At 39.3% G+C, this 122,945-nt stretch overlaps 5 protein-coding genes and 3 pseudogenes across 5 annotated transcripts; 5 read left to right on the forward strand and 3 right to left on the reverse strand.

Annotated features, from left to right (window-relative positions):
* Positions 1-6,158: 6,158 nt before the first annotated feature.
* Positions 6,159-7,068, reverse strand: LOC119807535 (olfactory receptor 5A1-like). Its single transcript, XM_038319548.1, is given in 2 exon segments — positions 6,159-6,746; positions 6,748-7,068. Coding segments are annotated over 2 exon segments (909 nt in total).
* A 16,907-nt stretch (positions 7,069-23,975) lies between these two features.
* Positions 23,976-24,916, reverse strand: LOC119800844 (annotated as a pseudogene).
* A 31,412-nt stretch (positions 24,917-56,328) lies between these two features.
* On the forward strand, positions 56,329-57,279 carry LOC119804650 (olfactory receptor 5AN1-like). Its single transcript, XM_038316203.1, has one exon. The coding sequence runs from the start codon at positions 56,329-56,331 to the stop codon at positions 57,277-57,279; it is 951 nt and encodes a 316-aa protein (XP_038172131.1).
* A 6,305-nt stretch (positions 57,280-63,584) lies between these two features.
* LOC119804705 lies at positions 63,585-64,519 on the forward strand (annotated as a pseudogene).
* Positions 64,520-65,765: 1,246 nt separating this feature from the next.
* LOC119804767 lies at positions 65,766-84,942 on the forward strand (annotated as a pseudogene).
* A 6,143-nt stretch (positions 84,943-91,085) lies between these two features.
* Positions 91,086-92,033, forward strand: LOC119804823 (olfactory receptor 5AN1-like). Its single transcript, XM_038316594.1, has one exon. The coding sequence runs from the start codon at positions 91,089-91,091 to the stop codon at positions 92,031-92,033; it is 945 nt and encodes a 314-aa protein (XP_038172522.1). The 5' UTR covers positions 91,086-91,088.
* A 7,403-nt stretch (positions 92,034-99,436) lies between these two features.
* LOC119804896 (olfactory receptor 5AN1-like) lies at positions 99,437-100,387 on the forward strand. Its single transcript, XM_038316700.1, has one exon. It carries the CDS (start codon positions 99,437-99,439, stop codon positions 100,385-100,387), a length of 951 nt encoding a protein of 316 aa, XP_038172628.1.
* Positions 100,388-106,382: 5,995 nt separating this feature from the next.
* Positions 106,383-107,325, reverse strand: LOC119804984 (olfactory receptor 5A2-like). The gene is given in 3 exon segments (XM_038316798.1): positions 106,383-106,699; positions 106,702-107,046; positions 107,049-107,325. Coding segments are annotated over 3 exon segments (939 nt in total).
* Positions 107,326-122,945: the final 15,620 nt, after the last annotated feature.

Raw genomic sequence — 122,945 nt, forward strand, 5'->3', positions numbered from 1 at the left:
AGCTCTTGTTTCCCAGCAGGTGGTGCTGTCTTCAGAGAGTCTGCAGTCCTCAGAAGGTGGAGACAGCTGAGGGAAGGAAATCATTGTAACCTGCTTCTCCTCCTCTCTCAGGCGATCTGCCAGTGTCCTGTAGCAGAGCCATCTGCCATCATGCTGTCCCCACCATAGCGGGTTATTCCCTTAAACAAGTCCTTCCCCAGCACCAGGTTTCTCCCCAACCTCATAATGGCTCCCTCTATCAAGATGTCTCTTTCATTGCTCTCCCACTCCTCCCTCCCAACTCTGCCTTCTGGGTCCCTCATGCTCCTATTCTCATCTTCTCCACTCTACCCCACCTACAAGTTTACACAGGAGATCTTAATTTCCCCTTCCTGGGGCCATCCATGTGTCCATGTGTGTCCTTCTTTTTTTTTTTTTTTTTTTTTTTTGCAGGCTAAACAATGAGAAAATATCTTTATTAATTACATATCAGATAGACGGTTAATATAAAAACAAAACTAAAAACAAAACAAACTCCAAGAACAAAAGAAGACAAACAACCCAAATAATAAATTAGGTACAAATCTAAACAGAGAGTTCTCCAAAGAAGAAGCACAAATGGTTAAGAAAAACTTAAAGAAATGCTTTCAAATTTTAGTCACCAGAAAATTGCAAAACAAATTACTTTGATTTCTTTTTATGCCAATCAAAATGACCAACATCAATTAAACAAATGGCAGATCATGCTGGCAAGGATGTAGAGTAGGAGGAACACTCATCCATTGTTGGTGGGAGTGAAAATTCTACCGTGACTATGGAGATCAATGTTGTGGCTCCTCCAGAAACTGTGAATATATCTACTTCAAGATCAAACCATACCACTCTTGGGCTAATACCTAAAGGTCTCTACATCCTACTACAAAGACACTTGCTCGTTTGTGCTCATTAGTGCCATATTTACAATTGCTAGAAATTGGAAATAGCCTAGACGCCCATAAACACATAAATAGATAACAAAAATGTGGTGCATTGTATAACATAATAATATTCAGCTCTTAATGAAATCGTGACTTCTCCAGGGAAGTGTATGGTGCTACAAACAATAATCCGAAAGTGAGGTAACCCAGCTCTCAAAAGACAAATATGATATGCATGTTCTTTTTTTCTCTTTTTTTTATTAAAAATTTCCATCTCCTCCCCTCCTCTTCCCTCTTCCCTCCCCTCCCCTCCACCCATATCCCCACTCCCTCCCTCTCCAAGCCAAAGAGCCATCAGGGTTCCCTACACTATGTTAAGTCCAAGGTCCTCCCAACTCCCCCCAGGTCCAGGTAGGTGAGCAACCAAACTGACAAGGCTCACACAGAGCCCGTCCTTGTCGTAGAGTCCAAGCCCACATTACAGTATCTCATAGCCCTAAAGGGTTCTCTGTGCTCTGCCCATCTCTCCCTGGTATATGAACGACTACTGGAAAGTGTTGATGTTTTAAATGTGACCATTATTTTGTCTTTTCTGGAGCATCATACAGTTATTCTATTGTCTCTTCAGTTTTTTTCTTTTTACTTAGTAATATCCATCTAAGATTCTTCTGGATCTAGTCTTTTACTTTGATCTTGTAGTTATTATTTTCTTTTTACTTTTATTTCTTTGACATGGGGTTTCACTACATGGCTCAGGCTAACTTAGAACTCATTATATAGACCAGGATGCCCTTGAATTTATAGTAATCCTCTTGCTTTAGCCTCCTGAATATTATATTGTAGATTGGAGAAACCATGCTGGCTTACTTTCCTTTTTTAATTGAAACTTTCTCATGAATATTCAATGTATGTAACAATCTACAGTATGGGATACCTTTACTATAGATTACAGAGCTTTCATATTTAGAAGTTCATGTAGCATAGTTTTAGCAATATAATGTGTAATGCCCAGATCTTCTGTTGTAGCTTTTAATAGTAGGGACACCTAAAGTGTTATTAATATAATTTACATTTGTTTGTTTGTGTTTGCACCTGAGCAGTTTTCAAGGCATGTGTGTGGAGTTCAGAGCCTTGTGGGCCCTAGGGGTTGACCTCAGGTTGTTGGCCTTGTTGGAAAGTGCCTTTACCTGCTGAGTCCTCTCACCAACGTGAGTATTCATCTAATTTTTATTTTATAGAAATTAAATTCAAGATACCAACAGATGTATGTGCATAGCATAATGGAAACAGAGCCCCTTTCTTTTTTTATTTTATTTTACTATTATAATTTTTTTAATTTTTCAAGACAGGGTTTCTCCGTAGCTTTGGGGCCTATCCTGGAACTAGCTCTTATAGACCAGGCTGGCCTCGAGCTCACAGAAATCTGACTCCCTCTGCCTCCCAAGTGCTGGGATTAAGGTGTGTGCCACCACCACCTGGCCAGAGCCCCTTTCTATAAGCATTGAAATGAGTAGATTGTTAGGGCTGTATATAATTGATTTTTATTACATTGATAGTTAAGTTACAAAAGCTTGTAATTGTTGCCTAGCTTTCATAACCATCCTCAGAAGAGAAACAGGGGAAGGGAGAGATTTCTTTTCTGTTCTCAGTCATCATTGTTTGAAGGGGATTGGTTTTTAACTAGAGGTTCAGAGAGAAACTCTAATTGTTTTAAGTCAGTCAATTAATATTCTTCAATGCCCTTTTCTGTTTGAATTTGTGGGGTGTTTTGTGTGTGTGTGTGTGTGTGTTTGTGTCTATATCTAATTATCCATGGAAATACACAATACACCTCTATTGTTTTTACATCTTGGCTACTTGAACGATGCAGCAGTGAGCAGTATATCAGGTAGTCAGCTATCTTTTAGAGGTGTTTCTCTGTGCATATGCACACAAGGAGGATAGCGGGATCATCTGTTAATTCTCCGCTAGCTTTTGTTGGAGCCTCCAACAAAAATTTCTACAATTGGTCACCAACATTCAGTTCTCCAATGGTGTAAGAGGAGTCTCTTCTCCACACATCTGCCCACATTTGTGGTCTCTTGTTTTGTTTGATTACAGCTATTCAAACAGACAAAATGTCATTTGCACTTTTATCCAAGCTAAGGATGTTCCTGAACTTCTCATACACCTCTTAGTCACTGTAAGATGATTTTTGGATAAACATCTAATCTAATCACAACCTTTGTTCATTTTTAATTGGGTTATATGTTTCTTAATGTTGAGCTGCATAGGATCTGCATAGGAATTGGCTAGAAATCCATGATCAGAAATGTGGTTTGCAAATATTTGCTCCTATCCTCTAGCTAGCTTTACATTTTTCTGTTGCCTTTTCTGTACAGGTGTTTTTCAGTTGATGTATATTATTAGCTGCATTTCTTGTCTCTGTGATAAAATGTCCAACACAAGCACCTTAGGTATGAAATTTTGTTTTGAAGGATGGTTTCAAGGCATCGTGGTGGAGAAGGCATGGCAGCAGGTGGACAGGTCACAGGTCATAGGGCACAGATTACATGTCACACCGTAGTGACTTTTCAGCTTTGGAGTATAAGGTTAGACTAATACAAGAAGGGGACAGATATAACCTTCAAAGGGCTATCACCTATTGGCTGATGTATGCCAGCAAGAGACTCTGTCCCAAAGGTTTCATAACCTTTCCAAACAGTATCATAAGGGTGAAACAGGTATTCAAACACATGACATAGCTGGGCATGGTGGTGCAGGCCTATAATACTAGCACTTTGGAGGTGAAGGCACAGGCAGGACCTCTGTGAGTTCTAAATAAAACAAAAAACAAACAAATGAGATAAGGGCTTTAGATTTAATTATCACAAGTAATCCTATTCATTTACATTGCTTTTTGAACATGAAATTTGACAAAATTTCCAAGAAATCACAGTCTAGAAGTTGGACTTGTTCCTATATATTTTCTTCTTGGAGATGTTTGAAGTCAGATCTTATGCTCAAGTCTCTTAAAGATTACCTGGAGTGGATGTTTTCATGTGGTGTCAAACCACATTTGTTAGTTTTGCTTGTGGAAATACAGTTTTTCCAGTACCCTGTATTGAAGAGATGATTCGTTATGTCTTCCTGAAGCTCTTTTTGCACTCCAGATGAGTCCATGTGCCAGGGTTTAATTCTGAGCTCTGTATTCTGTTTGTCCTTTTTTTTTCTCATTACTGTACTGCTTACTACATCTTTGTGATGTAACTTATTGCTTAGTAATTTGTTTTTATTCAAATCCATTCCCACTAAAGAGCTATTCTGATAATTAGTTACTGCTTAGTCTCACATTAGGTTAAGAATACTTGGGCTTTGAGAGAGTATTTGTTCAAAGTTACATTGCTCTAAGTGCCGGAGTCAGAATTCAACTCAAATTTGCCCACTATCAGCTCTCATAGTCTGAATCCCAAGTTGTGGCTCTGTCATGGATAAGTCCCATTGTGTTCCTTGGTATCTTGTTTTCGTCACTCATACTTGGGAAATGACCCCACATCTGCTTTGCAGGGTGATTGTTTCTTCCCATTAACCAGATGAGGGAATTATGCATTAGAAGTGAAACCCTTAATGCAACCTACTACTTATAATCATATCTCCATATTAGATCTTAGGATTTGTTCAACCTTATTTTCTACTTGGAATTCAATTCTTTAACCTGTATCTCCCATTCCCTCCTCTCTGTACCCCACCTCCATAGCCTTTGTTTTATTTTTCAAATTTATTTGTATTTGATTTTTTTCTTTCTGTATTTTTCTCTCTCCCCCCTTTAAAAATTTCACATGTAAATGCAGTCATTCTTTATTTATTTATTTAAATAGGATATAACGTAGCCCAGACTGACCTAAAACTCGCGACGTAGCTGAGGGTAACCTTGAACTCTTGATCTTACTACTTCAACAAAGCTTCTTCAAATCAGAGGAAAAGAATTATTTATTTGAGAAGTAACTTAAAAAAACACTGTATGACCCCACTCTTTCTTCCCTCTTCTCCTCATCTACTTTCCCCCCTTTTTTCTCCCTCCTTTCCCCTTTCTCTCCCATTCCACCTCCTCCTTTGCCCCCCTCTCCTCTCTTTTTCCCCTTTTCTTCCTCTTCTTCCCCTATTTCTCTCCTCCACTCCCTTTTGCTTTCCCTCTCCCCCACTCCTTCTATCGTTATCATTCATTTATTCTCATTCAGTGTTCCTGATTGGGCCTAAAGATTTATAAAAATTTGTTTCAACTCACTTTCAGTTTCCATACACTCATTTCATACATCACATAGTTTTATGTTTACTACAGTGTAAAAATTGCTAAATTAAAATCACTACAATCAGTGAAGATATGAAAAGCTATGTCTATTCTTGGTTCTTGCCATCTCTCTATGTGTAATAGCTCTGAACACACACTTTGTTCTAAGAACCACTGTGATATTAAGATTTTATCTGTCTGCAATCTAGTTGCAAGTACTAGTGGCTTTTTTCTTTTTGTATTTTCATAAATTCATACAGTATAGTTTGCTCATATCTACTACTCACCATCTTCAAAACTGTCCCATAGTCATTACATTCCCCTTTCAATTTCATGCCTTCCATTAAAAAAAATAACCAGCTGAATTCAATTAGTGTTACCCATATATGCACAGGTATGCAGTCATCCAACTGTCAGAGACTATTCCCTTAAAGAAATAATTTTCCATACTATAACAGTCACCAATTTTCAAATAATTTCTCACCTTTGGGATGAGGGCTCATGTGTCCCTCTCCAGCCATGCTAACATGTTGATTGACTTGATTTTATTTAGGCCTTGTATAGGCAACCATAGGTGCTGAGCTCATGAGTGTAAAGGTCTTGCCATAACCAGAAGACACTGAGAAGCAAGGTGTTTTTTGAGCCTATCCTGGAACTAGCTCTTGTAGACAAGACTGGCCTTGAACTCACAGAGATCTGCCTGCCTCTGCCTCCCGCGTCCTGGGATTAATGGCCTGTGCCACCACTGCCCGAGAAGCAAGTTTTAAAAACTATGTTCAGTTTCAGTGACGTTTTCTTAGACAGACTACTTGGACACAGCTAATGCAGTAACACCAGAAGTCAGGGAAGCCAGGTTATTACTACCTCTGTCTTCCCAACTGTTAATATAAAAGGTGTACAGAAGGTGTCCTCCTCGTTCTTACTTCTGCCTTCCTTTTAGGGGTGGCACCTGCCCAGATGCTACTTTTTCTGAGGTAAATGTGCTGCCTTCTTTATCATCCCTTGATCTCTGTCTTCCTCAAACTGTAGACCAGAGGGTTTAACCTGGGGATGAGGATGGCATAGACCACAGACAGCACCTTGTCCTGTCTGGTGGAGAGCTGAGAACTGTGGTGCATGTACACAGAGAGGACGGTGCCATGGAAGAGAGGCACTGTCGCCAGGCGGGAGCCACAGGTCTTGAAGGCCTTGATGCAGCCTTTGAATGAGGCGATTTTCAGGATAGAAAAGACATAGGACAAGAGAATAACAAGAAAAGAGCCAAACCCAACAAAAACAGCTGCCAGGAAAAGATCCAACTGACTGATGAAGGGGTCAGAGCAAGACAAGGTAATGATCTGAGGCATGTCACAGAAGAAATGGTGGATGACATTTGGACCACAGTAGTAGAGATTAAAACAAACGACTGTTTGAACAAAGCTGCTAAGGAAACCACTCCCGTAGACACCAGCAACCATCCTCCAGCAAAGGCTTGGGGTCATGATGGCTGAGTACTGCAGAAGGCTACCAATGGCCACATATCTGTCACAGGCCATGGCAGCCAGCAGGCAGCACTCAGACATACCCATCCAGGCCAATAAAAAAATACTGAGTGGCACAAGCAATGAAGGAAATCGTTTTCTTAGCTCTTAAGAAGTCTGAAAGCATCCTCGGTCTCATGGAAGAAGAATAGCAGATATCTATACGTGCCAAGAAACTGAGCAAAAAATACATAGGTGTTTGCAGGTGAGAGTCCATCCTGATGAGGATCATGAGGCCCAGGTTCCAAATCAGAGTCATGAGGTAGGTCCCTAGGAAGACGGGAAAAAGGATGGGCTGCAGTTCTGCTTGGTCAAAGAGCCCCAGGAGGACGAACAGGGCCACAGAGGTGTGGTTTCCATCTCCTGATACAGATCTGCTTGGCATCACTTGCTGAGGTAAGGTGAGAGAAAGAGATTAATTCATTCTTCATCTCCCCAAACCCCACTCCATCCGAGAATGCTGAGCCTCATTCTTTCTCAGTAAAGCATATCAATCTCTGCTTTGTCTTATTTAAGAACCATTGCAGGGAAAGCAACATTCTTGGTGAGTTCGATAAGTCAAAGCCTCTTATAAAAAAACCCAGAGCCAGGTAAAATGTAAAATGTCCCTGTAGAGGCATAATTATAGTCTAAAGACCCTGTGTAGCATGAAGAAGACATACAATCCTGTGTGCTTTTACATGCTAAATGCAGGCAGAAAGGTAGAACTTGAAAAGCTATCTCTTCAAATGTCTCTTTATCAACAGAACTTGTTTCGGAGACACTGAACTGTGAACAGGGCAATGAGAGTGTTGTCAGCAACAGGGTGTCTAGGGTTGAGAAAGATGGTTCCCTTAGCTCATGCTGTTCAAACACGAGCACTTGAGCCTGGGTGCAGGTCCCCAGCACCCACCCATGCGGAAGCCAGGGGCTGGCAGAGTCCATCTGTAACCTCAGTGCTGGGTGCATGGGGGTCAGTTCAGACAGGGAGATACTGCAGCTGGTTATCCAGTCTAGCCATTAATGACGATATTCAGTGAGAGACCCTGTCTCAAAAACAGACCATAAAACAAACAAATGGAAAACCAAAGTGGAGAGCTATCAAGATATCTGATGTCTAACTGGCTTCTATACACATGTTCAAACATGAATGCATGCATTCACATATCACACACACACACACACACACACACACACACACACACACACACACACACACACGGACGGCCATAATATATTTTTCATAAACACTCTTTCAGGAAAGGGACAGAAAAGTAAGGCCCACTCTTCCATGAAAGGTAGGGTAATTTATCCTCTTTGAGGAAGAAGAAACTATACGGTAGCACATTACCTTTCAAAATGACTCTAGTAATTGATGACCTAAATGAAACTCTCAGCTTTCCATAGTAGCACCTGCTGAGTGTGCACCCACGGAGCTCTGAGAGAGAAAACGACCTTAGCAAACCACAAAGAGACCTGGATTAAGCCAGCCATGTTATTGCTAATCTCAGAGGAATCTTTACATGGCCACATTGTTTTCTTTACACACTAGGGATTGCTGTTTCTAACTAAGCCTTGTTTTTAATTGCCTCCTACTGATGACAAAGGCCAAATATTTCTCTTTTTGTTTTAGATAAAGCTTATCTTAGCCTTTTCCCCACCATTTTTTTGGTGAGAAAATTTCCTCCTTCACTGGGTTTAACTCTACTTTTGCTTGCTCAGAAAATGAAAAGAGAAGGAAATTGAAAGATGACATTATAATTAGTATCTTTGACAACCTCTTCTCCTTTAAGACATTTGACTGACAGTCCTCGTATCGTAGTCACTTAGATGACACTGAAAAAATTATGATTAAGCCAACTATTATCAGAAACAAAATATGGAAATCTTCGTCTGTTAGGAGCAGTGCAGACAGACTAATTGTAAAGCACCAAGCACTGTATTAATTTCTCTTTTCACTTCTTCCTCCTCTCTTCTCTCTTCTTCTTCTTCTTCTTGCTAATCCCAGCATTTTAATGGTTTAGAAGTTCCTAATAGCCAGGTATGGTGGTGCATGCCAGTAGCCACACCACTCAGGAGGATAAGGTAGAAAGCATTGCTTGAGTACACAAGTTTAAGACCAACATATACAACATAGTGAGAACTTGTCTCCAAAATAAATATCCCTCAATCTTGGCCACGCTTCTTGTGTGTGCAAATGTATACTTGTGTGTATGTATATGTATGTAGAGAACACAGATCAACATTGCTCATCTAGCTCATTTACTCACTATCTTAATTTTTGGGAGAGGTCTCTTCCTGAACCTGGACTTCTTAAATTTGGTTGGACTGGCTGGCCAGAGAGCTTGAAGGATCAGTTATCTCTGCCTCCTCAATACTGGGTTATAGGTGCATGTCACAACACTTGACTTTTAACATGGTGCTGAGGATCCAAATTTAGGTCATCATGCTTGCATGGCAAGCACTTAACAACTGAGTCATCTCCCTAATCTGGTCATGGAATAAAAAAAAAATATTTGAACTAGAAACATAAAACTAATGACAAGACCATGCAATGCCCCTATACATGTTTGCAGTTTACAATGCTTAAAGCAGGCCAAACATGTTTATCTTTTCAAGGATTTATCACTTCTATATTGTGAAAACATTAAAAAAAATCTTTCTTCCAGCCTTTTGAAATTTTCACTGAATTACTGCTAACTATACCCACCCTACAGTGCGAAAGCAATCTCAAACAAAAGGAACAAAGCAGGAGAAGCTTTCTGACTTCAACTGTAGAATATTCATCAAGCTATACTAGAATTGATCGATTTTGTAAAATAGCCTTTACAAAGTCATTGTGTTTTTAATGAAAGAAATGAGATTAGTTAGTGCCTCAGCATGGATCTACAGCTCTGAGTCCGTTCTCAGACCTCATCAGCAACTGAATGAGGAAAGGCTTTTACAGACCTCCCATCTGGTCCCCTTTCTCCATATGCTAATGTATATTCACACAGCCTACATATTCAGATCAACTTTCTACAGATCTGACTGTTGTATTAAAAAACTGTGCAAAAAGCAGTTACATAGTGAAACCTAGCACTGAAGGATGATTAGACAAAGCTATTTGTAAATCTATAAAATCATACCTGGATCTGAGTTCCTCCACACTCTATCTTGTGATAGAGTCTAAGGGAGTCACCTAAGATAAGTTTGAAAAGATTTCCTTTCTTGTGATCCAACTCCTTCTACTTTGTGATGCACCCAGCTCTTTCCATTCCTAGGTCCTGGGAGCATCTCATTTCTTCACTAGTTTCAGTTGAGCACATGGTTTATGGTTAGTAGGCTCTGACTCTCTTGGCCTTCTTCAGCAATGGTCCTGCTGTGGAGCAAGAGGGTCTTAATGCTTGTGAATTTTCTCTGTCACATGTAAGAAAAGAACTGAATGCTTAACTCACTCCAAAGGAAACCAATTAAAGCCATACAAACTGTCTCCTGGGTCATAGAGGAGAGACCAGCTTTAGAAAGTAGTCCCCTGCTCAGACTCCACACTCTCTTGGGAATGCGTTCATCTCTTGAGATATTTTGAAATCAACAAATCTTCCTTTCACCCTGAAAGAATCCTGGAGCTCATATAGAGGCCATGCCTAACCTTGTTAAATAGTAAGCCAGTCCATAGAATCCATCACTACTTCCCTGTATGACTCTGAGTTAGACTCCTTGTAATGGATTCTCAAATTCTCTATTTTCTTATTCTAGACCTTAATCTTCTTAACTTTTAAATGGGATTGCATGGATGGAACATGTTTTAAAAGACATTGTGGATATTTGAGAGTGAGAAAAAGTAACAAATAGATCTTCTCCCTCATGTTTGTGTAGCTGTCTGGCTTAAAGAATAAAGAAAAGACAGAAAGAGCATAATGACAGAAATGAAGAGAAAAAGAGAAAAAAATTAGGTAATGGGTTTAGGAAACTTTGAAAAGACAAATAATTTTTAAGGTCTCCAAAGCATATACCAAGACAGACTCCTTCCTCTTTATTCTATCTGAACTTGCCTAACCAAATGTATATATATATATAAAAAATGGTTATTGCTTTGTACTAAGATACCAACAAGGTTTAAGCTCATGTCCAAAAGGACCATGTCCATTGGTCCTGAGGTTCTAACTTTCCTTTCAGGAAAACACTGGGCAGTATCTGGTAAGAGCATCTTAGAGGGAGTAAGAGTTGCCACTCAGACTATGGAAAAAAACAGTCTATTCAGATACATGAGATGACTGTTTCCCCATGTGAATGTAATCTAGCTCCTACTTTATCTTCATCCACACTGTAAAACTTTGACTGTATCAAAATATTATCAAAGATAATATTTTAAATTTTAAAAATTTAATTTGTGTGTTTGTGTGTGTGTGTGTGTGTGTGTGTGTGCATGTATGTGTGCTCTGCCTGTATAGCTTCATGCCAGAAGAATGTTGGAGGAAGCTGCTAGTTAGTTCTTGACTGATCATCCCCAAAATAATCACACAGAAATCATATTATTTAAATCACTGCTTGGCCCATTATCTCTAGCTTCTTATTGGCTAACTCTTTTTTTTAAAAAAAACTTTTTATTTTCTACTTTTTAAATAAAAAAATACCAATCCAAATTCCCACTCCCTCCCCTCCTCCCAGTCCCCTCCCACTCCCTCCACCCACCCTCCCACCTCACCCCCTCCAATCCTAAGAGAGGGTAATATACCCTGACCTGTGGAAAGTACAAGGCCCTCCCTACTACATCTAGGCTGGGCAAAGAAAATAGGATCCCAAGAAGCCAGTACATGGAGTAGAGACAAATCCCAGTGCCAATGTCAGTGGTCCCTCAGTCTGCCCCAACTGTCAACCACATTCAGAGGGCCTAGTTTGTTCCTATATTTGTTCACTCCCAGTCCAGTTGGAGTTGGTTAGCTACCATTAGCTCAGGCAAACTGTCTCAGTGGATGAACCACTCATGGTCTTGACCTCCTTGCTCATACTCTCACTCCCTCCACTCTTAAACTCTGGAGCTCAGTCCAGTTCTTCAGTGTGGGTCTTTGCCTCTGTTTCCATCTGTTGGATGAAGGTTCTGTGGTGATATTTAAGATAATCATCAGTCTGACTATAGGGCAAGGCCAGTTCAGACACCCTCTCCTCTATTGCTTAGGGTCTGAGCTGGGGTCATCCTTGTGGATTCCTGGACATTTTTCTAGAGCCAAGTTTCTAACTAACACCATAATGGCTCCCTCAATCAGGATATTTCCTTCTTTGCTCTCATATCTGTTCTTCCTCCATCTTGACTATCCCATTCCCTCAAATTCTCCATAACCCTCCCCTTTTCCCATTCCTTCTACTCCCTGCCCCCATGCTCCCAAATTTTGTCTGATGATCTTGTCTGTTTCCTTATTGGCTAACTCTTATAGATTAATTTAACCCATTTCTGTTAATCTGACTCCCACATCACCTCCCCTTTTCTGTTTAAATAAAAAAGAAGGTTTTAACTTTCACATAGAAAAATTACATATAACAAAACAGGTATAAAACAAGAATTATAGTTACAATATTTATATCTACTTTATCTTTTATCATAACTAAGGAAGACTATAATTATAAATTCTTCAACTCTATCAAAGACTCCAGAAAAATATAATATTACCTAAGTAAATGGGAAGTATATTGTAAGCAACTTCCAAAACTTCAGAATTGACAGAGATATCTCACAACCTGGACAGTCACCCAAAGTTCTTCTGTACCATTGGGGCATCCATCATTCAGCCTACAGGCCCATAGTATCCAGTAGACTTTTCCATGAAGCAGGAAATTTCAAAGACAATTCCACCTATATTGGCAGTTTGTCAGTCACTTTCTTCTGTGTCCTGCAGAATGTCTCATGAAGCAGGAACCCCAAAGGCCCTTTAGCTTCTTTGATGACCATCTCTGTGGGCCCTGCATGTCTAGTTCTTCCTCTTGAAGTAATTTGGTGCTTCCAGGAGCACATGTGTCTCACTCTCATGAAAAGTCATAATTCTTAAAACATTTAAATGCCATATTCTGAAGGCCTCTGAAAGAGTTGAAGAATATCTAGTTGATCTCTGGAGCCCTGCCATAGGTATAACCAGTTATTTTGTTTTGAGAAGGATTTTCTCTGCATAGGAACCTTCTGTCTCCCAGGAGACACTAATCTAACAAGAAGCGTTCCAAGAGCTAACAGAATAGAGTAGAATAGGTATATGGTGAAGGATGGGCTCCAGCACCTTACTCTGTAGATACAATTTTACCCCTCTGTTTTATTTTTCCCTCCTAGACATATATAGCTCATGGTCCTGGGCCATAGAGTTTGGTCCAGTTCCCTTGGCTACAGATCTTGATCTTTGGCTAGAATGATGATAAGTAGTCAGAAAGGCTGTGTGAACACAAAAGGAATGGGAGATCTAGCCTAGAAAACTGTTATATTTTTATGCATTAGGTTTTCAGTGGAAAGGTCCGTTTTCAGCCTTACCCACCCTATGCAAGGTCCTACTATCTTGAATTTTGGGGTGATAAATTGGGAACCAATCACACATTTCTGGTTCTTCTTACCTACCTGTGTTATTACTTTTCTTACAGCTGTGATAGAATATTTATCAGGAACAATATGTTGGAGGAAGGATTTATTTTGTCTTACAGGTTAAGGGAATTTAGTCCATCTCGGAGGATAAAGCATGATGTTGAGGTGGAAAAAAATTCATATGGATAGAATATGCAGGGAACCATGGAGTTGGCCTGGCCTAGCTGCCTGAGAGGCATACAGTATAGGTTTTTCAGGTTAGAATCATGACTCCTGGAGCACAATGTGCCTTCCAGTTCCTGAAAGATTGATGCACTCCCTCACACAGTGAAGCATTCAGGCTTCTTTGTGTTTCTCTATATGTTCTCTCAGCAGTCAAGGGAGCATGGAAATGTGACAGGACAATTGGTCTCAGACATTGATTTTCTGTACCCTGTATGGCTTGCAAACTTCATTGTATTCTGGCAACTACAACTATATTGATCCTGGCAATTGCTGTTATATTCTGCTTCTGATAAAAGTATAAAAAGTATGATTTCTCTCAATAAAATGGTCACAGCCTCAGTTGTGCTATGGCCCCTCCAACTGGCCTGATTTAATTCCTCATGGCCATATCAAGTGACCTTGGTCCTGGTAAGTAATGCAGGTGCTTACAGGTATATTTAACAATAGTTTTGCAGTTTTGCTATGGTGGCCTAGTAGCGGCAAAGGCAATAGTATGTGTTATTGTGGCTGTTTTAGGGCCTCCCTGATCAATAATTTGCAGGGAGGCATCCTAAAGACAATGCTATTTTATAAGCTTTTAAAATTTAGTGTGCAGAGTAATGTGTTCCATTATGGTATTTTCATATATAGTTTGCAACAAAATATGTTGTTATAGTAAAATATGCTGAATTATTAAATCATCATTCACATTTACCTTAGAACTATCAAAAGATTTTCTTCCATGGGAATTATTAATTTAATGTTTTCTTAGAGTATGCCAAAAACTTGCTGAGTATAAGTAACATGGTAGTTTTGACATTATGAGTCAAATGACTAAAATTTATACTAAAGTACTATGGTTAATTAATAAATTTGGCAAATAATAAGTGCATTTGAAGAGTTAGGCATATTCTGATGCCAAACGTGTAGTTCAGTGATTAGTAACTGAAAACAAGGTGACCAAGAGTATACTGTAAAACCATTTTCTCTTTCTTTTAGGAACCCAAAAAGATAGATTTATAACATCACAGAAAGATTATGAATGTGAGACTCCACCCCCTCCTACTCTTAATCTTATTAAGATCTCTGACTGAGGAAAATGACCTTTGGAGATGAGAGAAGAGCACAGTAACCATGCCTTATTTGTCAGCTGGCCATTACTGCAAGGCATCTGAGGCAATTAGCTGATAAAGACAGAAAGGTTACCTAGCCACAATGCTGAAGCTGTGGTGCAAGACTGGACAGTTCCATTGCTTTAGGGTTGGCACGGGAGCATTGGGTGGCAATGGAGGGGAGCATACTGGAGTAAACACCTCACATCCTGAGTCAGGAGGCAGAGAGAGGAGAACAGTCTGCATCCACTAGTGACCACTGATTAGTTTACAACCTGTCAAACATTCCACCACCTCCCAAATGTCTCATTTGGGGAATCTACTTGTTAAAACACGGCCATTTTCAGACCAAGCAGTGTACACAGAATGGCAAAGGAAAAAGAGGGTAATGAATATGTTCATTACCTTAACATTATCTATAGTAGTTTGAATGAGAATATTCCCCATAAGCTCATATATTTAAATGCTGGCCCCAGTTAGTAGGATAATTTGGGAAGGATTTGGGGGGGTGTGGCCTTATTGGAGGAGGTGTGTCTCTAGGGATTGGCTTTGAGGTTTTAAGTCTGTACCAGGTGTTCTCTCTCTCTCTCTCTTTTTCTCTCTCTCTCTCTCCCCCTCCCTCCCTCCCTCCCTCCCTCCCTCTCCTCTTCCCTCCCTCCCTCCCTCCCTCCCTCCCTCTCCCCCTCCCTCCCTCCCTCCCTCCCTCCCTCCCTCCCTCTCCTCTTCCCTCCCTCCTTCCCTCCCTCCTTCCCTCCCTCCCTCCCTTCCTCCCTCCCTCCCTCTCCTCTTCCCTCCCTCCCTCCCTCCCTCCCTCCCTCCCTCCCTCCCTCTCCTCTTCCCTCCTTCCCTTCCTCCCTCCGTTCTTTCATCTTTCCTTCTATCTGCCTGCAGATCAGGTGCTACATTCTCAGCTATTATTCAAATACCATGCCTGTCTGCTCCCTGCCATGATGAACATGGACTAACACTCTAAAACAGTAAGCAAGCTCCCAATTAATTCTTTCTTCTATAAGAGTTGCTTTGGTTATCATTTTTACTCACAGCAATAGAACAGTTACTAAGACATCATTGTTTTATACTGAATACATATATAAATCAAACATTACATTGGCTCCCATAAATAGACACAATTATAATCTACAAATTTAAGGTGCTCTAAAATAAGTTAATGAAATCAAAGTAAAACAGGTTCACCTTAAGAAAGCCAACTTATAAAGAGAATCAGAGGAAGAACTCATGCCTAGTATGAGGGAAGCCTGGGGTCAAGCCACAGCATGCTTGCAAATCTAGGCTAAAAGTACTTAACTAACTGAGGTAGAAATCTCATGCATGCCTACTAAAACACTGCCAAAGATTATATCTGTGATACAGAACATTTCCAGAGCCTCCCAAGATGTGAGTCCACCAACACCAAAAATGTTAAATGCAGAAAGAACACTAGCTTTGTCTTATCACAAAAGCAGGAACTAGAAGGGAAATACGTGGCATGCAGGCAGGTGCACAAACAATATGTCCAGCTGTCAGTGGCATCTGTCACAGAATACAGGAGGTGACAGGAGAGAAGGCCAGAGGTTCAGAGCTTCTCAGAAGCCATGTCTTCTTGGTAAGGCTCACAACACACCTTCCAGTGGCAGCTCAGCCCAGATGAAGTCTCACTGATGGTTGCATTGCAGGTTGAGGGTCAAGGTCAGGGGTCAGATGTACCCTGCAAGACACTTCCTCAGCTCACAAGAATTGAGATAGAAATGAATTAAGACTCAGTGTATGGCTTTCCTCTTTCTGGATCATGTGGATCGAGTTTTATTCTTAAAGATTTCATAAGATGAAAAGCATCCAGGTTGCTTATTTGTAAGACAGAAGTTTTATTAGAACAAACACAACTCTACCTTGTAACATCAAACCAGAATTTATGCATACTGGCTTCCCTGTTTGCAGGCACAGAAGCAAAGTCTAACATCATAGTTTTATTTCAGAACTTGGCTGCTTTTCTGCTTCTAGAATGTGGCCCATAAAAGCCTGTGGTCTGCCTGTCTTCCAGTTAGACAATGCTAGCCAGCCATCTGGCCCGGCAGCTCTGAAGAGAGATGCTTCCACACTCAGCTTGTATAGGTTCCAAGCCATGCTTGCGAGTGGCTGCTGTGGCTATTTCTGTACTCATGGGAAGAGGGGCCAGTGAGCCATACTACACACGAGCCTTGCATAGTTAGAAGGGGAATAAAGAAGGTGAAGCTCTGATGTATAAACAGTTGGCTTACATCTGCAAAGATGAGACACCAGGAGCTCAGGAAGGTTGTGCAGAGATCATACATGAGGGTGTAGAGAGCATCCTATATGCAATCAGGATGGTTCCCCATACTCAGTTTTAAACCAGGGGGATTCAAATCAGTTATATGAACACAGGTTAATAAAGCACAGATGATCAGTCTTTGTGTGGGTGATCACAAAAATGGTGAGCACTACATTTGTCCAAGTTTCTGTAATTAAAAATTGTGTGTGTAAGCCAGGCAGTGGAGGCACATGCCTTTAGTCCCAGCACTCGGGAGGCAGAGACAGGCAGATCTCTGTGAGTTCAAGGTCAGCCTGGTCTACAGAGCAATTTCTAGGATAGTTACCAAAGATACAGAAAAACTCTGTCATGAGGTATGAGGAAGCAACCATCGAGGGAGCAGGCTTGAGACAGGGACATTGACAGGGACATCCACAAGAACAGGCCCGAGCCAGCGACGTCTGAGAGACAGGCCTCGAGCCAGGGAATCTCTGTAGGAGCAGGTATGAGGGAGCAATTGCCAAGGGAGCATGCCTGAGCCAGAGACCTCTGGGACTGGGACTGAGCTCAAGCCAGGGACCTCTACAGGAGCAGGCCTGAGCTGGCACCTCTACAGGAGCAGGCCCAAGCTGGGAGCAGGCCCAAGCAGATGACCTCTGTGGGAGCAGGTAAAAAGGACCTAAGGGATTGCAGTGACACCTGGGAGTACTTAGCGACCTCTGAGAATGCTGAGTGACCTCTGGGGTGACTGAAACGATGGCCCTCTGACTTCATCATGAGGAGCAACCATTTGAGCCTTGGATCCATTGGAACCTGGAAGATTGATCACCAAAGACACAGCCCCAACTACACCAATAAGAGGAAAAGTTGGGTAGACAAGGTAAGAACACACTCAACCCCACAAAGAGCAACATGACACCAACAAAAACTAGTGGTTCTACAACAGCAAGATTTGAATACCCTAAAACAGATGAAGCAGAAGGTATTCTCCAAAATACCTTTGGGAGAATGTTTGAGGCCCCTAAAAAAGAAATGAAAAAGAAATGGAGGAAAAGACAATCAAAAAATTGGAGAAAATCAGCAAATCCATTAAAGAAAACTGAAAAAAGGCAATCAAGCAGGTAAAAGAAATGATTCAAGACTTAAAAATCAAAATAGAAACAATAAAGAAAACACAAACCAAAGGAATTCTGGGAAAACAATCAGGAACTACAAATGCAAGCACAAACAGCAGAATACAAGAGACAGAAGAGAGAATATCAAGTGCTGAAGATACAAAAGGGGAAATAGACTCATCAATAGAAGAAAACATTAAATTTAAAGAAAGCTAAACACAAAATATCAAGGAATATGGGACACCATGGAAAGACCAAACCTAAGAATAATAAGTATAGAAGAAAGAGAGGAGCTCTAGCTCAAAGGCACAGAAAATATGTTCAACAAAATCATAGAAGAAAACTTTCCCAACCTAAGAAAGATATGCATATGAAGATACAAGAAGCTTACAAACACCAAATAAACTAGAGCAAAAGAAAAAGTCCCCTCACCACATGATAATCGAAACACTAAACACACAGAATAAAGAAAGAATTTTCAAAGCTGCAAAGGAAAATGGCCAAGTAACATATAAAGCCAAACCTATTAGAATTACACCTTACTTCTCAATAGAAACAGTGAAAACCAGAAGGTCCTGGTCAAGTGTTATGTATAAATTAAGAGACCATGGATGCCAGCCCAGACTACTATACCCAGCAAAACTTTCAAGAACCATAGATGGACAAAACAAGATATCCCAGGACAGAACCAGATTCAACCAATACCTAGCCACAAACCCAACCCTACACAAAGTACTTGAAGGAAAACTCCAACCCAGGGAAGTTAACTACATCCATAAAAACACAGACAATAGATGATCTCACAACAGCAAATCGCAAAGAAGGAAAAAACACACACTATAACATCATCAACAATGAAACCTAAAATAACAGGAACTTGCAATCACTGGTCATTCATATCCCTTAATATAAATGAAATCAACTCATCTATAAAAAGACATACGCTAATAGATTGGGTACAAAATCAGAATTCATCCTTCTGTTGCATACAAGCAATACACCTCAACCTCAAAAAGAGCCATCACCTCTGAGTAAAGGGTTGGAAAAAATTTTTCAATCAAATGGCCTAAGAAATAAGCTGGTGTAGCTATCCTAATAAATAACAAAATAGACTTCAAACTTAAATCAATCAATAATAAAAACGAAGGACATTTCATTTCATCACAGGAAAAAAATCCATCAACAGGAAATCTCAATACTGAACATCTATGCCTCAAATACAAGGGCACCCTCATATGTAAAAGAAACACTTCTAAAGCTCAAGTAACACTTAAACCCCACACACAACACTTCACTCTCCCACTGAACAGGTCTGCCAGACAAAGACATAACAGAAATAAGGAAACTAAAAGATATTATGACTCAAATGGACTGAATAGACATCTATAGAACACTCCATACAAACATGAGAATATACCTTCTTCTCAGCACCTCATGAAACCTTCTCAAAAACTGACCACATATACTAGGTAACAAAGCAAACCTCAACAGATACAAAAAATGGGAATAACTCCGTGTATCTTATCGGATCACCATGACTTAAAATTAGAATTAAACAGCAACACCAATTTTAGAAGGCCCACAAACACATGGAAATTAGACAATACTCACCTAAATCACCAATGGGTCAAGAAAGAAATAAAGGAAGAAATTAAAGACTTCCTAAAATTTAATAAAAGTGACCACACAACATACCCAAATTTATGGGACACAATGAAAGCAGTATTAAGAGAAAAGTTCGCAGCATTAAATGCCTAAATAAAGAAGCTGGAAAAACCCCCACTAGTTAGTTAACCTGAAAACTCTAGAAGAAAAAGAAGCAAACTTACCCAGGAGGACTAGATGTCAGGAAATAATCAAATTGAGAACTGAAATCAACAAAATAGAAACAAAGAAAACAACACCAAGAATCAATGAGACCAAGGGTTGGTTCTTTGAGAAAATCAATAAAATATACAAACCTTTATCCAAACTAACCAAAAGGCAGAGAGAGAATATCCAAATTAACAAAATCAGAAATGAAAAGGGGGGCATAACAATAGACACAAAGGAAATCCAGAGAATCATCAGGTCACACTTCAAAAACTTATACTCCACAAAATGGTAAATTTAAAGGAAATGGACAGCTTTCTGGATAAACATCACTTACCAAAATTAAATCAAGACCAGATAGATAAACAAATTAAATAGACCTATAACTGTTAAAATATATAGAAACAGTCATCAAAAGTCTCAAAAACTCAAGCCCAGGACCAGATGGTTTCAGCGCAGAATTCTACAAGATTTTCAAAGAAGAACAAATAGCGATTCTTCTCAAATTGTTCCATACAATAGAAACAGAAGGAACATTACCAAATTCTTTTTCAAGGCTACAATAACCCTGAATTCCACAATGGAAACACATCACTAAGAAAGAGAATTACAGACCACTCTCACCCATGAACATTTATGTAAAAATACTCAATAAAATACTGGCAAACAGAATTCAAGAACACATCAGAAAAATGACCCACCATGACCAAGTAGGCTTCATCCCAGATATGCAGGAATGGTTCAACATATGAAAAGCTGTCAATGTAACCCACCATATAAACAAACTGAAAAAAAAAAAAACTCACACGGTCATCTCATTGGATGCTGAAAAAACTTTCAACAAAATACAACTTCCCTTTATGATACAGGTCTTGGAGAGAGCAGTGATACAAGTAACACATCTAAACATAATTTAGGAAATATACATCAAGCCAACAGCCAACAGCCAACATCAAATTAAATGGAAAAAATCTCAAAGCGATTCCACTGAAATCAAGAACAAGACAAGGTTGTCCACTCTCTCCCTGTCTATTTAATATAGTACTTGATGTTCTAGCTACAGCAATAAGACAACAAAAGGAGATCAAGGAAATACAAATTGGAAAACAACTCATTTTCTCACTATTTGCTGATGATATGATAGTTTACATTAGTGACCCCAAAAATTCTACCATGGAACTTCTACACCTCATAAACACCTTCAGTAATACAGCAGGATACAAGATTAACTCAAAAAGTAATATTCCTTATTTACATAGATCATAAATGGGCTGAGAAAGAAATCAGAGAAACACCACTCTTCACAATATCCACAAATAACATAAAACATCTTGGAGGAAATCTAACCAAACAAGTGGAAGGCCTGTATGACAAGAACTTTAAATCTTCGAAGAAAGAAATTGAAGAAAATACCAGAAAATGGAAAGATCCTCCCATGTTCGTGTATAGGTAGAATTAACATAGTAAAAATGGCAGACTTACTCAAAGCAATCTACAGATTCAATGTAATGCCTAGCAAAATCCCAGCAAAATTCTTCACACACCTCGATAGAACAATACTCAACTTCATATGGAAAAGCAAAAAACACAGTATAGCCAAAACAATCCTGTATGATAAAGGAGCTTCTGGAGGTGTCACAGTCTCTCACTTCAAACTCTACTACTAAGCTAAAGTATTGAAAACAGCCTGCTATTGGCATACAAATAGACAAGAGGACCAATGGAAGTTAATTGAAAACCCAAATATCAATCTACACCCTGTAAACACCTGATTTTTGACAAAGAAGTGGAAAATATAAAATGAAAGAAGAAAGTATATTCAATAAATGGTGCTGGCATAACTGGATATCAACATGCAGAATGAAAATAGATCCATATTTATCACCATGCACAAAACTCAAGTCCAAATGGATCAGACCTCAATATAAAACCAACCACACTAAACCTCACAGAAGAGAAAGTGGGAAGTATACTTGAACACATTGGCCCAGGAGTCCACTTCCTAAATATAACCCCAGTAGCACAGATACTGAGAGAAACAATTAATAAATGGGCCCTTCTGAAACTAGTTTCAAAGCAAAGGACATGGTTAACTAGACAAAACAGCAGCCTACAGAATGGGAAAAGATCTTCACCAACCCTTCATTGGACATAGGACTGATCTCCAAAATATACAAAGACATCAAGAAATTGGTCAATAAAAGATAAAAAAATCCAATAAAATGGGATACAGACTAAACAGAAAACCCTTAGCAGATGAATCTAAAATGGCTCAAAGACATTTAAGGAAATGTTCAACATTCTTAGTCATCAGAGAAATGCAAATCAAAACAACTCTGAGATTTCATCTTACACCTGTAAGAATGGCCAAGATCAAAAACACTGATGACAACTTATACTGGAGAAAATGTGGGGTAAAGGGAACACTCCTCCATTGCTAGTGGGAGCAAACTCATACAGTTGCTTTGAAAATCAATAGGGAGATTTCTCAGAAAATAAGGAAACAACCTACCTCTAGATCCAGCAACCACTTTTGGGTATGTAACCAAAGAATGCTCAATCATATCATAAAGACATGTGCTCAACTTTGTTCATAGCAGCATTATTTGTCATAGCCAGAACCTGGAAATAACCTTAATCCCTCAACCGAAGAATGGATACAGAAGATGGGGGTACATTTCCACAATGGAGCACTAAATAGACGAAAAAAATAATACCTTGAAATTTGCAGGCAAATGGATGGATCTAGAAAACATTATATCGAGTGTGGTAACCCAGACACAGAAAGACAAATATCATATGTACTCACTCATAAGTGGCTTTTAGACATAAAGCAGAGAAAAACCAGCCTACAATTCACAATTCATGATTGCATAGAACCTAGACAGCAAAGAGGATCCTAAGAGAGACATACATGGATCTAATCTACAGTAGACTAGATGTAGATGGGAAGTAGAAAAAGACAAGTTCTCCTGAGTAAAGTAGGAGCGCGGGTAAAATGGTAGTGGGGAGGAAGTAAGGGGAGTAGAGAAAAATATATAGCTCAATAAAAACAATAAAAAACCCGTGTCTTGAAAAGCAAAATGAAATCATGTGTACAGACAGGCTCACTCATGCCTCTTGAGTGTCATGACATGTGACCAGATGTCAAATGTCAATATCTAGTGTTTGTTATCTTCTGTCTTTTTAGGATTCTGGAATAGAACTCAAGTTGTTTTATTTGATGGCAAGTACTTTACCCACTGAGCCAATTCATCAGTCTAGTTTTGTTATTCTACTAAAACCATCACATCACTCTCAGAACTATGGAACGTTAGGGTGGAGAACATCGAACACACACAGGAATGTGCTAATGTTCCAGGAGCAGCTAATCTCTGTCATGCTATTTGGTGACTATTGGTGCAATAAAGACACACGAGTCTTCTTAGAAAAAACTTGACCAGATGCTGGAAATATCAAAATAAGTTTGATTGTTTGATCCAGTTGGCTGTGGCAAAATGTCTGGCTTTACTATAGGACAGTAGAAATGACAAGGTCTCTCAGATGGCTCAGATATGGTTATTGGCCATGACTTTTCTTGATACTAGAGAGAAACCATGAGAATACTATGTAAATGACATTTTCTTGCCACGAATTTTTATGATTAAAATGACTTTCTTTTCTCTTAGGCTATGGTTGATGGATACATGTATATGACTCCAAACTTACTAATGCTTAGCAGTAATTTCCTTAGAAAGAACTCAGCAGTTTTATATAATTTTTGTTTTTTTTAGAAGGTGCAATCAAACCATTGAACAACTCTACTTTTTCTAAACAGGAACTCCTCACCGGTTCATCTTCACCTGTTCAGAAAAATTGAATAGTCTGTGGTCTAATGTGGTCTTTAGAACACGATGTCATGATACTGGTGACACAAGGGTTTGGGACTCTGGGGTGGGGAATCTTCTCTATGGGCACAGTCCTATGACTTAGCAATCTTTAGTCTTGTACAAAAAGTTTGTTAACTTTATGTATCTTAAAGGCCTGCACACAGGAGAATGAATAATAATCATTGTGTAAAGTGGAAGCTATGACGCTATGGGTCTTAAAGATGTTGTGTTTCCATGGTATCAAATCAATTAGTTTATACGAAATGCCCTATTTCAAAGTAAAACTTCTTCATCCAAAATCCCATGAATTTTGTAGTGCTTCAGCCACGTGCATATTATTATGAACAACAGTGACTATGAGAGGACACATATGCTGAAAATACCAGAGTCTGTGACCTTAGCTACAGATTGTCTTCTTCTGCAACCTCTTCATGGACTCTTTGATTTCCTTGTTCCTCAAACTGTATATCAAAGGGTTCAACATGGGAATCACCACAGTGTAGAAGACAGATGCAAATCTGTCGAAACTGGAGGAGCCACCAGAGCTTGAACTCAAATAGACAAAGATACTGGAGGTGTAGAATAGGGAAACTGCTGTCAGGTGAGAAGTACAGGTGTTTATTGCCTTGAATCGGCCTTTAGATGAAGTGATCTTAAGGATGGACAAGATGATATAGCCATAGGATATCATGATGGCTAGCACATTTACAAACCCAAAGATCATTGTTAATATGGCTGTCAGGACTTGTACGAAGAAAGTGTCTGTACAGGACAGAAGTAGCAACTGTGGCATGTCACAGAAGAAGTGCCTGATGACATTAGGCCCACAGAAGTGGAGATGAAGTAAAGCAAACAGCTGAAGTAAGGAAGCAGTGAGCCCAGACATATAGGAGGCCAGCACCATCAGAACACACAGGTGGGTGACATGATTGATGAATAGAGCATGGGTTACAAATGGCAGCATACCTGTCATAGGCCATGGCTGTCATGAGACAAGACTCACTCAGCCCTATGATGGAAAAGATGAAATTCTGAATAATTGCAGCCCACAAAGCTGATGGCTTGTTTTCCTGGAAAAAGTTCGAGAAGCATTTTTTGGGACTGTGCAACTAATGTAGCAAAAGTCTACGATGGACAGGTTACCAGAGGAAGAAATACATGGGAGTGGTGAAGGTGGGAATCCATTCGTATTAAAACAACCAGGGACAGGTTCCAAGTCACAGTTGTAATGTAGATGAGTAAGAAATGTGACAAAGAGCAGTGTTATGATTCTGGGGAAATCTGAGAATCCCAGCAGGATGAACTGGGAGATCTTGTGCTATTTCCCCTTGCAATCATGGCCTCAACGGTCCTAAGATCAGAAAAGAGACAAGTAAGTACATAGTTGACCAACGTGAAACCAGAGCTTTACTGGTTTGCACATCATCTGTCCTTTTCTCTTATAATCTCTGAGAAAAGAAGTTGCCCCATTTTCCTGTGGAAAGACCCCTGTTTTACTTCTCAAATTGGCCAAGAAGACTCTGAGGAGGCCCTCGGGGAGGTGGGAAAAATATGAAAACAAGCACATTGTGTGGAAACTTTCAAAAGAATTAAAAGGGAAATAAACCAAATAGAACTGGACATGGTTGGGATGCTTTGTCTTCAATCCCAGCCCTGCAAAGTCAAAGGCAGGCAAAGTCTCTGTGAAGTTCTAGGCTAGCTTCCGGGCCAGCCAACACTACGTAGTGAGAGGTTTGGTCTTCAGACAAAAAAAGAAAAGTAATACCCTGCTAACAAAAGGAAGTGAAGTAATTTAGCATATTTAACATAATTTCTAAAAGTATTTTATAAGTAATATTTAAGTCTCCAAACTAGGAAATGTTCTATAACACTATAATTCTGCTCTGTTTTGGTGGAGTGGGACTGTGTATACATTCTCCTCAGCAGCCTTCATAGGCATGTGCTCCAAAGGAGGCAGTAAACTCCAGTGTGTTTTATGTCCCCAGGATTATCTCAATGTTAGTGTAGGTTGCATCTTGAGAAAGGTCCTGAGTTATGGCGAAGAGTTTGGTGTTTACAGTGCTCCTAATGTCCAAACCCTCTAGTAAACTAGCCTAAGTGGCTAAGATACACTTATTTTGGCTTGATCAATTAAAAAATTAATAACAATAAAACCCTCAAACTAAATGTTTGCAGAGACAGTTATGGGTGAGAATGGAGGCCACAGCGCACAACCAGGTGTGTAGGTACTGTTGAGCAGATAATGGTTGTTATCATTGAGCGCTGACAATAAATCACGAGAGACAGCTGCATTTGATAGAAGTGTTGGGATTGATTTTTTTTCTTTTTTGAGAAATTGAGAACTTTCTCATCAACCCTGTGGACAGTGAGGTATATTTGCGTTAGATAGAGGCCTATTGAGACCCTGACCCATAAAAGTGAAACTTCTTTGGGTTATGAAGACATGTGCCCTCTTAATTACTTTTTAAAAATTAGTTTGCTTGGCTTTAGATGAGAAGCGATCACAGGACAGCCAACATCACAATGGGATTGACTTTGATAGAGAGAAAGGTTCAAAGTAAATGCTTCATTTTCAAAATTATAGAGGTATAATTGTTTTATACAATTCTTGAGTTGGGATTCACTAATAGTAGCATTATTGGTAAAAAACCTATTGTTTATATTCCATGCCCTACCTTGAGATGAAAGGGACAGTCAGTGACAGCACACAAAATATTTTCCTTCATCTAATAACTGATGGAACAGATTCAGAGATCCACAGCCAAGCACTAGGCTGAGCTCCGGGAATTCAGTTGTAGAGAGGGAGGAGAGAATACATGAGCAAGGGAGGTCAAGATCATGATGGAGAAATCTTCAGAGACAGCTGAACCAAGCTCATGGAAAATAGTGAACTCTAGACTGACAGCTGCAGAGCCTCCAAGGGACTGAACTAGTTGATCCCTGGCAGTAGGACCAGGATCTGTCCCTGGTGCATGAGCTAACTTGGAGCCCATTCTGTATGGTGGGATGCTATGCAGGGGAAGGGACTTGGTCCTGCCCAGCCTTAATGTGTCTGGCTTTGTGGACTCCCCATACACACTGAGAAGGGTGGATGGGAGGTGAGCTGGTGGGAAGGCAAGGGGAGATGGGAGGATGGGTACGAGGGAAAACTGTGATTGGAATGTAAAATAAAATTTAAAAATTAACATAAAAGATGAATAAAGCACTTGTACTTTCAGATATTAATACTATATGAATACTGATGATTCATCATTCTTAGAATAGCAGGAGTGAATCCAAAGAACAAATACCTTGTTTGGAAATAAATGTCAGTATTGGTAAGATTTTTCTGTGTGCTAATGGTAGTATTTTAAATTAATAGGAGAAAGAAAAACTCTTCTATAAATTTTATGTGAGAACTTACTAGTCCTCACATATTGAACTTACTGAAGGATGAACAGATTCATTTATACAACACTGAAGTAGAAAATACATTTCAGAGTCATAGCAATAAAACAGTCTTAGAGGAAATAGGATTTAAATCTCTTGGCAGGAGAGCTGCTAGCAGCTTACAGCTCCCGAGGGAGGGAGAGTCACTCTTCTATGGGAATTGACCACTGATTTCTTGCTTTCTTGCATCCCAGTGGATGGCCACACATCCACACGCATAGTGCAGCACTAATTGGACTTGGGGGTTGTTAACAGCTAAAACATAAAGGGGGACATGAGGTTGTGAGAGCAATGAGGAGATTCTCTAGGAGAGGTTGAAAGAAGGTAATTGATATAATCAAAGTATATTGTTTAAATATATAAAAAATTAATAAATAAGTAAATATATATTTTTTCTTAAAAACAGTGAATTGGAGCCGGAAATATTGGCACACATCTACAGCCCCAGCACTTGGGAGGCAGAGGCTGGTAAAACTCTATGAGTTTGAAGCCAGCCTGGTCTATTTAGTAAATTCTAGGCAAAGCAGCATTACATAGTGAGACCCTGCCTCAAGAAATATAGTAAATTTGGAAAAAGAAGTTACAACTTAATTTTGAAAATGACAACATAGTAATACTTGAGATATAAAAATTAACCACTGACAAATGCTTGAAGTATTTTGCTTTACAGGAAGAATCAATTCTTATATAATTCTCTCTCCCTCTGTCTCTCTTACACACTCACACACACTACACAATACTCACACACACTCTAAATACACACTCACACGCAGACATACACACACAGTCACACACACTACACAATACTCACACACAGAGACACACACACTCACACACACACACTCTAAATACACACTCACACACAGACATACACACACACTCACACACACACTCTAAATACACACTCACACACAGACATACACACACACACTCACACACACACTCTAAATACACACTCACACACAGGGACATACATACACACACTCACACACACACATTCTAAATACACACTCACACGCAGACACACACACAGTCACACACACACACACACTCACACACACACACTCTAAATACACACTCACACACAGACATACACACACAGTCACACACCACATAAATAATTTACATTAAATGTGGTGGGTAACCTGGATATTTCACTACTACGTGAGAAATGTTATATACACTAATGCTAGCATGATTTAGTAATTACGTCAAACACATTAAGTTCCTCTCTCACTATTGGAGAAATGCTCTGTGTTTCAATGGATGAAAGGACAAGCTAGAAACAAGATTTTGGAGTCTGCAATATCTTAGCAAAGACAGCATTTCATTTTGTGAGACTCACGCCTAGGTATTGGTAGAGGAAAGTGTACCAAGTGTTTTGAAATAAAACTTCTAACAGATATAAGAAAATATGCAAATAAACCCAGTTTGGACATGCTGCCAAGAATGTCCTATTTTGGTTTAATTTTTATTTAGCTTTTAAGAACGTTGGGGGATCTTTCTTTCTTTCTTTCGTTTGTTGAGGTTTTTTTGACATTTTCATTTTTAATGGACAGATAGTTGTACATACTTGTGGGATATAGCATGATGTTTAAGTATATGTCTGCAACATAGTGGCAATTTAGTACATGATGTAATGCAATGATACTTACTCTTAGAGTGATGCTAACACAATTTCTCAGTACATGCTGTATATGAAATTCAATAAAGCCATCTTTTAATCGTGCACTTTCCCAGATTATTACACTCCCCACATCACCAACAGCAAGCGAAACTCCTGATCCAGCAGGTCACTAGAGTTCAGGACTATTTCATGCATTCTGGTGTCAAGGCTGCCAGCCTTGTGGTGTTCATTTTAGTCTGGAGGAGGGGAGGAAGGCTAACTGGTTCTTTTCAGGCTGGTTTTCTTTTTTTACAACATAATTGTAATTACACGTAACTACATGATGTTTTTCATGTAACTATTTAGAAAAACCGGGGAAAGGGAAATATTTCTAAAGATACTCACTCTCTTTGAAGAGGGTTTTGCAGGTGTTTAGCATTTCCCAGATGAGCCAAGCAAGAATCGATTGGTGTAAACACTGGTATAAACACTGGTTGACGATTTCATTTTGTAGGTCTAGTTAATCCAGACCACTGCCAATCTGGCTCTAATGAAAACATAGTCAGGTGGACTGATGCAAAGCTGGGGCTGCTGTTCAATGAGAATTCAAGCAAGGAAACTTCAAAGGGACTACAAGGCCAGTTCTCCCTGCCTGTGCTGGCCATCTCCCATGCGTGTGTTACCTGGGCTTGTGCTTCAGACTCTGGGACTCAGGAACAACAGGAGCTGTCTGGAGTATTCCAACAGGGCTAATGGACTTGCGCATCAGCCTGCCACATAATCACTGATCATTTTTGTCTCTTGCTCCTCAGTCTTCACGAATCAATGCTCTTTGTTTAAATGGAAATGAAATTGCTATGACTTTCAAAGCAAAATCCCCAAGGACAAAAATTAAAAGTGTCCTTTGGGTGGGAGAAATTGGGAAACACAGACAAACACGTTTTGGTCTTAGGAAATTCCCCTGAAACTCAGTAAATTACTGTTTTTGATTAAACTCTCAATTACTGACTTTTACAATAAGTCATGTTTCATATATATATTTTATTCAAATATAGATAGTTATATTATTGTCATTTTATGGGTAAAATACAGGAGGGTAACAAAGTTCAGGGTTATATTTTAATATAAAATATAACTACAATTCAACACTATCACTTACCTTATGGCAATGCCTTGATGTTTCTGAGCATTCTTTTTATACTTCAGAGAATTTAAGTTAAGAGAAAAAGAACCTTGGAAGGTGAGGAAGTGAGGGAGAGTATATATGGGATTTTCTGTCCTGCCAGCCTGCTCCTAAGTAATCACACAGAGACTTATTATAAATTATACATGATGGCCAATAGCTTAGTCATATTACTAACTAGCCCTTAGAAGTTAAATTAGCCCATATATTTTATCTATAATCTGCCATGTGGTGGTACATTTTTTCAGCATGGCATGCTCATCTTCTGCTTCCTCTGCATCTGGCTGGTGACTCCACTTTCCTTCTTCCCAGTATTCTCTCAGACTGCTCTTCCACCTCACCTCTTTCTGCCTAGCCATTGGTCAGTTGGATCTTTATTAAACCAATGAAAGCAAAGTATTTTCACAGTGTACAAAAGAATTATTCCACAGCAGGAGAAGAAAGAAAGAACAGAATGTTTTTCAATAAGTGTTGTCCCAAGGGTCTCATGGGGAGCATCATCTAGTCACTGAGATCCCAGGAGCCATAGTTAATGTCAAAGGTTGAAATTGCCTATTTCTTTACCAAACTTACTTTTCAATGGGCCTATTGTATTCTTAGATAGGTCTTTTGGAGGTACAGAACCATTTTCAATATATTGCAGGAGAGATGGACACCACTGGGGATCCTTTTCAATGTCTCATGGAGAGCAGAGGTGAAAGAGGAAAGCTAATTACAATGAGAACTCACTCATGACATTTGCTCTCTTGTGCCTGGTTGTCATGGAATAAGCTGATCCTGCAGGTTTGAGGGCCCACATTGCCATGTTCCTCTGGGACCCATGCTTCCTTTTCATGATCTAATGATGATCACAGGATTATAACCTCTGGCTGCCCTTAGAGTCATTTAAATTGGAAAGGTCACATGCACAGGTCTAGTACCAAACTCTCAATGTTCAAAGGAAAAACATGAGGCCAAAGTTTTCCACAGTGGGACAGTGGCATGGGAAGTCCTTCTTTATATGTTTTGCTTTTATTGGTTAATGAATAAAGAATCTGCCTTGGCCTGTGATTAAGTAGAGTAGAGCTATGTGGGGAAAACTAAATTGAATGCAGGGAGAAAGAAGGCTGAGTCAGTGAGAAATCACAGAACTGCCAGAGGGGAAAGATGAGCGTTGCCAGTTGGAACATTGCTGGTAGGCCACAAGCCTCGTGGTAAAATATAAAATAATGAAAATGGGTTAATTCTAAATGTAAGAGCTAGCTAACAATATGCTTAAGCTATTGGCCAAACTGTATTGCAAATAATATAGTTTCTGTGCGGTTATTTCTGGGCTGAGCTGCTGGCAACAAACTAGCAGCCTGCTACAACAGGACAGGCAGTTAGTAACACAGACTGATGATAATAATAAATTGGATATGGATACACTTTCTTGCTTACATAAAACTTTCACTTCTGATGCATAGTTTTATTGTACATTTGATCTTCCAGTTCCTGAGAGATTTATGTATTCCCTCAGACAGTGAAACATTCAGGTTGCTTTGTGTTTATCTGTATGTTCCCTTAGTAGTCAAGGAAGCATAAAGGCTTGGCAGAACAATTGGTTTTAGACATTACTCTTGTGTACCTTGGATAGCTCGCACACTTCATTGTATCCTGGCAGATATAACTATATTGATTGTGACAGTTGCCATTATTGTCTGTTTCTAATAAAGTTATAAAAAGTTTGATTGCTCTCAATAAAATGATCACAGCCTCAGAGGTGCTGTGGCCTCTCCAAGAGGCCCAATTTAGTTCTTCATGGCCATGTCTGTGACATTGGCCCTGATAAGGAAACATAAGTGCTTACCATTTGACACTCTAAGTTTCCAAGAAGAAAACCTTTAAGAACAACTCAGCTCCTTGACAACAATTTCTTGGAGTTCCAATAGCGTTTAGGTCTAAAAGGAAGAAGTGCAAGTGAGATTACAGGAGGACTTGACCCTAAGGTGCCCACTCATGCTCGTGTTTGAACACTTACTCCCGAGCTGCTGGAGCTGTTTGGAAGGTTGCGAAATCTTAAGGTCAGGGAGTCTCACTGGCATATGCTGACCACTGTGTGGCAGTTCTTCACAGGTTATATCTGGCCCTTGCCTATCTTCATCTGGCCAGCTCCAAAGCTGGCCAGCCTCTGCCATGTAACCTGTGCTTCATGCACTGTCTGTCATGCCTTCTCCATCAGGATGTGCTGAAGCCGTGATTTAAAGTAAATCTTTCCCTCCTCGAGTTACTGGTGTTAGATACTTGTCACAGGGACAAGAAAAGTAGGGATCACACCATGAATCAAAAGAGCTTCTGCACATAGAAGGAAGTAACAAATGGAAAGGTAAGCTAGACACTGTGGGAGAGGCGCTGTCCCCTTGGTACACCGCAATTCCATTTAAACTCTATATGTGTATCTGTGAAATCTTTATTAAGCTTCTGTGGTAGTAGTTTTCTTTCTTTTTTTTTTCAAATTTAACTTTTTATTGATTCTTTGTGAATTTTACATCATGTATCTCAATCCCACTTTTCTTCCAGTCCCGTCACACATTCATCCTCTACCCTTGTAACCTCCTGGTCCTGAGGACAAAAGAAGATAAAATTTAAAAGAAAATAAAAAGAAGAGAAGAAAAGAAAAAATAAGAAAAAAATCTTGTGGAAGATTTAGTGTGACACAGTGAGTCACACAGTCCTTTAGTCCCTATATTGTTACTTGCAAGTGTTCATTGCAATGAGTTGTTGATCTTGTTTGAGGGCTCTGGTTTCTGCTACATCATCAATAGTGGGCTTTCATTGGGGCTTTTCTAGGATATAATGTAGTTGTCCTGTGTCATGGAGGTACTATAACTTATGGTCTGTAGGACAAACTCCCTCATGTGCTCCAGCAGATCATAGATAGAATGGATAATGGGATGGGCCAATTCATAGCCCTGGTTCTGGGTCTGGGTAGTTGCTGGATTGGTCAACCCACCAGCTTTCCTTTATTCTCAATACCAGGGTGAGCTCTCCATTACAGCCCTGGCTAGCTCACCCTATGTTGTAAAGCAGCAAGGTGAAGGCAGAAGTCACAAAATAATCCCATACCAGCTCAGAATTATGAATAATAAAGGGTCAGTTATTTAAGGGAAACTTACAGATGACTATCCTATATAACAGTCCTCTGCGTGAACAGGAACAGAGTCTAGCAGCTGGAAGCAAGAGCCGGAAGCAAGAAACCAAGTGCATGCTTTACAGCTGCATTTACAGTATAAGAGACCATGCCCAGGTGGGCTGGTATCTTAAATGCTATTGGTTGAAGGAGTGGAAAGTGCTCCCACAGCCCCTCCCCCTATTGTTTAAATAAGAGAGTTCCAAATCCAATACAAAACTATATACAGTAGGAACAGATATCAAGTATAATTAGAATTACAACCAGAATAAACAATATTAAGCAGGGAATATATGCTAAATGTTTTAATAAACATTCTATCCTAAGGAGTCTAAGTCTTGTATAGGAAATAGCTTGGCTAGATCATAAGAGTACAGTAACTATGACTATATAATCTTCAACACCATCAGAGGATTGAGAAGGGAGATAATATTGCTTGAGCATGCAGGAAGTACAACCAAGCAGCTTCCAAACTGAGCAATATATGATGGAGACAATTAGGTACCTGAGCAATCACCCAAAGTCTCATTTGCAATGTTTAAGCAATCAACTATGGCCAAGGCTTGGCATAACTGATAGACCATTTTTAGAGGCAGGAAACTTTTCAGAACCATCTTACCCTGTCTTGGAAAGATTTGACAGTCTTTTTCCTTCTGTCCTGCTTACCCATTTCTGGATACCATGTACTTTGTCAGTGGTTTAGGTATGGGGAGTTCCTTGCCGAAAGGCCAATTGTGCCAAGAAGAAAACAAACTCCAAGTGGAGTATCTTTGGTGCTCAACATTTTCTCAGGAGTAGATTGGTGCTCTCAGGAGCAATCATGTCTCATGTCAACAGAACCCTAAGTTATTTAAATGCCATGTTCTATAGATCCTTGAAGTGGTTGAAGATTACCGATCTAGACAGAATACAATCTCTATGTATCTAAAGAACCTAATTGATCTGACTATAAGTACAACAAACATGAAAACTATTGACCTATAATATTTAATACCTATATAACTTAAAGACTAAAACTTCATGTCAGAATATTAAATAATCTATAAGCAAATATGCATCAAATGAGGACAATGACCTCAAAATGTAAACAATGTATAAGTATCTTGATCAGAGGTAGGAGTAACGTATAAAGCAATATTAAAATATATCCTAAAATTTGAATCAATATACAAAATGTCCTAAACAGAGGTAGAAACATGCATATATACAATCTGACAGAATAACTTTGCATAGTGTATAAATAATGTAAACAAAAATAACAAATATAATTTGAACTTGCATCAATATATAGCAATGTAAATTATTCATAAATAATAGCTCACAAGTATTCAATTTATTGCCCACTATTATTACCCCTCCCTTTTTTTTTTAGAACAAACAGAGTTTTCACCCAACCCTCTATCTACTACATGTAATAATCAACAACTCCTAAATGGTGTTCCCAACCCTGAGGACAAACTTTTTTGGGATAGGGGGCATCATCCTCTAGGACTGCTTCTGACTGTCATGGGGGCAATGTTCTCTTAATGGGATCTTGCAAAAGTAAACTGATGGTTAAGTTTTAAAATTACTATCTAGTATAGTTGCAAGCAATTTCTGAGAAGTTGGTAGGGTTAGTTCTTATTTGGAGTTCTGGCCAGAACATCATGAGAAGGTACACCATTTCAGCAACTGGTACCCCAAAAAACCCAGTCTTATAGTAGTGCTATCAGCATCATGATGTCATCTTAACCAGGCGGAGTTGTTGTTGTGCAGCCCCATCTTCTTTCTGGAAACTTCAAAGATTACTGCAGGCAAATGATCTGTAGCAATCTATTGTTCATCATGGAAAACTTAAACATTATTCATAGAGACATACATTCAATGAAGAATATAACATAGACGAAATAGACATGGAGAAAGTAAAATATTTCCTAAGCCTTCCTTCTGTCCCCTACCAGATGGCTCTCAATATGAGACAGAAACTCTGAATGTACCTTTTAACAACAAGCTTGGATTGAGAGAAGTACATAGCCATTGTTCAACTCCAAAACCAGCTGAGTATATGAATGTATGTGTATGCAGTACCTGACCTCATAATCCATATTCCTTTTCTAGATGATCCTTAGTGGATAGTTATTTTTCCTTCTGTCAACATTCAAACATACAGGGTCTCTGGAATTTTTGAAGATGTGTATTTTCCTGTAAAGTTAAGAGCAGAACCCTGCCCCCATCCTATATGCTTTCCTTACCACCTGTATAGTTGTCATCATTGTGGATGAGCTGACATGTCTCCTTTTCAAGAGGTTTCTCCTTTTCAAAGTGAATCTTTATTAAGCTTGATGGTATCCATAGTTTTTCTTATCCTGTGGAAACAAGAGCAATACCCCTTCCCCAACATAGCATATCTCCTAGTTTTCATTGTGAGGTCAACACATCCTTGAAATACACTGGTTGATTCAATTCAGAAGTTTTTTTGATTATCTAATGCTTCTCTGCTTCTGTTGTTCCTTTCTCATTAGTGTTAAGAAAATCCAAGGTTAGTAAAGCATTATGCAATCTATTTCTGGGGGTATTTTCCATCCCTTTCTGTTTGTTCAGCATATCCTTTTAGAATGATTTGACCTTTCTATAACATGACATGTAGGATTGTTTGGTATACTTGTAATGTGCTTTATCTTGTATTAGGCAAAAACTATTTCATTTTCTTAAGTACATATGCCATACCATTGTCTGTCTTTATTTGTGCAGGAATGCCCATGATGGCCATAACTTCTAATAAATACATTATTACTGAATAAGCCTTTTCTGAGCTCAAGGAGGTTGCCCACTTAAAAACCTGAATATGTGTCTGTGGTATGGTGTACAGATTTTAATTTACCAAATTCTGTAAAGTGGAACACATCCATCTTTCAGATATCATTTCTTTGAGTGCCCCTTTGGGTTACTCCCTGCAGGTAATGGTGTTGGATTATATAAAGGGCAATTAGGACCTCTCTTTATAATCTCCTTAGCTTTGTTGCTATGTAATAGAAAACTCCTTATTTAAAACTTTGCTATTGACATGATTTTTGAAAAAAAAATTTTAATGACTTATTTAACTTTATGTTCATTGGTGTGAAGGTGTCAGATCTCATGGAACTGCATTTTCAGACAGTTGTGAGCTGCCATGTGGGTGCTGGGAATTGAACCTGGGTCCTCTGGAAGAGCAGTCAGTGCTCTTAACCGCTGAGCCGTCTCTCCAGCCCTTGACATGATTTTTTAATGAAATTCTGAGGCCTGCAACATGCTTCCACTCAATAATTGATCAGTTTCTGTATTACCTTTTGCTAGAGGACCTGGCAGATCCATATGGGATCAAATGTGTGTTATGTATATAGCACAAAACCTATTCCTGATTATGTCCTACACCTGCATGAAAAATGAGGTTAATTTCATATCATCTGGTATAAATTCAGTGCTTTAAATATGCAAGATAACTCTTTCTGCATACTGTGAATCAGTAACTATATTGAGAGGTTTTTAAAAAATCCATTAGTACCATAAGAATAGCATATAATTCTGCCTTCTGGACAGAATTATAAGGGCTTTGTTACACATTACTTAATTCTTCTGGTTTGTAACTTGCCTTCCCTGATTTATTTACATCAGTATAAAATGTATGGGCACCAGTTATTGGCATAACACATACAATTTGGGGAAGAATCCAAGAAGTTCTGTTTATGAGGTTAAGTCTATCACTTTTGGGATAATTACTATTAATTTTCCCCCCCAAAATTAGCACAATCCCTTTGCCAGGGTTCATTGTTTTTTTATAACTTTTTTTTATTTCATCAGCAGTAAAAGGCATTTTAATCTCTGCTGGTTATATACCTGCTAATTTACCAAGTTTCAATTTACCTTTTATAATTAATTCAAAGACTTTTTCCACATAAGTTTTTAATTTTTACTTGGTTTATGTGGTAAAAAGACCCATTCTAAGATAATATCATTCTTCTGCAGTAAAATTCCTGTAGGAGAAATTCTGGAAGGCAATATGACTAGAATACAGTTAAGATTTGGATTCACCATATCCACATGTGCCTCCTGAAATAATTTCTCCTCACAACTGACTGTCAATTCCTTTTCACTTCAGCTGTTATTATCTGGGGACTATTTAGGTACTTATCACCAATCTAAAGTTTTATTTAGATGAACTATTAGGTCAGGTGTTATCTGAACAGCCAGTTGTAGACTGGAGATGTCTCCCAATAATCTTTGAAAGTCATTAAGAGTCCACAACTTGTTTCTCTCCTAATTTGGTGCTTTTGTAGTCTAATTTTCTGCAAAACTTAGTCTGTAATCTAAGGTATTAACGAATCTCCTCTTTGAATCTTTTCAGGACAGAATTGTAATCCTCATTTAGGCAAAACTTTTCTCTACTTCTTCAAGCATCTTTCGTGATGTAGGTGTGTCTTCTTATCTATCTGATGATTTCATTGGTTAATTAATAAGAACGACTGCTTGGCCTCATAGGTTAGAACATAGGTGGGTGAAGTAGACAGAACAGGAAGAAGGAAGTGAGGTAGATGGCCCAGACAATTGCCCTGCCTCTGCTCTCTGACCAGTTGTGATGAAAGCCAGCCACCAGGTCAGACATGCTGAATCTTTCCGGGTAAGACACCACTCGTGGGTGTTACAGAAGATTATTAGACATGGGTTAAAGCAAGAGATGTGAGAATTAGCTAATAAGAGTGCTGAAAATAATGGGCCAGGCAGTATTTAAAAATAATACAATTTATGTGTTGTTATTTCTGGGCTAAGTCTAGTCAGCGCAGGGCCAGGAGCAGGGCGGGAACGCAGCCCCAGTTCCTCACTACACTTCTGACGTTTCTGTATTTGAATCAGATAACAAAATGTCATCCATGTAATGTAGATTACAGATTTAGGAAATTGCTTATGTATTATTTCCCCATGGCTGGCTGACAAAGTATTGACACAGGGGTAAGGCTATTTAGCATCGCCTGTGGGAGGATAATCCATTGATATTCTTCCTATTAGGTTGAGAATTATTATAAGTAGGTACAGTGAAGGCAAATTTTCCTCTATCCTTTTCTTGTAAAGGTATAGTGAAGAAACAATCTTTTAAATAAATAACTATGAGGGTCCATCTCTTTGGTAACAGAGAAGGTAGAGAAATTCCAGATTGTAGAGGGCCCATAGGTTGAATAACTTTGTTAATTGATCTAAGATCTGTTACCATTCTCCATTTTCCAGATTTCTTTATAACAACAAATACAGGAGACTTCCAAAGGCTGGTAGATTCTTCAATATGTCAAGCATCTAGTTGCTCTTGTACCAGCTGTTCTAAAGCCTGCAGTTTTTTTTTTAAGCTACAGGCCAATGCTTAACCCATATTGGTTTTAAGTTAACCATTTTATAAAGGCAGGGTCATTAGTACCTCTGAAGTTTTATCAATTGCTTTTTGTTCTTGTACAGCCTGAATGGCTGGTAACCATCATCTATAATATCTTCTAATATTTTCCCAAGAAACATAAGTTTTTGGGGCTGCAGGAATGTTAATCTGGGTATTCCATTGCTGCAATAGGTCACGACCCCCACAAATTCACTGCAATATTAGCTACATATGACCTCAGTCTTCCTCTCTCTTCCTTCTGGCCCTAGGCATTTAAAACTCATTTCATGCTTTTTTACCCCTGAGATAGGGTTCCATTTCCTAGGAACTTAACATTTACCTTTTGAAGAGGCCAATTTGATGCCAAGATTCTGGAGTAACGTAACTTATATTGGCACCTGTGTCTAGTAATCCTTTTCATTATAATTCATAATTTAATGCAAATTATGGATCGTCCCTATGGGTTGAGTTGAGTTGGAGTAGGTGCAATAATTGTTACCTGCCAGTAGGTGTCATGGGCTACCTAAAAAACAACCCAGTGGGGCCTAGTGTGCACTCGTCACACATGGCTGGTCTGATTTTAGAGTGAAATGCTAAAAGATATGCTCAGATTAAAAATAGTTATTTAATAGAAATTACAGACTGTGTGCACCGCATGTGGGCCCTGATTGGTCAGCAGCCGCAGGAGCACAGGAATAACAAGATAAAACAAAGGCACCTGGAAAAGCTTGTGTTCCGTCTGAGTTTCCTTGGAGTGCGGCAGTGGGGCACAGGCACTGGGGAGAAGCATTTGCGGACTTCAAGCCACTCCAAAGAAGTGGTAATGAGAGAAAATATAAAGAACTATGGCTGATCTTTGCAAGAAAAAGTCGCTGGCTCGAGAATTTCTATATCCAAATGAACCACTGGTTCTGCTCACAGGCCACAGCTGAGGTAGTCTGAGGGAGGACTTGCTCCAAGCCAGGCAACGCTCTGAGCCTGGCTAGCTCAGTTGGTAGAGCACGAGAGACTTAATCTTAGGGTCGTGGAATTCAGGCTGCATGTTGGGTGCCAGATGAAGGTAGAAGTCACAAAAATAATCTCACACAGAATTATGAATAATTATTGAAGGAAAAACTTACAGATCACTGTCCCTAGATAACAGTCCTCTGCACAAACAGGAAGAGAATCTATCAGCTGGAAGTGAGAGCCAGAAGCAAGAGAATGAGCACAGGCTTTACACCTGCATTTACAGTATAAGAGACTGTGCCCAAGTGGACTGATATCTTAAATGCTATGGGCTGAAGGAGTGGAGATGTGCTCCCATAGCAGTGAGGGGTTTGCCCGATTCTCCTGTGTTCTCATGTCTTTGGGGTTGGCTTGCCCACAACCCACACGACAGGGCATTTTCTACGGTGTTGCCTAGGCAAGGTGTGTAGGGGCTACTCTGTCCAGTGCTGCATCTGGTGGGAGGCATGGCCACTCTCTCACTCTAGTGAACCTCAGGGATGGTGCTTCTACTATCACAGGCCTCAGGGGGCATGGGGGGTGTGCCAGTGGCCATGCCAGAGGAAGCACAGTGACAATTGAAGTTCAAGATGTCAGTCCACCAGGAGGCACTTACTGATGGTGAATCTCAAGTAGGGGTAAGGGCCCGAGACCACAGACCCATTTGAATGTCTTTGCTTCTGCTGTACCTTTTCATGTTTTCTGCTGCCATTTTTCTCTCTTGTCTGGCATGGTGTGAATGGGTGTAGGGAGATCCCCACTGCCTGGAGTGTAGTGTGTTTATCGTCATGGAAACATTCTGTTTCTACAGGGCATTTTTACCTGTGTATTATTATGAAAATGATTCATTCTAAGCTGTAACTGTCTAATTGATAACAATAGTAATGTTAGTTTATACAGTTTTGATGAATAAAAATAATATAAGGAAATTTTTATAACAGCTGGGGCCTATGAGTTTCACCTAAGGAGCAACATAGATCACAACTCAAGTTAATAATTAAGAAAAAACAATGGAGTCCCAGGAACCAGGGTGGCTTGAATTCCTTTAAAAACTTATGCTGAAAGACTCAGTTTCACAAGTTTCTGTATGCAATCATATTTGAATACAAATATAAATTCAGGTTAGATTAGGTGTTTTGATAATAATTTTAAGATAAAACCCCAGAAAACAATCTAAAGTTCACAAGAACACGTAGTTGAGGTAAAAAAAATTACAAAGCAAGCCCAGTTGTTTCTAACTAATGGACCTTATTGGCTAGGATTGGATGATAACCCAAAGCAATGATTAATTTCTTGTACCCATTTCTGCTTTCATATTCTAAAAAAACAATTGGTGAGTGGGTAATATACCCTAAAAGGTTTAAAGTAGAGCTGACTCATTGTTTTGATGTATAAAAATTTAGGTTTATGATTTCTTTAAGATTCCTTATAAGATTAACCTTTCAAGATAGATAATGAAGTAACTGAGTCTTTCTTCTTGTAATTGCAATATACAGCCTGCCAACAAAAGAAATGGCTGAGAAAAAAATACCCCTGCTTGCTTATAGTCTGTAACAGTTACTTATATGTAATGTATATGGGTTATTGGGTGACATTGCTTTAATCATGTAAGAGAGATGAAAACCATGTTTTTTACCCATATTCATTATAACCATTCACTTGAAAAATAGAATGTAACCACACTGTAATTCTCATATTGCCTGAAATATTTTGGTTGGGGTATATAAGCTGTAGAAAAAAAGTACACCATAAAGAACACAGAAAATGAAGGAAAACCATCAAGAAAGAGTGTGTCTTTCTCCTAGGCACCTCAGATAGAAATGTCTACTATGCCAACTCCATGGATTCCATATAAGCACTGTGCTAATGGAGACTGGTCCCCCAGGCAGCAATGGGAGTTCTTCTCTCCCTTGCCCAGACTACTATATGGCAGATTGGTGTGGCTTGATCTCTCACACCCACATTCTCAGGGATGATTCCCCCACACCTCGGTCAATAGGTCATCTTTACTGTGTGCCCAGTGGAGGTAAAGAACCCACTATCCCTAGTGCTGCATCTGGTGAGAGGCGGGGCAGGTGGGGAAGGAGTGAGAGAAAAGGGCATCTTTCCATCTCCTTCACCACCACATGACAGACAGGGGTGCAAGGACCAAGTGTCCCATTCACATACCTCAGGGCAGGATAACATCTGTCCCCACCAGCAATTGGCACTATTGTAGTAACTACATGAGGTGCAGGGCTCCTCCTCTCCTGAGTGCTGTAGGCAACAAGAGGTGAGGGGCAAAGGGGAGCATTTCTCCCCTACCCACACTACAATAACAGATGAGAAGTATGGATAGCTCTTCTATGCTTGTACCCTCAGGGTTGGTTCCACCAGCACTAGCACCAGAAAGGGTCAGCTCTACTGTGTTGCTGAGGTGAGGTACAGGGCCTGTTTTTTCCTAGTGCTTCAGCCAGTGAGATGCTGGACTGTCTGACTGGTTCTCTTGACCTCATGGCCAGCTCTCCTACCTGCCACAGGTGGTGATGGGTGGCAGAAAGGAGGACATCTCCCACTTGTTCATGTCATTGTTGACATATGAAAGAGTTCCATAATAGCCCAAAATTGAGTGTAACAAAGATTTATTTATCTGGGAAAAATAGTATTCTGCAGGAAATAGGAAAGAGTAGCGATCTGCAGTCTTCTGCATGCACTGGGAACTGGAACCAAGTCCAGCAGGCAAGAGGCCTGTACATGAGACTACGCCCAAAGTGGGCTGGTATCTTAAGGCTGAAAGAGTTCCCACAGCACCTCCCCCTTTTGTCTAAATAAGAGAATTCTAAACATAATACAAAACTATATACAATAAAAACAAATATCAAGTATTATCCTAGAAAAAAGAAGAGTGCAAAAATTAGGATTACAAAACCAGTATGAACAGCATCAAACAAGAAAACCTATGCTAAATGTTTCAATGATTATCCTATCCTAAGGAGTCTAAGTCTTGTATTGAAAATGGCTTGGCTAAGTCTTGAGAATTAAGTAACTATAACTACTAGCCCTCAACTGCATCAAAGACCTGAGAAGGGAAATAATATTACTTGAGTAAACAGGAGGTGCAAATCAAGCCACTTCCAAAAGGAGCAAGAAATGAACAGAGACAACTAGCTACCTGGAAAATCACTCAAAATCTCATTTGCAATCCTGGAGCAAACCAACTTTGACTAAGGCCTAGAGTAATTGACAGACCATTTTCATAGGCAGGAAAATTTAAAAAACCATCTTACCCTGTCTTGGCAAGGTTTGGCAGTCTTTGCTTGTATCCTGCTTGTCCAGTCTGGACACCATGCATTTTGTCAGTGGTCAAGGCAGGGCCAGTTCTTTGTCCAAAGGTCAATGTTGTCAAGAAGAAAACAAGCTCCATATGGAGCATCTTTGGTGCCCAACATTCTCTTGGGAATAGATCCATACTGCCAGAAGCAATTGTGTATCATATCAGCAGAACCCTAAATTAATTAAATGCCATATTCTACAGTTCTTTGAAATATTTGAAGACATCCTATCTATGCGAATACAATCTCTTTGTATCTAAAAACTCTGATTAGCCTAACTATAAGTATGACAAACATGGATAAGTATTGACCTATAATTCTTAATACCTATATAATTTAAAGACTAAAGCTTCATATTAAAATATTAAACAATTTTTAAACAAATGTGCAGCAAATGAGGACAATGATTTCAAAATGTAAACAATATATAAGTATCTTGATCAAATGTTGAAATGTATAGTGCAATATGAATAAGTTATATCCTAAAATTGCATCAATTACACAAAATATCTTAAGAAGAGTTAGAAACATGCATGCATACACTATGACAAAATAACTTCATAGTACACAAACATTGTAAGCAGAAATAGGAGCATACTCAATATAACAAATGTAATTTGAATTTATATAAATATACAAGAATCTATACTAAAGTAAATTGTATATAAATAGCTCACAAGTAATAATCTAATCTACTTATTATCCCATCTAATCCAATCCTCTTTTTCTTTTTAATCAAAAGAGATCCCTGAGCTTATTTCATATCCACCCCCAACCCTATACCACTTTTAACCAACCCCTAATATATGTCCCTAACCTTGAGCAAAAACTTTGTTTGGAGAGGGGACCTCATCTAGAATTAATTCCAGCTTTTATGGGGGCAATGTAATTTCTATGGGACCTCTAAAAACTAAAATTATAGTTAAATTTCAAGATTATTGTCTGACATAATTGCAAATAGCCTCTTAGTAGTCAGTAGGGTATTTTTCTGAAGTTCTGGAAGTTCTGGCCAGAAATTTGTAAGAAGGTGCACCATGGCCTTTTCATCTGTGAGGTCCTTGGATCTCCCAACTCAGCCTGCTGAGAAAAAGGTATATTCTTTCCTGTTTGGGTGGAATGTTCTATAGATGTCTGCTAAGTCCATTTGATTCTTTACATTGGTTAGTTCTCTTATTTCTCTGTTAAGTTTCTGTCTGGTTGACCTGTCCATTGGTGAGAGAGGAGTGCTGAAATCTCCTACTATTAGTGTGTGGAGGTTGATGTGTGATTTGAGTTCTAGTAATGTTTCTTTTACATATGTGGGTGAGTTTTTATTAGGGGCATAGATATTCAGGACTGAGACTTCATCTTGATGAATTGCTTTTGTTATGAGTATAAAGTGTCCTCCATCTCTTCTGACTGATTTTTGTTTGAAATCAATTTTGTTAGATATTAGGATAGCCACACCCACTTGTTTCTTAGGTCCATTTGCTTGATAAACCTTTTCCCAACCCTTTACTCTGAGGTAGTGTCTGTCTTTTTGGTTGAGGTGTGTTTCTCATAAACAGCAGAATGTTGGATCCTGTTTTTGTATCCATTCTCTTAACCTGTGCCTTTTTATAGGTGAACTGAGTTCATTGATATTAAGCGATATTAATGACCAGTGGTTGTTAACTCCAGTTATTTTTTTGGTGGTTGTGTTTGTGGGTTTCCCTTCTTTGAGTTGTGTTGGGGGAGGGTTGTCAGATGTCTGTGCTATTGTGGGTGTTGTTGGCTTCCTCAGGTTGAGGTTTTCCTTCTAGTACTTTCTGTAAGGCTGGGTTTGTGGATACATATTGTTTAAATCTGTATTTTTTGTCATGGAATATCTTGTTTTCTCCATCTATGGTGAAAGAAAGCTTGGCTGGGTATGGTAGTCTGGGCTTGCATCCATGGTCTCTTAGTGTCTGCAGCACATCTATCTAAGACCTTTGGCTTTCATGGTTTCCTTTGAGAAGTCAGGTGTAATTCTCATAGGTTTACCTGTATATGTTACTTGACCATTTTCCTTTGCAGCTCTTAATATTTTTTCTTTATTCTGTATGATTTGTGTTTTGATTAGTATATGTGAGGGTATATTTTTTTGATCCAGTCTATTTGGTGTTCTGTAAGCTTCTTGTACCTTCATAGGAATATCTTTCTTTGGGTTGGGAAAGTTTTCTTCTATAATTTTGTTGAATATATTTTCCAGGCCTTAGAGCTGGAATTCTTCTCCTTCTTCTACCCTTGTTATTCTTAGGTTTGGGCTCTTCATGGTGCTCCAGATTTCCTGGATATTTTGTGTTAAGAATTTGTTAGATTTGCTATTTTCTTTGATCAATGAGTCTATTTTCTCTATTGTATTCTTAGTGCCTGAGATTCTTCTCTCTCTTGTATTCTTTTGGTTATATTTGTCTCTGTAGTTCCAGTTAATTTCCCCAAATTTTCCATATCCAACCATCCCTTGGTTTGTGTTTTCTTCATTACTCCATTTCAGTTTTCAAGTCTTGAACTGTTTCCTTTACCTGTTTGATTGCTTTTTCTTAGTTTTCTTGGGTATCTTTGAGGGATTTATTAATTTCTTCTAACTTTTTGTTTGTCATTTCTTCCATCTCTTTAAGGGAGTTTTTACTTCCTGTTTAAGGGTCTGGGCCATTTTCATAAGGTTACATTTAAAGTCTTTTTCTTCTACTTCTTCTGGGTTAGGGTGTTCAAGTCTTCCTGTTGCATGTTCGCTGGATTCTGGTGCTGCCATCTTGCTTTTCAGGTTGTTGGAGGAATTCTTGCATTGGTGCCTGCCCATCTCTTCCTTCAAATGAGGCCAGCAGAGTCTTGGTGTCTTTGTCCAATCTTTGCTGTGGCTGACTGTGTACTTGGGAGTTTTTCTTGGTCTGCCCTCTCTTAGTTCCCCTTAGCACTGGAGCTAGCTCTCAGATCCCCTCTACCCTGAAGCAGGCTGAGTTGGGGGATCCAAGGACCTTGCAGATGAAAAGGGGTGCTTGGGGACAGACTGGAATGTCCTAACGAAAGCCAGCAGCCTGGAAACACCTGGCTGGATGGCCAGAAAAGCTTAGGGAATTAGAGGGGTCTGTACTTAGTTCCCTGGGACCATCCAGCCACAGGGCCACTCACTCACCTGTCTGGATCCTCTCAGCACAGGAGCAGGGCCTCTTCCCCTCACTGCTTTCACTTCTTCAGATATGCCTCTCTCCACAAGACATGAACCATTTTAAAACTCCCTCTCTTCCATACCCACTCCCATATATTTGCTCACTATAATAGAGCCCATCAGGTCCCAGGTAGGTCTGTGTTTTTTTGTACAGGCCCAGGGCAGAGGGCCCTGGACTAGCATGTAGATTTTTGCTTTTTGCTCAGTCTTATTGACATTGTGCAGGTTCCTTTATTCTCTTCTTGGCCACAGCAGGCAGTTTCAAACAAAAGCCTTGTATTCAGTTATCTGGATGGATGAGGTGATTCTGCTGAAAGCATAATGGTGCCCAACAGCCCAGTGCCTCCGGGACTTGGAGGCTCATGGAAGAATACTTCCTGCCTCAATCTAGAGTTCAAAGAGGACATTTTGAATTGTCTTCCTTTTTTCATTCAGGTGGTTCTGTCTTTGTGGTCTTCATTCTGGCATTTATTCCTATCCTTTTGAGTTTCTTAAACATGTTAACAATTGCTATTTTGAATTAATTGTTTTGTGTGTCATCTAAGTTACATTTTCAAGGAACACTAATATAGCAGTGTTAATTTTTGGAGGAGACATATTGTCTTGGTTATTTATGATGTTTGTTACTTTTCAAGTGGACTTGAAGTCGTGATCGTGTTTCTTATGAAAACTGTCCAACTTTCGGGCATTTGGATGTCTGTTCTTCCAACTTCTCAGGTTTTGGATAAATGGAATAACATTTCAAGTTCAGTCTTTTTGGTTTTTTTCATACAATATATTTTGATCATGATTTTCCCTTTCCTAACTACTTCCATGATCCTCCCACCTTCCCACTCAATCCAAATCCAAGCCTTCTTTCTTTTTGTTCTTAAAAAAAAACAATTAATAAAGGATAACTGAAAAGTTTCTATAAGATACAGAACAGCATCATTTGATCAAAACAGAAGCCTAAAGAACGGGCAAAAGATTTTTACCAACTCTGCATCTGGTGTAGTATGGAGGGTCCTTGCAGGCTATACAGCAGGAAGGGAAATAATCCATGAAGAGGCAAACATGAAATTTGATTCAGCCTGACTTCTAAAGTCTGATTCCAGATCATTCACTTTAGCTATATTTAAGTACTGCACAATTTTAGAAAAAAGTTTTCTGAGAATAATTAACTTAGTCTCAAGTGCACAAAAATTTAAGACATGCTTACATTGAGGTGCTTTATAAAGTACCTCTGGCTTCTTTCATCAAGATAAGTACTGTTGACTTAAAGATAGTGCCTAATATTTAGGGTCTAGGGAGATTGACTGAGGTAAACACAATACCTGTGGGTGTCAGGATTAGTCTGGTCCTAAGATAACATAGAAGTCATTTAGACTGCTGTAAAATACAAGAGACATCACTTATATGGATAGGTTTTTTTGTTTGGGGGAGGAAATGGTCTGGGACAAGTAAAGCATAAATTCTGGGAGATATGGACAGAGCCTGGCTCATCAGACAGCAAAGGACCTCCAGGTTGTAAAGTATATCCATTCCCAGCATTTTAGGAGGAACAAGGAAACTCTTCATTCCACTGAAGAGATAGTTTTTTTCTGGCTTCTCTAGTGTGTATCTGTGTGCACAAAGACTTTTTCACCTCTGCAACAGAGGACTAATATCCAAAATATATAAAGAAATCAAGAAACTAGATATAAAACTCAAAATAATCCAATTAAAAGGGAGTACAGATATAAACAGAATTCTCAATAGAAGTCTCAAATGGCTGAGGAACACTTAAAGAAATGCAAATCAAAACTACTTATTGATTCTACTTTACACCTGTCACAATGGCTAAGACCACTAACACAAGTGGTAACTCATGCTGGCAAGGATGTAGAATAAAGGGGAACACTCATCCATTGATGGTGAAAGTGTAAAATTGTACAGTCACTACGGAAATCAATATGATGGATCTTCAGAAAATTAAAAATTAAAAACCAATCTACTTCAAGGTCCAGCTATATTGTTCTTGGGCATATATCCATAGCATGCTTCATCCTATCACAAGATCACTTGCTCAACCATGTCTAATGCTTCTCTGTTCATACTAACAAAAAATTTAAATAACCTAGATGCCATTTAACAGAAGAATATGTATAAAGAAAACATGGTACATTTATACAATAGAGTATTACTCAACTGTTAAAAATGACATCATGACATTTGCAGACAAATGAATGGAACTAGAAAAAATCATTCCAAGTGAAGTAACTCATACCCAGAAAGACAGATGCAACAGGCATTTGCTTATGTGTGCACATTAGTATGTGATTTGGCAGGTTATTGGTACAAATCCTCAGAAACCTGTGGGAGATGAACAGATGCTTGAGGTTCTTATATGTCTGGGACCCATGGGAGGTGCATGACTCTCTATGGTCCTCAAGAGCTTAAGTCTATGCTTTATAATTGTTTGATAATTTCATAAGTTATATAAAGCATTTTATCAGGTTCGCTCTTCATTCCTTCCCTTCTAATTTTTCCCTTATCCCTTCCACCACAATTCCTGCCACATTTTATTTTTCCCTTTGAAATCCACTGAGTCCACTTTGTATTACCAGTGCATGTGTATAGAGCCACCCATTGAATCATGGTTGCCCCTCAGGGGCCATATCCTTGAGAAATCAAATAACCATCCCTTTCTAGGGAGAATCAGCTGTCAATAGCTCCTCATTACTACCTCCCTGTGCATGATGGGATTTGGTCTGGCTTGATCTGGTAGAGGTTTTGTGCATAGGGTCACAGCTGCCCATAAGTTCCTGTGTGTGATTGCTGAAGACACTATTTTTCTGTAATCATTCATTGCCTCTGGCTCTTACGTCTTACTTAATGAAAGGGTTTTCTTGAAGTGTTTATTTTTGAAGACTGGACCTAATGTTAGATTTCCTAATCACATTTCTAAATACATGCCATTAATAAATAGAAGGGCTGATGTGTACTATGAAATTTAAAGAGTTTATAATCTTTATCTAACTTAATTCTCTTCAGAGCTTCTTTATGGAATAGATATTATGGCTATTGCCATTTAATGTATGGAAATACTGTGGTTTGGAGAAATGTATACAAGAATGCAAACCAGTTAGAGACAAAGCCAGAATTCAATGGCCAAAATTTTTAAATTTGTATTTCTCTTCCTCTCCCTCTCTGTCCCCCTCCCCCCACCATGTGTGCATGTGTGTAGGACAGAGGGCTAACTTTTGGAGTCAGTTATCTCTTCCCATCATATGTGCTTAAAAACTCAGGTCATAAACTTGATACAAGCACCCTTGGTGACTAAGCATCTTACCAGTCCTCAATGGGAAACTTTCACTTTATGATACCAACACCCGAGGTTGTGATTTGGATAGAACATTCTCTGTCCTGAATTTCAGTTCCTTGTCATGATCTGGAAGATAACTTACTGCCTTGACTTCTTCAATATGTGCTGGTTGCATGTCTGTTAGAGCTGCTGTATTGACTCACAGCAGATATTTGAGAAAAACCGTGTGTACATACCTGTATAAAATAAAATGCTTTCTATAGCATATGCATATATATATTTATCAATATCAAGTTATGTTATCATTTAGCTGTGCTATCTTGGGAGACACCCTTAACATCTCTGAACTCAAGACTGTCTTCTAGAAATTAAGATCTGGGGACTGGAAGATTCCTGTGTCCTTTGGAGATCAAATGCCTCCAAGGTCAGTAGTTACAAACTGGTTTCATAATAGATCACAGGGGAAGTTAAGAAGTGATGCACAAGGCAAACTGAGCTGGTAATTATTAGAAAAATCTCCATGACGACCATGATGCCAGAGTCTGTAGTATGCTCTATAATTGGCTTTTCCCTTCCACTTTGGCTCTCAACAGCACATTTAAGAGGACTCCCCAGTGTTGATCTCTCACTATCTCACCACTAGACAGCCAGGTCAATGGCCAAAAACATTTGCCAGGAATATACTAGCGCCTCTCCTGAAAAATTATTTGAAATATGCACAGTATCAACATTTGGCAAGGATTCTGTCTTCCTCTAGTCTGGGTGAAGGGCAGAAGGTAAGAACTGCAGGTGGAATTAGCTATCTTAAGGTCTGTCATTTTTGCAGGAGGATTCACTGCTAATAATATTTGTGGGGATTAGACGTTCCCATTCTTTTCCTAATCATCCTCCTAACTTCTACATCCTGTTTATTTTCCTTCAGTTTCCCTTTACCCAAATTATATGCTGATCTGAGAAAAGAATATATCCTATGTTTAAAATATCGGACGTGTATCTGGGGTGGAGAGACGGTTGTTGAACGCTTGAGTAGGTACCCTCCAATTCTATTACTTTCTGTTTTCTACTCAGAACAGTGGAGATAATGAGAGCAGTCAGGGCTAAATGAGATTATCTATAAGGTCTAACTGATTTTACAAGTCACAATTGAGATTTGGATAAAAACATAACAATTGATGGAGTTTCAGATTTCCTAAGGGCAAAGAATGCTTGTCCACATATCTCAACCTTCTGCCTTCCCTGGAACTCTTTTTGCTGCATTTTTGCTTACCAGGGTTATATGATTAGAATTATATTCTACACAGATGCACAGCTTTGGCTCGTGATTTCTAGTTGTAAGAAACAAACCAAATCTTATGATATGGCAGAATACTCATGCACAATTCTACACAAAATTTCACCATCTTAAAATAGTTCTCAGGGTCACTTTTGGTGGTCCTAGAGACACTAGTTTTAGCGGAGCAGTTATCAGACATGTCTACTCCAGACACAGGTAGTGTTGATCTAACTGTCCACTTAAGTTGCTTTTACTCACATTTTTCTCACTCATCAACATGTACTTAGCTTGTTATTCCCAGCACATTTCATTATACTGGCCATGTTCTTATTAGATCAGAATTGATAAGCTGTACTTATCCAGTTGAATCTTTAATAACTTTTCTACTTTAAAATGTCTTGGGAGAAACAGAGCACATACAGAGCACTAATAAAAAAGAGTGAGTATGTTTGTTTTTCCTCTGTTACAACATTTAAATAAATTAGTCTAGAAAAAATATTAAGAGAAAAAATAATGGTCCATAACTTTTTAGTCTTTACTGGGAATAGTGGCTTACATAGAATATACCTAAGTGTGCCTGCCTATAGCACCAGAATGCAATGAGACAGTGACAACATTTCAATCATTTTATAGAATTGGCCAATTAAATTGATATTTACTAATGTTACCCATGAGGGTTTATAATTTCAAATTTTTTTTTATTAAACTAAACTCACCTTGGATGAACTGAGAAGCAACATTATTTATTCTAAGAATAAATAGAAAGATGACCAAGCTCATAAAACTATAATGGAAATTAAGCAAAAGTAAAATTTTGAGTTTTAAATACCAAGATGAATAGGACCAGATGATAATACATTCACTTGTACTTGTGGGCAGATGCAAATGTGAGTGAACACAACACTAAGGAGAAAGTTTCCTCCAGTCCTTCATCAACAGCACTGTCTTCTAGATAGCTCTTTATGGAGGAAAACAAATGCAGCAATGAGAATCTGCAATATGAGTGAGTGGGCATTTGAAAATAATATAAGACAGAAGTAGTTATTCTCATAACTATTTCTCAACACCATTTTTAAATCCTGGATCATACAAGTTTTGTAGGAACTAACTTTGTCAAAATGTCCTTGATGTATCATCTTTGTTCTGCCATTGATTGCAATTTAGAGGGAGGAGAAGGCAGGAAGAATAATTGCTAACATTAACGGAGCTCTGCATGTAAGCCCGTTATGTCATTCAGTCTCTTGAGCAGTGCCAGAGGATGGTCAGTTTCATCATCTCCATTGATACATGAGACTACTGAAGCAGCACAGTGTTAGCATGATGAAGGGATATGCAGCCTGTGATTGTTAAGTTACCACCTCCCCTCCCTCTCTCTCTCTCCTCTCTCTCTCTCTCTCTCTCCTCTCTCTCTCTCTCTCTCTCCTCTCTCCTCTCTCTCTCTCTCTCTCTCTCTCTCTCTCTCTCTCTCTCTCTCTCTCTCTCTCTCTCTCTCTTTTTCTTTCTCCCCCTGTGTTAGCATTAATATAAATCTTAATTTGTTATTAAAATACAGCAGATATAGAAAATTGGGGAAATTCAGGTAAGTAAGAAAATAAAAATCATAGCACCCTTACTTTTTTGATTTTTAATTGGTTTTAAATAAGTTTCTTTGGACCTGATTCACACTATATATGTTTGTATGTGTGTGTGTGTGTGTGTATATAAGTGTGCCTGTGTGTTTATCTATGAACGTGAGTGTGAAATAGAAAAATAGAGACACACACAAAGACAGAGAGACATAGACCACAACCACGAGAGTGACTATACAAGGCAAATGTATACAAAGTAAGGAGCATATTCCTTGCACCTATCAGTGCTGTGGTGTTCATTCATTGTTGGTTTAGAAGTTATCTTTCACAGAAAAGGTTTTGTGCCCTGCCCTTGTATATTTGGTGAGTATTAACATATATTTCAATTGAGTTTTTCTTTCTTCTCTTTTTTTTTTCCTCATGGTTTATTTTTTTATATTTAAAAATTTCCATCTCCTCCCTTCCTCCTCCCCCTTCCCTCCCCTCCTCCTCCCCCTTCTCTCCCCTCCTTCTCCCCCTTCCCTCCCCTCCCCTCCACCCATACCTCCCCTCCCTCCCTCTCAAGGCCAAGGAGCCATCAGGGTTCCCCACTCTATGCTAAGACCAAGGTCCTCCCAACTCCCCCCAGGTCCAGGAAGGTGATCGACCAAGCTGAGAAGGCTCCCAGAGAGCCCGTCCATGCAGAAGAGTCAGAGCCCAGCACCATTGTCCTTTGCTTCTCAGTCAGCCCCCGCTGTTGGCCACATTCAGAGAGACGGGTTTGGTCGCATGATCCATCAGTCCCATTCCAACTGGAGTTGGTGATCTCCCATTAGTTCTGTCCCACCGTCTCCATGAGTGAATGCACCCCTCACGTTCCTGACTTTCTTTCTCATGTACTCTCTCTTTCTGCTCCTCATCAGGACCTTGGGAGCTCAGTCCGGTGCTCCAATGTGGGGCTCTGTCATTTTCTTCATCTATCGTCAGGTGGAGGTTCTATGGTGATATGCAAGAAATTCATCAGTATGGCTATAGGAACTGGCCTTTTCAGGCTCCCTCTCCTCAGCTGCCCAAGGAACTAACTGGGGGCGTCTCCCTGGAAATCTGGGAACCCCTCTAGGGTCAAGTCTCTTGACAACCCTCAGGTGGCTCCTTAAATTAAGATATATGCTTCCCTGCTCCCATATCCACCCTTCCTGTATCCCAAGCATCCCATTCCTCCGAGCTCCCCCCATTTTCCCCTTCACACTTTTCTCTCCCCATCTTCCCTTGGCCCAGTCGCGCCCAACCCTCAAGTTCCCAATTTTGCCTGGCGATCGTGTCTACTTCCAATATCCAGGAGGATTACTATATCTTTTTTTGGGAGTTCACCTTCCTATTATCTTCTCAAGGATCCCAAATTTATAGGCTCGATGTCCTTTAATTATGGCTAGAAACCGATTATGAGTGAGTACATCCCATGTTCATCTTTTTGGGTCTGGGTTACCTCACTCAGAATAGTGTTTTCTATTTCCATCCATTTGCCTGCAAAATTCAAGATATCATTGTTTTTTACCGCTGAGTAGTATTCTAGCATGTATATATTCCACAGTTTCTTCATCCATTCTTCCACTGAAGGGCATCTAGGTTGTTTCCAGGATCTAGCTATTACAAATAATGCTGCTATGAACATAGATGAGCATATGCTTTTGTAGTATGATTGGGCATCTCTTGGGTAGATTCCCAATAGTGGAATTACTGGGTCCTGGGGTAGGTTGATCCTGAATTTCCTGAGAAACCACCACACTGCTTTCCAAAGTGGTTGCACAAGTGTGCATTCCCACCAGCAATGGATGAGTGTACCCCTTACCCCACAACCTCTCCAGCAAAGGTTATTATTGGTGTTTTGGATTTTAGCCAATCTGACAGGTGTAAGATGATATCTCAAAGTTGTTTTGATTTGCATTTCCCTGATAGCTAGGGAGGTTGAGCATGACCTTAAGTGTCTTTTGGCCATTTGAACTTCTTCTGTTGAGAATTCTCTGTTCAGTTCAGCGCCCCATTTTTTAATTGGGTTAATTGGCATTTTACCGTCTAGTCTCTTGAGTTCCTTATATATTTTAGAGATCAGACCTTTGTCAGTTGCAGGGTTGGTGAAGATCTTTTCCCAGTCAGTAGGCTGCCTTTGTGTCTTAGTGACAATGTCCTTTGCTTTACAGAAGCTGCTCAACTTCAGGAGGTCCCATTTATTCAATGTTGCCCTTAATGTCTGTGCAGCTGGGGTTATGTGTAGGAAACGGTTCCCTGTGCCCATTTGTTGTAGAGTACTTCCCACTTTCTCCTCTATCAAGCTCAATGTGTTCAGATTAATATTGAGGTCTTTAATCCATTTGGACTTGAGTTTTGTGCATGGTGATAGATATGGATCTACTTTCATTCTTCTACAGGTTGACATCCAGTTATGCCAGCACCATTTGTTGAAGATGCCCTCTTTCTTCCATTGTGTACTTTTGGCTCCTTTATAAAAAATCAGGTGTTCGTAGGTTTGTGGTTTAAGATCCGGGTCTTCTATATGATTCCATTGGTCGACTTCTCTGTTTTTATGCCAATACCAAGCTGTTTTCAATACTGTAGCTCTGTAATAGAGTTTGAAGTCAGGGATGGTAATGCCTCCAGAAGTACCTTTATTGTATAAGACTTTTTTGGCTATCCTGGGTTTCTTGTTTTTCCATATAAAGTTGATTATTGTCCTCTCAATCTCTGTGAAGAATTTTAATGGGACCTTGATTGGGATTGCATTGAATCTATAGATTGCTTTTGGTAGAATTGCCATTTTTACTATGTTGATCCTCCCAATCCACGAGCAGGGGAGATCCTTCCATTTTCTGGTATCCTCTTCAATTTCTTTCTTCAAAGACTTAAAGTTCTTGTCAAATAAATCCTTCACTTCCTTGGTTAGAGATACTCCCAGATATCTTATGCTATTTGTGGCTATTGTGAAAGGTGATACTTCTCTGATTTCCCTCTCTGCTTCCTTATCCTCTGTGTATAGGAGGGCGACTGATTTTTTTGGAGTTGATCTTGTAACCTGCCACGTTACTGAGGAGTTTATCAGCTGTAGGAGTTCTTTGGTGGAGTTTTTGGGGTCGCTTATGTATACTATCATATCATCTGCAAATAATGAAAGCTTAACTTCTTCCTTTCCAAATTGAATCCCCTTGATTCCCTTATGTTGTCTTATTGCTATTGCTAGAACTTCAAGCACTATATTGAAGAGATAAGGAGAGAGTGGACAGCCTTGTCGTGTTCCTGAATTTAGTGGGATAGCCTTGAGTTTCTCTCTGTTTAATTTGATGTTAGCTGTCAGCTTGCTGTAAATAGCTCTTATTATATTTAGGAATGACCCTTGTATCCCTAATCTCTCCAAGACCTTTATCATAAAGGGGTGCTGAATTTTGTCAAATGCTTTTTCAGCATCTAATGAGATGACCATATGGTTTTTTCCTTCAGTTTATTTATATGATGGATTACATTGATAGATTTTCGTATGTTGAACCAGCCCTGCATCTCTGGGATGAAGCCTACTTGATCGTAATGGATAATTTTCTTTCTTCTCTTAACCAGGGTTTCCACTGGTAATGTTTTTACTTTATACTTTGTTTTGAAGTTGCCCTCTAGCTAAGGACTTCTGTCCTCTCTTTACAGTAAGTGTTCAAGGTCATTGTGTTCAAGCCACTGGGTTAGTTTAATACAGAGTAAGGGAAATGGAACCAAATTGCAAGATCAATAAAATTCTCCCGACTGTAATGTATTCTAGAGGAACATACAAATGAGACTTTCTCTGGGATCAAGAGTGGGCACTACCCACCTCCTTCTGAAGTCCCACATATAATACTTCCGTAAGAAGACCAAGTTTTAAATCTATTGGGAACATAAGCTTTTGTGCCAACAAATCTGTCAGAACTGCAAATCATGTCAGTATAATACAGGTCACCTTGGAAATGTTATATTGAACTTATTTTTTGAAATTATTATAAATAAGGCAAATAATTCTTAACAGTAATAGAACTTTAAAATAATGTCAGGAAACGATATCTTAACATTTATTTCGGAGTTCTTCACATTACACTTTAGTAGAAAGACTGATTTCATAACTTCACTAGGAACATAGTTATTGTGTTACAAAAATGTGTCAGAATTAGAAATCAGAAATCAATATGATCAAAGTCTGTGTGTTTGTGTGTGTGAGTACTTGCGTGTGTGTATATACACAGGATTTTGTATATACTTATTTGTGTATATGTGTATATGTTCATGTGTGTGTGAGATCACATAATTTCTTAGGCCTTGTTTTAAGACATTATTCAAGTTTAAAATGTCTCTTATTAAGATAACGCTGTAATGTCACTTGAGTCTGCAATGCATTGTCCTATTTCTTATTTTAGGAACAGGAGCGCAGAGGTAATGGTTGGGGAAAGAAATATTACCAAGATCACACAGTTCATCCTCCTGGGATTCTCAGATTTCCCCAAAATCACAGCACTGCTCTTTGTTATATTCCTCACATTTTACATTACAGCGCTGACCTGGAACCTGTCCCTTCTTGCTTTAATAAGGATGGATTCCCACCTCCACACACCAATGTATTTCTTCCTCAGTAATCTGTCCTTTATAGACCTCTGCTACATCACCTCAACAGTCCCCAAGATGCTTTCCAACTTCTTCCAGAAAAACCAAACAATCAGTTTTGTGGGCTGCATAGTTCAGTATTTCATCTTTTCCACTATGGCACTGTGTGAGTGTTGCCTCATGACAGCCATGGCCTATGACAGGTATGCTGCCATTTGTAACCCGCTGCTCTATTCATCAATCATGTCACCCACCCTGTGTGCTCGCATGGTGATGGGAAGCTACACAGCAGGGCTCATAGGTTCCTTAGCTCAGGTATGTGTCTTGCTGCAGCTCCACTTCTGTGGCCCTAATGTCATCAGACATTTCTTCTGTGACATATCACAGTTGCTAAATCTATCTTGCACAGACACTTTCTTTGCACAGGTCCTCCTTGCTTTTTTAACACTGTTGTTTGGACTTGCAAATGCCTTAGTCATTATGTTATCCTATGGCTTCATCGTCTTGTCCATCATGAAGATCACTTCAGCTAAGGGCAGGTCTAAGGCATTCAACACCTGCGCTTCTCATCTGACAGCTGTTTCTTTCTTCTATAGTTCTGGAATCGTTGTTTACTTGCGTTCCAGCTCTGGTGGCTCCTCCAGTTTTGACAGATTTACATCTGTCTTTTACACTGTGGTGATTCCAATGCTGAATCCTTTGATATATAGTCTGAGGAACAAAGAAATCAAAGATGCTATGAAGAGGTTGCAGAAAAAGACAATCTTTAGCCAAGGTCACAGATAAGATTCCAACACAATGCCATGTCAGAGTTTCTGTTATTTGCAATTTTGTGCACATTACTGGAACACTACAAATTCCATGGCAGTTTGAATAAATATGTCTTTGAAAAAGACAACATGCCAATATAAATCAACAATTGATTTTATGTCATGGAAATGCAACATTTTTAGGACCAGTATGCTCATAATTTCCTTGTTACAAAATTGCTGTCTCATCATTAGTTATTCTATCTGTATGTGCTTGAGACATATCAAGTTGAGACACTTGTGCAAGGCTGAAACTGTTAAATTACAAGGCTACCCCTCAAGAGAAGATTCCTAATGTTGTTGATCCCAGAGTCCACCAACCTTGTCTCATGAATATCTTGATAATTAGGACCAGTTCATGACCATTGATTTTTCGGTAATACTGATCAGGTGAGAGTGATTATAGCAAAACTTCCCATTTGAAAGAAATAAAGCTGCACATTGGCTTAATTGTGCCTTTTAGGTGGACTAATCAGAAACAGCTTGATTTTGATCACTAGTAGCCACTTAATAAATTTTATGTCAAACACAATAGTGGGACTTCGAATCATGAAAAAAATGGTGAAAAAGATAGGCTTTCTTCAGTGTCAATTCTTCAGTATTCTGATGGTTTGATTTATGGCCTCTTGAAAACATGTGATCTGTAGCACTATTCTATGGACTAACAGCAAGATATGAGAAGAGGGAGCCCTGAACCCTCTTACTCTTCTATTTTACACCAGGAAATTTGCCCTGGTCAATATAGCCAATCATATCACTGTATAAAATATATACTGGTATTTCAGGCAACTACTCAAATTTGGTCTTCAAAGACTTGTGTGAATTCGTTGTACTATAGTCACTAGACATTTCAACATTGCTGAGATTAACAGCACATGACACACTGGAACATTCTTTCTAATAGTCTATGTATGTTCAATACTTTGTGTCCTATCATTGTATGTTTTTAAGAGAGTGATACAAAAGTTGTAGTATAATAACTAAAATTTTAGGCTGATATTACCCGGTATTGTACAGGACCTGTTTTCTTCAGATGACCTTCACCATCATCAAGCAGAATTGCCTTATACAATACCTTGGTTCACAATTCTGGGAATTAAATATTTGCAATAGTGCAGTGATAAACATGTCCATGGATGAAAATGATAGAATGTTAATATTCTTCCAGAGCCTAGAGGAGTGGTTTACACGTATATTCCCAGCATTAATAAGTCAGGGGTAATAAGAATACTGCCCACAAAATTAACTAGGTGGGCTCATCGGAGCTCACAGAGACTGAAGTGACAATCGGAGAACCATTATGGGGCTAGGTTCTCTGCACATTTGTTACGGCTGTATAGGTTGGCGTTTTGGGGGAACTCCTAACAGTAGGAGTAGGGCCTGTCTCTGACACTTTTACTTGATTTTGGGACCCTTTCCTCCTATGGGTTGCCTTGCCCAGCCTGGACAATAGGGTATGTGCCCAGTCTTATAATAATAACTTGTTATGCCATGTTTGGTTGATAACCCTGGAAGACCTGGTCTTTTCTGAAGAGAAGCAGAGGAGGAGTGGATGTGGTGGAGAAAGGAGTTTGTAGGGGTGATTGGATTGACTGCAGGGAGGGAAAAACTGCTGTAAAGATGTAACATATGAGAGAAGAACAAATAGAAAAAGATAGCAGGAGGGTTTCCACAGGCTTTAGGCCAACCAGGGCCACAGAGTTTCATTCCAGCCTGGTCTACAGTAATAGATTATGCCACAATCAAGTGAACACATAAACAAACAATCAAAAATGTAACTAAACTTCTGTCTTGAGACAGGGCTTCACGAGACCCATATCTTAGATTATAATCCTCAGTCTGTTTTCCCTCATTTTATTATAACACTACATGCGATTGGTTTATTTTCTGGAGTATATAGGCTGACTAGCGACTGGAACTCCCCAGGAAGGCAATTGCTTGTTAGTCAAATATGCTGGAGAAGTGGAATCATTGTTGGCATGTTCAAGAATTAATCATTCTTTGGTATGAATTTTTTATGGAAAAGTATACCATTTTGTAATAAAGTTATTGGTTCAGAAAGCTGGACATGTATGGAATCATTTCTATAGTTTGCTCCTGGTATTTTTATTTATATATTCTCAAGAGAATTCTTACAATATTTAGGGAGAATAGATTACCTGGAGAGGTTTCACATAATTAGTCAAACTGAGTTGTCATCTCTGGCCAGCAATATCAAGTCAGATATAAATTTATGGTTCTATGTCTCTGATTTAAAATAGGACCATCTGACAAAGTTCAAATGGCCAAAAGACACTTAAGGTCATGTTCAGCCTCCTTGGCAATCAGGGAAATGCAAATCAAAACAACTTTGAGATATATATTCCTTTGTTTATGGCTAGAGTCCACTAATGAGTGAGTACATACCATATTCATCTTTTTGGGTCTGGGTTATCTCACTCAGGATAGTGTTTTCTATTTCCATCCATTTGCATGCAAAATTCAAAATGTCATTATTTTTTTACCGCTGAGTAGTACTCTAATGTAGATGGAACGGCGGGCTGTGTCCCGCCACCCAGCTAGCTTTACCCAAAATAATTACACGGAAACTGTATTCTTTTAAAACACTGCCTGGCCCATAGTTTCAGCCTCTTATTGGCTAATTCTCACATCTTCCTTTAACCCATATTTAGTGATCTGCGTAGCACCACGAGGTGTGGCTTACCAGGAGAGATCTTAACTTGCATCCATCTTGGAGAGGAGAAGCATGGCAACTCTGACTTTTTATAATCTTTCTGTCCCTACTTTCTCAATGATGTGTGTGTGTGTGTGTGTGTGTGTGCATGTGTGTGTGTACATCTGTGCATGCATGTGTGTCAGTGTGCAAGACAGAAGGCTAACTTTGGGAGTGAGTTTCTTTTCCCACCATGTGTTCACAAAAAGCTCAGGTCTTAAGATTGATACAAGCACACTCACTGAATGAGCATCTTGCCAGTCCTCAATGCAAATTTTACATTATGATACCAACACCAAAGGTTGTGATCATTCTCTATCTTGAACTTCAGTTTCTTGTCATGAAATGGTAGATAGCTTATTGCCTTTGCTTCTTCCTGTATACAATGAATATGCTTCAGGTCCATGATAAGTGCTGTATTGATTCACAATAGATATTTGAGAAAATGTGCATGCATATCTATATAAAATATGTGCTTTCTATAGTTTATGCATAAATATATATCAATGTCAAGCTATGTTATCATTTAGCTGTGCTATCTTGGGAGACTCCCTTAACATCTCTGAACTCAAGATTGTCTTCTAGAAATTAAAATCCGGGCACTAGAAGATCCCTATGTCCTTTGGAGATCAAATGCCTCCAAGGTCAGTGAAGTTACAATCTGGTGTCATAATAGGATCACAGGGGAAGTTAAGAATTGATGCCATGGCAAACGGGGCCTGTTATTATTAGAAAAATCTCCATGACAACCATGATGTCAGAGAGCAAGAGTCTGTAGTATGTTCTATAATTGGCTTTTCCCTTCCACTTCGGCTTTGAACGGCACATTTAAGAGGATTCTCCGGTTTTGCTCTCTCACTATCTCACCAGTAGACAGCCCGGTTAATGACCAAAAACATTTGTTAGGAATATACTAGTGCCCCTCCTTACAATTCTAAGAAAAATGACCAAGTTCATAATACCAAGTGGAAATTAAACAAAAGTAAGATTCTGAGTTTCAAATGCTGAGTAGGACCAATTGATAATACATTCATCTATTCTTGTGGGTGGATACAAATGTGAGTGAACACAACACTTAACACCAAGGAGAAGAATCTCCTCCAGCCCTTCGTGGACAACACTGTTGTCTTGATAGCACTTGGTGGAGGAAAACAAGTGCTGCTTTAAGAATCTGCAGTCTGAGCTGGGCGGAGGTGGAGCACGCCTTTAATCCCAGCACTCGGGAGGCAGAGGCAGGCGGATCTCTGTGAGTTCGAGACCAGCCTGGTCTACAAGAGCTAGTTCCAGGACAGGTTCCAAAGCTACAGAGAAACCCTGTCTCAAAAAAAAAAAAAAACAAAAAACACCCTCCCCCCCAAAACCAAAACCAACCAACCAAACAAAAAAACTGAGAGGAGTCCAAAAATAACACGAGATAGCAGTAGATATTCTAGTAACTATTTGTCAATACTATTAATAAAACCTGACTCAGACAATTTTTTTAGGAACTAACATTCCCAAAAGGTCCTTGATATATATCTATCATCTTTGTTCTGCCACTGTTTGTGAGGTGATGGCAGGAAGAATAATGGCTGACATTAATGGAGCTCTGCACGTAAGCTCCAGCACAGTGTTAGCATGATAAAGGGATATGCAGCCCGTGATTGTCAGTGTTAGCATGATAAAGGGATATGCAGCCCGTGATTGTCAGGTCCCCCCCCCCACCCCCTCTCTCTTTCTGTCTCTCTGGATATAAATCTTAAATTGTTATTAAAAGACAGCAGATATACAAAACTGGTGAAATACAGGTGAGTATGAAAGAGAAAATAAAAATCACGCACCCTTACTTTTTTGTTTGGCTCTTAATTGGTCTTAATGAGTTCCTTTGGAAAGAATTCACACAGTGCGTATGTTTGTATGCGTGTGTGCTGATGAGTGCCTGTGTGTTTATTTATGTGAGTGTGAAAAGAAAAAGAGAGGGAGAGATACAAAAACAGAGAGAGACATAGCCCCCATGTATGAGAGTAATTATGCGAGGAAAACTTAAACAAGAAAGAGGAGCATTCCTTGCACTCCTCAGTGCTGTGGTGCCCATTCCTGGTTGGTTAAGAAGACAGCTACCACAGAAAAGGTGTTGTGTGCCATCTGTATATCTTGTTAGAATTAACTTATCTTATATCGAAGTGAGTTTTTATTCTTTTTCTCTTAACCATGGTTTCCACTTATTTTTGTATTTTTACTTTATATTTTGGGGTTACTCTCCATCTCAAGAGTGTTTCAGTGTATATTGGATCCCCTAATAATTATCCCAGAGTGAACCAAATATCAGAGACCATGAAGGCATGCTCATTGCACAATAATTAAAATTATGAAATTTGTCATTAGAAACTCCATATCAATGCATTTCTTTCTAAATGTCTATTTGTTTTTGGTGCATGTGCTGTGAAGACAACGAGCCATGGATGTTAACAGCACAGTTGCCTTCCTTTGAGTGCCCACTCTATGTCATGCTCATCTCTCTGACATCTTCTACAGGTGCTGTCACTGGCTCCAACTCCTCAAGGACAGTAGTTTTTCAGGGAATATAGATAATAAGTGTTATTTCTTATGAAACAGAGACCTCTAACATTTTAATTGTCAGAACAAAAGGATTTCTAGGGTATTTCAGAAGAAAATACCTGCTTTAAGCCTTTTCTGTGTCAGGGTCCTTAAGTTCATGTCTGTCTCTGGACCCTGTGTATTTGAAGTCAAGCAAGGGCCAAAGAATAAGGTTTTTCAGTTCATTTCAATGTCCCTGCGTGGTTTGATCTGCATAGATGCTGATTCTGATTCTACAGTTGCTTGGAGTCATTGTGTCTCACTGTCTATAGGGCTGAAGACATCTCAGGGACTTTTAGACCTGACATCATCTCCCAAGGTCATTATTACTGACAACCAGTGGTAATAGCAATCAGAATCTAATGGATAGTCTCTGTGCTCTGCAGTGCAGGCTGAACCTGTGTGAATGGCTGACTCCAGCATCTCAGTGACTTTTTAGTCAAGGACTTCTGCTGTCCTCTCTTTACAGTATGTGCTCATGATCATTGTGTTGAAGGCACTGATGTAGTTTAATGCAGAGCAAGGGGAATCAGAATTGAACTGCCACATCAATAAAATCTCTCAACTGTCCTGTTTTCTAGAGGAACATATTCAAGTGAGACCTCCTTTGGGATCAAGAGTGGGCAGTATCCACCTTCTTCTGAAGCCCTTCATATGACACTTCCTTAAGAAGACCAATTTTAAACTTTATTGAGAACATACAATTTTGTGTTCCCAAGTTTGTCAGAAGTGCAAATCATGACAGTATGATTCAAGTCTCTCTCTCTTCCTGTGTACTTATACATGTGTGTATACACAGGATGTGTATATACTTATTGTGTATATGTGTACATGCTCATGTGTGTGTAATCACATAATTTCTTAGATATTATTTTAAGAAGCTGTTATTGCAATCTAAGTTTGAAATGTCTCTCATTAAGATAATGCTGTAATTTCGCTTGAGTCTGCAACACATTGTCCTTTCTAGCTTTAGGGACAGGAGCACAGAGGTAATGATCGGGGGAAGAAATATTACCATGATCACCCAGTTCATCCTCTTAGGATTCTCAGATTTCCCCCAAATCACAACACTGCGCTTTGTTATATTCCTCACATTTTACAACACTGACCTGGAACCTGTCCTTTTTTTGCTTTAATAAGGGTGGATTCCTTCCTCCACACATCATGTATTTCTTCCTCAGTAATCTGTCCTTTGTACACATGATATATCACCTCTACAGTCCCAAAAATGCTTTCCAGCTTCTTCCAAGGAAACCATACTATCATCTTTCTGGGCTGCATAGTTCAGTACTTCTTCTCTGCCACTATGGCACTGAGAGAATCTTGCGTCATGACAGCCATGGCCTATGACAGGTATGCTGCCATTTGTAACCCGCTGCTCTATTCATCAATCATGTCACCCACCCTGTGTGCTCGCATGGTGATGGGAAGCTACACAGCAGGGCTCATAGGTTCTTTATCTCAGATATGTGCCTTGCTGCAGCTCCGCTTCTGTGGTCATAATGTCATCAGACATTTCTTCTGTGACATGCCCCAGCTGTTAAATCTACCTGCACAGACACTTTCTTTGCTCAGGTCAGGCAAAAAAATGTTGTTTGATTTTACAAATGCCTTAGCCATCATGATATCCTATGGCTATATTGTCTTGTCCATTATGAAGATCACTTCAACTAAATGCAGGTCTAAGGCATCCAATACCTGTGCATCTCAGCTGACAGCTGTTTTCCTTTTCTATAGTTCTGGTATCTTTGTCTATTTGTGTTCCAGCTCTGGTGGTTCCTCCAGCCTTGACAAATTTGCATCTGTCCTCTACACTGGGGTGATTCCAATGTTAAATCCTTTGATATATAGTCTGTGAAACAAGGAAATCAAAGATGCCATGAAGAGGTTGAAGAAAAAGACAATCTTTAGCAAAGGTCACAGATAAGAAAATTTCAACATCATACCAAGTCAGAGTTACTGTTATCCACAATCATGTGTACATTGCTGGAACATTACAAAGTCCATGACACTTTAAATAAAGATGACTTTGAAACAGATAACATGCCAATGTAAACCAGCAATTGATTTGATGTCATGGAAATGCATCTTTTTTAGGATCAGTAGGGTTATAATTTCCTCATTACAAAATGGCCATCTCATTATTAATTATTGTATCTATAGTATTTTAGTTATATCAGGTGGAGAAAGTTTGCAAGGCTGAAAACCGCTAGATTCCAAGGCTGTCCCTCCAGAGAACATTCCTGATGGAATCCGTGACCCCAGAGTCTACCAAGCTTGTCTCATACACACCTTGATGTAGTGTAATAGGGACCAGCTACCACTTTTCCATTTCCTGTGATACTGATCCGGTGAGGATGAACATACCTAAACTTCCCATTTGAAAAAAAACCCAGGTGTTGAGTTTATTGTGACTTTCAAGAAGATTAGTCAGAATAGCTTGATTTTGTCAAAGGAAAGCATGATTTTCCACTTAATAAACTTCATGTCAGACACAAAATTGGGATATTGAATCATTAAGAAAAATGGTGAAAAAGACAGTGTTTCTTCAGTGCCAATTCCTCAGTAATCTGATGGTTTGATTACTGGACCATCGAAATCCCTGACCTATAGCAGTATCTTATGGAACAGTAGCTAATATATGTATATATATGTATATATATATACATATATATATGTGTGTGTATTATATATACACGTGTGTGTGCATGTGTGTGTTATAATATAATTGCTACATATGAAATGAAGGGGCCCTAATCACTCTTAATCTATATTACATTAGTAAGTTTGCTCTGGGTTAATGTAGTGAATCACATCACTGCATAAAATATATATTGATATTTAAGGTAGTTGCTTAAATTTGGTCTTAGAAGACGTGTGAATTCATTGTAATATAGTTATTGGACATTCAAAATTGCTGAGATTAAAAATACATGACATACTAGCACATTATTTTTTATTGTCTATGTATATTCAGCATTTGTGATTCCCATCATGGTGTGTTTTTAAACAGTAATGTAATGATTTTAGGATAATACCTCGAAATTTAAGCTGGTATTTGCCAGTATTTCAGGGGAGCTGCTGACCTTCACCAACATGATGCAGGATCACCTTACACAATACCTTGTTCACTGTCATGGGAACTAAATATTTGTAATAGTACAGTGATAAACATGTCTGTGGAAATGAAAACAGTGAAATGTTACTATTCTTCCATAGCCAAGAGGAGAGGTTACACTGATAACCCCAGTATTGATAAGGTAGGGGGATTAAGAACATTACCTCCAAAATCAACTAGGTGGGTTCATAGGAACTCAAAGAGACTGAAGTGATAATCACTGTGAGTCTGCATGTGTCTGAGCTATGTCCTCTGAGTATGTATTATGGTTTTATAGGTTGGTGTTCTTGGGGAATTCTAACAGTGGGAGTGGGCCTGTCTCTAACTCTTTTTTAAAAATTGATTTTATTGCCGGGCGGTGGTGGCGCACGCCTTTAATCCCAGCACTCGGGAGGCAGAGGCAGGCAGATCTCTGAGTTCGAGGCCAGCCTGGTCTACAAGAGCTAGTTCCAGGACAGGTTCTAGAAACTACAGGGAAACCCTGTCTCGAAAAACCAAAAAAAAAAAAAATTGATTTTATTGAGCTATACATTTTTCTCTGCTCCCCTCCCTTTCTCCTCCTCCCCTTCTATTCCCTACCATAATCTACATGCTCCCAATTTACTCTTTAATTTCTTTCTTTATTTCTTCCTTCACCCATTGGTGATTCAGGTGAGCATTGTTTAATTTTCATGTGTTTGTCAGATTTCTGAAGTTAGTGTTGTTGTTGAATTTTAATTTTAAGCCATGGTGATCTGCAAAGATACATGGGGTTATTCTAATTTTTTTTGTATCTGTTGAGGTTTGTTTTGTTATCTAGTATATGGTCAATTTTTGGGAAGATTCCATGAGGTGCTCTCAAGGAGGTATATTCTTTTATGTTTGGATGGAATGTTCTATAGATGTCTATTAAGTCCATTTGAGTTATAACATCTGTTAGTTTCCTTTTTCCTTTGGTATGTTTCTGTCTTGCAGACCTGTCCAGTGGTGAGAGTGGTTGTTGATGTGTCCCACTATTAGTGTGTGTTGTTTGATGTATCAATTAAGCCTTAGTAGTATGAGTAGTATATTTCTTTTACATATGAGGGTGCCCTTGTATTTGGGGCATAGGAGTTCAGTATTGAGATTTTCTCTTGATGAATTTTCCTCTGACACATTTGAAATGTCCTTCTTTGTCTCTTTTAATTGAATTTATTTTGAAATCTATTTTGTTAGTTATTAGGATGACTACACCAGCTTGTTTCTTAGGTTCATTTGACTGGAAAACTTTTTCTCAACTCTTTACTCTCAGGCGATGTCTGTCTTTGAGATTGAGGTGTGTTTCTTGTATGCAGCAGAAGAATGGATTCTGTTTTTGTATCTAATCTATTAGCCCATGTCTCTTTATAGGTGAGTTAGTCCATTTTTATTAAGGGATATTAATGACTAGTGATTGCTGTCTCCTGTTATTGTAGTTTTCATTGTTGGTGTTGTTATGTGTGTTTTTCCCTTCTTTGTGATTTATTGCTGTGAGATCATCTATTGTCTGTGTTTTTGCGGATGTAGCCAACTTCCTTGGGTTGAAATTTTCCTTCTAGTACTTTGTGTGGGGCTGAGTTTGTGGCTAGGTATTGGTTAAATCTGATTATGTCATGTAATATCTTGTTTTGGTTATTTATTGTTATTGAAAGTTTTGCTGGGTATAGTAGTCTAGGTCGGCATCTGTGGTCTCTTAATGTCTCTATAACGCTTCTGCCTTTCATTGTTTCCCTTGAGATGTGAGGTATAATTCTGATAAATCTGCCTTTATATGTTACTTGGCATTTTTTTCTTTGCAGCTCTTAATATTCTTTCTTTATTCTGCATGTTTAGTATTTTAATTATGTAGTAAGGAGATTTCTTTTTGGTATAGTCTATTTGGTGTTCTATAAGTTTCTTGTATCTTCATATGCACATCTTTCTTTAGGTTCGTAAAGTTTTTTTATGATTTTGTTGAATATATTTTCTGTGTTTTGTTTTGGACTTCTCTTTCTATCCCTATTATTCTTAGATTTGGTCTTTCATGCTGTCCCATATTTCAGAAATATTTTGTGTTAAGCTTTTTCAGATTTAACATTTTATTTGACTGATGATTCTATTTCCTGTATCATATCTTCAATGCTTGAGTTTCTCTCTTCCATCTCTTGTATGCAGCTGTTTATGCTTGGATTGGTTGTTCCTGATCATTTTCCCATATTTTCAGTTTCCAGAATTTTCTCAGTTTGCGTTTTCTTTATTGTCTCTATTTTGGTTTTCAAGTCTTGAATTGTTTCTTTTACCTGTTTGATTGATTTTTCTTGGTTTTTAAGGAATTTGTTGATTTGTTCTTTTTTCTCCATATCATTGACAAAATTTTTATTTCCTATTTAAGAGCCTCAAATATTCTCCTAAATTTAATTTTTAGGTCATTTTCTTCTGCCTCATCTGTATTGGGGTACTCAAGTCTAGTTGCTTTAGAGCTACTACTACTTTTGTTGGTGTTGTGTTGCTCTTTGTGGTGTTGAGTGCATTCTTACCTTGTCTACTCATCTTTTCCTCTGATTGATGTAGCTGGGGTCAGTCTCTGGTAATTACTCTTCCAGGTGCCAGTAACTCAGAACTCTGATTGTTGCTTCTCGTGTTGGAGTAGGACCACAGTTCCAGTGATCCTGGAGGTCACTTGGCATTTCAGAAGGTTGCTTGCACCCCGGGAGGTTGCTCTGCAATTCCTGAGGTCATTCAGGCCTGCTCCCATAGAAGTTGCTGGCTCAGGCCTGGCCCTGTGGTTGTTGTTGGCTTGGGCCTGCTCCCACAGAGTTCCTTTACTTGGGCCTACGCCCATGGAGGTTTCTGGCCTTGGCCCCATCCTATTGAGTTTGCTGGCTTGTGTTTGCTCCTTCAGAGGTCACTGTCTTGGGCCCTGTTCCATAGATACCACTCACTCAGACCTGGTCCCTGGGAGGTCACTCCCTTGTACCTGTTCCTGGGGAGGTCACTAGTTCAGGCCGGGAGCCTGGTCACAAAGTCTCCGGCTTAAGCCTGCTCTGGCAGAGGTCGCGGATTCAGGCTTGCTCCAGCAGAGTTGCAGACTCAGACCTGGTCATGTGGAGGTTGCTCGCTTGGGCCTAGGCCGGCAGAGGTCGATGTCTAAGGTCTGCACTGTTGAAGGTTGCTAACTTGGGCCTTGTCTCACGGGTGTCACTGTCTTAGGCCTGCTGCCACAGAGGTTGCTGTCCTGGGCCTGGCCCAATCAGGATTGCTGGCTTTGGCCTGCTCCTGTGGAGGTTGCTGGCTCAGCTGGTATCCTTTTGTTTTGAGAGTATAATATAATTATATAATTTCTGCCTTTCATTTCCTCTCTTCAGAGTTTTCCATATGACCTTCCTTATTCATTATTTGAGAATTTTCCAATGTTTAAAATAAATTTTGATCATATTAACCACTGGCTCTACCTCTGATTACCCCAGAGCATCTGTCTCCCTTTATTTTCTTTTTGTATTTTCCACTGAGTTTAGTCAGTGTTATTTATACAAGTATGATTGTAGAGGCAAGTGTGGGCAATCTCTTAGGGGACACTTCCTTGAAGGACATTGAATTTCATGATCCTTCACCTACTAAAGCTCTTCAACTAGTGGTGGGCCTGTTTGAGCCTCCCCATCTATGCTGGAATTTAGTAGTTTGGTCTGTACAGACATCCAGAGTGGCTGAGTTCTTAAGTGCAATGGACATGTCATTTCCTGACAAAACTGCTTTAAAATTGTCCTTCCCATCCACTGACTTTTATAATCATTTTATCCGTACTTTCTCAATGACATGCAGGTATGTGTTTGTGTTTGTGTGTGTGTGTGTGTGTGTGTGTGCTTGTGTGTAGGGTAGAGGTCTAACTTTGGGAGTGAGTTCTCTCTTTCCACCATGTGCTCCCAAAAGCTCAGTCTTAAGTTTGATACAAGTACCCTCACTGAATGAGCATCTTGCCAGTTTTCAGCAAATTTTACTTTATGGTAACCACCACCAAAGGTTGCGATCATTCTCTATCCTGAACTTCTTGTCATGAAATGGTAGATAGCTATTGCCTTTGCTTCTTCATGTATACATTGGATATGTTGCAGTTCCATTACAGGTGCTGTATTGATTGAGTCACAACAGATATTTGAGAAAATGTGCATGCATATCTATATAAAACAAAGTGCTTTTTACATTGTATGCATATGTATTTATCAATATAAACCTATGTTGTTAGCTAGTTTTTACTATCTTGGGAGACTCCTCTAACATCTCTGAACTCAAGTTTATCTCCCAGCAATTAAGAATTGGGGACTGGAAGATCCTTATGTCCTTTGGAGATCAAGTATCTCCAGGGTCAGTAACATTCTATCTAGTGTCATAATAGGATCACAGGGGAGGTTAAGAATTGATGCAATGGTAAATTGGACTTGTAATTATTAGAAATATCTCCATGACAACCATGATGCCAAAGAGCTAGTGTCTGTAGTATGTTCTATAATTGGCTTTTCCTTTTTACTTTGGCTTTGAACAGCACATTTAAGAGGATTCCCTAGTGTTGCTTTCTCACTGTCTCACCACTAGACAGCCAGGTTAATGGCCAAAAACATTTGTTAGGAATACACTAGTGCCCTTCCTGGAAAATTATTTGAAATATGTGTAGTTTTACCATATGGCAAGGATACTGTCTTTCTCTAGATTGGGTGAAGTGTAGAAGGTAAACCTTGAAGTTAGAATCAGCTATCTTGTGGCCTATCATTTGTAAAGGAGAACTCCACCATCTAATAAGATTTTCTTTTTTTTAATTTGATTTTATTGAGCTATATGTTTTTCTCTGCTCCTTTTCCTTCCTCTCCACTCCCCTTCAACTCTCTCCCATGGTCCATGCTCCCAATTTACTCAGGAGCTCTTGTCCTTTTCTGTTTTCCATGTAGATTAGATCTATGTATATGTCTCTTAGGGTCCTCATTGTTGTCTAGGTTCTCTGGTATTATAAGTTGTAGGCTGGTTTTCTTTGCTTTATGTCTAAAAGCCACTTATGAGTGAGTACATATGATATTTTTAGGTCTGGGTTACCTCACTCAAAATGATGTTTTCTAGATTCATCCATTTGCCTGCAAATCTCAAGATGTCGTTATTTTTTTTTCTGCTGAGTATACTTCATTGTGTAAATGCACCACATTTTCCTTATCCATTCTTCAGTTGAAGGATATTTAGTTTGTTTCCAGATTCTGGCTATGACAAACAAAGCTGCTATGAACAAAGTTGAGCACATGTCCTTGTGGCATGATTGAGCGTCCTTTGGCTATATACCCAAAAGTGGTATTACTGGGTCTTGAGGAAGGTTGTTTCCTAATTTTCTGAGAAATCATTATACTGATATCCAAAGGGACTGTACCAGCTTACACTCCCACAGCAATGGAGGAGTATTTCCTTTACCCCACATCCTCTCCAGCATAAGTTGTCATTAGTGTTTTTGATCTTGGCCATTCTTACAGGAATGTGAGATGTAAGATGGAATCTCAGAGTTGTTTTGATTTGCATTTCTCTGATGGATAAGGATGTTGAGCATTTAATTAAATGTTTTTCAGCCATTTTAGATTATTCTTGAGAGTTCTCTGTTTGGGCTGAGAGATGGCTCAGCTGTTAAAGGCTAGGTTCACAACCAAAAATATAAGAGAGTTCTCTGTTTAGGTCTATACTCCATTTTAATAGGATTATTTATTCGTTTGATGACCAATTTCTTGAGTTCTTTGTATATTTTGGAGATCAGTCCTCTGTCTGTTGTAGGGTTGGTGAAGTTTTTTTTCCATTCTGTAGGCTACTGTTTACTCTTGTTGACTGTGTCCTTTGCTTTACAGAAGCTTTTCAGTTTTAGGAAGTCCTCTTTATTATTGTTTCTCTCAGTGTCTGCGTTACTGGGGTTATATTTAGGAAGTGGTCTCCTGTGCCAATGTGTTCTTCTCACTTTCCCTTCTATGAGGTTCAGTGTGTTTGGCTTTATGGTGAGGTCTTTGATCCATTTGGCCTTGTGAAGAAGGATGCTTAAAAGAAATCCCACACTAGCTCAGAATTGAGAATAACAGATGGTTATTTATTTAGGGGTAGACTCAAAAATCAGAATCATCTGCTGGAACGGAGAACAGAAATCAAATCCCACAGCTGGAAGAGAGGCCAGACATGTGCTTTACATCGGCATAAATAGTATAAGAGGCCATGCCTCAGTAGGCAGTCAACTTAAAGGCTATTGGCTGTATGATTTCCTATAGCACCTCCCCCTTTTGTTTAAATAAGAGAGTTCTAAGTCTAATACAAAATTATATAAATAAGAACAAATATATTCAATTATTATTCTATCCTAATGAGTTTAAGTCTTATATAATAAATAACTTGGCCAAGTCATGAGAGGAAATTAACTACAACTATCTAGTCTTAAACCCCATCAAAGATCTGAGAAGGGAAATAATATTACTTGAGTAAGCAGGAAGTGCAATCAAGAAACTTCCAAAATGTGCAACAAATGACAGAGACAACTGGCTACCTAAGCAATAACCCAAAGTCTCATTTGCAACATTGAAGCAAACAACTTTGGCTAAGGCATAGAGAAGTTGACAGACCATTTTCAGAGGCAGGAAATTTTTCAAAACTATCTTATCCTGTCTTGGCAAGATTTGACCATCCTGCTTTTCCATATCTGAATACCATGTACCTTGTCAGTGGTTGAGGTGTGGGCAATTTCTTGCCCAAAGGCCAGTTTTGTCAAGAAGAAAACAAGCTTCAAGTGGAGTGTCTTCAGTGCTCAACATTCTCTTGGGAATAGATTGGTGCTGCGAGGAACAATCATGTCTCACTTCAACAGAACCCTAAGTTATTCAAATGCCATATTCTAGAGCTCTTCGAAGTGGTTGAAGATTACATATCTATGCAGAATATAATCTCTATGTATCTAAAGAACCTGATTAATCTAATTATGACAAACACAGATGCCTATTGATCTATAATTCTTAATACCTATATAACTTAAAGACTAAGACTTCATATTAGAAAACTATGCGATAAACAATTGTGCGACAAATGAGTACGATGACCTCAAAATGTAAACAATGTATAAGTATCTTGATCAGAGGCAGAAATGTACATTGCAATATGATAAATATATCCTAAAATAGCATTAATATACAGAAATGTTTTAAGCAGTGGTAGAAGCATACATGCATACAATATGACAAGATAACTTTGCCTAGGTATACAAATATGGTAGATGAAAATAGGAACATATTCAATATAATTCAAGCTTGTATTAATATATAAGAATCTATACCAATGTAAATTACCTATAAATAATAGCTCACAAGTATTCGCTCTATTACTCACTAATCTATTATCCTAACCAATTTTCCCTTTTTTATTCAAAGAAATTCCTGAGCCTACAAAATTTTCCCCTAACCCCCAACCCTATACCAATTAGAATCAACCCTTAAATGATGTCCCTAACCCTGAAGACAAACTTTGTTGGGAGAGGGGATTGGCGTCTTCTACAATTACTTCCAGCTGTCATGGGGGCAATGTTCTTTCTATAGGATCTTGTGAAAGTAAAATTATGGTTAAGTTTCAAGATTACTGTCTGGTATAATAGTCTCTGAGTATTTGGTAGGGTTTTTCTGAGGTGAATTGAGACCATTGATAGTAAGCGATATTAATGACCAGTGGTTGTTAACTCTGGTTATCTTTCGGTAGTAGTGTGTGTTTCCTTCTTTGGGTTATGCTGGTGGGGGTCATCAGATACCTGTGTTATTGTGGGTGTAGTTAGCTTCCTTGGGCTGTGGTTTTCCTTCTAGTACTTTCTGTAAGGCTGGGTTTGTGGATACATATTGTTTAAATCTGTTTTTGTCATTGAATATATAGTTTTCTCCATCAATGTTGAACAAAAGCTTTGTTGAGTACAGTAGTCTGGGCTCGCATCCATGGTCTCTTCGTGTTTTTATATGTGAGTTGAGTTCATTTATATTAAGGAATATTAATGACCAGTGATTGCTATCTCCTGTTACTTTAGTTTTCATTGTTGGTAATGTTAATTTGTGCATTTTTCCATTCTTTGGGATTTGCTGCTGTGAGACCATCAATCATCTGTGTTTTTGTTGGTGTGGCCAACTTCCTTGGGTTGGAGTTTTACTTCTAGTATTTTGTGTAGGGCTGGGTTTGTGGTTAGGTATTGGTGAAATCTTGTTTTGTCATGGAATATCGTGTTTTTTTAGATTTATTTATTATGTATATAACATTCTGCCTCGATGTATGCCCGCACGCCAGAGGAGGGCGCCAGATCTCAGTACAGATGGTTGTGAGCTACCATGGAACTGAACTCAGGACCTCTAGAAGAGCAGTCAGTGCTCTTAACCTCCTAGCCATCTCTCCAGCCCGGAATATCGTGTTTTGTCCTTCTATGGTGATTGAAAGTTTTGCCAGGTGTAGTAGTCTGGGCTGGCATCCGTAATCTCTTAATGTCTGCATAACGTTTGACCACAACCTGGCTTTCATTGTTTCCAGTGAGAAGTCAGGTGTATTTCTGATTGGTCTGCCTTTATATGTTACTTGGCCCTTTTCCTTTGCTGCCCTTAAGATTCTTTCTTTACTCTGTATGTTTAATGTTTTGATTATTATGTGGTGAGGAGATGTTTTTTTTGATCCAGTCTATTTGGTGTTCTGTAAGCTTCTTGTAACTTCTCAGGCATATCTTTCTTTAGGTTGAAAAAGTTTTCTTCTATTATTTTGTTAAATACATTTTCTGTGCTTTTGAGTTGAACTCTTTCTATACCTATTATTCTTAGATTTAGCTTTCTCATGGTGTCCCATATTTCCTGAATATTTTGAGTTAAGCTTTTTTTAGATTTAATGTTTTCTTTGACTGATGAATCTATTTCCTCTATTGTATCTTCAGTGCTTGAGATTCTCTCTTCCATCTCTTATATTCTGCTGTTCATGCTTGCGTTCATGGTTCCTGATCATTTTCTCATGATTTCTATTTCTATAATTCCCTTGGCATTTGTTTGCTTTATTGTCTCTGTTTCATTTTTCAAGTCTTGAATAGTTTTTTTCATATGTTCAATTGTTTTTTTCTTGGTTTTCTTTAAGGGATTTGCTGATATCTTCCAATGTTTTGTTTTGTTTTCCTCTATTTCTTTGAGGGAATCTCTCATTTCCTCTTTAAGAGTTTCAAACATTTTCCTGAAGTTATTTTTTAGGTCATTTTACTTCTGTTTCGTCTATATTTGGTTGTTCAAATCTTGCTGTTTAGGGTCTTTAGGTATTACTGGTGTTGTATTGCTCTTTGTGGTGTTGCATGTGTTCTTACGTTTTCTACTCATCTTTTCCTCTAATATGGTATGGTTGGGGCTGTCTGAGATTCTGTTGATTAATCTTCTAGGTGCCAGTGAATCCAAGGTTCTGATGGTTGTTCCTCATGGTATAGTCAGTGACACAGTCCTAGTTACCCTGTTGGTCACTCCATGTTCTTGGAGGTCACTTAGTGCTTCCGGACTTTGCTCTGCTCCCTTTGAGTTTGCTGTCTCAGGCCTGATCTATCCCAGGATATCAGCTCAGACCTGTTTCTGTAAATGTCCCTGGTCTGGATCCATTCCTGTGTAGGTCCCTGGCTTGGGGTTGGTCCATCAAAGGTCTCTGGCTCTGGTCTACTCCCTTGGCATTCCCAGGCTTGGGTGTGCCCAGACCCACAGAGGATCTGGCTCAGGCTTACTCTCTCAGAGGTCCCAGACTCACACTAGGACCGGCAGAGGTTTCTGATTCCTGTCTATTCCCTTTGATGTCACAGACTAATGCCTGGACCCACAGAGGTCCTGGCTCAGGCCTACTCCCTCTGAGATCCCAGACTCATGCCTGAACCTGCAGAGATCTCTGGTTCCTGCCTACTTTTTTGGAGGTCCCAGATTTATGCCCAGATGGGCAGAGGTCCTGGGTGAGGCCTAGTTCCTCAGAGGCCCTAGACTCATGCCTAGACCCACAGGGGTCCTGGCTTATGTCTGCTCCCTTGAAGGTCCCAGATTCACAACTGGACCCTCAGTGGTCTCTGGCTCTGGCTCACTTGCTCAACAGCTACTCCCTTGTACCTGTTCTAGTGGAGTTTGCTGGCTCAGGTCTGCTCTGGACCAGGTCGCTGGTTCAGTCCTGGTCTGCTAATGTCCTAGGACTGAATTGGCTCCTGCTCCCATGGAGCTTACTTTCTCAGGCCCACTCTGGCCTAGGTATCTGATTCAGTCCCACTCCTTTTGACTATTTTTTCTGATCCAGCCTATTTGGTGTTCTGTAAACTTCTTGTATCTTCATTGGCATTTTTTTAGGGTGGGAAAGTTTTTTTTAATTATTTTGTTAAATATATTTTCTGTGCTTTTGAGTTGACCTTCTCCTTCTCCTATACTTGTTATTCTTAGATTTGGTCCTTTCATAGTGTCCCATATTTCCTGGATATTTTGTGTTAAGCTTTCTTTAGATTTAACATTTTCTTTGACTGATGAGTCTATTTCCTCTTTTGTATCTTCAGCACTTGAGATTCTCTCTTTCATCTCTTGTATTTGCTGTTTATGCTTGCATTTGTGGTTCCTGGTCATTTTCTCATGATTTCGGCTTCTATAAATCCCTCATCTTGTGTTTTCTTTATTGTCTCTATTTAAGTTTCAAGTCTTGAATAATTTCTTTCATATGTTTGATTGATTTTTCTTGGTTTTCTTTAAGGAATTTGTTGATGTCTTTTAATTTTTTGTTTGTCTTTTGCTCCATTTCTTTGAGGGAATTTTTTATTTCCTCTTTAAGAGCCTCAAACATTACCCTAAAGTTATTTTTAGGTCATTTTTTCTATTCCCCCCCCCCCCCTCTCTCTCTCTCTCTCTCTCTCTCTATATATATATATATATATATATATATATATATAAATATATAATGTTGTTCAAGTCTTTCTGTTGTATGGACATGAGTTTTTATTGGTGTTGTGCTGTTTTTCATGGTGTTGTATGTGTTCTTACCTTGTTCATTCTTTTTTCTTCTGATTGGTGTAGTTGGGCTGTCTGTGACTCTGCTGATTAATCTTTCAGGTGTTAGTGGTTCCAAGGCTCAGATGGTTGCTCCTCATGGTGTAGTCAGGGTCACAGTTTCAGTCACCCTGGTGGTTACTCCATGTTCCTGGAAGTTGCTCGGCATTCCTGGGGTTTGTTCTGCATTACCAGGGGTTGTTTAGGCATCCTCCCATGGAGATTGCTTGTTTGGGGCTTTTTCTGCTGAGGTTGCTGCTTTGGGCCTGTTCTGGCAGATGTTCTGGCTCAGGTTTACTCCCTCTGAGGTTCTGGATTTCCACTTGAACTTGATGTCCCTGATTTGCGCCTGGTCTCACAGAGTCTCCTGGTCAGAGACTCTTAACCTCTTAGACCCCATCTAATAAGATTTGTGGGATTTTTTTTTACTCTTCACTTAGCCAATCTCCTAACTTCCACATCCTGAATATTTTCTCTCAGTTTCCATTTGTGCTTACCCAAATTATATGTTTTTCTGAGAAAAGAATATATTCTATGTTTAAAATATCATGTTTGTGGGGGGCTGGAGAGATGGCTCAGAGGTTAAGAGCATTGCCTGCTCTTCCAAAGGTCCTGAGTTTAATTTCCAGCAACCACATGGTGGCTCACAACCATCTGTAATGAGGTCTGGTGCCCTCTTCTGGCCAGCAGGCATACACACAGACAGAATATTGTATACATAATAAATAAATAAATATTTTTTAAAAATATCATGTTTGTGCCTGAGTAAGAAGAGGTTGTTGTAGTTCTACTACTTTCCATTTTCTTGTTATAACAATGGAGATAATAGGGCCAAGTAAGATTTCCTATAAAGCCTATCTGATCTTAAAAGCAAGAAATTGAAATCTTGTAACAAAAATAACAATTGACTGAATTTCAAATTTCCTAAGAGCAAAGTACGCTTGTCCACATATCTCAACTTTCCACCTTCTCTGGAATTCTTTTCACTGCATTTTTGTTTACTAGGGTTATATCTTTGAAATGGTAGGAATTATCTTTTATTCTAATGCATGTCTTTGGCTCATGACTTCTAGTTGTAAGTAACAAACCGAGTGTAGCGACATGACAGAATGCTCATGTGCAAACCCATCAGACAGATCACAATATTTTTTAAACAATAATTTCTCTTTATACATGCCAATCCCAGGTCCCTTTTCTCCCCTACCCCTTCTCCCCAATCAACCTCCATCCAATTCTCAGAGAGGGCAAGGCTTCCCATGAGAAGTCAACAAAGTCTGACCACATCACATTAAGCCAGAATCAAGGCCATCCCCACTGTTTCTAGGCTGAGTAAGATATCCCTCCAAAGAGAATGGTCTCCAGAAAGTCATTTCAAGAACTGGGGATAAATCCAGATTCCACTGCCAGTGGCCCCACAGACTGCCCTAACCACATGATTGTCATGCACATTCAAAGGTCCTAGGTTGGGCTCCTGCACATTCCCCTGCTGTCAATCTAGAGTCAGCAAGCTCCTACTAGCTCAGGTAAGCTGTATATGTGGGTATCCCACCATGATCTTGATCCCTTTGCTCATATTATCTTTCCTCCCTCTCTTCAACTGAACTCTGGGAGCTCAGCCCAGTGCTATCTGTGGATCTCTGCATCTGCTTCCATCAGTTACTGGATGAAGTCTCTATGATGACAATTAAGGAAGTCATCAGTCTGATTACAGGTGAAGGCCAGTTCAGTTACCCTCTCCACTATTGCTTAGGGTGTAGGCAGGGACTGCTTATTCATTCTCAGCCACCCAGACCCAAATAATTACACAGAAACTATTTTAATTACAACACTGTTTGGTCAATAACTTAGGCATATTTCTATCTAACTTTCACATCTTAAATTAACCCATTTCTATTAATCCGAGTATTTCTACAACGCTATGGCCTACCAGTAAAGTTTTGGCGGTGGCTGGTGTATTTCTCCTTTGGTAAGTACATAGCTTTTTCCTGAATCTTCTTACTCTCTATATATCTTTGTTCACGTTTTCTGCCTGTCTTTATTCTGTTCTGCCATAGGCCAAAGTAGCTTTATTTATCAACCAATAAAACAACACCTACATAAAAGGACATCCCACATCATTTTCCCTTTTCTATCTAATTAAAAAGGAAGGTTTTAACTTAAACATAGCAAAATTACATATACAAAACAGTTTTCAAGCAAGAATTATAGTTACAATATTTAGTCCATTTACATTTTACAAAATGAGGAAAATACTCTTATCGATCCTATCTTTATGAGTCTAAAGCTTTATATCTAATTCATCCTTTATCATAACTAAGAAAAACTATAATTATCTGTCTTCAACTCTTCAAGGACCCCAGAATAATATAATATTACCTAAGTAAACAGGAAGTTCATTTTTTTTTCATGGTTTATTTTTTTTATATTTAAAAATTTCCATCTCCTTCCCTCCTCCTCCCCCCTCCCTCCCCTCCTCCTCCCCCTTCCCTCCTCTCCTTCTCCCCCTTCCCTCCCCTCCCCTCCACCCATACCTCCCCTCCCTCTCTCTCAAGGCCAAGGAGCCATCAGGGTTCCCCACTCTATGCTAAGACCAAGGTCCTCCCAACTCCCCCCAGGTCCAGGAAGGTGATCGACCAAGCTGAGAAGGCTCCAGGAAGTTCATTTTAAGCAACTTCCAAAACTCTAGAAATGACAGACATGCCATTGCCTGGACAGTCACCCAAAGTTCTTCTATAACATTGGGGCATCTATCTTCAGCCTAAGGCCCATAGTATCCATCAAAGTTTTCCATGAAGCAGGAAATTTGAAAGAATGTTTTACCTCTATTGTCTGTTTTTCAGTCACTTTCTTCTGCATCCTGCAGAATGTCTGGTAGACTCTTTAATGAAGCAGGAAGCTGGAAGGGCTGTCTCACCTTTAGGCAAGTTCATCAGCCTTTTTACTGTGGATCCTGCATCTCCAGTTCATACAGCATACTATCAAGCAGTCCAGGCAAGATCAGTTTCTTGCTCAAATGGTTAAAAAATCTCTATAAGGAGCCTCTTTGAAGCCTATCATCCTCTGATGTAGATTGGATGCAGCCAGGAACAGATGTATCTCATTGTCATAAAAGTTCCTAAATTCTTAAAACATTTTAAATGCCATACTGTTATAATATTTGAAAGATTTGAAGAATACCTATTCATCTGAAATATATCTCTGTACACCTAGAAAACCTAACTAACATGACTAAAAGTTTGACTATTATAAATGACTTTATATTAATCTGTTAGTTTTAATTATACATTACACTTTTAAATGAGCTGCACAAGCATAATACCTTAAACAAGAGCAGAAGTATATATACACAGTGTAACAAAGTTAAGCTTAAATTTGTACCAAAAGACCAAGATCCATACCAATGCACAATACTTATCTCCATATCATATCCCTCTTTAAGTAAGAACAAACATCTATAAACAATCATTTGGGAGTTTGGGAGCAGTTTTCTCCAAACTACTTCCTGCTGTTTATTGTGCCAAACATTTCTAGGGCTCAAAGAGATCTCTAGGAGGGGTCTTGTTCCATGAAGCCATGTTATCCTGGACAGAATCCACAGTTTCCCGTCTTCTGTGGAAACAAAAGCCAAACCTCTTTTCTAAAGCAACATATCCTTAGACCCAAATTTTCAAGTCAAGACACCTTTAAAATATATATGGTGGTTTATCTTAACAGCCGTACAATAGAATGCCTCTCTGTACTTAACTCATTCACAATCAAAAAATTCAAATAAAACACTGTAATATACATAATCCAAACTGTGTATTTTTCATCTTTACATAGTTTATTTTTCTTTACATCTTTAATCTATGACTCTTCTATATTACTTTCTGTACTCTTTTATATTTCTTTCACTGTCTCTTTAAATATGTTACTTCTTTTTATAACTGTCTATACTCTTTTCCCTCTATCTCCTAAGCCTATGTGCAGCTTTTAAACACACTATGACCCATTCAGAGGTTTATTTTTGTCTGAGTCTGTCTTTATTGTGTATCTGAAATCCTTTTCTGACAAGGAACATTTTAAAATGGCAAGCAGTGTAGTCTCAGAGGCCCTGGATGCTGGCTCTCACTCTCTCTGCCTTTCAATATGGTAGAAGTACCTTTACCACCAGCTCTGGGACTACCAGGTAGGAGCTGAGCTCACCATCTCAACTCAGGGAATGAGCATGCGGCATCTGAGTAAAAGCTAAATCTGCTATGCAGCACACTGCACGGCCTGCAAATATTTCTGTGTATGGTGGCGGGACTCTGCCATGCTTTTCTGCCTGTGCATGCCTAGCAAACCTGATTCAGCTGATTCCTCAGGAGCAGGTGCTGAGTGGCATGCTCTTAGATACTTTCCTCCTAAACCCAAGAGGGCATACAAGGACCCAGACTCAAAATGTGTGGCAAGCCATGCTTGTTAGCTCCAGTCATTTGGATACCATTCTGTAGGTGGAGACTGCTCATTCATTACTGGCCACCAAACCCAAACAATTATGCAGAAACTATATTAATTACAACACTGTTTGACTAATAGCTTAGGCACATTTCTAGTTAACTCTTAAATCTTCAATTAACCCTTTTCTATTAATCTGTGTATTGCTATGAGGTTGTGGCTTACTGGTAAGATTCTGGCTGGTGGCTGTCATCTTTATCCTTAGGCACCTACTTGGCATCTCCCTGACTCCACCTACTCTCTCCCTATATTTCTGCTTGGATTTCTCATCTGGCTTTATTCTGCCCTACCATAGACGGAAGCAGCTCTATTTATCAACAAATAAAGCAACACATATACAGAAGGACATCCCATATCATTAGGGTCTTACCTGGGGTCATCCTTGTGGATTCTGGAAATTTCCCTAGTGCAAGGTTTCTTGTTATCCCTATCATAGCTCCCTCATATAATGTGTCCTTTTTTCCTTGCTCTCCCACTCTGACCTTCCCCCATCTCAGCCATCCTGTTCCCTTGTGTTTTCCTCCCCCTTTCCTTCTTCACTCCCCCTCCCCTTCCACCCTTATGTCTTTCCCTTCACCAAGTTCCCAGTTTTCTTGGGAGTTCTTGTCTGTTTCCCCAAATGGCTCTCCATTGTGGCCTTTGATCATCCCTGAAATATCATATTTAGCAATGGAGTTATCAGACACACCCACTCCAGACATAGCTAATACTCTCCTAGCTGTCCAATTAAGTTTCTCAAACTTTTCTCACTCAGAAATACATACATATTCATTATTCTCATTCCATTTCATTAAACTTGCCATGTTTTTATTAGATAAGCTGTGTTTAGACAGTTGAAACTTTAACAGCTTTTCTACTTTAAACTGTCTCACAAGATGCAGAACACTAATAAAATGAGTATGTGTGTGTGCTGGTGAGTGCATGTGTGTTAATTTATGTATGTGAGTGTGAAAAGAAAAAGAGAGGGAGAGATACAAAAACAGAGAGAGACATAGCCCCCATGTATGAGAGTAATTATGCGAGGAAAAAAACAAGAAAGAGGAGCATTCCTTGCACTCCTCAGTGCTGTGGTGCCCATTCCTGGTTGGTTAAGAAGACAGCTACCACAGAAAAGGTGTTGTGTGCCATCTGTATATCTTGTTAGAATTAACTTATCTTATATCGAAGTGAGTTTTATTCTTTTTCTCTTAACCATGGTTTCCACTTATTTTTGTATTTTTACTTTATATTTTGGGGTTACACTCCATCTCAAGGGTGTATCAGTGTATAATGGATCCTCTAATAATTTTCCTATGGTGAACCAGATCTCAGAGATCATGAAGACATGCTCATCCCACATTAATTAAAATTATTAATTTGTCATTTGAAACTCCTTATCAACCCATTTCTTTCTGAAATGTCTATTTGTTCTTTTGTACATGTCTGTTACTGTGAGGATAACAAGTCATGGGTGATAACAGTACAGTTGCCTTCCTCTAAGTGCTGACTCTTTCTCATGCTCATCTTTGTGACATCTTTCATAGGTGCTATGGCTGGCTGGCTCTTAGTCCTGAGGGACAACAGTTTTTTCATGGAACATATGGAATATGTATTTTTTCTTACAAAACAGAGACCTCTAACATTATAATTGTCAGAACAAAAATATTTCTAGAGTATTTCAGAAAGAAAATATCTGCTTTAAGCCTTTTCTGTGTCAAAGCCCTTTAGTTCATGTCTATCTATGGACCCTGTGTACTCAAAGTCAAGAAAAGTCCAAAGAATAAGGTCTTTTCATTTGATTTCAATGTCTCTGGGTAGTTTGATCTGCATGGGTGCTGATTATGAATCTACAGCTTCCTGGAGTCATTGTGTCTCACTAAGTATAAGACTGAAGACATCTAAGGAACTTGGAGAGCTGGGATCACTCTCCCAAGGTGTAGCTCTTAGTCATGATTGCTTACAGTCAGTGACAATAGCAATCAGATTCTGGGGGCAGTCAATGTTCACCCCAGTGCAGGCTGAGCCTGCGTGAGAATGGCTGGCTCTAGCATCTCAGCTACTTTCTAGTCATGGACTTCCGCTGTTGTCTCTTGCTCAAGATTATTTTGTGGAAGCCAATGGGATAATTTAATACAGAGAGCAAGGGGAATCAGAACTGAATTGCCAAATCAATAAAATTAGAGGTGTATACTCACAAATGAGACATCATTTGGGATCAAGAATGGGTACTACCCACCTTCTTCTGAAGCCCCTCATATGACACTTCCATAAGAAGATCAATTTTAAACCTTTCTGGGTAGATAAGATTTTATGTTCCCAAAATATGTCAGAAGAACAAATTATGACACTATGATCCAGGCCAGTTTTGAGATACTTTGTTAAACAAATTTGTAGAAATTATTATGAATATGATAAGTAATTTTTAACAGTAATAGAACTCTCAACCAATGTCAGGAAATGATATCTTAAAATTTATTTGGGAAATCTTCATGTGACAGTTTTCTAGGAATACGGATTTCATAATGTCACATAAACATATGTTATTTATGTGCCAGAATTACAAATCATGACAGTATGATCCTCGTCGCTGTGTGCCTACTCGCAGGTTTGTGTATATACTTATTTGTATATGTGTATTCATGTTTATGTGTGTGAGGATCACATCATTCCTTAGGCATTGTTTTACAAAGTTGCTCTTTGTTTAAAATGTCTCTCATTAAAATAATGTTATAAATTCACTTGAGTCATCAACGCATATTTCTATTTTCTTTCTTATTTTGGGAACAGGAGATCTGAGGTATTGACGGGGGGAAGAAATATTATTGAGATCACTCAGTTCATCCTCTTAGGATTCTCAGATTTCGCTCAAATCACAGCACTTCTCTTTATTATATTCCTCACACTTTACATTACAGCGCTGACCGGGAACTTGTCTTTTCTTGCTTTAATAAGGATGGATGCCCACCTCCACACACCCATGTATTTCTTCCTCAGTAATCTGTCCTTTATAGACCTCTGCTACATCACTTCTACAGTCCCCAAGATGCTTTCCAACTTCTTCCAGAAAAACCAAACAATCAGTTTTGTGGGCTGTGTAGTTCAATACTTCATCTTTTCCACTATGGCACTGTGTGAGTGTTGCCTCATGACAGCCATGGCCTATGACAGGTATGCTGCCATTTGTAACCCGCTGCTCTATTCATCAATCATGTCACCCACCCTGTGTGCTCGCATGGTGATGGGAAGCTACACAGCAGGGCTCATAAGGTTTTTTTTTTTTTTAATCTCAGAATGTGTTTTGCTGCAGGTCCACTTCTGTAGATTTAAAGTCATTAGACATTTCTTCTGTGACATGCCCCAGCTGTTAAATCTATCCTGCACAGACACTTTCTTTGCAGAGGCTTTGCTTTCTATATTAACAACGTTGTTTGGGCTTACAAATGCCTTAGCTAGCATGATACCCTACAGCTATATGGTCTGTCCATTATGAAGACAACTTCAGCTAAAGTCAGGTCTAAGGCATTTAAAACCCGTGTGTCTCACCTGACAGCTGTTTCCCTATTCTATAGTTCTGGTATCTTTGTCTACTTGAGTTCAAGTTCTGGTGGCTGCTCCAGTTTCGACAGATTTGCATCTGTCTTCTACACTGTGGTGATTCCCATGTTCAATCCTTTGATATATAGTCTGAGGAACCAGGAAATCAAAGATGCTATGAAGAGGTTGCAGAAAAAGACAATCCTTAGTCAAGGTCAAAGATAAGAAGATTTCAACACAATACCACATCAGAGTTACTGTTATCTGCAATCATGCACATTACTGGAACACTCCAAAGTCTATGGAATTTTAGATAAGACATCTTTGAAGCAGACAAATAATAATATAAACCAACAATTGATCTGATTCACTGAAACCACATCATATTTAGGACCAGTTTGGTCATAATGTTCTTGTTACAAAAGGCTATCATCTCATCTTTAATTATTCTATCTATAGGCTTTTGAATAGTATCAAGTTGAGAACTTGTGTAAGGCTAAAAATTGTTAGATTACAAGGCTATTACTCTAGAGAAGATTCCTGATGGAGTTCTATACCCCAGGATCTACCAACCTTGTCTCATAAATATCTTGATGTAGTGTAATAAGGATCAGACCACTATCATTGTATTTGCTGTTATAATTATCAGGTGAGGGTGATCATACTATAATTCCTATTTGAATGAGATAAAGCCACATTTTGTCTTTAATGAATGTTTTATGAAGATTGATCAGAAATTCTTGTTTTTTGTCAAAGAAATCACTACTAGCTGTTTATTAAACTTTAGGTCAAGCACAAATTTGGGAGATTGAAACATTAAGAAAAATGGTAAATGCCCTTTACCATTATGATGCCTTACACAGTACCTTGGTTCACAGTCATGGGAAATAAATATTTGCAAAAGTACAGTGATAAACATGTCCATGGAAAGAAAAACAATAGAATGTTAATATTCTTCCAGAGCCAAGATGAGTGCTTTAAACCTATAACCCCAACGTTAATAAGGTAGGGAGAAAAGAACACTGCCCACAGAATCAGCTAGGTGAGTTCATTGGGGCTCTCAGAAACTAAAGCAGCAATCAGGAATCCTGTATGTGTCTGATATAGGTCCTCTGCATATATGTTATAATCCTATAGGTTGTTGTTCTTGGCGATTCTTAACCGCAGTATGGTGCCTGTCTCTCACTCTTTTACTTGATTTTTGGACCCTTAACTATAATAGGTAGCCTGTGTAGCCTTATTGTGAGGCTATTTGTGGTCAGAAGGCGTTTTTCTGTCCTGCCCCATCCTGCTTGTCTGGTTTCTTCTCCTGCCCACTGATCTCCATATCTGCTTACAAAATACTTATTTTGAGCCTTAATATTCTTAGTGAGGTAAGAAATTTGAAGGACAGTTCCACCTATTTTGGCAAACTTCTTCATTTGCAAAGCAAGATGTGAGGTAACAAATTTTGAACCTTGTGGTAAAATGTAGACTAATAGAAATGGGTTAGTTTAAATGTCAAGAGCTAGCCAATAATAAGTTAGTACCACTGACCAAACAATTATAATTGATATTAAGGCTCTGAAGGATTATTTTAAATGTGACTGCAGGACTGTTCAGGACCCTGAAAAACTTCTGGCTCTAGGAATGTGCCCAGTCTTACAGTAACTTATGCCATGTTTGATTGAATTCCCTGGGCTGCCTTCTCTTTTCTGAAGAGAAATGGAAGAGGGTTGAATCTGGGGGAGAAGGGAGTTTGTGGGGGTGATTGGGAAAAAATGGATGTAATAAATGAGAGAACAATAATTAGAAAAAATAAGGCAGGAGGATTTCCACAGGCTTTAGGCCTACCTGGGTACATCCATCCTAGCCTGAACTACAGTATAAGACTATGCCACAATCAAGTTAACAAATTAACAAACAACCAAAGCTTTGCAAGCAAACTTCCATCTTAAAACAGCATCACAAGACCTTTATGTGAGATTATAATCACTAGTCTCTTTTCTCTTAATTTCATTTAAAATTACATGAGGTCATTATATTTCTATGTTATCTTCAGAGATTCACCAGATATTTTTATTTTGAGGGTATAATTATATTATTATATAATTTCTCCCTTTCATTTCCTCCTTCCAGAGTTTCCTATATGTCCTTCTTTACTCATTATTTGAGAGTTTCACAATGTTTAAGATAAAATTTGATCATATCAGCCACTAACTAGCTTCACCTCCAATTTCTTTCAGACATTCCACATAGAATCTGCCTCCCTCCATTCTCTTTTGTATTCTCCCCTGAGTCCATTCAGTGATGATTATGTGAGAAGTGTTGTAGAGCCAAGTGTGGGCAACCTCTCAGGCACACTTCCTCGAAGGAAATTGAGTTTTGCTATTTTAGCAGCTTTTCCAAACCAAAGTTTTTCCGAACCAAAGCCTCTTTGAGGCTCCCAATGTTGGCTGTAATTTGTGTAGTTTGATCTGGGCAGGTAACCATAGCTGCTATGAGTTCAAAAGTGCAATGAACCTGTCGTGTCTGAAAACACTGCTTTAAAGTATCCTTTCCATCCTATGGAGTTTTAGTTTTTCTGTCCCTATTTTCTCAATGATGTTGTGTGTGTGTGTGTGTGTGTGTGTGTGTGTGTGTGTGGTGTATTTATGTGTGTGCTGGACAGACGCCTAATTTTGAGAAAGAGTTCTTCCTTCCTACCATGTGTTCCCAGAAGCTCAAGTCATAAGCTTGACACAAGCACTCTCACTGAATGAGAATCTTGCCAGTTCTCAACACAAATTTCTCTTACTTTATGATACCAACACCCTAGGTTGTGATCAAAATAGGACATTTTCTGTCCTAAATTTCAGTTTCTTGTCATGAGTTGGAAGATAACTTACTGCCTTGACTTCTTCAATATGTGCTGGCTGCATGTCTATTAGAGCTGCTGTATTGTCACAACAGATATCTGAAAAAAACATGTGTGCATACCTATATAAAATAAAGTGCTTTCTATATTGTATGCATATATTTATCAATATCAAACTATGTTATTAGCTAATTGTGCTGTCTTGGGAGACGCCTTTATCATCTCTGAACTTAACTTTGTCCTCTAGAAATTAAGATCTTGGGACTGGAAGATCCCTGTGTCCTTTAGAGATCAAATGCCTCCAAGGTCAGTAAAGTTACAATCTGATGTCATAATAGATCACAAGGGAAGATAAGAAGTGATGCAAATGGCAAACTGGGCCTGGTAATTAGTAGAAAAATCTCCATGACAACCATGATGCTGGAGAGCAAGTGTCTGTAGCATGTTTTATAATTGGCTTTTCCCTTCCACTTTGGCTTTGAACAGCACATTTAAGAGGACTCCCCAGTGTTGATCTCTCACTATCTCGCCACTAGACAGCCAGGTCAATGGCTAAAAATATTTGTTAGGAATATACTAGTGCCCCTTCTGGAAAATTATTGGAATATTGGTAGTTTCGCTATTTGGCAAGATTCTGTCTTGCTCTAGTCTGGATGAAGGTCAGAGGGTATGACTTGCAGTTAGAATCAGCTATCTTGAGAGTCCATCATTTTTGCGGGAGGACTCACTATCTAATAAGATTTATAGTGATTTTCTTACTCTTCTTCTAGCCGTCTCCTAACTTAAACATCCTGTATATTTTCCCTCAGTTTTCCTTTTTACTTACCCAAATTATATGCTGTTCAGGGAAAAGAATATATGCTATGTTAAAAATATCAGGCATGGGTCTGGGGTGAAAGGTAGTTGTGGACTTAAGTATGTACCTTCAATTCTGTTACTTTCCCTTTTCCACTTATAATATTGGACATAATGAAGCTAGGGCTTCATGAGATTATCTATAAGGTCTAACTGATTTTAAAAGCCAGATATTGAGATCTGAATAAAAACAAAGGAATTGACTGAGTTTCAGATTTCCTAAGAGCAAAGCTTGCTTGTTCATGTACGCAACTTTATGTCTTCTCTGGAACTCTTTTCGCTGCCGCTGCATTTTTGATTACCAGGTTATATATTTGAAGTGATTTGAAGTGATTGAGATTATATTCTATACAGATTCACAGCTTTGGTTCATGACTTATAGTGGTAAGAAACAAACCAAGTCTTGTGATATGACCGATTACTCATGCCCAATTCCCCAGACAGTTAAAATCTTCAAATGGTTCTCCAGTGTCATCTCTGGTGGTCCCAGAGACACTAGATTTAGCAATGCAGTTATCAGAGACACTTGCTCCAGACACTGCTAGTGCTGGCCTAACTGTCGATTTAAGTTTCTTTTATGCACATTTTTCCTTACTCAGCAACATGTATTTAACTTATTGTTCCCAACACATTTTATTAAACTGGCCGGTTCTTATTAGATCAGAATTGATAAGCTGTGTTTATCCAGTTAAATCTTTAACATATTTTTCTATTTTAAACTGTCTTGGGAGATGCTGAACACATACAGAACAATAATAAAAAGAGTGAGTACATTTGATTTTTCTCTGTTACAACATTAAATAATTTAGTCTAGAAAAGATAGTAAGGGAAAGAATATTGGTCTATAATTTTTCAGGCTTTGCTGGGAATAGTGGGTTACATAGAATATACCTAAGTGTGCCTGCCAAATCACCAAAATGCACTGAGACAATGAAACATTTAAATCATTTTTATTGAATTGACCAATTAAATTGATATTTAAGAATGTTACCCATGGGAGTTCATAATTTCAAAATGTTTTCATTAAGCTTAACTCCACTTGGATGAACTGAGAAACAACATTGTTCATTCTAAGAATAAACAGAAAGATGGCTAAGCTTTTAAGCCATAATGAAAATAAGCAAAAGTAAGATTTTGAGTTTTAAATGCAAAGTTAAGTAGGACCACTTGATAATACATTCACTTGTACTTGTGGGCAGATGCAAATGTGAGTGAATGCAACACTTAACACTATGGAGAAAGTCTCCTCCAGTCCTTCATCAACAGCACTATCATCTAGATAGCTCTTGGTGGAGGAAAACAAATGCAGCAATGAGAATCTGCAATATGAGCGAGTGGGCATTTGAAAATATTAGGCAGAAGTAGATATTCTAATAACTGTTTCTCAGCACCATTATTGAAACCTGGCTCAGACCTTTTTTTTTAGGAACTAACTTTGTCAAAAAGACCTTGATGTATCATCTTTGTTCTATCATTGCCTGCATTTTAGAGGGAGGAGAAGGCAGGAAGAATAATTGCTAACATTAACGGAGCTCTGCATGTAAGCCCGTTATGTCATTCAGTCTCTTGAGCAGTGCCAGAGGATGGTCAGTTTCATCATCTCCATTTATACATGAGACTACTGAAGCAGCACAGTGTTAGCATGATGAAGGGATATGCTGCCAGTAAGTAAATATCATGACCTCTTTTTCTCTCCCTTTTCCCTGTGTTATTAAAATAGAAATCTTTAATTTTTATGAAAATATAGCAGACATAAAAATTGGGGAAATAAGATAAGTATGAAAAATAAAATAAAATTAAATTCAGAGCACACTTATTTTTATGTTTATGTTTTAATTTTTTAGATGTGTTTCTTTGGAAATTATTCATAATGTATATGTTTGCATGTTTACTTTAGTGTCTGTGTTGTTTGCACATATGTGTGCTTACGTATTTATCTATGAATGTGGATGTGCAATAGAACGAGAGATAGAGATAGAGAGATCCATAAGTCAAATTCATAAGAGTAACCATACAAGGCAAATGTATACAAGATAGAAGAGCATTCCTGGCTCTCATCAGTATTGTGGTGTCCATTTCTTGGTTTAGAAGATATCTTTCACACAAAAGGTGTTGCCTACTGTTTTTGTATATTTTGTGAGTATTAACCTATATTTCTATTGAATTTTTATTCTTTTTCTCATAACTAGGGTTTTCACTTGTTTTCATGTTTTTACTTTATACTTGAAGTTTCAAGGTTATACTCCATCCCAAGAATGTATCAATGTATCAATCCTCTAACAAATTCCCTGTATTGAATAAGATCTCAGAGACCATGAAAGCATGCTCATTCCACAGTAATTAAAATTATAAACTTCGCCATTAGAAACCCCTTATGAACCCATTTCTGTCTGAAATGCCTATTTGTTCTTGGCTCATGTCTGTAGCTGTGAGGATAATGAGCCATGGATGTTAACAGTACAGTTGTGTTTCTCTAAGTGCCAACTTTTTCTAATGCTCATCTCACCAAATTCTTTCATATGTGATGTCACTGACTTCCTCTCTCTTCTCAAGGACAAAAAACAGGTTTTTTCATGGAGTATTTATGAAAATATCTCTAAGATAATGTTGTAATATCATCTGAGATCTCAACACATTGTCTTATTTCCTTTCTTCTTTTAGGAACAGGAGCATAGAAGTAATGATTGGGGGAGAAAATATTACCGAGATCACTCAGTTCATCCTCCTGGGATTCTCAGATTTCCCGAAAATCACAGCCCTGCTCTTTATTATATTCCTCACACTTTACATTACAGCGCTGACCTGGAACCTGTCCCTTGTTGTTTTAATAAGGATGGATTCCCACCTCCACACACCCATGTATTTTTTCCTCAGTAATCTGTCCTTTATAGACCTCTGCTATATCACCTCAACAGTCCCTAAATTGCTTTCCAACTTCTTCCAGAAGAAGCAAACGATCAGTTTTGTGGGTTGCGTAGTTCAATACTTTGTCTTCTCCACTATGGGGTTAACTGAATCTTGCCTCATGACAGCCATGGCCTATGACAGGTATGTTGCCATTTGTAACCCACTGCTCTATTCATCAATCATGTCACCATCTCTGTGTGCTTTCATGGTAATGGGAAGCTACACAGCAGGGCTCATAAGCTCTTTATCTCAGATATGGGTCTTACTGCAGCTCCACTTCTGTGGACCTAATGTCATCAGACATTTCTTCTGTGACATGCCCCAGCTGTTAAATCTCTCCTGTACTGACACTTTCTTTGCACAGGTTCTGCTTGTAATATTGACAATGTTTTTTGGGCTAACAAATGCCTCAGCCATCATGATATCCTATGGCTATATCGTCTCATCCATACTGAAGATCACTTCCGCTAAGGGCAGGTCCAAGGCATTCAACACCTGTGTTTCCCACCTGACAGCAGTTTCCCTATTCTATAGTTCTGGTATCTTTGTCTACTTGAGTTCAAGTTCTGGTGGCTCCTCCAGTTTCGACAGATTTGCATCTGTCTTCTACACTGTGGTGATTCCCATGTTGAACCCTTTGATATATAGTCTAAGGAACCAGGAAATCAAAGATGCTATGAAGAGGTTGCAGAAAAAAACAATCTTTACTCAAGGCTAAAGATTAGAAGATTTCAACACAATACCACTTTAGAGTTACTGTTATCTATAATCATGTGCACATTACTGGAACACTCCAAAGTCTATGGAATTTTGGATAAGACATTTTTGAAACAGACAACATACTAAAACCAACCAACAATTGATTCAATGCAATGGAAGAGCATCATATTTAGGACCAGTTTGATCATAATGTTCTTGTTACAAATGTCCATCGTCTCATCTTTAATTATTCTATCTCTAGGCTTTTGAGTAGTATCAAGTTGAGAAACTTTTGCAAGGCCGAAAACTTTTTGATTACAAGGCTACATTTCTAGAGAAGATTACTCATTTAGCCCCTGACCCCTAGTGTTTACTTATTTTGTTTCATTAGTATCACAATGTAGTATAATAAGGACCAGGCCATGATCATTGATTATTCTGTGACACTTATCAGGTAAGGGTGATCACACCTAAAATCCCTGGTTAAAAGGAATAAAGCCACATTTTGGGTAAATTGTGCCTTTTAGGAAGACTAATCAGAAACAGCTTGATTTTGTTAAAGAAAATCACTCTAGCCACTAAAAAATTTTGGGTAATACACAAAGGTGAGAGTTTGAATCATGGAGAGAAATGGTGAGAAAGACAGGGTTTCATTAGTGCCAGTTCCTTGGTATTCTGATGCTTTGATTGCTGCCACCTTGAAAAGTCATGACCTGTAGCGCTATCTTATGGCCCAATAGCAATGTATGAGACAATGGGATCCTAATCATCTCCCTTAGTCATCTATATCACACCCAGATGTTTGTCCCGCATTGATATAGTCAATCGGATCACTGCATGTATTTATATAAAATGTGTGTGTGTGTACACACACACACACACACACACACACACACACACACACACACACACACACATTGTATTGATATGAGGGTATATGCCCATTCTTAAGTGAACTTGTTATGCTGTGCTTGCCTGATATCCCTGGGATGTCTGCTCTTTTCTGTAGAGAAACAGAGGAGGAGTGGATATTGTGGAGAAGGAAAGATGGGGTGGGGGGACACAGGGAAGCATGGAGGGAGAGGAAAACAGGAGTCAGGATGTAATATATAAGAGAACAATTAATTAAAAAATAAAGCAGGAGGATTTTCACAGGCCTTACACAAACCTAGGCTACACAGTTCTATCCCACCCTAGGTCTCAGAAAGATATTATGCCACAAGCTAATTGAACAAACCAACAGACAATCAAAACATGCAAGCAAACTTCCATCTTGAAACAGGGCATCACAAGACCCTTATCTGTGATCATTGTTGCCAGTCTCTTTCCCCCCAGTTTCATATAATTTTACATGTGGTTGGTTTTTTTTTCTGGAGTAATATAGGGTGTGCATGTGACCGGAATTCCCCAGGATGGCATTTGTGTGTTAGTCCAATATGATGAAGGAGAATCATTGTTGATGCTATTCCTCAAGAGTTACATATGCTTTGGTAAATTATTGTAATAAAGTCATTGGTTCAGAAAGGTAGAATGGTATGAAATCATTTATTTGGTCTGTTGTTAGCTCCTTTTCTATCTGGCATTTTTGTTTATATATTCCCCCCAAAATTCCTGAAATATTCAGTGTACTCACAGAGTTAGGAGAAGATACAGATAATTATGCAAATTGAGTTGTCATTTCTGGCAAGTAATCTCAAGTCAGACATAAGTTTGTGGTTTTACATCTCTGGTTTAAAACAGGACCATGATGTATAAAGAACAATGGGCAGTGGTTTACCATCCTGCTTAGATTTAGACAAAATGGTTAGCAATTACGTCATTATATTTCCATGGCATCTTCAGAGACTCATTAGATATTTTTGTTTTTGAGATGGTAATATAAATACATAATTTCTTCCTCCTATTACCTCCTTCCACATTTTTCATATGCCCTCCCATATTTATTATTTGAGAGTTTCACAGTGTTTACAATAAATTCTGACAATACCAACCACTGGCTCCACCTCTAATTTCTCTCAGACCTTACCCCGTGGCATGTGCCTCCCTTCATTCTCTCTTTGTATTCTCTACTGTGTCGATTCAGTGTTATTTATCTAAGTATTGTTGTAGGGCTAAGTGTGGGCAACTTCTCAGGAGACATTTCCTTGAAGGAAACTGAGTTTTGCTACCACAACTGCCTTCATCTACCAAAATTCTTTAGCTAGTGGTGTTTTCCTTTGGGCCCTCCATCGATGCTGTAATTTGAGTAGTTGATCTGCTATGAGTTCAAAAGTGCAGTGGTGCTGTCATGTCCAGATTTCCAGACAACACTGCTTTACAACAGTCATTCCAATCATCTGCCTTTTTACTATCTTCCTGTCCCTCTTCCTTGATGGCATAGTGTGTGTGTGTGTGTGTGTGTGTGTGTGTGTGTGTGTGTGTGTGTGTGTTTGTGTTTAGGACAGAGGCCTAACACTGGAAGTGAGTTTTATCTTCCTACCATGTGCTCCCAAAAGCTTAGGTCATAAGCTTGATACAAGCACCCTCACTGAATGATCATCCTGCTAGTCCTCAGTGCAAATTTTACTTTATGATACCAACACCCAAGGTTGTGATCTAGATAGGACATTCTCGGTCCTGGAATATTAGTTTCTTGCCATTCATTAGTAGATAACTTATTTCCTTGGCTTCCTCACTTAGGCACTGGATATGCAGCATGTCTGTCAGAGCTGCTCTATGGATTGATTCACAACAGATATTTGAGGAAATGTGTTAATATCTATATAAAATAATGCTGCTTTCTATATTGTATGCATTTATATTTATCAATATCAAGCTGTGTCATCAACTGGTTGTGCTCTCTTGGGAAAGTCCCTTGACATCTCTAAACTAAAGCGTGTCTTGTAGAAATTAAGATCTGGGGAATAGAAGATCCCTCTGTCTTTTGCAGTCCAAATGACCCCAAGGTCAGTAGTTACAAAGTAGCATCATAATAGATCACAGGGGAAGTTAAGAACTGATGCCATCGAAAACTGGGTCTGTAATTATTAGACAAATTTCCATGACAACCATGATGCCAGAGAATAAGAGTCTGTAGTATGTTTTATAATTGGCTTTTCCCTTCCACTTTGGCTTTGAACAGCACATTTAAGAGGACTCCCCAGTGTTGTTCTCTCACTATCTCACCACTAGACAGCCAGGTCAATGGCCAAAAACATTCATTAAGAATATACTAGTGACCTTCCTGGAAAATTATTTGGAATATTGACAGTGTCAACATTTGGCGGGAATTCTGACTTCTTCTAGTCTTGGTGAAGGTCAGGGGGTACAACCTGCAGTTAGAGTCTGTTATCTCAAGGTCTGTCATTTTTGCAGGAGGACTCACAGTCTAATAAGCTTTATGGGGATTAAACTTTCCCATTCTTCCCCTAGCCATTCTCCTTCCACACTCTGTATATTTTCCCCAGTTTTCTTTTGTGCTTACCCAAATATATGCTGTTCAGAGAAAAGAATATATCATATCTTTAAAATATCAGGTATGCGTCTTGGGTGTGATGTGGTTGTGGAATTCTTAAGTATGTACCTTAAATTCTGCTACTTTCCATATTCTACTTATAACAATGGAGATAACGAGGGTGGCTATGGTCAAATGAGATTATCTATAAAGCTTAACTAATTTTAAAGGCATGAGATGGAGATTTGGATAAAAACAGAACTGACTGAGTTTCAGATTTTTTAAGAGCCAAGCATGCTTGTCCAACTTTCTATCTTCCCCGGAACTCTTTTTTTTGCTGCACTTTTGCTTACAAGTGTTACATCTTTGAAATGATTGGAAGTATATTCTATTCAGATGCGCAGTTTTGGCTCATGACTTCTAGTTGTAAGAGACAAACCAAACCAAGTCTTGCGACATGACAGACTACTCATGCATGATTACTCCAGACAGTTCACAATCTTCAAATAGTTTTCCAGTATCACCTTTGGTGGTTCCCGAGACTCTAGTTTTATCAGTATAGTTATGGGTGATACCCTATTGGAGACGCTCCCTCCAGACACAGTGTTCTTCTATCTGCTTACTTCAGATTCTTCTACTCAGAATGTTTTTCACTCAGCAACAGTATTTAACTTATTCTCCCCAGAACATTTTACTAAACTGGCCATGTTCTTATTAGATTAGAATTGATAAGCTGTATTTATCCAGTTCAATCTTTAACAGATTTTCTATTTTAAACTGTCTTGGGGGATGCAGAACACATACAGAACACTAATAAAAAGAGTGAGTATGTTTGTTTTTCTTCTGTTAAAATATTAAATAATTTAGTCTAGAAAAGATATTAAGAGAAAGAATAATGGCCTATAATTTTTTAGTCTTTACTGGGAATGGAGGGTTACATAGACTATACCTAAGTGTACCTGTCTGTACCACCAGTATGTAATGAGACAGTGACAACATTTCAATCATTTTATAGACCTGACAAATTAAATTGATGTTTAAGAATGTTACCTCGGAGGGTTAATAGTTTCAAAATGTTTTCATTAGACTTAATTCAACTTGGATGAACTGAGAAAATTGTTTACTCTAAGAATAAACAATTCTAAGAAAAATGGCCATTTCATAAAACCAAATGGAAATTAAGCAAAAATAAGATTTTGAGTTCCAAATGCAAAGTCAAGTAGGACCAGTTAATAATACATTCACCAATACTTGTGGGTGGATACAAATGTTAGTGAACACAACACCAAGGAGAAAATCTCCTCCAATCCTTTGTGGACAGCACTGTTGTCTAGATAGCACTTGGTGGAGGAAAGCAAATGCAGCAATGAGAATCTGCAACCTGACTGAGTGGGAGCTCTGAAAATAACATGACACGGGTAGAAATAATTGTAATAACGATTTCTCAATACCATTTTGAAACCTGGCTCAGATAATATTTTGTAGGAACTAACTTTGTCAAAAGGTCCTTGATGTATCATAAAATTAAATGTTAATGGTTAAAAATGTCTTTAACAGCACTTTTCAGAAGGAGGTGATGTCAGGAACAATAATTGCTGACATTACCAGAGCTTTGTGTGTAAGCCCATTATGTCGTTCAGTCTCATGAGCAGTGCTAGAGGATGGCTAATTTTACCATCTCTATTTATATATAGAACTACTGAGGTAGAACAAAAATAACATGATAGAGGTTTACGCAGCCATTAAGTGAACTCATGGTCTCTCTCTCTCTTCCTTTACTATTATGGATATAAATCTTAAATTTTTATTAAAATATAGCAGATATACAAAATTGGGGAGATACAGGTAAATATGAAAATGAGAATAAAATTCACAGCACTCTTACTTTTGTTTGGCTTTTAATTGATATTTATTTGTTTCTTTGTGGTGCGTATGTCTGTGTGTGCACCTACGCATTTATATATGAATGTGAATGTGAAATAGAAGAAGGAAAAGAAAGACAAAAATAGAGAGACATAAACCACATCCCTGAGAGTAACCACACAAGGCGATTATATACAAGATAAGGAGAGCATTCCTTGCGCTCCACAGTGCTGTGGTGTCCATTCCTTGCTGATCTAGAAGATATCTTTCACACAAAAGGTGTTGTCTATTGTCCTTGTATATTTGGTGAGTATTATCATATTTTTCAAGTGAGTTTCTATTATTTTTCTCTTAACAAGGGTTTCCACTTATTTTTGTGTTTTTACTTTATACTTTATGTTTCGAGGTTATGCTCTATCCCAAGAGGAGATTAGCATATAATGGATCCTCTAATAATTTTCCTATAGTGAATTATATCTCAGAGACCATGAAGGGATGCTCATACCACATTAATTTAAATTATTAATTTGTCATTTGAAACTTCTTTTTAGTCCATATCTACCTGAAATGTCTATTTGTTCTTGGTGCATGTCTGTCGCTGTGAGGATAATGAGCCATGGAAGTGAACAGTACAGTTGCGTTTTTCTAAGTGCCGACTCTTTCTCATGCTCCTCTCTCTGAAATCTTTCATAGGTGCTGTCACTGGCTCTCACTTCTCAGGGACAACAGCTTTTTCAAGGAACATAGGTGGTATGTGTTATTTCTTATAAAACAGAGACCTCTAATATTTTATTGTCAGAACAAAAGTATTTCTGGAGTATTTCAGAAGAAAATACCTGCTTTGAGTCTCTTTTGTGTCAAAGTCCTTCAGTTCATGTCTATTCCTTAGTTCTGTGTACTCAAAGTCAAGCAAGGGCCAAAGAATAAGGTTTTTCAGTTCATTTAAATGTCTCTGAATAAGGTTTTTTTTTCAGTTGATTTCAATGTCCCTGGGAGGTTTGATGTGCATGGATGCTGATTCTGATTCTACAGCTGCCTGGAGTCATTGTGTCTCACTGTCTATAGGGCTGAAGACATCTCAGGGAGTTTTAGACCTGATGTCATCTCCCAAGGTCATTATTGCTGACAACCAGTGGTAATAGCAATCAGAATCTAATGGATAGTCTCTGTGCACTGCAGTGCAGGCTGAGCCTGTGTGAATGGCTGACTCCAGCATCTCAGAGACTTTTTAGTTAAGGACTTCTGCTGTCTTCTCTTTACAGTATGTGCTCTGATCATTGTGTTGAAGGCACTGATGTAGTTTAATGCATAGCAAGGGGAATCAAAAATGTATTGTCAAATCAACAAAAACATCACAAATGTTTTGTATTCTAGAGAAATGTACTCACAAATGAGATATCCTTTGGGATCAAGAGTGGGCACTATTACCTCCTTTTGAAGTCTCTCATAGTACACTTCTGTAAGAAGATCAGTTTTAAACTTTACTAGGAATGTAAGATTTTGGACCATCAAAATGCATCAGAATTACAAAACATGACTGTTTGATCCAGGTCACTTTGGGGATGTTGAGTTAAACAAATTTTTGAAAACAAATGGAAATTATTTTATGTAGGGCAAATAATTATTCCAGTAAGGGAATTTTAAACCAATGTCAGGAGAAGAAATCTTAAAATTTATTTTGAAGTTCTTATGACTCTTTCACAGAAAAACTAATTTTATAATTTTACTAGGAACATATACTTCTGCTCCACAAAAATGTGTCAGAATTATAAATCATGACAGTATAATTTATGACAGCATGTGTATGTGTCTGTGTGTGTGTATGTAATTTTGTGTTTGTACATATTTGTGAGTGTGTAACCCATATCATTTCTTAGGCATTGTTTTAAGAAGTTGCTATTCAACTTTTAAATTCTACCATTGGAGGCCTTCCCTTTTCTGAACAGAGAGAATTGTGTTTGAGGGGTGGAGGGAAGATGTGGGAAAGAAATGGGAATAGAGGGGACACCAGAAATTGTATCAGAGATGTAAAATAAATAAATAAAAAGCTAGCTCTCTGATTTCACCTGATTCACAAATGCATTGTCTTATTCCCTACTGATATTAGGAGCATGAGCACCGAGGTGATGATCAGGGGAAGAAATTTTACCAAGATCACCCAGTTTATCCTCCTGGGATTCTCAGATTTTTCAAGAATTACAGCAATGCTTTTTGTCATATTCTTGGTTATTTATCTTATGACTCTGACCTGGAACTTGTCCCTCATTGCTTTAATAAGGATGGATTCCCACCTCCGCACACCAATGTATTTCTTCCTCAGTAATCTGTCCTTTATAGACCTCTGCTTTGTTACTTCCACAGCCCCCAAGATGCTTTCTACCTTCTTTCAGGAAAAACAAACTATCAGCTTTTTGGGCTGCATAGTTCAGTACTTCTTCTGTGCCACGATGGCGCTGAGCGAATCTTGCCTCATGACAGCCATGGCCTATGACAGGTATGCTGCCATTTGTAACCCACTGCTCTATTCATCAATCATGTCACCCACCCTGTGTGCTCGCATGGTGATGGGAAGCTACACAGCAGGGCTCACAGGTTCTTTATCTCAGATTTGTGCCTTGCTGCAGCTCCACTTCTGTGGACCTAATGTCATCAGACATTTCTTCTGTGACATATCACAACTTTTAAATCTATCCTGCAGCAATGCTTTCTCTGTGCAGGTCCTGCTTGTTATATTAACGATGGTTTTTGGAATAGTCAATGCCTCAGCTATCATGCTATCCTATGGCTTCATTGTCTTGTCCATCATGAAGATCACTTCAGCTAAGGGCAGGTCTAAGGCATTTAACACCTGCGCTTCTCACCTGACAGCTGTTTCCCTGTTCTATAGCTCTGGTATGTTTGTCTACTTGCGTTCCAGCTCTGGTGGCTCCTCCAGCTTGGACAGATTTGCATCTGTCTTCTACACTGTGGTGATTCCCATGTTGAATCCTTTGATATATAGTCTGAGAAACAAGGAAATCAAAGATGCTATGAAGAGGTTGCAGAAAAAGATAATTTGCTGCCTAGGTCACAGATAAGATGATTTCAACACACTGCCACATCAGAGTTACTGTTATCAGAAGTCTTGTGCACATTCCTGGAACACTACAAAGTCTTTGGCACTTTGGATAGAGATGACTTTGAACCAGATAACATGCCAACATAAACCAACAATTGATTTGATGCCATGGAAATGTATCATTTTTGGAACCAGTAAGGTCATAATTTCCTTGTTACAAAATGGCCATCTTATCATTAATTATTTTATCTGTAGGTATTTGAGTAACATCAAATTGAGAAACTTGTGCAAGGCTAAAATGTTAAATTATAAGGCTACCCCTCTAGAGAAAATTCCTGATGGAATCCCTGACCTCAGAGTCTACCAACCTTGTCTCATAGATATCTTGATATAATGTAATGTCATAAGGACCAGATGATGACCATTGATTTTCCTGTGATACTTATCAGGCAAGGATGATCATACCAAAACTCTCTGTTCGAAAGAAATAGTAATACATATTGGCTTTATTGTACCTTTCAGGAAGACTATTTAGAAACAGCTTGATTTTGTCAAAGGAAATCAGTACTAGACTTTAATAACCTTTGGTTAAACATGAAAGTTGGAGTTTTAATCATGAAGAAAAGTTGTGAAGAAGACATGGTTTCTTCAGTGCCAATTCCTTGGTATTCTGGTGGTTTGATTTCTGGTACCTTGAAAAACCATGACCCATAGCAATATCTTATTGGATCAATAGCAATATATGAGATGATGGGACTCTAATCTCTCATAGTCTTCTATATCACATGCAGAGCTTTTTCCTGGGTCAGTATAGCTAATCAGATCACTTCATAAAATATATATTGATATTTCAGGCATCTACTCAAATTTGGTGTTAAGAAGACTAGTGTGAATTCATTGTAATATAGTCATTGGCCATTCAATATTGCTGAGATTAACAGCACATGACACACTGTCGTATTATTTCTAATTGTCTATGTTTTATTCAGCATTTTGTATCCTAGTATTATATGTTTTTATGAGAGTGATGTAATAGTTATAGTATAACGACTAAAACTTTAAGTTGATATTTTCTAATACTGCAGGGGAGCTGTTGACCTTACCATCATGAAGCAGAATCACATCACACAATATCTTGGTTCACAGTCATGGTACCTAGATATTTGCAATAGTACGGTAATAAACATGTCCATGGAAATGAAAAAGATAGAGTATTAATATTCTTCCAGAGCCAAGAGGAGTGGCTTATATCTGCAATTCCAGCATTAGTAAGTCAGAGGGAACAAGAACATTGCCCACAAAATCAACTAAGTGAGCTCATAGGTCTCACAGAGATTGAAGAGACAATCAGGGAACCATTATGGGTCTGAGTGAGGTCCTCTGCATGTATGTTATGGTTGTATAGATTGGTGATCCTGCGTGACTCCCAACAGTGGGAGTTGGGCCTGTCTCTGGCACCATTTCCTCATGTGGATGGCTTGTACAGTCTTGCTATTAGGGTATATGCCTCAGGTCTTATAGTAATTTGTTATGTTATGTTTTGTTGATATCCCTGGAAGGCCTGATCTTTCCTGAATAAAAACAGGAAGAGTAGATATGGTGGAGAAGGGAGTTTGTAGGGGTGATTGGTACAACCGGAGGGTACTATGGTCAAAATGTAATATATAAGAGAAGTTTAAGTACAAAGATAAAGCAGGAGGATTTCTATCGACTTTAGGCCAGCCTAAGCCACCTAGTTCCATCTCATCCTGGGCTACAGTTGAGACTGTGTCACAAACAAGTGAACAAATAAACAGTCAAAAAATGCAAGTAAACTTCTGTCTTGAGACAAGACCCTTATCTGATATTATAGTCATCAGTCTCTTTTCCCTCAGTTACATATAATACTATACGTAGTTGATTTTTTCTTTCCTGGGGTTTATAGGATGTATGTGACTGACTAGGGACTGGAACTCCCCAGGAAGGCAGCGCAGCTATTTTTTAGTCTAAAATAATGGAGAAGTGGAATCATTGTTGATGCTGCTACTCAAGAGTTACTCATGCTTTGTTAAGTAATTCTAATGAAGTCATCGGTTCAGAAAGCTGGACTTGGATGGAATCATTTCTTTCATTTGTTGCTAGCTCCTTTTCTATATGGTATTTTTAATATATATATATTTCCAAGAAAATTCTTGCAATATTCAGGGTGCTCAAGGGACCAGGAGAGAATACAGGTAATTATGCAAGCCAAGTTGTCATTTCTGGCCAGTAATCTCAAGTCAGACATTAATTTGTGGTTCTGCATCACTGATTTAAAACAGGATCTTGATGTATAGACAACAATGGGCACTAATTTGCCATCCTGCTTAGATTTGAACAAAATGGTTAGTAACTATGTCATTGAATTTCCATGGCATCTTCAGAGAAGCATTAGATATTTTTATTTTTGAGATTATAATTACATAATTTCTCCCTTCTATTTCCTTTTTACACCTTTTCTTATATACCTTCCTTATTCATTATTTGAGAGTTTCATAGATATTTATAATAAATTTTGAGCATATCAGCTATTGATTCCTTCTCTAATTTCTCCCAGACCTTACCCCATGGATTTGTCTCTCTTGAGTCTGTATTTGTATTCTCCATTGAGTTCATTCCATGCAATTATAGGTCTATATGCATAGGGCCATCCACTAGAGTATGGGCAACTTACTTGAAGGAATTTGAATCTTGTTGTCCAAGCAACCTTTAACTAGCAAAGCCCTTCAGCTGGTAGTGGGCTCCTTTGGGTATCCCCATACAAGCTAGAATTTTACTAGTTTGATCTGTGCAGGTAACTACAACTGCTATGAGTTCCTAAGTGCAATGGTCCTGTCATGCCCAGAAAGCACTGCTTCATAACAGTCCTCCCCAACTGCTAGCTTTTTCAATATTTCTGTCCCTCCTTCTCAATGTTGTGTTTGTGTGTCTCTGTGTTTGTGTGTATGTGTGTTTGTGTGTCTGTGTGTTTGTGTGTCTGTGTGTGTGTCTGTATCTCTGTGTGTAATAGATATAGTATTTTAGGAATTAATAGTCCACAGTTACTTTTTCTCTGCACTCTGACTCTCTTTAACTGCTGATCACTGAAAAGAAAAAGTTTCTCTGATGAGGGCTGAGTGGGACACTATTCCATAGGTGACTAAATAAGTGTTTAGAAGGCAGTGTGGTACTATATTCATTTAGTGAAACAAGAGTAATACTTTCTTCCCCAGGGTCTTAGACCTCCCCACCTATTGGTTTTTGGCCAGGTTTATGGTACCAAGCTTGAGTTCCATCTTGTGGTGTGGGTCTTAAATCTAATTAGAAATTGGTTACCCTTATAGCATTATGCCATGATTGTACTAAAGGACATATCTTTCTGTCATTATATGATATGAGAAGTCCTTTTGTATATGTGTTGCTTTTATTGGTTGGTAAATATACTGTTTCAGCCGATAGCTTAGCAGAGTAAATCCGGGTGGAAAATCTGAACACACACACACGCGCGCTCGCGCACACACACACACACACACACACAGAGAGAGAGAGAGAGAGAGAGAGAGAGGAGAGAGAGAGAGAGAGAGAGAGAGAGAGAGAGAGAAGGTGGAGTCAAAGCAATGTCATGTAGCTGCCAAAGGAGAAAGATTCCAGAACATTACTCGTAGGTAAGTCACAGCCTCATAGCAATACATAGATTAACAGAAATGGTTAATTTAAGATGCAAGAGCTAGCTAGAAATAGGCCTGAGCCATGGGTCAAACAGTGTTGTAATTAATATATTTTATTTGTAATTATTCAGGTCTGGGGGGTCCGGGAAATGAAAGCACAGTCTCCATCTACATGTCATTATTGCAACTCACATGGTTCACATCTGTATAAAACTGTTGATAAGTATTATCCCTCAGCAGCCTATATAGCACCTTTTGGCACTGTGAAATTTAACCAGAGGAAAAAGCTTCCAGGTCAGTACCAGCATTTCTCCATATCCCAAAGAAGTGAAAGACCTGCATGACAAGAACTTTAAGTCTTTGAAGACAGAAATTGGAGAAGATATCAGGAAATAGAAAGATCTCCAATGCTCTTGAATAGGTATGATTAACATAATAAAAATGGCAATCTTATCAAAAGCAATCTACAAATACACTGCAAATCCCATCAAAATACCAACACAATTCTTCACAGACTTTAAAAGAACAATATTCAACTTCATATGGAAAAACAAAAAACCCAAGATAGCCAAAACATTCCTGTACAATAAAGGAACTTCTGAAGGCATCACCATCCCTGACATCAAGCTCTATTATAGAGCTACAGTACTGAAAACAGCCTGGTTTTGGCATAAAAAAACAGACAGATGGACCAATGGAACCAAACTGAAGACCCTGATACTAATCTACATACCTATGAACACCTGCTCTTCTGTTATTTTTTTTAATAATTCCATTGACTTTAACTGAGGTTCCTTGCATGTGTGTGACCATGAAGTCATTTATTGGATTATGGGCAGTTTACAGAAGAAAACAAAGAAATGAAGAAATGTGGCCCCCTTCTCATTCAGGAACCATTATCTCCCAATGGTTCCTGAGCTAGCAGTGTATGGGACATTGGAGGACTCCATCTCCTGCAGATTTTGTGCAGGTAGCCAATGATGTTGTGAATTCAGTTAAGTAACCATGGGAGCCTTCTCAGCTTGATCGATCACCTTCCTGGACCTGGGGGGAGTTGGGAGGACATTGGTCTTAGCATAGAGTGGGGAACCCTGATGGCTCCTTGGCCTTGAGAAGGAGGGAGGGGAGGTATGGGTGGAGGGGAGGGGAGGGGAGGGAAGGGGGAGAAGGAGGGGAGGGAAGGGGGAGGAGGAGGGGAGGGAGGGGGGAGGGAGGAGGGAAGGAGATGGAAATTTTTAAATATAAAAAAAAACCATGAAAAAAAAAACCATGTAATTCCAAAAGTTAGATTTTTGTAGGATTCACCCACATGTTCATGCTCTTACAATATTTCTTCTTCTTGCACATGTTACTCTCCAAAGCTTGGGGGATAGAGAAAGTCATGTAGATACTCCATTTAAAGCTGAGCACTCAAAAGTCACTTATTCTCAGCACCTTGACACGTCATCATTCTCTGCTTTGATTACCTCCCACTAACAAAAGAGGCTTCTCTGATCAAGAGTAAGCACTGCAATATCTAAGGATATAAACATAAATACTTGGAAGACAGTTTCCATCCATTTATTTATTTATCTGTGTAATTACTTTTTAAAACTGAGTCTCACTGTGTAGGCCTGGCTTGTCTGGAATTCACTTTGTAGATTAGGCTGGTCTTTAGCTCAGAGAGATCAACCTATTTCTGTGTCTACTACTGGGATTAAGGGCATAAGACACCATGCCTGGCACTACACATCCATTTATCAATAGCAAATTATCAATAGACTCCCACAAAGTGGCTGTGGCATCCTGAGTCATAGGCTTTAGGTCACATTTATAGTATATGCATTCCCTCCAATAGAAAAGGCTTCAGATTCAACCAGGAAGTGGTGGTTACCTCTAGAACATTCATGCCACTATTGGTCGTATAAGCATATATTATCAGACAGTTTGGTATTGTAAGAGGCAAGGTCCATGGCTAGGTAATATTGTTGATGACTTCCCTCTTAGCAGCCTATATAACACCCTCTTGTGCTCTTAATGGTCACCAATATGGAGGAAGCCTCCATCTGAATTCCAGTCCAATTTCTCTGCGTCCCATATCTGAAGTTCAGAAAAGTGGTGTTTTGATGCTGCAGAATGTTATTTTGTCATGGTGAGGTTTCCACTAAGGAGAGCATTTGGTACCTCAATGTACTCATACTATTTATTTTAGAAACCAATAATGACAAACCAGTCTCTAGTCAAAAATAAAATAACGGAAGGGAGAAAATGCTGGGCCCATTCAAATCATCTTGAGGATCAAGTAGTCAAAACTACATAAATTTCTGCAACATTAAACCACTCAGATCTTCATGCAAACATCACCCAGTGTCAGAAAATTGAATGCATGCAGTCCCATTCCACAGCTTTCCTCATGGCATTTTTAAGATCCTTATATCGGAGGCTATAGATGATGGGGTTTACCAGGGGAATCACAATAGCACAGAACACAGACACCACCTTGTCTTGTCCGAGGGAATAACTGGAACTGGGTCTTATGTACATGAAGAGACCAGAGCCATAGAAGAGGGTCACAGCAGTCAGGTGAGATGCACTGGTGTTGAGGGCCTTGGTTCTACCTTTAGCTGAGCTGATCCTTAGGACAGCAAAAACAATTTATCCATAAGAGATGAGGACTACTAGGACAACACCCAAAGAACAACACCCAAAATGAAGGTCACTTCCTGGCTGGTGAAGATGTCATAGCAGGCAAGAGCCAAGACTAGAGGAAGGTCACATAAGAAGTGGATGATTATGTTTGGCCCACAGAAATCATGCTGGTAGACAGAGCATGTTTCAATGAGAGAACTAAGGAAACCATCAATATAGGCACCAACGACCAACTTTAAACACAGAGCATGGGACATGAAAGCTGTGTAGACCAGTGGGTTGCAAACTGCAGCATACCGGTCATAGGCCATGGCTGCCAGGAGCACGCATTCAGTCAGCCCCATCCCACAGAAGACAAAGTATTGTGTGGCACAACCAACAAAAAAATGGTGTTCTGATCTGTGATGATGTCAGAAAGCATCTTGGGGGCAGTAGAAGATGAGTAACAGATGTCTAGGAAGGAGAGGTTGCTGAGGAAAAAGTAGATGGGTGTGTGGAGGTGAGTGTCCATCCTGATGAGGGTGATGAGCATCAGGTTCCAGGCTAGCATCAGGAGGTAAATCCCCATAAAGACTATAAAAAGAAAGACCTTTATTTGTGGTTTATCTGAAAACCCCAGGAGGATGAATTTGATTACAGCTGTGTTGTTTCTTCCTCCAACCATAGGCAAGTTTGCTGCATAAAAGATGGGGTAATCCTGAGGTTATGGAGATTGTGTTTGTAACTTTAAGAAGAAAAACTTGGAACTGGAGATGTAACTCAGTTGATAGACTGCTTGCCTGGCATGCACAAAGGCCTGAGTTTGATTCCCAGCACCACATAAACTGGCAATGTTGGCAGACATCTGCAATCCAAGAAGGATTAGACATTCATCATGATTCTTGACTATATAGTTAGTTCAAAGCCAATATAGGACACATGCCACTCTGTCTAAAAACAAAACAAAACAAAACAAAAGAAAAGAAAACATGGGCTGTTGAAATGATTCCGCCAGTAAGATATTTGCACAATCATGAGAACCTGAGTATGGCTCCGTAGCAACTACGAAAAAGGTCTAGCCTCCTGTCTATAATCCTGGCACTGGGGCTGTGGTGGGTGGAACAGAGACAGGAGAATGCCTGGAGCTCTCTGATCAATCAGTGAGTTCAGAGGTCATTGAAAGATTCTTGTTTAGAAAGTCAGGTGGAGAACTATTAAGGAATATGCTCAGTGTTGACCTTTGGCCACCACATTCATGTTCCCTATGCATACTTTCACACACATGAACAAGTATATCAGAGAGAGAGAGAGAGAGAGAGAGAGAGAGAGAGAGAGAGAGAGAGAGAGAGAGAGAGAGAGAGACAGAGACAGAGACAGAAGAGGAGGAGGAGGAGGAGGAGGAGGAGGAGGAGGAGGAGGAGGAGGAGGAGGAGGAGGAGGAGAAGGAGACGGAGAAGAGGGAGAGGGAAAGGGAGGGGGAGGGGGAGGGGGAGGGAGAGGGAGAGGGAGAAGGAGAAGGAGAAGAAGAAGAAGAAGAAGAAGAAGAAGAAGAAGAAGAAGAAGAAGAAGAAGAAGAAGAAGAGGAAGAAGAGGAGGAGGAGGAGGACCCAGACCCAGGGTGGTGGAGGGAGGTGGGGAGGAGGCTGAAATTTTTAATAATAATAAGAAAATATATTAATAAATATATTAATAAAATGTATACACAAAAATATTAATAATATATTAATGAAATGTATACACAAAAATATAGACCCAGAAAGAAAATTATTAAATGATCTTACTCATATATGGAAGCCAAATAAAGTTGATATAGACATTGAACATAGACTAATGATTATCAGAGACTGGGTGTGGGAGGGAGAGGTGGGGAAGGAATGAGATTGGGCGTAGTGTTTATAAACATTAAGAGTTATTTCTGACAGCTGACCTGAGCTAGTCAGAGCTCACTGACTCAGGACTGACAGACGGGGAGACTGCATAGGATTGAACTAGGCCCTCTGAATATGGGTCACAGTTGTGTGGCTTGGGCAGTTTGTGGAACCACTGACAGTGGGATCAGGACTTATCCCTAGTGCATGAACTGGCATTTTGGAGCCCATTCCCTATGAAGGGACACCTTGCTCGGCCTAGATATGGGGGGAGGCTGTTACTCCTGCCTCACGTGATGTGACAGACTATGATGACCTCTCATGGGAGGCCTCACCCTCTCTGAGGAGTGGATAGGGTGGAGTGAGGTGGGAAGAAGGTAGCAGAATGAGAGGAGGGGAGGGAGAAGGAGCTGGGATTGGTATGTAAAATAAAAAGATTGTTTTAAAAAATAAAAAAGCTCAATGACATACACAATTGATTTTTTCTGTTTTTATGTCTTATTAATGTACAAATAAAATCATTTTTAGCAACTCCATTAGAGACAGCTGTATGATTGGGAAGTGACTGAGAGTTTAAAACCTCAAATTTATGATTTTATTTCTATAAGTGCCCCACTAGTAATACCCAGTCCATCTAGAGTCACAGTAACCACAATTAATGTGATAATGGCCAACCCCAGCAGTCGGTTGGTGTTCCAAGATTTGCCATAAATAGGACTTCGTTATAAGCAACTTTGTTGAATGATATAAGTACCAACAAGAAAAATTCTCACATGTCTCCAGTGAGTTATAATAAAAACTACATGTCTTCTTTTAAGAGCAAATAAACTAAGTTCAACATCATACTCAGTAATTATTCACTGTGGTCAAAGAGAATTCATCTCTGGAACATAAATATGTTTGACAGAAATAGGTACACCGCAATGGTAGAATGAAGAATTAATCAATATGATCATATTAATAGATACAGAAATTTTAACTGGCAAAATTTATCATTTCATGATTAAAAAACTCATCATGTTGGGTGCAAAAGAAGAGATCCTCACATAATAAAGTTATGTAACACAAGCCCACAGCTACCATCATGCTTGATACTTCAAAAGTTGAAGACTTTCTTGTTAAAATAGAGAGGGGCACAAAGAGACTAACTCCTCCTTACAGTTCACTTAGTATTTGAAGTTCTAACCAAAGCAATTATCTAAGAAAAAGAAGTGTAAACATTCAAAAGAAGAAAGTAGAACTCAAAATGTCTGTACATGCCATGGTTGTGTATTTAGAAAACTCCCAATACACCACCAAAACAGCCATTATAATTAATAAACTAAGTCAAAATTTTGTGAGATGCAAACCCACACACAAAAAAAGAAAGAAAATCAGGGCTTTAATTAAAGTCAAAGACACACTGCCTTCCTGTTTAGGGCTTTCATGTTATAAACGAGTGCTGTTTTTCCTGGTGTGTTTAGTGTCACATTTGGGGGAATTTTGTGCTTTTGTTTGGTTTTCTTTCTGTTTAAAATGGCCTCCACACACAGTGCTGAAGCAGTGTCTCTCGTCCCTACTCTGAGAACAGAGTAATGGAACGGCAGAGAGGAAGTGTGTGATTTCTTTCACAGAGGACACAGCGAGAAGTCCGTAGCCTGCATCTCAGAGTAGGGTCCTGACCACAATATCATTCCTCTCAGACTGGCAAGTCTCCAGACTTCCTTTGTTTATAAGCCACTTCGTAATTTGTTATAGGAACCAAAACAAAACAAAGATTGTTATCAAGACGTGGACATGCTGCTGTAATAAATACTTCTGAATGCATAAAAGTAGAGGCTGGAAGGATTTTAAGCTTGTGCAATTAAAACCTGGCATTGTCCTAAAGAGACCATTGAGTGTTAATTCTGACAAAGGATAAGAAAGAAAGGAGGAGAGTACTAGGTAAAGCTTCCACCTTCTTACAAATACCTATTGATTATGAACACAGCCGATAGAAGTAAAGTCCATTCAGTTTAGGTCTAGAGGGAAATGAGGAGGTTAAGGACAGAGGTGTGAACAGTGTTCCTGTCTATAGTATAGCAACGTGGCTGAACTGCATTCATGTCCTAGAGTCTTATGGAGGGCAGACTTTCCCATTGTAGGGCACTTAGCTAATGAGACTTTTAAGTAAACTGTTAAAGAAATTATTTGGTTTTCCACTCTCTCTATATGTCTTAGAGTGTGAAGAGAGAGAAGCAAGAATGAGAAATGCCCAAAAGCTAACAGTGAGCAAGCTAGAACTTGGCTAGAACTTGAAGATCCGGTGTCTTAGTCACTGTTCCTTTGCTTTGAGAAGATAAGGAACCTGCATGCGTCCATTTTAAAGACAGGAGCCATTATACTGTATTTTTAAAGTTAAATTTCTATTTACTGTGAGAATTGAGTTGCTCTCTGTTTTCAGGAACTGACCTACTCCAAATTTTGTTTTGTTTGTGAGAATATCCTTACCCTCCCCGACTGTCCCTGACCACTCCCTAATCACATGGTGGGTAACCACATAATTTTTAAAGCTTTTTAAAATTTTTTTATTGTCCTATTGTCTCTCTTCTGTAAAACTACTCTTGATTTTAATTCTCTTTTGGTTTTTTAAATTAATTTATTTTTTTATTAAAAATTTCTGCCTCCTCCCCGCCTCCTATTTCCCTCCTCCTTCCCCACTCCCCTCCCCCTCCCTCTCCAGTCCGAAGAGCAGTAAGGGTTACCTGCCCTGTGGGAAGTCCAAGGTCTTCCCCCCTCCATCCAGGTCTAGGAAGGTGAGCATCCAAACAGGTTAGGCCTCCCCAAAGCCAGTACATGCAGTAGGATCAAAACCCAATGCCATTGTCCTTGGCTTCTCAGCAGCCCTCATGACCCAGCAATACCACTCTTGGGAATATACCCAAGAGATGCCCTATCATATTACAAAAGCATTTGTTCAATTATGTTCATAGCAGCATTATTTGTAATAGCCAGAACCTGGAAACAACCTAGATGACCTTCAATGGAAGAATGGATAAAGAAACTGTGGAATATATACATGTTAGAATACTACTCAGCGGTAAAAAACAATGACATCTTGAATTTTGCATGCAAATGGATGGAAATAGAAAACACTATCCTGAGTGAGGTAACCCAGACCCAAAAAGATGAACATGGGATGTACTCACTCATAATTGGTTTCTAGCCATAAATAAAGGACATTGAGCATATAATTCGTGATCCTAGAGAAGATAAATAAGAAAGTGAACCCAAAGAAAAACATAGTTATCCTCCTGGATATTGGAAGTAGACAAGATTGCCGGGCAAAAATTGGGAATTTGGGGGTGGGATGGGATAGGGCTAAGGGGAGATGGGGAGAGCAAGGTGAATGGGAGAATGGGGAGAGCATGAGGGGAATGGGATGTTTGGGATAAAGCAAGGGTGGATATGGGAGCAGGGAAGTATATATCTTAATTAAGGGAGCCATCTTAGGGTTGGCAAGAGACTTGACTCTAGAGGGGTTCCCAGGTGTCCAGGGAGATGCCTTCAGCTAGTTCCTTGGGCAGCTGAGGAGAGGGAGCTTGAAATGGCCCGATCCTATAGCCATACCGATGAATATCTTTTTTTTTCTTTTTTTTCTTTTTTTTTCCTCATGGTTTATTTTTTTTTTTATATTTAAAAATTTCCATCTCCTTCCCTCCTCCTCCCCCTTCCCTCCCCTCCTTCTCCCCCTTCCCTCCCCTCCCCTCCACCCATACCTCCCCTCCCTCCCTCTCAAGGCCAAGGAGCCATCAGGGTTCCCCACTCTATGCTAAGACCAAGGTCCTCCCAACTCCCCCCAGGTCCAGGAAGGTGATCGACCAAGCTGAGAAGGCTCCCACAGAGCCCGTCCATGAAGAACAATCAGAGCCCAGAGCCATTGTCCTTTGCTTCTCATTCAGCCCCCGCTGTTGGCCACACTCAGAGAGACGGGTTTGGTCGCATGATCCATCAGTCCCATTCCAACTGGAGTTGGTGATCTCCCATTAGTTCTGTCCGATGAATATCTTGCATATCACCATAGAACCTTCATCTGGCGATAGATGAAGAAAATGACTGAGCCCCATATTGGAGCACCGGACTGAGCTCCCAAGGTCCTGATGAGGAGCAGAAGGAGGGAGAACATGAGCAAGGAAGTCAGGACCGCGAGGTGTGTACCTACCCACTGAGATGATGGGGCTGATATAATGGGAGCTTACCAAGGCCAGCTGGACTGGGGCTGAAAAAGCATGGAATAAAACCTGACTTTCTGAACATGGTGGACATTGATTTTAATTCTTAAAAGGGGCCCAAGAGATGGATTCTGGGAGGCTCTTTTTAACTCAACTTAGAAGGCAGTTGCTGGCCAGCTCTTGGGTGCACCCCAGCAAAAATCAAGCTTGCTTAAAATTTGGCTCAAATTGTGCTTGTGGTCTTATTCTCAGCATTGGGACTAACATTTGCTGGAGAGACTCAACAAGATTCAGACAACCCACCCAAAATCCAAACCCAGACCTTTGCTCCAGAACTCTGGGAATTAGGGGGGCTGCCCCAGGATAATCCAAGCCTCCAGGGCTGCCTTCAGTTCACAGGGTGAGCTTTGATGCTGAGAAAAGTAACAAGCATCTATGTAGGTCTACTGGTTAGGTATAGTCTGGTTCTGTTTTGTGGGATCCCTGTGTGGGATGTGGAAGGGGTTCAATGGGACTCCAATATTCTCCTGTCCAGGGCAAAACCTAGATGCACAGCCTACCTGAGGTTTTTCTTCTGGTTTTATGTCCTTTTTGTGTTGTCTTTGTACATCTTGTTTTGTTTTTTGCTTCATTTTTACTGTACTCTTTCTGTATTATTTTCTGTGTTAATTGGTTTATTTTGGACTTGGGTTACTGAATGATGGACAATATGGGTAATAAGACTAGCAAGTCTAACAGTCTTCTAACCAGTGTTCTAATAATTTTGACTAACTTTATAGTTAAAGAGGATGATGATTATCTTATCACCACGAGTTAACTCTGAACATTCTGTGATACTAAATGACCCACATTCAGGGATGACTATCCTTCCCAGAGTACTTCTGATTCTCAGATAGCCTGGGCAGTGGTTACTGTCACCCCCAGTATGCCCAGATATCCAGATTGAATTGGATACATCTTGCCTTGGGCTGAAGCAACTTCCATCTAACCCCTCTGGATGAAGGTCTATATAATCTGCCATGGACAAGGTGGCCACGTCCTGGTTGTCAGCAGGTAGATCTTTCAAGGGCCTGTGGCAGGGACCAGTGAGCCCCCTCTGGAGACACACGGGAGGAAGAATTCTTCTCTCTCGGTATAAGCATGTTTAGCCTCTTCTCCCTTCCTTACCCTAACCTCCACCTTTGCCATCCCAGCCTCCACCCATAAGGCCTCACTCTGCCCCACATCACTATCTACCCCTACCCCACCATTTATTCTTCCCTACCTCCATCTATTTTCTCCCCCACTACAACTCTTTCCTACCTCCCCTGTCTTTTCCCCTCCCTACACATGCCGGGGAGTTCCATCTGGCCCTCCTGACTTCTATTATTCTGATTCTGGAATGGCACCTCCTTCGGTCCTTGCTATGGTCATTTCCTATCATCATTACCTGTATGTCCCCTTCTCCACCACTGATCTCTACAACTGGAAGAACCAGAACTCCCCTTTTAGCTCTAGCCCTGATTCCTTAATTTCTCTAGTTGATTCTATCATTTTCAGTCATCTCCCCATGTGGGATAACTGTCTTCAAAGAAAGGTGATAGATTCTCATGAAAGCAACCAAAGCACTCCCTGGAATAGCTTCAGTGGTAGATGATCAGAGGGCTGAGGCTATTGACCTTGCTCTATGAAGAAGGAAGCCCAATGGGACTACAACACACAGAGAGGTAGGAGGTCACTCAGTAAACGCCCTCAGGTTCTGCTAGAAGGGATTAAACAAGCATCTCAGAAGCCCACTAACCTATCTAAGGTTATCTAAGGCCCAGTGATACAGGGCCCAGATGAATTGCCTTCAGCTTCCCTGGAGCACTTCCTGTATGCCTATTGGTCATACACACCTATAGACTCCGAAGACCTGGAAAATCTCAAGGTGGTTAACCTAGCCTTTGTTATTTAGATAGCCCCTGACATGTAGAAAGATAATAAAGGATGGATAGGTTTGCAGAAAAAAATAGGTCAGAGCTATCATAGATAGCCCAGAAAGTGTTTGAAGGCAGAGACAGCAAAGAAGATCTTCTGATAATGGTAATGGGGCATGCCACCATGGCTGCACTAGAAGCCCTAGCCACTCACAACTCTGCTCATGCACAACATGATAAAAGGAGGAGACCTTCACAAAAGGACCATTGTACATGCCCTTAAGTGTCTTTTGGCCATTCGAACTTCTTCTGTTGAGAATTCTCTGTTCAGTTCAGTGCCCCATTTTTTAATTGGGTTAATTAGCATTTTAAGGTCTAGTCTCTTGAGTTCCTTATATATTTTGGAGATCAGGCCTTTGTCTGTTGCGGGGTTGGTGAAGATCTTTTCCCAGTCAGTAGGCTGCCTTTTTGTCTTAGTGACAGTGTCCTTTGCTTTACAGAAGCTGCTCAGCTTCAGGAGGTCCCATTTATTCAATGTTGCCCTTAATGTCTGTGCAGCTGGGGTTATACGTAGGAAGCGGTCTCCTGTGCCCAAATGTTGTAGATTACTTCCCACTTTCTCCTCTAACAGGTTCAATGTGTTCAGATTGATATTGAGGTCTTTAATCCATTTGGACTTGAGTTTTGTGCATGGTGATAGACACGGATCTACTTTCATTCTTCTACAGGTTGACATCCAGTTATGCCAGCACCATTTGTTGAAGATGCTTTCTTTCTTCCATTGTGTGCTTTTAGCTCCTTTATCAAAAATCAGGTGTTCATAGATTTGTGGGTTAAGATCTGGGTCTTCTATTCGATTCCATTGGTCGACTTCTCTATTTTTATGCCAATACCAAGCTGTTTTCAATACTGTAGCTCTGTAATAGAGTTTGAAGTCAGGGATGGTAATGCCTCCAGAACCTCCTTAGCAATCAGGGAAATGCAACTCAAAACAACGCTGAGATACCATCTTACACCTGTCAGAATGGCTAAAATCAAAAACACCAATGATAGCCTTTGCTGGAGAGGATGTGGAGTAAGGGGTACACTCATCCATTGCTGGTGGGAATGCAAACTTGTGCAACCGCTTTGGAAAGCAGTGTGGAGGTTTCTCAGGAAATTTGGGATCAACCTACCCCAGGACCCAGCTATCCCACTCTTGGGAATTTACCCAAGAGATGCCCAATCATATTACAAAAGCATTTGTTCAACTATGTTTATAGCAGCATTATTTGTAATAGCCAGAACCTGGAAACAACCTAGATGCCCTTCAGTGGAAGAATGGATGAAGAAAGTGTGGAATATATACATATTAGAGTACTACTCGGCGGTAAAAAACAATGACATCTTGAATTTTGCATGCAAATGGAGGGAAATAGAAAACACCATCCTGAGTGAGGTAACCCAGACCCAAAAAGATGAACATGGGATGTACTCACTCATAATTGGTTTCTAGCCATAAATAAAGAACATCGAGCCTATAATTCGTAAAAAATCCTAGAGAAGCTATATAAGAAGGTGAACCCAAAGAAAAACATATAGTTATCCTCCTGGATATTGTAAGTAGACAAGATTGCCGGACAAAAAATGGGAACATGGGGGTGGGGTGGGATGGAGGGATGGGGCGATGGGGAGAGAAAAGTGTGAAGTGGAGGATGGGAAGAGCTTGGGGGAATAGGATGGTTGGGATATAGGAAGGGTGGATATGGGAACAAGGAATTATATATCTTAGTTAAGGGAGCCATTTTAGGGTTGGCAGAGACTTGACTCTAGAGGGGTTCCCAGGTGTCCAGGAAGACGCCCCCAGCTAGGTCCTTGGGCAGCTGAGGAGAGGGTGCCAGAAATGTCCAGATCCTATTGTCATACTCATGAATATCTTGCATATCACTATAGAACCTTCACCTGGCATTGGATGGAGAAAAGGACAGAGCCCCACATAGGAGCACCAGACTGAGCTCTCAAGGTCCTGATGAGGAGCAAAAGGAGGGAGATCATGAGCAAGGAAGCCAGGACCGTGAGGAGTGCTTTTACCCATTGAGACGGTGGGACAGATCTAACGGGAGACCACCAAGTCCAGTCGGAATGGGACTGATGGAACAGGGGACCAAACCGGACTCTCTGGATGTGGCTGACGGTGGAGGAGGACTGAGAAACCAAGGACAATGGCAATGAGCATGAACTCTACAGCATGGACGGGCTCACTGTGAGCCTTGTCAGTTTGGTTGCTCACCTTCCTGGACTTAGGGGGAGCTGGGAGGACCTTGGACTTAACATAGTGAAGGGAACCCTGATGGCTCTTGGTCTTTGGAGAGGGGTGGAGTGGGGTATGGGTGGGAGGGAGGGGAGGGAAGGGGGAGGAGGAGGGGAGGAGATGGAAATCTTGAATAAAAAAATGAGATAAAGAAAAAAAAGAAAAAAAAAGGACCATTGTACCTACTACAAAGAAATGGGTCATTGGAAAAATGAATGTTCATACCAGAAACAGGTAGCTGCCCCCAAACCCAAGCCAATCTGATCTATGGAGGATTAGCAAGGCCTAGGATCCTCTGAACTAGGTCCTTAGGAGCCCATGGTAACCTTCACCACAGGGGACCAACCTGGAAAATTACTGATGGACACAGGGGCTACTCATTCTGTATTACAAGAGCCCCTGGAACCCCTTACCAACCAAACAATGGAGGTACAGGTCACAATAAGGGATGGACCTCTGACCAGACTGTTAAACTAGAACAATGAATTATGACTCATTCCTTTATTGTTATTCCTGAATGTCCCTAGCCTTTACTGGGGTGGGACTTGTTGAACAAGCTCCAGAAAACAATATTGTTCTCAGGAGACTCTCCTAGGTTGTGATTAAGGCTTAACTATATCCTGCCCAAAAGTGAGGAATATCTGTTCCTTCAAAATCCAACCCATTGCCTGGAAGGGGAATAGAAAAGTTGCTGATTCACAAAATTCCTACAGTTTTGGCAGAGAACAATCCTCTTAGTGTGGCAAAACATGTGCCAAGTGTCACAGTGCGTCTAACATCTGGGGCAATGCCCACTCCAGCCAGGCACTGCACCATCAGTTTGAATGCCAGGAAAGTAGTTAAGTTTCACATCAGTGCCTCCTTGATGCAGGCACACTTATTCCTTCCCAATTCACTTGAAATACCCTCTTGTTGCCTGTCCAAAACCCTGGAACTTGAGAGTATGGAACAGTGAGGGAAGTGAAGACTACTTGAATCCCCATACTTTGCTCATTTCATTACCATCTGAGCATAAAAGTTTACACCTCACTGGACTTAAAAGATGCATTCTTCTCCATCCTTCTGTCTAAATTTAGTCAGCCCATCTGTGCATTTGAATGGGCTGACCCTGAACTGCTGATATTGGGACAACTAACCTGAACCAGATTGTCTCAAGGGTTCATAATCTCTCCCCCTACCATCAATAAAGCACTCAACCAGGATTTATGTCACTTCCATAGTATGTACCCTGAGATAATCTTGCTTCAATATGTAAATGATTTACTATTAGCTGCTAAAGATGAGGACTGTTTTAGAGCCACCAGAGACCTTTTGGAAACTCTTAGCCCCACTTATGCTATAGAATTTCTGAAAACTAAGCTCAAATTTGCTCACCCCAGGTTACTTACTTGGGATATGAGCTGAGGGAAGGGAAAAGATTGTTGTTCAAGGCCTGCTTAACAGCCATATGCAAATCCTAATTCCAACCACCGAGAAACAAGTTAGGGAATTTTTGGAAGCTGTTAGATTTTGTTGCCTTTTGATACCTGGGTTTGTTGAAATCGTCAAACCCTTGTACTCTGCTATGACCTGGGGCAACACCCCTTTGGAGTAGTCTGAGGAACATGTGTGGGCCTTTAAGAACTTAAAAGAGGCCCCAGTACAGGCCCCCACTTTAACTCTCCCTGATATCTTCAAGCCCTTTCATCTTTGTTTCAAGTCCATGAAACAAAGGGCATCATTGCCAAAGGAGTCCTGACTTTGACCCTGGGTCCCTGGAGAAGGCCGATAGCTTATATCTCAAAGAGACTAGATCCTGTAGTCTCTGGATGCCCTCTTGTTTAAGAGCCACCACAACCACTGTAATTCTTGTTAAGACAAGCTGACAAGCTCACATTGGGACAGACTCTAACTGTAACAGCTACACACACTATGGAAGCACTGATGAGAGATGCCACCAAATGGTGGATGTATAATACCTGTCTGACTCAGGATCAAGCCTTTCTTTTACATAAGGATAGAGTGACTTTTGATAAATCCTTGGCCATTAATCCTGCCACCCTGCTGCCAGATGATGACCCTGAAGAGCCCAACCATCACTGTCTGGAGATGCTGGACATCATCCAAGGTATGTGACCTGACAGACGTTCCTCTCACTACCATGGATACAGATCTCTATTAAGATGGCAGCAGCTTTATTCAAGAAGCAACCATGTGCGTGGGTGTGGCGGTAGTTATAGGCCAGAAGGAGGTCACTTGGACACCAGCCTTGTCAAGGGGCACATCTGCCCAAGGAGCAGAAATTACTGCTCTGACACAGACTTGAAGATGAGCTGAGGAAAAATTGATGAACATCTACACAAGCAGACACTATGCTTTTCCAAAAATGATATTCATGGACAGATATATAAACAGAGGGGCTCACTCACCCCAGACGGAAAGACTACTAAAAATAAATATTAAATTTTCCAGTTGCTAGAGGCTATCTGGCTACCAACCTAAAAGACAAAAGCCCCCAAACTAAAGGTAACCATACAAAGAGGCTGCTCTTAGGGTACTCTTCTGGAACTTTCTATTGTCTCTGAGCCCCTACTCAGCCTCGATGATGATATTCCTGAGTACTATCCAGAATAGATCAATTCATATTCTGGCTTGGGGACTCAGGAGAGCCACAATGGATAGTGGATCTTTCCTGTTGGAAAAAAAATCTGCAAGCCACGGGTACTGGGCCAAAATTGGCTAACTGCCTTGCATCATGCCAAGAACTTGTCACCTAAGAAGATCTCAGAACTTGTCTCCCCTTGTGTCTGGCTACCTGGACATTGCGAAAATCTTCAGAGCATTACAGACCACTGCCCGACCTCTGCCCAGGTAAATGAAAAGAACAATATACTTCCCCCAGGCCAACAGAGTCAATTTTGGGAAATGACTTCACTGAAGTCAAGCCAGGAGTGTGTGGCTGCAAATATCTGATGGTATCTGTTGATACAAGCACAGGCTGCATAGAGGCCTTTCCATTCCAAATGAAAATGGCCCACATGGTAGCTAAGAAATTAATAATGGAGATTATTCCCAGATTTTCCTCCTCGTATTTCTGTGGCTGCCAGTGGTCTGGCCTTCACTGCCAAGTTATCTCAATTGCTCTCTAAGGCTCTTGACAAAAATTGGAAACTTTTGTATGTATGTATCATCCTCAGAGCTCAGGAAAAATAGAGAAAATGATAGAATTTTAAATGAGATTTTAACTAAATACACTCTTGAAATTTATGGTAACTGGATTGACCTCTTGCTTTATGCCCTTCTCAAAGTCTGATGTACCCTTTACAGAGCAAAGTTCACTTCATATGAAATAGTCTGTGGATGAACTCCTCCCATGATCCCTTGGATACATTCTTGACTGTTATCAGATTCTGCACTCCAATCTTTGAATCATGGAAAGAATTTCAATTAACTTTGGGTAAGACTTTCTCTGGGGTCCAGGCTGCTCAATCTGTTGAGTACTGCCCACCTGATCACTCATTTCAGCCTAGGTATGCTTTACTAGTTCACCTCTTCAAAATTGGCAGGCTCAAACCTACATGGGCAGAGCCTTTCATTGTGATTCTCTAGATTCCTACTGCTGTTAAAGTCACTGGCACTTCTGCCTGGATTCGTCACTCACACCTCAAGAGGTTGCCCAAGGATCCCACATAAGAGGAGCCTAACCCCCAGAGGTGGAAAGTGACTGAAAAAAGACTTTCTAAACTTGGACTGTCTAACATAACTTTGTGCTCTTGCTGTTGACATTTACATCATGACTGTCCTGTTGCTAACAGTTTTGTTGCTTTATTTTGAACCTATACAATCTTAACCAAAATGCCTTTTGACAGGGGAAATAAGAGGCTCCCCTATCCTAGGAAACACCCTGACACTGTCTTGCCATGCAAAAGTGGGCCCACTTTTTGTCCACCAGACCCATAGTTTGGACAAAAAAAGGAGAACAAATAGTCTTTAGCCAGATGGATGGAGAATACTTAGGATGAACTAATCTAACTGGCCAATCTCTATGTAATAACACAGACTTAAGCATAATAAAATATTCTTTAAAGTGTTCTGATAACAGAAATTACAGGTGAGATAAAATAAGAAGCGGACAGGAAGATTCATAACTTACTTCAATTGAATTTTCCATATCCGGAGTAACCCTGCCTATAAATAAAACTGTAGAATATAATCTCTGGGCCAATCTGGAACTAAAGACATCAGTGAGAAAACTCCTTCTGTGTCAGAGGCTATCCCACTATTCCATGGCTCTATAGAAGAAATTTATATGGATTAGGAGTTTATTATGAACAATTATACAAGGATAACAGGGGAACAAATATGAACTAGGAATACAGTCAGTCACTTCATCAGGAATAAAGCAGAGCTATTCAGCAATTTATGCTATTCTATAGGGCTCCCTCATCATGTTGGTAACCACGATGTGAAAACATTGGGCCCTACACTCTTTATTATATAGATAATATCTCTTTTTAGCCAACACTAGGAATAGACAAAGATGTGATCATGATTTTATTGGATGACTAGCAATGAGAGATGTCTTAGAATAGCTTCAATAACATTAGATTGGTTATTTCAGGAGGTATTACCAGGTTAGTGTAAACTCTATATTTTTTTCAGGCTGCAGACATCCTCTGTATCGATTGTCACAGATACCTGTGAATAGAAAGCAGATGTCACCTTTGAAATAAAGTGAAATCAAACTCTTCAAGACTCATATGTTCCCTTAGCAGCAAGATGACCATTAGCTCATACTTCATCATTGCCTAAATCAAATTGAGCCTTTGTTTAATCTCTTGTAAATCTTGTAGTATGTCATTCATGTGTACATGATGGTAACTTGTAGACAAATATCTCAGAAAGAAGCATATTTGTGACTTTAGTAACGGGGTCCTCTTCTGTAACCTCTTCACACTGCAAATCAAGGGCTTCAGTGCAGGACATGGAAGCAAATGTGTCAAAGCAGGGGGAACCACCGGAGTTGAAATTCAAACAGATAATCAAACCTGAGGTATAGGTGAGGAAAATGGCTGTTAAACTCATGGTGGACATGTCAACATACTCATAAGATATGATGATGCCAAGATATTTGTTATTCCAAGCAACATTTTTAATGTGGAAAGCAAGATTTGTACAAAGAAAGTGCAAGTGCAGGGTGGATGTATCAGCTAGGGCATGCCATAGGTTAGAGATTTGATGATGTTAGGTCCAGAGAAGTGGAGCTGAAGCAAGGCACAAATCTGAGATAAAGAGCTTGTAGGTTCAGTCATATAGGATTTCATCAATATGTGAGCACAAAGGGTGGGTGACGTGAGTGACGAATAAAACAGTGGATTACAAATGAGAGCCATGGTTGTCATAAGATTTATTCAGGCCCATACTAGAAAAAAAATGAAGGGGCTGGAGAGATGGCTCAGTGGTTAAGAGCATTGCCTGCTCTTCCAAAGGTCCTGAATTCAATTCCCAGCAACCACATGGTGGCTCACAACCATCTGTAATGGGGTCTGGTGCCCTCTTCTGGCCTGCAGGCATACACACAGACAGAATATTGCATACATAATAAAGAAAGAAAGAAAGAAAGAAAGAAAGAAAGAAAAGAAAAAATGAAGTAGTGACATATGCAGCTCAGAATGCATCTTGGGAACCGTTTAAATGATGTAGCATAGGACTATGAAGGACAGGTGATTGAGGAAGAAATACATAGGTGGTGGAGATGGGAATCCATCCTTATTAGAACAATGAGGGACAAATTCTAGGTTAGAATTGTAGTATAAATGTGTAGAAGCATGACAAATAATGGTGATTTGGGGGAAAATCTGAGAGTCCTAGGAGGTAGACTGGGTGATCTCAGTAGTATTTCCTTCCCCAATCACTTCCCAAAGAAGAAAAGAGAATGCATTGTTAATGCAAGTAAAACATTATGATTTTTACATCACAATTTTTATCCACCACTAAGCCCTGGCAAGAGTCCTCTAAAATCTACATCTTAAGAAGAGATTCTGAAAACTTGAAATGGAAACTTTTTTTTAAAGCAGTTA

This window comes from Arvicola amphibius, chromosome 1 (genome assembly GCF_903992535.2).
Source record: "Arvicola amphibius chromosome 1, mArvAmp1.2, whole genome shotgun sequence".
NCBI classification, from domain to species: Eukaryota; Metazoa; Chordata; class Mammalia; order Rodentia; family Cricetidae; genus Arvicola; species Arvicola amphibius.

Bases quoted from the DNA above. Each gene is read 5' to 3' on its own strand.
- LOC119804650 (XM_038316203.1), top strand. From the start codon at position 56,329: ATGGTTGGGGAAAGAAATATTACCAAGATCACACAGTTCATCCTCCTG.
- LOC119804823 (XM_038316594.1), top strand. From the start codon at position 91,089: ATGATTGGGGGAGAAAATATTACCGAGATCACTCAGTTCATCCTCCTG.
- LOC119804896 (XM_038316700.1), top strand. From the start codon at position 99,437: ATGATCAGGGGAAGAAATTTTACCAAGATCACCCAGTTTATCCTCCTG.